Raw genomic sequence first — 107070 nt, 5'->3', positions numbered from 1 at the left:
CGCACTAACAGGGATGTAAACTAATTTGTGCACAAAATTTGAGAGAAATACGCTTTTTGTGCGTATGGAACATTTCTGGGATCTTTTACTTCAGCTGATGAAACATGGGACCAACACTTTACATGTTGCGTTTACATTTTTGTTCAGTTTAATAATATTTATTGCATCTCGGCTTCCTTGTTTTTTCCCCTTTTGTCCTTTTTATGGTTTGAGTGTGATTACATCTAACTAATCTAAATATGATCTTAACTAATGTAAAAGAAACACAGGAGGTAATTCCAATTTTTTAAAATAAAAATACGATGTCCATCTATTTGCTTTTGCTAAATATCTTGAACAGCTTCCAGCAAGGCAGGCAACAGTTTTCCCGAACCTCCACCCTTGAGGTCCGCTCTGAGGAAAATCTCACCTTCTTCCTCAGATAATTGTTAAACCTCTTCCAGGCTGACACTTAGGCTTTGCCCTCTGGCTTTAAGGCAGTCTCTTCGACGCTGCCAAGGTTGTCGCTCAGGGGGAGGCTGCGAATGTCCTCTCCTCGTGTAGGGAGGCCATGGTGCTGGAGGTAGGCCGCGACATCCTCACACATGGGGAAAATAGCAAAAGGCCAGTCTCCCCTCACAACCTCCTCCCCCCAAGCAGTCTTGGGTAGAGGTGGAAGAGGCTGAGCACCTTCCTCTTTAAGGGATTGTCTGTTTTCAGATGATATGCTGGCCAAAAATCAACTGCCAGCTTTTGTATTGAAAGCTGCTGGGGCTTTGACAAACTCATGATTAGCCAATTAGTATTACTGTTATTATCAACAGGGAGCTAATGTGTTTGAATGACCTTAAACTCGTTTTATTCCCAATTTATACAGTTTAAAAAGTGTGACGTCATGATAACAATACTGTCATCATAATTCCAAATTAATGACACAATAAGTTATTATTTTTTACATTGTTTGACTGTGTCATGCTGGACAGAGCTTTCAAAGAAAACTTTGACACATCATCAAATAGGTGCTGAGAGTGTCAAAGACTGGCAAGAGGTACAAGGGGTGTCCCCACCCCATTCATTGCAGATTATTTCAAGTTCAAGTAGCAGCTGACAGGGTCATGAAATAAATGTTGTCCAATGAGCCTTCATACATTTTTCTTGAAACACATTTTTCTACAGTGGGAGGCAGACAGTTGCCATGGTGATGCAACAGATTTATCTTTGCCGTCAGTAGAGTCTAGTTTTCCATCCTGGTGCGTGCTGGCAGCTTTCAAGTGACAAATCAAAAGTATCTAAAACAGAGCCGTTTTTGGCTTGGTATTGTAAATGTTTTAACTAAATCAGGAGCTTGCTGATAAACATTTCAATTGAATTAATAAACTACAAAGCATCCAATGTGCACATAAGAATCCCTGACAGTATTCTGATTCCTACAACTGTTTATTTTCAGAGTTAAAGATTTCACTTCATAAGAACTGAACAGTTGTGGAGGTGCTTGGTATTTCATGTCAGTGTGTTTTATTGATTGGACTAGAGTAGATAAGTGACATGTGGAAAGAATTTAGTAATTCTAAGATAATTAATGAGTGACATCAGTTGTTGTATCTTGAGGAAAGAATCCCAGTCCGGAGGGAAGCGGTTTCTCTGTAGGAAAGAAAGGAGAAGAGGATTGGGGTCACATTCAGTGTTAAAGACACCTCGACAACACTACATCAGTATCAAAATATTGATGGGGTGTGATTGGACATACAGTGGTAATAATGCTATTAACATTTGTGTTAGCTTTATATGCATCATACAGTAAATCGAAAATAATTTTACATATTAGTAAAGACAAGATTACATTGAGAATAGTCTGATGGGTGAAAATAAGATCACTTGATGAGAGAACAGTGTGTGCTGCCTGAGGCAAGGAACAGAGCGCAAGTTTTTTTTGCAACTTTCTCAAATCATCAATAAGCTATCGTCGCATTATGCAGCCCATATATGTTTTAATTTTTAAGACATTTTAAGGTTTCTATCATTCACAACTAAAGTTGCCAAATAACTATAAATCTAGCGTAGAGAAACCTGTTTCAAATTATCACGTTTACACTCAGTGGCTTGCGAAAGTATTCACCCCCTTGGCATTTTTCCAATTTTGTTGCCTTACAACCTGAAATTAAAATTGATTTTTTGGGGGTTTGTATCATTTGATTTACACAACATGCCTACCACTTTGAAGATGCAACATCATTTGTATTGTGAAACAAACAACAAATAAGACAGAAAAACAGAAAACTTGAGCGTGCATTCACCCTCTATAAGCTTGGCACATCTAGCCACTGGGATTTTTAACCATTCTTCAAGGCAAAACTGCTCCAGCTCCTTCAAGTTGGAGGGATTTCGCTGGTGTACAGCAATCTTTAAGTCATACCTCAGATTCTCAATTGGATTGAGGTCTGGGCTTTGACTAGGCCATTCCAAGACATTTAAATATTTCCCCTTAAACCACTCGAGTGTTGCTTTAGCAGTATGCTTAGGGTCATTGTCCTGCTGGAAGGTGAACCTCCGTCCCAGTCTCAAATCTCTGGAAGACTGAAACAGGTTTCCCTCAAGACTTTCCTGTATTTAGCGCCATCCATCATTCCTTCAATTCTGACCAGTTTCCCAGTCCCTGCCAATGAAAAACATCCCCACAGCATGATGCTGCCACCACCATGCTTCATTACATTTACGTCATTTAGCAGACGCTCTTATCCAGAGTGACTTACAAATTGGTGCATTCACCTTATAGCCAGTGGGATAACCACTTTACAATATGTTTTTTTTTTTTTTTGTTTGGGGGGTAGGGTAAGGTAGGGGTAGAAGGATTATTTTATCCTATCCCAGGTATTCCTTAAAGAGGTGGGGTTTCAAGTGTCTCCGGAAGGTGGTGAGTGACTCCGCCGTCCTGGCGTAGTGAGGGAGCTTGTTCCACCATTGGGGTGCCAGAGCAGCGAACAGTTTTGACTGGGCTGAGCGGGAAATGTGCTTCCGCAGAGGTAGGGGGGCCAGCAGGCCAAAGGTGGATAAACGCAATGCCCTCGTTTGGGTGTAGGGACTGATCAGAGCCTGAAGGTACGGAGGTGCCGTTCCCCTCACAGCTCCGTAGGCAAGCACCATGGTCTTGTAGTAGATGCGAGCTTCAACTGGAAGCCAGTGGAGTGTGCGGAGGAGCGGGGTGACGTGAGAGAACTTGGGAAGGTTGAACACCAGACGGGCTGCAGCATTCTGGATGAGTTGTAGGGGTGTAATCTGGCTGTGGCATTCTGGATGAGTTGTAGGGGTGTAATGGCACAGGCAGGGAGCCCAGCCAACAGCGAGTTGCAATAATCCAGACGGGAGATGACAAGTGCCTGGATTAGGACCTGTGCCGCTTCCTGTGTAAGGCAGGGTCGTACTCTGCGAATGTTGTAGAGCATGAACCCACAGGATCGGGTCACCGCCTTGATGTTAGCGGAGAACGACAGGGTGTTGTCCAGGGTCACACCAAGGCTCTTTGCCCTCTGGGAGGAGGACAGCTTGAGGTAGTGATCCGTCATCCACACTGATATGTCTGCCAGACAGGCAGAGATGTGATTCGCCACCTGGTTATCAGAAGGGGGAAAGGAGAAGATTAGTTGTGTGTCGTCTGCGTAGCAATGATAGGAGAGGCCATGTGAGGATATGACAGAGCCAAGTGACTTGGTGTATAGCGAGAATAGGAGAGGGCCTAGAACTGAGCCCTGGGGGACACCAGGGGTGAGAGCACGTTGTGCGGAGACAGATTCTCGCACGCCACTTGGTAGGAGTGACCTGTCAGGTAGGACGCAATCCAAGAGTGAGCCGCGCCGGAGATGCCCAGCTCGGAGAGGGTGGAGAGGAGGATCTGATGGTTCACAGTATCAAAGGCAGCAGACAGGTCTAGAAGGACAAGAGCAGAGGAGAGAGAGTTAGCTTTAGCAGTGCGGAGAGCCTCCGTGACACAGAGAAGAGCAGTCTCAGTTGAATGACCAGTCTTGAAACCTGACTGGTTTGGATCAAGAAGGTCATTCTGAGAGAGATAGCAAGAGAGTTGGCTAAAGATGGCACGCTCAAGAGTTTTGGAGAGAAAGGAAAGAAGGGATACTGGTCTGTAGTTGTTGACATCGGAGGGATCGAGTGTAGGTTTTTTGAGAAGGGGTGCAACTCTCGCTCCTTGAAGACGGAAGGGACATAGCCAGCGGTCAAGGATGAGTTGATGAGCGAGGTGAGGTAAGGGAGAAGGTCTCCAGAAATGGTCTGGAGAAGAGCGGAGGGGATAGGGTCAAGCGGGCAGGTTGTTGGGCAGCCGGCCGTCACAAGTCGCAAGATTTCATCTGGAGATTGTGGGGATTGTGTTCTCGGGGTGATGAGAGGTGTTGGGTTTGCGCCACACATAGCATTTTGCTTGATGGCCAAAAAGCTCAATTTTAGTCTCATCTGACCAGAGGACCTTCTTCCATATGTTTGGGGAGTCTCCCACATGGCTTTTGGCGAACACCAAACGTGTTTGCTTATTTTTTTCTTCAAGCAATGGCTTTTTTCTGGCCACTCTTCCGTAAAGCCCAGCTCTGTGGAGTGTACGACTTAAAGTGGTCCTATGGACAGATACTTCAATCTCCGCTTTGGAGCTTTGCAGGTCCTTCAGGGTTATCTTTGGTCTCTTTGTTGCCTCTCTGATTAATGCCCTCCTTGCCTGGTCCGTGAGTTTTGGGGGGCGGCCCTCTCTTGGCAGGTTTGTTTTGGTGCCATATTCTTTAAATTTTTTAATAATGGATTTAATGGTGCTCTGTGGGTGAAAGTTTCTGATATTTTTTTATAACCCAACCCTGATCTGTACTTCTCCACAATTTTGTCCCTGACCTGTTTGGAGAGCTCCTTGGTCTTCATGGTGCCGCTTGCTTGGTGGTGCACCTTGCTTAGTGGTGTTGCAGACTCTGGGGCCTTTCAGAACAGGTGTATATATACTGAGATCATGTGACACTTAGATTGCACACAGGTGGACTTTATTTAACTAATTATGTGACTTCTGAAGGTAATTGGTTGCACCAGATCTTATTTAGGGGCTTCATAGCAAAGGGGGTGAATACATATGTACGCACCACTTTTCCGTTATTTATTTTGTATAATTTTTTGAAACAAGTTTTTTTTTTCATTTCACTTCACCAATTTGGACTATTTTGTGTATGTCCATTACATGAAATCCAAATAAAAATCAATTTAAATTACAGGTTGTAATGCAACAAAATAGGAAAAACGCCAAGGGGTATGAATACTTTTGCAAGGCACTGTAGCCACTTCATATGCGCACTCACTCCGGAAATGGAAAGATATCCTTTCTATTTTATTCAGCTAAGTTCAATTATATTCTTCTTACTATAAAATCATAGAATATAAAATAATGGGGACTTATAACCATATCGTGTCTACTAAATGAACAAGCCTACAGCCTATGGCATGGTGAATAGCCAGATAACATACAGTAGGCCAACTCATATTCTGTTCTTCTGAAGTATATTTTTTTCATATCATGTTTCTTTATACCTGTTAATGTTGTAAATGGCTATTGTAGCTGGAAACGGCTGATTTTTAATGGAATATCTACATAGGCGTACAGAGGCCCATTATCAGCAACCATCAGTCCTGTGTTCCAATGGCATGTTGTGTTTGCTAATCCAAGTTTATCATTTTAAAAGGCTAATTGATCATTAGAAAACCTTTTTGCAATTATGTTAGCACAGCTGAAAACTGTTGTGCTGATTAAAGAAGCAATAAAACTGGCCTTCTTGAGACTAGTTGAGTATCTGGAGCATCAGCAAGTGGAGACACAGGAGCCTCTCGAATGACAGAGGTAACATCTTACAAATGATTCCCCTTTCAAAATAAACTAAGAGTTTTCAACGGGTGTCTCTCAAATTCCCTATTCCCTAAGTAGTGCATTCCTTATGTGCCTGGTTTGAAGTAGTGCACTACATAAGGAATAGAGTGCCATTTGGGATGCATATCCTTTTGTGTATCTTTACTGTCCCAGTGACCTCTCTCTGTGTCTGTTCCTTAGGTGCTGGGTTCCTTTGCTCTGACCCATGACAAGGTTGTTAAGAGGGGGGAGGCTGTTGCTCAGAAGGGACCAGTCAGTGAGAAGGGAAAATACATCTACACACTTATTTTTGAATTTTTAGGAGTGGGTGTGCTAGAATAGCAGTGGACCTGAATGAAACCTACAGTACGCTTGCAATAGTATACGTATAAAAACAATTTTTTATTTGGATTTCATGTAATGGATATACACAAAATAGTCTAAATTGGTGAAGTGGAATGAAAACAATAACTTGTTTCAAAAAATAAATAACGGAAAAGTGGTGTGTGCATATGTGTTCACCCCCTTTGCTATGAAGCCCCTAAATAAGATCTGGTGCAACCAATTACCTTCAGAAGTCACATAATTAGTTAAATAAAGTCCACCTGTGTGAAATCTAAGTGTCACATGATCTGTCACATGATCTCAGAATATATACACCTGTTCTGAAAGGCCCCAGAGTCTGAAACACCACTAAGCAAGGGGCACCACCAAGCAAGCGGCACCAGTTGCGCAAGCATGCGACAACAAAACTCAGGCACAGGGGAAATATCTACCCTGGCAACAACAAGGTAAGGGTAGCTCAACCGAGCTACACACAGCTCACAACAAACAATCACACACACAGACAAGGATCGGCGATGACGACGAACGCCGAAATCTGCCTGAACAAGGAGGGGAGGCAGCCTCAGCGGAAGTCGTGACAGGCTTGTTTTAGAAATAGTGATATTTGGGAGATTATTTCCTTTTCAAATAACTGAAAGTGAGAGTTTGCAATCTGAATAAAGGGGAAAAGGCCATTCTTGAACATAGGGTGAGACATTCTTACTAATTTATTAGAGAACCAGTTCGGATTTAAGTATAACATTTGTATGACTGAAGCCTTTAGTGAGTGGTCTAATGCTTTAATATTTAATCATTTCTGCCCTCCGAATTTATATTCATTATATAAATAGGCCCGTTTAATTTTGTATGTCTTGCCGTTCCAAATAAAATTGAATATGTTTTTCTCATGTAATTTAAAAAACTGTTTGCTAGGTGTAGGCAAGACCATAAGCAAATAGGTAAACTGGGATATTACTAAAGAGTTCATCAGGGTGATTTTTCCACAAATAGACAGGTATTTACCTTTCCATGGTAGCAAGATCTTATCTATATTTGCTAACTTTCTATTAAAATGTATTACAGTGAGATCATTTATTTAGGGATATGTATACCGAGTATATCCACATCACCATCAGGCCATTTTATTGGTCAACTATATCGGCAATGTAAACATTTTATTTTTTTGTGATCCAATACGTAATATAGTACACTTATAATAATTTGGTTGTAATCCAGAGAGGTTAGAAAATGTATCTAGAACCTCTATGAGGCTGTGGAGGGATCCAAGTTGTGGATTTAAGAGAAAACATGAATCATCAGCGTACAATGACACCTTTGTTTTTAATAACAAATAATAATATGCCATTTAGCAGACGCTTTTATCCAAAGCGACTTACAGTTATGTGTACATACATTTTTATGTATGGGTGGTTCCGGGGATCGAACCCACTACCCTGGCGTTACAAGCGCCATGCTCTACCAATTGAGCTACAGAGGACTTTTTAAGCCCTGGATTTCTAATCCCTTGATATTATTGTTGGATCTGATTTTAATAGCTAACATTGCCTATAGTGGACAACCTTGTTTTACTCCTCTTGACAGTGTAAAACTTTCTGAGAAATAGCCATTATTTGCTATTTTACACTTAGGGTTACTATACATGATTTTAACCCATTTTATAAGAGATTCTCCAACATTTATTTGATTTCTTGAATAGCCGCAGTGCACTCTTCAGTCCACCAAGGAACCACCTTCCTTTTCTCACCCACTTCACTCTCTGGTACATATAAATTACATTCGCAGCACTCAAAATCAGAGAGGTCATCAACCGGCCACTTCAAAGACAACTGTCCAACAGACTTTAAGCAATGACCACCAAACTTTTCCCAGTCTGCTGTATGAAAGCACCATCTTCTGAATGGTACCCTATCTGGAATAGTAACATCAAAGTTCATGGTACACGAAATGATCAGTTCCAACAGTAGAATCATTCATTCCATTCCATTCACACATAGATGCAATAGAGTTAGAAGCCAGTGTGAGGTCCAGGCAGGATGTAACCCCTCTAACAACATCAACTCTTGTACCACATCCATCGTTAAGACATACTAATGCTCTTGTTTCCATCATATCTTCCACAATAGTACCATTAGTATCTGTATGTTTGCTTCCCCATGAACTATTATGTGCATTAAAGTTGCCCAATTCTCCTGATATTTCATCAAACATCACTACAGATAGTTGACGACAAGGGTTGTAAAAATTGTGTAACTTAATATTACTACCTGCGCTGTAGATTTCCACCACCACACATTCATATGGGACAGTTATATTACGATACACCTTCTCTTATGAACGTAGCACAACCACCACCCTGTCCATTGATCTATCAGATCTGATTGAACAATAAACAGGAATAATAAAATCAAGATGTGGTCTAAGCTATGTTTCTTAAAAACATATCACATCAGGTTTGATCTCTAAATCTATTACATATTTATTAAACTCCTGACTGTTAGCAATAAGGCTTCTGTCATTCCACTGAAGGATGACAAAAACCATAACTCTAATTATCATCATACTGAGACATTCCATCATTAGTATTATTAGGTGTCAACATATCAACAATCATGGCGACAGTAACATCTGTTACTCCAAAAAGCTCTGTTGCTGCTTCCACAATGATCTTCAACTTGGCAGTTCTTCTTTCCACAAACGCAGTCAGGTTGATAACCTTTCAATGAAGGCTATGAAGTCAATCTGTTTAACTATGAAGGTGTCCTTTGAAATTACACATTTGTGAGAGCAAGATTTCTGAGCAGGTCTCGTATCCATGTCTGGACCAACATAAGGAACATTTCCTACAGTAGGTCCACTTATTCCAGGAGTAACCATATTATCTCCATAATTCTGCCTAATGGTTCCACCAATCTGCCTTGCAGCCTCTGCATAAGAGACATTATGAGTGATTTTATATCTTTGGGCCTCTCTAGCCTCTTTCTGCACCTGGCATCCACCAAATGCTGCACTGTCCCCCCCCCACAATTACAACATTTAACCTTGACGTTGTTCCCACATTCACCATGATCATGTTCCCCTCCACACTTGGCACATCTTTTCTTTCCTTTGCACAGAGCCGCTACATCTCCCATTCTTTGGCATTTAAAAACCTTAATGGAGGTGGGACAAACTCTCTAACAGTGAAAGCCAGGATAGCCCATCTGTTCTTTCTTATGTACAACTTTCTCAAACATTAATAATACTGGCAGGCTTTCAGTTCTCTGCCCCTCTTTCTTACTGAACAGCCTTTTGGCTTCAACCACTATATCCCCCTCTACATTTTATTTTATGTAATGTATGGACATAGATAGTGGAACCCCAGAAATGACCCCCCTCAGCTTAGCTGAAGCTCCAGGGACATGACAGGGACGTGATTTTCTTCCCCATGAGAGTTTTCATTTTCAGAATCTTCCCTTGCTGAACATGGTCAGCACAGAATATGAACAGTCTACCATTACCAATTAACAGGGCTAATGTGACTTCCCCTATCGCTTTCTTAACGGCATTGATTAATCAAATAGGGTGTAGATGAGACCCTGTGGTCGCATCAAACACCATTACAGCTTTCCACTCCGACACATCATTACTTTTGTTTTTCACCCTCTTCACGGTCTCAACACTAGAACTGCCACTGCTGTCAGCAGCGCTTATAGCAGAGCCATTCTTTTTTCTTTTACTTTTCACCACAGACCATCCAGGGCCTTGACTTCCATCATCCCTACCCATACCATCAGAACTATCATCCATGTCAACCTCAATCCAGCACAGCTGTTGCTAAACTGCCTACCACAATATAGAACGATGGAATCTATTTCGCTTCCTTGTTTGATGTCGAGCCTCGCGTGTCCAAGCTTACGCCTCCGCTTCAGGCTGTTCCGCATGGAAGAGTCTTCTTTGTCTTCTTCTTCTTTGGGGTTTAATGGCGATTCGCATTCAATATGTTGCATTGTCACCCCCAACTGTACTAAAATATAAATCCATTCTTTGTGATACAAAATGGGAAAAGGGTAAAATAAATAAATGATAATAAAATAATAATAATAAACGTCCAACTCATTAAAAAACCCACTACCTAATTCCACTAATTTGACCCTATCTGCTCTTGCACCATGCCAACGGCCTAGGAGGACGGAACACCATCACTCAACACACCCAGTAACTCTTCTGATGTCAAATCTTGTATACCTAAATACTTTTCTGCTGCTGACACCACATCTATTTTCTGTGATTTACATTCCATTTTTGTGGTACAGTTGATGACCATTGCTATGATCGCTAAGAATCAAACCTTACTGAAGCATATCACTTGTTGGCCTATCCCTCTGTGCTGGCACAGATATACTACTCACAAGGATCCTCTCAGGATTCCTCACCCTTGATCCATCCTCCTCTAATTTCTTCACTGCCTCAGCATACGACACCTTCTACACTACTCTGACTATGGCTACCTCAACCTGCCTCTCTTGCACCGGACACTTCCGATCCCCAGCAACATGGGCATCCCTACAGTTGACACACACAACTTTATCCACCGAAACTTCACAATCCTCTGTCCCATGCCCTCCTCCACACTTCCCACATCTTCCGATCTCCCTCCTACACAGTGCTGCACCATTACCATAAACGTTGCACCTGAAACAGCGCAGTGGATTCGGCACAAAAGCTCTAACAGGATAACTGATAAACCCTAACGTGACTTTGTCGGGTAAAGACTCTGACTCAAAATTCAAAAGAACTGGCAGTGACTCCTCTGTTTCACCACACTCACCACTGGGTCTGCGTCACACCAAACAGCGGTGCGTCACAAACAACAGGAATCTTCAACTTCAATTGCTCCACCTCCACACTTAACGCTACCCCAGAAATCACTCCTTTCAATGGTGCCCTGTTCCTAAGAGCAAAGCAAGAAACAGATCTTGACCAAAGTTGCGTGACACGGAGCGCCAGGTTACCTTCACTGATTCAACTGCACTCAACTCCTTTCCCACCCACCCTGAAACCACAACTGGATCCGCCAAAAGGCAAGGATCCACTTTCTCCAAAAATTTCACTCCTACTGGACCAGATTCTTCTTTATCATGTCCATCGATGCCAGGCTAGGGCTTCGAGCTCTTCACCACACCTTCCACTTCACTTAACTCACCCTCATTCACTTCCATTTCACCTCCAGAACACAGTCTGGCGCACAGTTCACTCTGTTTGCACTTGACACCAATCTTCTTCGACACCCCATTTCCAATTTTATTGCCATCTTCCGCAAATTCAAATCCAACCTCTGCTTTCCTCATTCTATTCGACCTCTTCTTCCCCCTCTATTCCTCCTCAGAAATCCACCTTTCTATGTACAGTGGGGGGAAAAAATATTTAGTCAGCCACCAATTGTGCAAGTTCTCCCACTTAAAAAGATGAGAGAGGCCTGTAATTTTCATCATAGGTACACGTCAACGATGACAGACAAAATGAGAAAAAAAAATCCAGAAAATCACATTATAGGATTTTTAATGAATTTATTTGCAAATTATGGTGGAAAATAAGTATTTGGTCAATAACAAAAGTTTCTCAATACTTTGTTATATACCCTTTGATGGCAATGACACAGGTCAAACGTTTTCTGTAAGTCTTCACAAGGTTTTCACACACTGTTGCTGGTATTTTGGCCCATTCCTCCATGCAGATCTCCTCTAGAGCAGTGATGTTTTGGGGCTGTCGCTGGGCAACACGGACTTTCAACTCCCTCCTATGGAGTTGAGATCTGAAGACTGGCTAGGCCACTCCAGGACCTTGAAATGCTTCTTACGAAGCCACTCCTTCGTTGCCCGGGCGGTGTGTTTGGGATCATTGTCATGCTGAAAGACCCAGCCACATTTCATCTTCAATGCCCTTGCTGATGGAAGGAGGTTTTCACTCAAAATCTCACGATACATGGCCCCATTCATTCTTTCCTTTACACGGATCAGTCGTCCTGGTCCCTTTGCAGAAAAACAGCCCCAAAGCATGATGTTTCCACCCCCCATGCTTCACAGTAGGTATGGTGTTCTTTGGATGCAGCTCAGCATTCTTTGTCCTCCAAACACGACGAGTTGAGTTTTTACCAAAAAAGTTCTATTTTGGTTTCATCTGACCATATGACATTCTCCCCAATCCTCTTCTGGATCATCCAAATGCACTCTAGCAAACTTCAGACGGGCCTGGACATGTACTGGCTTAAGCAGGGGGGACACGTCTGGCACTGCAGGATTTGAGTCCCTGGCGGCATGGTGTGTTACTGATGGTAGGCTTTGTTACTTTGGTCCCAGCTCTCTGCAGGTCATTCACTAGGTCCCCCCGTGTGGTTCTGGGATTTTTGCTCACCGTTCTTGTGATCATTTTGACCCCACGGGGTGAGATCTTGCGTGGAGCCCCAGATCGAGGGAGATTATCAGTGGTCTTGTATGTCTTCCATTTCCTAATAATTGCTCCCACAGTTGATTTCTTCAAACCAAGCTGCTTACCTATTGCAGATTCAGTCTTCCCAGCCTGGTGCAGGTCTACAATTTTTTTTTCTGGTGTCCTTTGACAGCTCTTTGGTCTTGGCCATAGTGGAGTTTGGAGTGTGACTGTTTGAGGTTGTGGACAGATGTCTTTTATACTGATAACAAGTTCAAACAGGTGCCATTAATACAGGTAACGAGTGGAGGACAGAGGAGCCTCTTAAAGAAGAAGTTACAGGTCTGTGAGAGCCAGAAATCTTGCTTGTTTGTAGGTGACCAAATACTTATTTTCCACCATAATTTGCAAATAAATTCATTAAAAATCCTACAATGTGATTTTCTGGAGAAAAAAAATTCTCATTTTGTCTGTCATAGTTGACGTGTACCTATGATGAAAATGACAGGCCTCTCTCATCTTTTTAAGTGGGAGAACTTGCACAATTGGTGGCTGACTAAATACTTTTTTCCCCCACTGTACTTGTCCCAATATTTTTCTTCTCCTGACTTTGCTTGTGGCCCGGAGGCGTCCCGACATAATCGTCTTGCTCACCTAGGAAACATGTCTTCACAACATTTTGAGAGCATGAGCAGTGGCACAACTGTTCTCCAAAAACCGTGTCCAAGTACAGCCTGGTCTGATAGACTAGACGTAACATAGCAAATGTAAATCTGGGACACTCAAATTATACTGAACAACAAAATTAACGCAACATGTAAAGTGTTGGTCCCATGTTTCATGAGAGATTCTCAAAAAGCTTATTTCTCTAAAATGTTGTGCACAAATTTGTTTACATCCCTTTAAGTGAGCATTTCTCCTTTGCCAAGATAATCCATACACCTGACAGGTGTGGCATATTAATAAGCTGATTAAACAGCATGATCATTACACAGTTGCACCTTGTGCTTGGGAAAATAAAAGACTACTCTAAAATGTGCAGTTTTATCACACAACACAATGCCACAGATGTCTCAAGTTTTGAGGGAGCGTGCAATTGGCATGCTGACTGCAGGAATGTCCACCAGAGCTGTTGCCAGAAAACGTAATGTTAATTTCTCAACCTCAAGCCACCTCCAACATCGTTTTAGAGAATTTGGTAGTACGTCCAAACGGCCTCACAACCGCAGACCATGTGTAACCACGCCAGCCCAGGACCTCCACATCTGGCTTCTTTACCTGCGGGATGGTCTGAGACCAGCCACCTGGACAGCTGATGAAACTGTGGGTTTGTACAACCAAAGAATATCTGCACAAACTGTCAGAAACCGCCTCAGGGAAGCTCATCTGCGTGCTTGTCGTCTTGACCTTACTGCAGTTTGGCATCGTAACAGACTTCAGTGGGCAAATGCTCACCTTCAATTACCACTGGCACGCTGGAGAAGTATGCTCTTCACGGATGAATCCCGGTTTGCTGATGTCAGCGTTGTGAACAGAGTGTGTCATGGTGGCAGTGGGGTTATGGTATGGGCAGGCATAAGCTACTGACAACGAACACAATTGCATTTTATCAATGGCAATTTGAATGCACAGAGATACTGAGGCCCATTGTTGTGCCATTCATCCATCGCCATCACATTAATGTTTCAGCATGATAATGCATGGCCCCATGTCGGAAGGATCTGTACAAAATTCCTGGAAGCTGAAAATGTCCCAGTTCTTCCATGGCCTGCATACTCACCCAGACATGTCATCCATTGAGCATGTCTGGGATGCTCTGGATCGACGTGTACGACAGCGTGTTCCAGTTCCCGCCAATATTCAGCAACTTCGCACAGCCATTGAAGAGGAGTAGGACAACATTCCACAGGCCACAATTAATAGCCTGATCAACTCTATGCGAAGGAGATGTGTTGCGCTGCATGAGGCAAATGGTGGTCACACCAGATACTGACTGGTTTTCTGATCCACGCCCCTATCTTTTTTTTAAGGTATCTGTGAGCAACAGATGCATATCTGTATTTCCAGTCATGTGAAATCACTAGATTAGGGCCTAATTTATATAAATTGATTGATTTCCTTATATGAACTGTAACTCAGTAAAATCTTTTAAATTGTTGCATGTTCAGTGTAGTATGACATGTTATGTTTTGTATGGTTACGTAACACAGAAAGTTATTTAAGGTAAAAACTAAAGGAGGGCGCTGGTCGGGGTGGATGGGTGGACAATTAACCCAAAGGTTGAGTGTTCAAATCTCTTCACGGACAACTTTAGTATTTTAGCTATTTAGCAATTCTGCAACTACTTACTACCTTTTAGTGACTTTGCAACTACTTAGCATGTTAGCTAACCTTTCCCCTAACTCCAACCCTTCCCCTAACCCTAAACCTTTAACATAACTCCTAACCTTAACTCTAAAGGTGCCTGCATGCTTCCCAGCCGAAACAGTTCAGAAGAGTTTGTGTATATATGATGACATTTTGTGATGTTTTTGTCAATTTTGGACTTCGGTACATTTTTTTTGGACTGTTCGGGCACACAAAAATGTTTATTGAAGCGAGCCGAAGTCAGTAGCCAAAGTCTACGTCCCTTCGTCTGTGATTCTTCAATCAAGTATTTGTTGTTATTCAACAAGAGACAATTCGTTTTCATGCACATTTTATTCATTTTATTTATTTAACTAGGCAAGTCAGTTAAGAACTAATTATTATTTACAATGACGGCCTACACCGGCCAAACCCAGACGACGCTGGGCCAATTGTGCGCCGCCCTATGGGACTCCCAATCATGGCCGGTTGTGATACAGCCTGGAATCGAACTAGGGGGTCTGTAGTGACGCCTCAAGCACTGAGATGCAGTGCCTTAGACCGCTGCGCCACTCGGGAGACATCTTAGTTTGATGTAAAATGAAGCATGCTGATGCCTTTACCCCTAACCCCTAGCCTAGCTAATGTTAGCCAGCTAGCTAACATTAGCCAAAATAAATTGGAATTCGTAACATATCATACAATCTTCAAATTCGTAACATATTGTATGTTTTCAAATTTGTAACATTGTACGAATTGCAATTCGGAACATATTGCAATTCGTAACATATCATATGGAGTGTCTCGGATTTATGTACAGAATAATACAAAATGCTCTGAGATCAGGTTGAAACATTTCATGACAGGTAAGACATTTAACTTGTTTAGTATAGTCCATTTGTAACTCCATTCACTACTGTAAAGTCTGTTTGTTTGTGTTTTTGGTCTTGGTTAGCTAAATGTTCTGGTCCGTAGCTAGATAGCACTCACTCACGTTGCTGCTATCTAGCACCGTCACAAAAGGGGCATGAGGGAAGCCCTACAATATTACATTTTTCTTAGTAGTGAGACACTCGGGAGCAGGCAATGTTGAAAAGTAATCTTTAGACGTTATACCTTTCTTAAATGTAGTTTTGTAATTGACTAAAACAAGAAGACAACAAGAAAATTGCGTTTGAAAAGGGTTACGTTTTTGCTGTGAGCCGAAGGGGTAACCTAGGTAACTACAGGTTGTTTTCCCCACAGGCGGGCGGGGCCTCGACGTTCTAGCTATACAGCCTGGGAGTATTCATGGGTTGCACCTTCTTCAAATCGGAGGGCCTGTTGTCTGGACCTATGGCAGTCTCTATGGGGGTGCCACAGGGTTCAATTCTTGGGCCGACTCTTTTCTCCGTGTATATCAATGATGTCGCTCTTGCTGCTGGTGACTCTCAGATCCACCTCTACGCAGACAACACCATTTTGTATACATCTGGCCCTTCATTGGACACTGTGTTAACAAACCTCCAAACGAGCTTCAATGCCATACAACACTCCTTCAGTAGCCTCCAACTGCTCTTAAACACTAGTAAAACTAAATGCATGCTCTTCAATCGAACGCTGCTGGCACCCGCCCACCCGACTAGAATCACTACTCTCGACGGGTCTGACCTAGAGTATGTGGACAACTACAAATACCTAGGTGTCTGGTTAGACTGTAAACTCTCCTTCCAGACTCACATTAAGAATCTCCATTCCAAAGTTAAATCTAGAATCTGCTTCCTATTTCGCAACAAAGCCTCCTTCACTCATGCTGCCAAACATGCCCTCGTAAAACTGACTATCGTACCGATCCTTGACTTCGGCGATGTCATTTACAAAATAGCCTCCAACACTCTATTCAGCAAATTGGATGTAGTCTATCACAGTGCCATCCGTTTTGTCTCCAAAGCCCCATACACTACCCACCACTGTGACCTGTACGCTCTTGTTGGCTGGTCCTCACTACATGCTCATCGTCAAACCAACTGGCTCCAGGCCATCTATAAATCACTGCTAGGCAAATCCCTGCCTTATCTTTGTCAAGGGGTGCTGAAGGTGGGTGTGGTGCATGAATCAAGCGCAGGACGCAGAAGCTCAGTCCAAAAGACTTTAGTGCAATATTCACGTAGAAAATAAGCACAATAAGCCCGAAGGCGAAATCACGGCACACACAGGCGTCAAACAAAGGGCGCACTAACATGTGCGAAAAACCTCTCCAAAACACTGGAGGGAAGTACGTAGCTCCAACACGAAAACAGAAGAGCAATCACACACAAAGACAAACACAACCAACGAGAACTAAATAGGACACTAACGAGGACTAACAAGACACAGGTGTACAACATAAAGACAAAACCAAACGAACATGAAACATAGATCGGTGGCAGCTAGTACTCCGGGGACGACGACCGCCGAAGCCTGCCCGAACCAGGAGGAGGAGCAGCCTCGGCCGAAACCGTGACAGTACCCCCCCCTTGACGCGCGGCTCCAGCCGTGCGCCGACCCCGGCCTCGGGGTTCGACCAGGAGGACGCGGAGCAGGGCGTGCGGGATGGTCCCGGTGGAATTCCGACAGGAGAGATGGGTCTAGGATGTCCCTCCGCGGCACCCAGCACCGCTCCTCCGGGCCGTACCCCTCCCACTCCACGAGATACTGGAGACCCCCCATCCGGCGTCTAGAGTCCAAGATGGACCGAACGGTGTACGCCGGAGCCCCCTCGATGTCCAGGGGGGGCGGAGGGGTTAATATTCTTATACTCAACAGGTAGATGTAACCTATAACACACCTCGTTCAATCTTCTCAGGACTTTAAAGGGCCCCACAAACCGCCGACCCAGCTTCCGGCAGGGCAGGCGGAGGGGTAGGTTTCTGGTAGAGAGCCAGACTCGATCTCCGGGTGCGTACACCGGCCCCTCACTGCGGTGGAGATCGGCGCTCGCCTTGTGACGAAGGACGACCCGCTGCAGGTGGACGTGGGCAGCGTTCCACGTCTCTTCCGAGCGCCTCATCCAATCATCCACCGCAGGGGCCTCGATCTGGCTCTGCTGCCAAGGTGCCAGAACCGGCTGGTAACCTAACACACATTGGAAGGGGGTTAGGTTGGTAGAGGAGTGGCGGAGAGAGTTCTGGGCCATCTCTGCCCAGGGAATGTACCGTGCCCACTCCTCAGGCCGGCCCTGGCAATACGACCTCAGAAACCTACCCACATCCTGGTTGACACGTTCTACCTGCCCGTTCCTCTCCGGGTGGTACCCTGAGGTAAGGCTAACCGAGACCCACAAACGCTCCATGAACGCTCTCCAAACACGGGAGGTAAACTGGGGGCCTCGATCAGACACTATATCCTCGGGTACCCCGTAATGCCGGAAGACGTGGGTAAATAGGGCCTCAGCGGTCTGTAGGGCAGTAGGAAGACCCGACATAGGGAGAAGACGACAGGCCTTAGAGAACCGGTCCACAACGACCAGGATGGTGGTATTCCCCTGAGAGAGGGGAAGGTCTGTCACAAAATCCACCGAGAGGTGGGACCATGGTCGTTGTGGAACGGGCAGGGGTTGTAACTTACCCCTGGGCAGATGTCGGGCGCCTTACACTGGGCGCACACCGAGCAGGAGGAGACATAAACCCTCACATCCCTAGCCAAAGTAGGCCACCAGTATTTAGTGCTAAGGCAATGCACTGTCCGGCCAATACCCGGATGTCCAGAGGAGGGTGACGTGTGAGCCCAGTAAATGAGTCGATCCCGAATCTCGAGCGGAACGTACTTCCGACCCTCAGGACACTGTGGAGGGCACTGGGGTCGGCACGCAACGCCGCTCGATTTCGGCATCGACCTCCCACACCACCGGTGCCACAAGGCAAGACTCCGGTAGTATGGGAGTAGGCTCAACGGACCTCTCCTCCGTGTCATACCGCTGGACAGCGCATCTGCCTTACCATTCTGGGACCCAGGGATGTACGTGATTTTAAATACGAACCTGGTGAGAAACATACTCCATCGAGCCTGGCGAGGGTTCAGTCTCCTCGCTGCCCGGATGTACTCCAGGTTCCGATGGTCAGTCAAAATGAGGAAAGGGTGTTGAGCCCCCTCAAGCCAATGCCTCCACACCTTAAGGGCTTGAACTACAGCTAACAGCTCCCTGTCCCCAACGTCATAGTTACGCTCCGCCGGGCTGAGCTTTTAAGTAAAAAGCACAGGGGCGGAGTTTGGGTGGCGTGCCGGACCGTTGAGAGAGAACGGCCCCTATACCTGCCTCAGACGCGTCCACCTCAACCTGAAAGGGTATGCGGGATCCGGATGCGCCAGCACCGGAGCCGACGTAAACAGGTCCTTCAGTCTCCCAAAGGCCCTGTCCGTATCAGCTGACCACTGCAGGCGCACCGACCCCCTTTCAGAAGGGACGTGATGGGAGCTGCCACCTGTCCAAAACCCCGGATAAACCTCCGGTAGTAATTCGCAAAGCCCAAGAACTGCTACACCTCTTTTTACAGTGGTTGGGGTTTGCCAATTACGCACAGCGGACACACGATCCACCTCCATTCTCACCCCTGACGCGGACAACCGATAACCCAAAAAGGAGACCGACTCCTGGAAAAACAGACATTTCTCTGCCTTGACATATAGGTCGTGCTCCAACAGCCTCCTCAATACACGACGCACCAGGGTTACATGCTCGGCTCGGGTAGACGAGTACACCAGAATATCATCAATGTACACGACCACCCCTTGTCCCTGCATATCCCGGAAAATGTCATCTACGAAGGATTGGAAGACTGATGGAGCATTCATCAACCCATATGGCATGACGAGATACTCGAAATGACCTGACGTGGTACTAAACGCTGTCTTCCATTCGTCGCCCTCCCTAATGCGCACCAAGTTATACGCGCTCCTGAGGTCCAATTTTGTGAAAAACCGCGCTCCATGCAATGACTCCGTCATGGTCGCAATCAGAGGGAGTGGATAACTGTATTTCACAGTAATCTGATTGAGACCACGGTAATCAATGCACGGGCGCAACCCTCCATCTTTCTTCTTCACAAAAAAGAAGCTCGAGGAGGCGGGAGAAGTGGAGGGCCGAATGTATCCCTGTCTCAAAGATTCGGCTATGTAAGTCTCCATAGCTTTTCTCTCCTCTTGAGACAAAGGATACACATGGCTCCGTGGGAGCGCTGCTCCTGCCTGGAGATCAATCGCACAATCCCCCTGTCTATGAGGAGGCAACTGCGTCGCCCTAGTTTTACTAAACACGAGAGCTAAATCCCCATATTCAGGCGGAATGTGCAGTGCGGGCACTTGGTTTGGACTTTCCACCGAAGTCGCCCCCACGGAAACACCCAGACATCGCCCCTCGCACTGAGCAGACCACCCATCGAGAGCCCTCTGTTGCCACGAAATAGCAGGGTTATGGGTGCTTAACCAGGGAATTCCCAGCACCACTGGGTACGCAGGAGAGTCGATCAGATACAGCTGTATAGTCTCTTCATGACCCCCCTGCGCACACATCCTAAGTGGCGCTGTGATTTCCCTAATCAACCCCGACCCCAACGGGCGGCTATCTAAGGCATGAACGGGAAAAGGTTTGTCAACAGGTAGGAGAGGGATCCCTAAATCTAAACAAAACTTCCGATCAACAAAATTCCCAGCTGCGCCTGAATCTACTAGCGCCTTATGCTGGGAATGAGGTGCAACCTGTGGAAAACAAACAGGTATACAAAAGTGCGCAACAGAAAGCTCTGGGTAAGTGGGACGTCTACTCACCTGGGAGGCCCCCCCAGTGCGTGGCCTGTTGCCTTCTCCCCCGGAGAACCCTCCCCAGCACCTGGCCGCAGTGTGCCCTCCACGACCGCACTTGGTGCAGGAGACAGGCCCCCTCGGGCTCCTCCTCCTCCTTTCTCTAGCGCCGGCACCCCCGAGCTCCATAGGGCTCGGCTCGGAGGTGCCGGAGGGCGGAATGGACGGACCCCCCTCGGGACGTCCACGGGTGGCCAGCAGGGTGTCCAAACGGATGGACATATCGACCAACTGGTCGAAGGTGAGATGGGTATCCCTGCAGGCCAACTCACGTTGAACGTCCTCCCGTAAGCTACATCGAAAATGGTCGATGAGGGCCCGTTCATTCCACCCTGCGTCCGCCGCTAGAGTCCGGAACTCTAGAGCAAACGCCTGTGCGCTCCTCCTCCCCTGTCTCAGGTGGCCTAGACGCTCCCCCGCCGCTTTTCCCTCAGGTGGATGGTCGAACACGGCCTTGAAGCGACGGGAGAACTCGGCGTAGGAGATGGTGTTGGCATCCATCTTCCTCCACTCGGCGTTAGCCCACTCCAACGCCTTGCCCGTGAGACAGGAGATGAGGGCAGAAACGCTCTCGTGTCCCGAGGGCACCGGGTGTACAGTGGCCAGGTAGAGCTCTACCTGCAGGAGGAACCCCTGACACCCGGCAGCTGTTCCGTCATACGCCCTCGGGAGCGAGAGCCGAATCCCCCTGGGTTCCGGACCTGGGACTGGTGGACCGGCCGATGGGGTTGGCAGGGTAGGTGGAGGTGTGGGTACCCCGCTGGCCTCCCATCGGTGCAGGGGGTGTTGATGACGTCCTGTAGAGCGGTCCCCAGTTGTCGTATCTGGTCATCTTGGCCGCGAACATGCTCCTCGAGCGACTCAGGCGTAACTGCAGATCCTGCTGATTCCATTCTGGTGTGTGATTCTGTCAAGGGGTGCTGAAGGTGGGTGTGGTGCATGAATCAAGCGCAGGACGCAGAAGCTCAGTCCAAAAGACTTTAGTGCAATATTCACGTAGAAAATAAGCACAATAAGCCCGAAAGCGAAATCACGGCGCACACAGGCGTCAAACAAACGGCGCACTAACATGTGCGAAAAACCTCTACAAAACACTGGAGGGAAGTACGTAGCTCCAACACGAAAACAGAAGAGCAATCACACACAAAGACAAACACAACCAACGAGAACTAAATAGGACACTAACGAGGACTAACAAGACACAGGTGTACAACATAAAGACAAAACCAAACGAACATGAAACATAGATCGGTGGCAGCTAGTACTCCGGGGACGACGACCGCCGAAGCCTTCCCGAACCAGGAGGAGGAGCAGCCTCGGCCGAAACCGTGACAATCTTAGCTCATTGGTCACCATAGCAGCACCCACCCGTAGTCTGCGCTCCAGCAGGTATATCTCACTGGTCATCCCCAAAGCCAACACCTCCTTTGGCTGCCATTCCTTCCAGTTCTCTGCTGCCAATGACTGGAACGAATTGCAAAAATCTCTGAAGCTGGAGACACTTATCTCCCTCACTAACTTTAAGCATCAGTTGTCAGAGCACCTTACCGATCACTGCACCTGTACACAGCCCATCTGAAATTAGCCCACCCAACTACCTCATCCCTATATTGTTATTCATTTTGCTCTTTTGCACCCCAGTATCTCTATTTGCACATCATCTCTTGCACATCTAGCATTCCAGTGTTAATACTAATTGTAATTATTTTGCACTATAGCCTATTTATTGCCTTACCTCCATAACTTGCTACATTTGCACACACTGTATATATATTTTCTGTTGTATTTTTTTACTTTGTTTTTTTTTACCCCATATGTAACTCTATGTTGTTGTTTTTATCGCACTGCTTTGCTTTATCTTGGCCAGGTCGCAGTTGTAAATGAGAACTTCTTCTCAACTGGCTTACCTGTTTAAATAAAGGTGAAATAAAAAATAAAATAAAATAAAATTCACTCGGTGGCATCATTGCCATTGTTCTCAGCGTTCTACAGACGCCGCATGACTTTGAACCGGGGATAATGACTGTGTTGTCTAAATTGCACTATAGGGGCTTGGGAATACGATGACACTGCTAAAGTTGACACATATTTAGTGGGAAACAACTTTGCCATCATCATCATCATGTTGTCAAATTTACTTTAGACAGATGGCAATGTTGTCATTAGCTATTCAAAAATAGCTAGCCATGCTAGCGTTAGCTAGCTAAAATCGGGAGGTCTCCCCTCAATTGTAGCTAGCTAGATAACATTATACTGGATGGGTGGGTGTATACTGCGAACGTCTAGCAACCCAAAGGTTGTGAGTTCCAATTTCATCACAGACCACTTTAGCATTTTAGCTAATTAGTAACTTTTCAACTACTTACCACTTTTCAGCTACTTTGCAACTACTTAGCATGTTAGCTAAGCCTTCCTCTAACCTTAACCCTTCCCCTAACCTTAACCCTTTAACCTAACTCCTAAACTTAACCCTAACCTTAACCCCTAACCTAACCCCTAGCATACCTGACGTTAGCCAGCTAGCTAACATTAGCCACCTAGCTAGAATTCGTTACATGTCATACGTTTAGCAAATTCATAGTAAATTGTACATTTTGCAAATTCATAACAGAGAATACGAATAGTAATTCGTAACATATCATATGTAAGTCGCTCTGGATAAGAGCGTCTGCTAAATGACGTAAATGTAAATGTAAATATGAAATGGCTGATGGACACCCACAAAATAATACATACTATACGAAATGTAACATATCATACTTAATGGAGTGTGACGTATTTACATACAGAATAATACAAAATGCTCTGAGACCAGGTTGGGTGGAGGCAAGATCAGATGGGACCACTCTAGCCAATGAGAGGGCAGATACGCATGTTAACAAAACGGTTTCTACTGGTTACCACAGCCAAAGTCATAATTGGCTATATCGTAAGAATTTATACTTTTTTGTTCTTGTTGCTTTTTGGTCTTAAATTAAGGTTAGGGTTAGGCATAAGGTTAGCAGTGTGGTTAAGGTTAGGGTTAAAATCCCATTTTACGTAGAAAATTGTAGAAATAGGGTGGGGTTTATGACTTTGTGGCTGTGGTAACTAGTGACGACCAGGCACAACACACCAGGCTGATATAAAGTGTTTTTTCTCAATAGGGAAAGACCTAGTTGGACCTCTCCCCGACATATCCTGGTGGTGGTAGACTATGCCACCAGGTACCCGGAGGCGATTCCCCTGTGAACTATCACCACCAAGGCCATAGCCAAGGAGTTGGTACATATGTTCGCCAGGGTGGCCCTTCCTAGCAAGATCCTGACAGACCAGCCCACCCCGCTCATGTCAGGAATTATACGGGACATGTGTCAGCTCCTGGGGATGATACAGCCGCGCACCTCGGTCTACCATCCACAAACCGATGGACTGGTAGAGTGGTTCAAGCAGACCCTTGAGGATGTTGAAAAGGGTGTTGGACCAAGAAAGAAAGGCCTGGGATCAGCTACTGCCTTATGTCCTCTTTGCCATTCGTGAAGTGCCCCAGTCCTCCACAGGGTTTTCTCCTTTCGAGCTCCTCTACGCTCACTGCCAAAGAGGACTCCTCGATGTCTCCAGGGAAGCCTGGGAAGCCTGGGAAGACCAGCCGTCTGCCCATCGTACCCTGGTCAAACATGTGGTGGGGATGGAGACCAGTATCGCCCAGGTGATGCCCATTGTGCGAGAGCATATGCAAGAGGCACAAAGAGCACAACAAAGGATGTACGAACGCCCTGCACAAGTTCAAACCTGGTGACCGTGTGCTCCTCCTTCTCCCCACCACAGAAAGCAAGTTCCTCGCCCGGTGGCAGGGGCCCTACGAAGTCCTGGAGAAACTACACCCAGTGACGTACAGGATAAACCAGCTTGATCGCCATAAATGGGAGTGTATCACATCAACCTTTTGAAGAAGGATTGATGTTACTGTGGCCTTTGTCTCCACAGAGCTTCCCCAGGAAATATCCTGAGATGTCGTAAACATGGGGCAAGACCTTACTCCCCATCAAAGGTAAGACACTTCATTGATCAATACACTGATGTCTTTTCCTCTTTGCCTGGGCGGACAGATGTGCTAGAGCACGATATCCGTATGCCACCTGGGAAGACTGTACATATGAAGCCGTACAGGGTCCCTGAAGCTCATCGCAAAGCCATCCGCACTGAGGTCAAAAGGATGTGTGAGTTGGACGCCATAGAGGAGACAAAAAGTCCAGGGGCCAGCCCCATTGTCCTGGTATCCAAGACATATTGTACACTGCACTTCTGCAATGACTTCCAACTGCTAAATGAGGTGTCGGGGACGGGGGGGACGGGGGTGGTGGTGTGTGTAAGATCAAAAATGGGATTGGGGTCCGAGCATGACTCCAGGTAGTTGAGGCCATTACCAAAAATAAACTGACCTTGTGTTGAGTTCAATCTGGGATTGTCAAGAGTACACAAGTAGGAGGTAAACTTTGCAGTTTTTTAGATATTTATCTAGAGAAAACCCAATGCTCCAGTATTCTAGATAAATAAACAAACGGGGGTGAAACTTTGAGGAGGGAGAGGTGATAGTGAGACGGTCTGGGACCGTCAATAAATATCAAGGAGGGAAATAACTATTATCGTGTGAGATAGATACATTAAACAAGTCAAAAGTCATAAACAACTGTAAGGTTGTATACGTGTGAGACCTAATGATCCATCGAAAGTCGCGATAATTAATTGTTTCAAGGAAAGGACTGAAATAGGTCGCATGAGAAATAAGGTTAATATAATTGAGTAAATTTGGACGGTTAAGATCACTAGAAAAGAGGGAGAACCCATTTCTGTTGTATGAGACGGTCAGGAATTGTCAAGATTAAATTTGAGGGGATAAATTCCTCTGTAACGGTATGAGATAATTCTGGGGGACTAGTCAAGACTACATAAACAGAAAGGGGTGATCCCAGGTGTTGTGTGAAACTGTTTTGAATTACTTGTTATATAGAAAAGGAGTCAAGGGATAGGAGAAACCTCCATTATGTGACCAGGTGGAGGGAGAGGTATGGTTTTGGGACGTCTGGACACAGACAAACTCGAATCCATGGTAAAACAGATGCACAAGGTGTGTAAAGGCAGAGTAGAGAGAGAGCGAGTGGAAGGGCTAGATACAGCCAAGGTGTGGCTCTCGGAGCCTCGAAAGAGAGAGGAGGGTGAGAGACAGAAAATGAAAGTCAGAAAGGAAAGTCTAAGACAGAACCCACAGCTCCCCCTGTAGAACGTACTGGATCCAGATTATACCCCTCCTTGGAAGATCAGGCCTGGAGGGAAAATCCAGACAATGAAGTAGTGGTGGTGAGGGGAAGGGTGCCACAGCAGACTGCTGCTGTGGAGCCTCCACCCCCATACCAGAACCAAGGGGAAGCTGAGGCAGAAAAGGAAGAAAGTACAGTTGAGGTTCTTAAGAAACTTTTGGAACAACAGCAGCAACCCAATTGGAATTGCAGAAATTAGAAAGAGAGAGAGACGGAAAGAGAAGGCTAAGAAAGTAACTAGAGTACTAGGGTACAATAGGGGGGTCAAGGGACCGAAGGGTGGAAGACCCAGGTCCCTGAGGAGACTTGAACCCCACAACAAAAGTCCAGTTAGGAGCTGAGCTCAGGAGGGAGTCAGTATGAGTCAGGAGATGAGAGAGTAGGAGGGGGCCAGTACCCAATGATAGCCTTACCTAATCTATTGGCAGGGAATGAAGGGGCCCCAGCAACCTTAGATGTATACAGGCCATGAACACAGAGGGACGTGGCCCGAGCGGTAGAAGGAATGACCCACCCCAAAACAGTTATTTTTTGTCAGTTCTGCTGGGAGTAGATTCTAGTGAGGAAGAGACTGAGGAGCCCATTGATCCAAGTTGTGAGGTGTTTGAATTAGCTACTATTGACCTAGCACTTCAACAGGAACAAAAACCTTATTTGACATTGACAGTAATGGGTAAGAAAATTAAATTCCTATGTGATACAGGGGTCTGCAGGACAGCAATCTGTTCAGCAGACAAACCAGAGGGAGTGAGGATTGATGGGGAGAAAATCATAGTGCGATCTGCCTCTGGTCATCAATTTATTGAAAGGTTATCAGCCCCAATAAACCTAAAACATGACCAATCAAGGAGGAGAGGCAACCATACCCGTCCTGATATCTAAGCTGTGTCCGGTAAATTTACTAGGACGTGATGTAATGACTAAATTGAATGTGGCCGTCATTTCCACTGAGAGGGGAATGAAAGCACACAATATGGTGGTCTGTGGGGAAGGGGAACCATGTTATTGGTATAGTCAAGACTTGTTATGGGGGGGGATAACTGATATTCCCCTAACCTTAATGGAACTTGCTGATGATGTGGTACCAGGCCCCACTAAAATGTCCCCCGATGACCTACACTGTACTCTCTGGTATAACCAACACCCAGGTCCAGATTCAATCTTTGAGAAAGCACTATTTAAAATCACAGAAAGAACTGTAGCACTAAAATGGTTTCACTATGACAACACCCACGCAGCAGTGGAAGTGGAACTAGGGCTCCAAAGTAAACAATAGGTTTATATTTTAATAAATTAATGCAACAGGTTTAAATCAGTAGATTACCGGAAGGTGGTTATGGGCTTGTTATTTATAGGTTTAGTGATTTTAATGAAGGGACAGTAGGAGACAACGTATCATTTTTTTTTAAAATAGATGCCTGGGAACAAAATATCACTGCTCACTTATACGAAGTAAGGGATTATATTGGCAAATGAGTGAAATATGACATTAAGAAGGGTGACAGGAACAATATACGGGGAAACAGATATTTCCTATGTTCTTGATTACATTTTGCATTTTTGCATTTTGGCCATTTGGCAGACGCTCTTATCCGGAGCGACTTACAGTTGGTGAGTGCATACATTTTCATACTGTAAAGAAAGGGGCAATCCTACGAGATAATGTCTGGCATAAGGATAAATTATTAAATTTATTAAAGTCACTGTTTTGATATGTGGAAATATTGACACATGGGTAAAGCAATGTGTCAATAGGGGGGATGGTAGAGCAGGTTAGATGGTAGAGCAGGTTAGGAAACACTTTGTGGCCTATGGTATAACGAATTCTGTGCACAGAATAATCACCAAGATAGACAGAGAGCACCCCAGGGGGATATCCCCCTGGCAAAATATCCAGTCCAGCAATTGGAAATTGATTTTATAGAGTTAACACGGAGTGAAAGGAAGAAATTGGGTACAATGTCTTCCGATAGTATTAATGACGATTAGGGTAACACCAGATAAATTGGGTTGTCCCCCTTTGAGAAAGTGTTTGGAATACCTTACAGAATGCCACAGTTGGCAGGACCAGAACAGGCAGACATAGAACTAGAGAATACACTAGCAGAACACATGAGAAAATTGTTCGTTAACCATACCAGTATGTCTAAGAATTTGTGTCCTACAGGAGAATTAAAGGAGAAGGTGACTCATAGTATACCAGCTGGAGACTGGGTGTGGATCCAATCGTTGAGGAAAAAGGATTGAAAGCAGTCACGCTGGGAGGGACCATACCAAGTCCTATTGGTAACTTCCTTCGCTATAAGATTAGCTGAGAGAGCCACTTGGGTCCACGTTACCCACTGTAAAAAGGTAGGCCCACATACCAACACCGTTGAACACACACAGAGTTAAAGAGAAGAACTGACCCACTAGGGTTCGGGGGTAAACTCTGTTAACGAAGAAACCCTACCCTGACCTTTCATCACTGTGTGGTGTTCCTAGAGGTGTGGGTATGGGGAAGTACCAGGCAGGTGGGTCAGGGACAGGATTGGGATGGAGGCTTTTGGGATTTTGGGGGACTCTGAGCTGCATCATCGTGTTAACCATATTATGGATTAATCCAGGTCAACCTAAACAGGGAAATGATGAACAAAATAATATCTCGTAGAAATACTGAAACCAAGAAAGACTATTGGGGGAATTATTATTTTATAGTTAAAGTCAGTTTATGACAAGATGGGGGATTCAAGATACCATTCGACTTCTCCCATGAAGAGATAGGGGGTTTTGGTAAGAAGGGGGCATGTACAAGAAAGTTAGGTCCTAGAAGGTATGGTAAATACATTTGCACTGGGGAACGCTCATGTCCTTGGGCAAAGGTGTTTAAACATACCTGGGGAACATACTATGAGAATGGGATGGACGCAGTACACTGATGGGGAATTAAACAAACCCATGATAAATGTAAAACGGAACTGGTGATAACGGTAAAGTCAATTATGCAAGATGACATAGCAAGGAACTATTGGGCCTGTGTTGATGAGCACGGGGCAGATACATGTGTGAGGTTCATTTTTCAGGAGATAAATTAATCTTCCACCTCCGAGACAGAACAGCAGGTAGATCCAATGTTATCACCATAGTCTAACACCCCTTGGAAGGCCCTCAGAAGGAATCCTAAATAGCACTAAACCACCAAGGGTAGAAGATTTCCTCTTGCAGGAAATGAACCAAGGAGAAGTAGAAGGAATTTCAAATGAGAACCTCTGGGTAAGGTGGATGAACTACACAGCTAGGGCGTTGGGTCAAACTAATTGTTATGCCTGTTCAACAGGTAGGCCAATCCTTCTAACTGCACCTATGCCTCAGACCATGTTCTCTTGTGTGATAGATTTGGGATCAAACCAAACCTCACCTAATTGTTCTGATATTAAAACAACCACTCTTAAAAAGGATAATACTAAGGCACCCCAATTCACCATGACCCCCGGAGATTATCAATGTTATAGACACCAAAGTAATGCGAATCGCAGATCAAATTGGAGAAGGGCTTACAACAAAGTTTTTCTGGTGGGTTACAATTAATACAAATGTTGACTGGATTAATGACATCTACCAAGGTTTGTTAATTAGACAAGGGATGCAGTGAAGAGAATCAGTTCAACACTGTGGAAGGTTGCACTACCTTCAGCACCAGGCCAGCTCTGCTCATCCAACACACCTGTGCAGGATTACTAATCAGCACACCTGCAAGGCTTTCCCTAATTAACTGACTGGCACAAGAGTGCAGGCTGGACCTCACTCAAGAGGAGCAGTTAGGAAGACACAGCCAGAGTGTGCCCTACTCACCCACTTACACTGTGTTTCTCTCTCCTTCCACATACTCCTCAGAAGGAGAGTTACAGACTCTGCCAATGAGGCCACACCGCCACCGATGCAAGAAACTACAGGTGGCCGCCATCTTTAACCACCCTCTTGCCTGAACGGCTTCTGGACTAGAGCACCAGAGACACTAAAAGCTAAAGTAAAAGCATCTGAAACTTGAACTCTTTTTGTTGTGTGTTTACTCATTGCCACATGTGTAGTCGGGCACATCCCACTCTTCCCGACAGACCTCCATACAAAAACACCTCGCTAGGTGAGCGAAAGAGTTTCCCCTTCCTGCAGTGATATAGCCTACTGAAACCTCCTTTAGGCCCCTATTCATACCGTTTCAACAGTGGTGTCACAATAACAAAATGACGCAATAAGTCCAAATGAATGACACAATAATGCATGAGTAACAAACAGTATTAAGTCCATGTGTTACTTGTACATTATTGGGTCATTCATTTGATTTGGGTTTATTGCATCATTTTGTTATCGTGACTGTTTTTTAAAGGCCCAGTGCAGTCAAAATTCTTTGTGATTATTTATTTTTTACCAGTCGTTTACTGATAATTGCTGGTTGAAAATACAATCTACACAGGACCTTCTAATCAGCAGGTTTGTGTTCAATCCTATAATTACAACTTGTGCTAAGTTAGGATATTATACTAAATTGAATCAAACAGACTCACAGATAAACTTCAACATGTCTTTACTCCATGACTGTCGGTGTAACAAGACCCCGCATTCTTTACTGATGTGGTGACGTCATATATCAGTATGTCATATCAATACACAACAGTTTGCATGGGCGGGAGTTTCGGTTTTCCATGGTGACATCCCCATGTGGTAAATTGGTAAATAGACCAATAACAAAAGAGTTCCAAACCTCTCTGCCAATAATAGTTTGTTTTCAGTTTCCCCCTCCCCATTCAGACCACTCCCAGACAGTATTGAGCAAAATTCTTGCTTGATAATTTTTTGGTTGCTAAAAAGATACTTAAGCAAATTTTTACAATCTTTTACAATAAGGTACTTCATTGTTACCCAGAAATGATTTGATATTGATACAAAAACGGTTGCATTGGGTCTTTAATGCCTTGGCTTGGTTTCTGGTATCTAGCTGGACGGACCACTGAACTAGGTCTATCACTATCTGAGCTGTTAGGGATCCAGGGAACATAAACAGGACAAGGAGAGGAGAGTGCCCAAAGCCCATCCACTGCAGATAATTTGAAGTTCAAGTAAACAGTTGTCCAATGTTGTCCTAGTTTTCCCGGGAGAAGGCTGGGCGGTTGGCATTGTGACTAACACCGCCAGTCTAGCTCTGGCAGTCGCATCTTTCAAGCAAGTGACAACAAAGTCATGTAAATTAGACTGAACGAATACACACACAGCTAGCTAAAAACATCTCTCACTAGTAAGTGAGATATGTTATTCTGGTTAGTTTGGGAGGCTATAAGGAAATGGCTCTCCATATGAAATATCTACAGTCAAGTTATAGCTATGCCTACTAACTGTTAGCTAGCTAGATATGTAGCTACCTGGCTAATTAGCTAGCTATGGATAGCTACAGTTGAAGTCGGAAGTTTACATATATTTAGGTTGGAGTCATTAAAACTAGTTTTTCAACCACTCCACAAATTTCTTGTTAACAAACTATAGTTTTGGCAAGTCTGTTAGTACATCTACTTTGTGCATGACACAAGTCATATTTCCAACAATAGGCCCTTTTCACGTGACGTCAGACAACTTCCGTTCTGCCGCGATGCAGGTTATGTTTACATCCGGTGTCGCTTAGGAACGCTTAGCTAGTAGCACATCATTATGGAGTTCACCCAGTCCCTTTCACATCTGCCACCAATACGACTTAACGACATAGAACGACTTGCTGACAAGTGGTCCCTTACTTCAAGATCGAAGCTTGATAAAGGCTACAAGTTCTTCGTTGAAGGTTACCTGTTTGATTATGAAGGTACGTGTTTATCTTTATTTAGCTTAAATTAGCCCTATGCTAGCGAAGGTTATGAGCTGACGAGTTTCTGTTTTGCAGCCTCTTTTTAATATTACTGCTGTTTGTATCGACCGTAAGATAAGAGTCAGTAATGTATTAATGGCTAATGCTGCGCCCTTTCTCCCAATCACTGTATTGAAACAGTCTCAAGTGTAGTTAACGGTGAGGTGACAGTGAGAGGGCGATGTTACAGGTCCATGAAGAAAAATGAGGAGGCTCATCGGCTTCAGGTTTCTCAGATAAACAGTTCTCTAACATTATGATAAGATAGGTTAAGATAGATAAGTTTTCTTTTGTTGTGTTTTGCTGCGGTTGCAGATTTAATAAGAATGATTCCACAATGTTCCACTGTGGATCAGTTTGTTTCTCAGTCTGAGCTCTGATTTTGTATCATTAAACTTAATACACAACGAAATTCTAACAAACCGATGTGGGTTGTTGACGGCAATAAAGACTGGGAAAGATTCTGTGATAACTCAAAATGTTCAAATTTTCGATAAGTGTTGGCACTACTTGTCAAAGGTTTCAGAACAGCCAATTTTTCTTAATTAAAAAAAGAAATTGGGTTTTGAAAATTGTGTACAGTAGTTTATAATGAAACGCATGAAAAAAATGTTTTGTAAGTACAGCACTAATTGTTATGTCTCTATGAACAGGTTACACTAGACTCTGCAGAGGTTCCTGTGGTACTCAATCACATGTCATGTTCCTGCTCTGCTGGGAAAGCACTATGTAATCACATAGTAGCACTTCTTTTTCAAAGTGCTCACTATGTTACCATGGGCTTTAAGACAGTGCCATTGCCTCTGTCATGCACCAGCGCACTGCAGACCTGGCACCGGCCTAGGACACAGGTCAGACATTATTTGTTACACTGATGCAGAACTTTGCAGTTTGTATTGACTTTTGACAATGTATTGTTCATCATTATTATATCACAGGGAATTGTACCAGAGGCCACCAATGATATGGCGGTGTGTAAACCAGCGGCTAAGAAAAAAAACAAGTGTCAGAGCTGGTGTGAAGTGCACACTGTACCGAGCCTATGATGGTGAGTCTGAATGAGCCCCCGCCTGTACTAGAGCACAAAGACTTTAGTGCATTTCTAAAATAATACAAACATAAAAGTGATTATTATTTGTTACTTTTTATATAGACTTTCAGTGGATATTTTTTTATTTGTATTAGAAGCATGTACGAGACTGGATGAGTGTGGTTGTCTTTTTTAGTGAAAAAGATAAGGTGGCATTTAATGAAATCTAAACTTGACATATCTCACTTTCATGCCAGGGCCTATTCCGGATCCTCACGTCATGGCCAGTGCTGAGAAACTGAAAGACATCCGTCCACAACCAGGGATTTGCAAATTGCTGCACGGGCTTGAGGGCCTTAATTTGGTGGACTCTAAATTTGGCCCTGTGCCATTTGGGTCTGTGCTTTCTTACCAGTGCCCTCTAGAATTAAGTAGAGATATTATTAAACACCCTGGTGCCAGTGAGTTTCCTCAGTTGCCTATTGAAGGTTACAACTTTAAATTTCCCATTGATTTTGAGCCCAACTACATACAACAATGTCATTTGGACAGCCTGATTGTGTCAGAGGAGATGTCTGCTGCTATTGAAGCAGAAACAAGAATGCAGTCAGAATGCCAGCTGTGGAGCCAGGTACGCAAACCCCGACTGACAGCCAGCAGATTCCGTGAAATATGCCATGTTCGTGGGGAGTTGTCTGCCAAGGCTTTGGCAACCCGCATTCTGAGAGGAACTCCTCAGACAGCTGCTATGAGAAGAGGGTTGGATCTGGAACCTGAGATACTGAGGCAATATTCTGATTTTTGTGATGTCTCTCTGAAACAATGCGGGGGTCATCATCCACCCTGATTCACCTCACCTTGCAGCCAGCCCGGATGCTAAAGTCTTCTGCCCAACAGAAGCACCACCATTTGGTCTTGCTGAGGTTAAGAGTTGCGATGTTGAAAATGTTACCCAAGTTAAACACCTGATCACAGTTAAAGGCCAGGCCTGCCTTAAGAAGAGCCACAAATACTACTATCAGGTTCAAGGCCAACTCGCCTTAAGCGGACTTCAGTGGTGTGACTTCATTACAGATACCCGCACTGACTTCACAGTTGAGAGAATCTTTAGGGATGAGGAGATTATCCACTCAATGCGACAGAAGCTTGATCATTTCTATTATAACATCTACATGGATGTCTTCTTAAGTTATAAAACATAAGGCAGAATTTTATGTGTAAATAGTGTTAAGGTAAATGTGGAAGGTGAACCTTTGACATTTTTTTCTTTAACTGCAAATTAACTTGTCATATACTGTATATCTCCTATGTACTGAAACACACATTTTGAAAAGGATTGTGATGTAAATGTCGACATGTTTTTTCTTTAACTGCAAATGAACTTAATTGTGTTATATACTGTATATCTATGTATTGAAATACAAATTTTGAAAAGGATTGCGATGTTGTAAATGCTCTTACCAAAATCAAAAAGGATTGGAAGCAGTTGCTTGCAAACATATATTTAATAGTTCCATCAGTGCCATGACACATAAGCACATAACATGGTTAATAGTTGGATATTTTTACAATATATCACATTAGGTTCATTAATAGCTATGAAAAAGTTATTACCCTTAACAAAAACATACAGTATAACATTAGATCAATTAAATTACCAACAAAGTTAATTCATATTTACATTTTTTTGTACATACAATACAGTAATATAAAAGTACTTCTATTTACAGCCCATCTAGCTTACTCAGGAAATATACAACTTCCAGTTGACAAAAACATCAGACTGGTTTGTCTCCTTTAATGTCAAGAGGTCCCTGATAGTTCGACATGAGGCAGCAGATGGCCCACAGCTGATTCACTGAACCCACTGTGGAAAGAGGAACAAGCCCATCCCAGATATGGTACTCCTTCACCCTCCGTATGGCCCTCTCGACTAAAATCCTCAGCCGGGCGATGGCCTGGGTCTTAAGAGTGTCCTCCCTGCTGAGCTGAGGAGATTTTTACGGGAAGATACGGGAATTTCTGTTTGTTGTTTGAACAAAATGGTACACTGCAATAGCATCTTCTCGAAGATTGTGCCATGCTTCGGTGTTGGATGGGATACTGTTGCGATACAGACACCGGGAGAAAAGAAACAGCTAAATTAACATTCAGCTTTGACCAGGAATCAATATTTATCTAGCTATCATGCACAACAGTATTTGAATAGGTGAGTTACTATACATTCATGAATAAACTAACTGCCTAACAAAGGGTTAGATAGCTAGCTAAGTAAACTTGTTACATTACAGCCAGGCAGCAATGTAACGCTACCTTTAACGTTATCGGTATCTGGTACTAAGTTGTTGTTAGCTAACGTTAGCCCACTTTTAAGTAACTAAGGCAGTGAACAATTATGAATTAACAATAACGTTAGCAAGTTACAAACCATTGCATATATGTAAACATTATTACTCTTAACTTTACTAATTTAACTTAAACGTACCTCAGAAGAGAAGTCTCAGGTTACGGGCGAACGGAAGTGAAGTTAACCTGCTACGCGGAAAGGCGGAAGTTAGATGACGTCATCGTGAAAAGGGCCTATTGTTTACAGACAGATTATTTCACTTATAACTCACTGAATCACCAGTGGGTCAGAAATTTACATACACCAAGTTTACTGTGCCTTTAAACAGCTTGGAAAATTCCAGAAAATGGTCATGGCTTTAGAAGCTTAATTTACATAATTTGAGTCATTTGGAGGTGTACCTGTGGATGTATTTCAAGGCCTACCTTCAAACTGTTGCTTCAATATATCCACATAATTTTCCTTCCTCATGATGCCATCTATTTTGTGAAGTGCACCAGTCCCTTCTGCAGCAAAGAACCCCCACAGCATGATGGTGCCACCCCCGTGCTTCACGGTTGTGATGGTGTTCTTCGGATTGCAAGCAACCCCCTTTTCCTCCAAACATAACGATGGTCATTATGGCCAAACAGTTCTATTTTTGTTTCATCAGACCAGAGGACATTTCTCCATAAAGTACGATCTTTGTCCCCATGTGCAGTTGCAAACCATAGTCTGGCTTTTTTATGGCGGTTTTGGAGTAGTGGCTTCTTCCTTGCTGAGCGGCCTTTCAGGTTATGTCGATTATAGGACTCATTTTACTGTGGATATAGATACTTTTGTACCTGTTTCCTCCAGCATCTTCACAAGGTCCTTTGCTGTTGTTCTGGGATTGATTTGCACTTTTCGCACCAAAGTACGTTCAACTCTAGGAGACAGAATGCGTCTCCTTCCTGAGCAGTATGATGGCTGCGTGGTCCAATGGTGTTTTATACTTGCGTACTATTGGTTGTACAGATGAATGTGGTACCTTCAGGCGTTTGGAAATTGCTCCCAAGGACGAACCAGACTTGTGGAGGTCTACAAAAAAAATTCTGAAGTCTTGGCTGATTTCTTTTGATTTTCCCATGATGTCAAGCAAAGGGGCACTGAGTTTGAAGGTAGGCCTTGAAATACATCCACAGGTACACCTCCAATTGACTCAAATTATGTCAATTAGCCTATCAGACGCTTCTAAAGCCATGACATCATTTTCTGTAATTTTCCAAGCTGTTTAAAGGCACGGTCAACTTAGTATATGTAAACTTCTGACCCACTGGAATTGTGATACAGTGAATTATAAGTGAAATAATCTGTCTGTAAACAATTGTTGGAAAAATTATTTGTGTCATGCACAAAGTAGATGTCCTAACTGACTTGCCAAAACTATAGTTTGTTAACAAGAAATTTGTGGAGTGGTTGAAAAATGAGTTTTAATGACTCCAACCTAAGTGTATGTAAACTTCCGACTTCAACTGTATATATGTGTATATGTATGTATTTACATGTATATGTGTGTATGTATGTACAGTACTAGTCAAAGGTTTGGACACACCTACTCATTCAAGGGTTTTTCTTTATTTTTACTATTTTCTACACTGTAGTATAATAGTGAAGACATCAAAACTATGAAATAACACATATGGAATCATGTAGTAACCAAAAAAGTGTTAAACAAATCTAAATATATTTTATATTTGAGATTCTTCAAATAGCCACCCTCTGCCTTGATGACAGCTTTGCACACTCTTGGTATTCTCTCAAACAGCTTCATGAGGTAGTCACCTGGAATCCATTTCAATTAACAGGTGTGCCTTTTTAAAAGTTAATTTGTGGAATTTCTTTCCTTTTAATGCGTTTGAGCCAATCAGTTGTGTTGTGACAAGGTAGTGGGGTATACAGAAGATAGCCCTATTTGGTAAAAGACCAAGTCCATATTATGGCAAGAACAGCTCAAATAAGCAAAGGGAAATGACATTCCATCATTACTTTAAGACATGAAGGTCAGTCAATCCGAAAAATTACTTTGAAAGCGCTATGATGAAATTGGCTCTCATGAGGACAGCCACAGGAAAGGTACCTGTGCTGCAGAGGATAAATTCATTAGAGTTACCAGCCTCAGAAATTGCAGCCCAAATAATTCAAGTAACAGACAAATCTCAACATCAACTGTTCAGAGGAGACTGCGTGAATCAGGCCTTCGTGGTCGAATTTCTGCAAAGAAACCACTACTAAAGGACACCAATAATAAGAAGAGACTTGCTTGGGCCAAGAAACACGAGCAATGGACATTAGACCGGTGGAAATCTGTCCTTTGGTCTGATGAGTCCAAATGTGAGATTTTTGGTTCCAACCGCTGTGTCTTTGTGAGACGCAGAGTAGGTGAACGGATGATCTCTGCATATGTGGTTCCCACCATGAAGCATGGAGGAGGTGGTGTGATGGTGTGGGGGTGCTTTGCTGGTGACACTGTGTGATTTATTTTGAATTCAAGGCGCACTTAACCAGCATGGCTTCCACAGCATTCTGCAGCGATACGCCATCCCATCTGGTTTGGGCTTAGTGGGACTATCATTTGTTTTTCAACAGGATAATGACCCAACACACCTCTAATCTGTGTAAGGGTTATTTGACCAAGTAGGAGAGTGATGTAGTGCTGCATCAGATGACCTGGCCTCCGCAATCACCCGACCTCAACCCAAATGAGTTGGTTTGGAATGAGTTGGACCGCAGATTGAAGGAAAAGCAGCCAACAAGTGCTCAGCATATGTGGGAACTCTTTCAAGACTGTTGGAAAAGCATTACAGGTGAAGCTGCTTGAGAGAATGCCAAGAGTGTGCCAAGCTGTCATCAAGGGAAATGGTGGCTACTTTGAAGAATCTCAAATATAAAATATATTTTGATTTGTTTAACACTTTTTTCGTTACTACATTATTCCATATATGTTATTTCATAGTTTTGATGTCTTCACTATTATTCTACAATGTAGAAAATAGTAAAAATAAAGAAAAACCCTTGAATGAGTAGGTGTGTCCAAACTTTTGACTGGTACTGTATATGGAACAATGTAGCACCTGCACTGCATGGGGTGTGAAGCAGCAGAAAGAGACGCTGAGGCCACACGAAGCACCAAAGCGTCCCTGGGGAAAAAATAGCGACTGACCTGTTCCAATTCAACAACAGAGACTACATTGCAGTTGATTATCTCTCAAACTTCTGGGACGTGGACCATTTGGATAACACACAATCGAAAACGGTAAGTTTGCCGACGACACAACAGTGGTAGGCCTGATCACCGACAACGATGAGACAGCCTATAGGGAGGAGGTCAGAGACCTGGCCGTGTGGTGCCAGGACAACAACCTCTCCCTCAACGTGACTAAGACAAAGGAGATGATTGTGGACTACAGGAAAAAAAAGAGGACTGAGCACGCCCCCATTCTCATCGACGGGGCTGTAGTGGAACAGGTTGAGAGCTTCAAGTTCCTTGGTGTCCACATCACCAACGAACTATCATGGTCCAAACACACCAAGACAGTCGTGAAGAGGGCACGACAAAGCCTATTCCCCCTCAGGAGACTGAAAAGATTTGGCATGGGTCCTCAGATCCTCAAAACATTCTACAGCTGCACCATCGAGAGCATCCTGACTGGTTGCATCACCGCCTGGTATGGCAACTGCTTGGCCTCCGACCGCAAGGCACTACAGAGGGTAGTGCGTACGGCCCAGTACATCACTGGGGCCAAGCTTCCTGCCATCCAGGACCTCTATACCAGGCGGTGTCAGAGGAAGGCCCTCAAAATTGTCAAAGACTCCAGCCACCCTAGTCATAGACTGTTCTCTCTGCTACTGCACGGCAAGCGGTACCGGAGTGCCAAGTCTAGGTCCAAAAGACTTCTCAACAGCTTCTACCCCCAAGCCATAAGACAGCTAATCATGGCTACCCGGACTATTTGCACTGCCCCCCCACCCCATCCTTTTTACGCTGCTGCTACTCTGTTAATTATTTATGCATAGTCACTTTAACTCTACCCACATGTACATATTACCTCAACTACCTCAACTAGCCGGTGCCCCCGCACATTGACTCTGCAACGGTACCCCCCTGTATATATAGCCTCCCTACTGTCACTTTATTTTACTTCTGCTCTTTTTTTTCTCAACACTTTTTTTGTTGTTGTTTTATTTTTACTTTTTTTGTTAAAAATAAATGCACTGTTGGTTAAGGGCTGTAAGTAAGCATTTCACTGTAATGTCTGCACCTGTTGTATTCGGCGCATGTGACCAATAAAATTTGATTTGATTTGAAACGGTCATTTGAAAACTGAAGACACACTTTGCACGCTATGGGATACCTGACATCCTTTACTCAGACAATGGCCCCCAGACTCTTCAGACGAGTTCCAAAGTTTCAGCAAGGCTTGGGACATTAAACACAAAACATCATCTCCAGGATACCCGCAAAGTAATGGGAAAGTGGAATCGGCAGTGATAACAGCCAAAAGACTAATGGCAAAGCAAAGAGAGCAGGTGCTGACCCATACCTGGCCATGCTGGATCACAGAAATACCCAGTCACAAGGAACAGACAGCAGCCCTGCAATGGTGCTCATGGGAAGATGTACAAAGACACTACTGCTAATGAGTGAAAATCTGCTGGGACAGGTGATGACAAACTGTCAATAGGAGAAGTTCAAAGAAAGACAGCAGAGACAGGCAAAGTACTACGACACCTCTGCTAAGGATCTCACAGAGCTGCAACGAGATGACAGGGTGAGAGTTCAGCCACTCACAGGACAGAAACAGTGGTGGCAGAGAGCCACAGTAGTCAGACCTGTGGAGCAAAGGTCCTACGAGGTGAAGACAGAACAGGGACAAGTCTTCAGGAGGAACAGGAGACAGCTGAGGAAGAGCAGAGAAATAGAGGAAGATTTCCCCACTGTTGAAGAGCCTGGCACAGAGCCAGTAAACAGTGCACCAGCTGACGCCCAGCAGGGTGCGGAACACAACCTAGAGGTGGACGCTGCACCTCAACAAGAAGATCCAAACATCTCAGGTCAAGCACCTCCAGATGTAATCAACACTCCCCACACAAGGTCTGGTAGGGCCATCCGAAGACCTATACACCTGAAAGACCGTGGGAATGTAAATTATTAAAAATAATAAATGTAATGGACAGTCAGAGACATTAAACAAACATTCAGTTCACATTCAAGTTTATTGCAGACATGGACTACAAGCCAAAGTTACGTGGAGTCTGCCTTTGTTGAAAACATTTATAAAAATGAGAACATGTAGCAATATTGATGTTACTCATATTGATGTTACACAGGAAACAGAAACCAATTGTTACTTACCATCTTCATGTACCGGATGTGCTGGTGAACAACATGCATAGTAAAGTTTGCTTAACTATATATCTTTGTCTGTCGTGACTACAACACAAAGCATATTGAAACAGCTGGGATGGTGTAAAACAAGCTAGGCTACACTGCATTACAAACTGCAATGAATACTCCAATCATGAGCCCTGGCCTGCCCTGCCTTTTTAGTGCTGCCTAAAACCAGGATTTCTGTGTACGGTGGCACTTTAGGAGGCGGAGTCAAAGTGGTTTTCCAAAGTCATTTTTGATTAGTCCCCAAAAATTATACTTTGGTGCGCATGGGCGACTGTTCATTCTCTGAGGGAGAAAGCGCAAAGATGAGAAGGAGAACCGGAGGTAAACTTTGCTATTACTATAGAACATTTTGTTAGCCCATGATGATGTTATTCAGAGTTATTGACCTCACAGTAAGCCAGATTTGAGTAACTTACATTTCAACATGTTGACTCAAAAGCTGCGCTGACAGATAACGTCAAGTAACTAACTAACGTGAGGGACTACCCAGTCTAGCTAGCAGTGCTGCTTCATTAGAAACATAGCAAATTGTATGAGCAGGGTTTTGACAGTAAGTTACAGTTATTGTCGATTAGCTATCTGGACACTGAATCCAACTGCTGGAGCTCTGGTCACCACCCGACAAAGTATCACTAACTAACCAATTAGTGTCTAATCAAGTACTGTCCAAATATGCAACAAATTACTAATAAAGATAGCTAGCTAATTTAAGGCTAACATGATGTTAGCTACTTTTGGTAATGTCAGCTCAATTAGCTAGCTAACGTTACGTTATCTGTTGCAAAAAAAAAATTGGATAGCTGTTAACATTTTGTCCAATTTATAGAAGATGGACATATGGAATTGAAGATGCAGCTCAGCAAACACAGAGATGGTAGCTATATTTTCAGGAGTAAGTGAATAGATTGTGTGTGTTTACAATATAAAATTATTTAGCATCTAGCTACATAGATGGGTTGGCTGACAACGTCACGAAAACGATGTGCACGCTTCCATGGGGCATAAGTCAGCCTGTTGTGATTCTGGATAGCCAGATTGCTAGCAAGAATGACACTACCATGTGTTGGAATCATAAGTGGCTTATTTCAGCATGTTTTATCATGTTATTGATACCATGTCTTGTTTAGAGGTGTTTTGACTGATTTCATGTCAATCCAAATATGGCCAAAATTCGCTAGCTAGCTAACCAACAACTATAACGATGTACTAGAAACAACAAGTGATCATTGTGCAAATGTATTTGTTTTTGATAAACATTGGAGATTAAATATAGCTTACATGTTAACAATCTACGCCAACCTCATCAGTTTTGCCCCATGGTTACATTCATTTCAATTTTGTTAAAGCGACAGAGACAGAACACAGGTATTGTGGTTAGTGAAGGGTAAGACAGTTGGTCAATATTCGCCTAAAATGACATACCCAAATCTAACTGCCTGTAGCTCAGGACCTGAAGCAAGGATATGCATATTAATTTGAAAGGAAACACTTTTCAAGTTTGTGGAAATGTTAAATTAATGTAGGAGAATATAACACATTAGATCTGGTAAAAGATCTTACAAACAAAAAAACATGCGTTTTCTATTTGTTTTCTGTTGCATCATCTTTTAAATGCAAGAGAAAGGCCAGACAGTGATGTAGGATTCTAGATATAATTTAGATGTTGTCCACCAGATGGCAGCAGTGTGTGTGCAAAGTTTCAGACAGATCCAGTGAAGAATTACATCATTACACAATATTTTGTATCAAGTCTGACAGCAGTTTTCCCAAATGTGCCGAATTGGTTTTCAAGTACATAACTATAGAGAACATACAAATATGCTATGGTAATACAACATTTAAGTTTGCACACTAACCTTTACACATCTAGATCGCCGTGCGTGGTGGATGTAATATAATAATAATAATATGCCATTTAGCAGACGCTTTTATCCAAAGCGACTTACAGTCGTGCGTGCATACATTATTTTTTTTTGTGTATGGGTGGTCCCGGGGATCGAACCCACTACCTTGGCATTACAAGCGCCGTGCTCTACCAGCTGAGCTACAGAGGACCACTGTAGAACCCAGTTCCTACATTTGAATATAAAAATGGATTTTTCAAACAAAACTACACTACATTTTATCCCTGGGACCCTCAGGATGACAAATCAGAGCAAGATTACTGAATGTATGTACATTATTTACCTTTAGAGGTGAATGTACCAAACCAGTTGCCGTGATAAAAGTGTTTTGTTGTTGTCCACTATCCTCAAACAATAGCATGGTATTTTTTAGCTGTAATAGCTACTGTAAATTGGACACTTCAGTTAGATTAAAAATAATTTAAGCTTTCTGCCCATATAAGACATGTCTATGTCCAGGAAAGTTGGCTGTTGTTTACAACACCATTCTAGTCACATATCGCATATCGAGCAAAGATGCCACTTCTGACATGTCCTGTGTGTATAAATTGTTAGACCCTGATATGTTCCCATCGCTGAAGGCAATCATACAGGCCGCACTGACTATCCCAGTTAGCAGCTGTGAGAGATCTTTCAGTGCATTAAGACGTCTACATACCTGGCTTAGGAGCCCAATGACCCAAGACAGAATGCATCATGACAATTGACAAAGATATACATACTAACACACTTGGGAAAGAGTGAAGTCATTACAGGTTTGCACCTACAGTTTAATTTAGTTTAATTTCTAATATTTATGGATGGACTAACATCCTAGTACTGTGTAATATAACTCGCAATCATTGTGAATATTTAGTTGGAGAAAGGATTGTATGCTGGTATGTACATGTGTGTAAAATTGTGAAGTGTTACTACAGGGGTTTTGGGGGTGTATTTGTTTTTGTGTAATTAGGTAGAAATATTGTCCTGTAGCTAATTTACCTTGGAATCTGTGATTTATTACCACAAGTATGATAAAAACCTGATTTTCAAGCATGTCTGGTGCCTGCGTTTGTAAATATTATCTGCAAAGGTTGTGCCCCCCCAGTTCCAACATAATCCAAAGGATGGCAGCCTAAAATCCCAATCCTGCTATATTGCAAGTAACTAAAACATTTTTTTCATGCAAAACACTATTTGTGGTTTAGGCTGCCACCATTTGGAATATTTTGGAACTGCAAGGTACGCGCAGCATGACTAGCTCACATTAGTTAGCAGTAATGTGACCAACATCAACATGAGTCGTTTTTTTTATTGCCAATCAAATATTGGACATGGTTTATGAAAACTGATAAATAAAAAAACTGAAATACTTTTTCCAACAATTTTCCTTCATGGAAAATTACGATATAGTTATGCACTTGTAATTTGTACTTGCTAATAGATTTAAAATATATATACACTACCGGTCAAAAGTTTTAGAACACCTGCTCATTAAGGGTTTTTCTTTATTTGTACTATTTCCTACATTGTAGAATAATAGTGAAGACATTAAAACTATGAAATAACACATATGGAATCATGTAGTAACCAAAACAGTGTTAAACAAATCAAAACATATTTTATATTTGAGATTCTTCAAATAGCCACCCTTTGCCTTGATGACAGCTTTGCACATTCTTGGCATTCTATCAATCAGCTTCACCTGGAATGCTTTTCCAACAGTCTTGAAGGAGTTCCCACATATGCTGAGCACTTGTTGGCTGCTTTTCCTTCACTCTGCGGAAACCATCTCAATTTGGTTGAGGTCGGGGGATTGTGGAGGCCAGGTCATCTGATGCAGCACTCCATCACTCTCCTTCTTGGTAAAATAGCCCTTACACAGCCTGGAAGTGTGTTGGGTCATTGTCCTGTTGAAAAATAAATGATAGTCCCACTAAGCCCAAACCAGATGGGATGGCGTATCGCTGCAGAATGCTGTGGTAGCCATGCTGGTTAAGTGTGCCTTGAATTCTAAATAAATCACAGACAGTGTCACCAGCAAAGCACCCCCATACCCTAACACCTCCTCCTCTATGCTTTACGGTGAGAAATACACATGCGGAGATCATCCATTCACCCACACCGCGTCTCACAAAGACACGGTGGTTGGAACCAAAAATCTCAAATTTAGACTTCAGACCAAAGGACACATTTCCATCGATCTAATGTCCATTGCTTGTGTTTCTTGGCCCAAGCAAGTCTCTTCTTCTTATTGGTGTCCTTTAGTAGTGGTTTCTTTGCAGCAATTCGACCATGAAGGCCTGATTCACACAGTCTCCTCTGAAAAGCTGATGTTGAGATGTGTCTGTTACTTGAACTCTGTGAAGCATTTATTTGGCCTGCAATTTCTGAGGCTGGTAACTCTAATGAACTTATACTCTGCAGCAGAGGTAACTCTGGGTCTTCCTTTCCTGTGGCGGTCCTCATGAGAGCCAGTTTCATCATAGCACTTGTGTCATGAGCCCTCTCACTCCACCGGGTTACCACCTTATGTGTTTCCACTATCTTCCACTCTGCTCATCTCTCTCTCTCTACTCAGCCTAACGAGCTCCACCTGTCCCTGCTCTGCTCGGCTCTAATTACTCTGCCAGCTGCGCTGCATTACCCACTAACCTCTCCCAGTATTTAAAGTCCCGTCTTTCAGCTCTCCTTTGTCAGATCGTCTGCAAAGCTCACACCCGGAACCTGTGTGCTCGCGCTTCTGGCTCACCCCTGTTTTGTGACCCCGGACCTGCCTGATTCTTGGGTACTCTTCTGCCCCAGGAAAACCAGACCTGCTTTCTGCCTTTACGACTCCTGACTACTCTTCGACCCCGGTAACTCTGACCAGCCTTCTGCCTTGCTACTACGTATTTGGATTTCCCTTGAACTGTACTTCTGCCTGTTTTCATCCGCCCCGTTGTGTCTGTGTTTCCTCCCCCCCCAGGACTTCTGGACCACCAACCACCGGCGTCATCGGACGCATCGCTGCCACTGGGGGAGGCACAGACCCAGCACATCGGACGGGATAACCCCTGGAGCCTTCACTCACTCCCTACATCCCTTTCCCCTTAAGTTTAAATAAACTTTCTGGTGTGACGCAATTGTGGTCCTCTTGTCGTCTGTCTGAACCGTGACAGTACGATCTGACCATCATGGACTCAGCGCACACTTCCCCCGACATGGAAGCCGAAGAACCTGAGCAACCCACCGCCATGCTACGCCTGGAACACACTGAGAGAGAGCTAAGCCGCATGAGCGGCGACGTCACCTCTCTGCTTCAGGTCGGCCACCAACAGCATCAGCAGTTCCAGCAGCACCAGCAGCAGTCCCAGCAGCAGCAACAACAACTCGCCAGGATCATCCAACTCCTCACCAACCTTACGCCAGCCAGTCTGCCCACCAGCCCTGCCTCCGAGTTACCTGCCCCGGTCATAGCAGCCGCTACCCCGGAACCCAAGATTGGAAACCCCGAGCGGTTCAACGGCGATTCTACCCAGGTCCGGCCATTCCTGACTAGCTGCCGACTTCAGTTCTCCTTGCAGCCAAGGACCTTCGCCACGGAGGGGGCTAGGGTCGGGTATGCCATCACTCACCTGACGGGCCGAGCTCGACTCTGGGGAACAGCAGAGTTCGAACGTCAAACCCCCGCATGTGCAACCTTCGACCTGCTTGCTGAGGAGATGCTGAAGGTGTTTGACCTGGATTCACCAACCGCAGAGGCGTCTCGTGAACTGTTCAGTATTCGACAAGGCAGACGTACTGTCGCAGACCATTCCATCGACTTCCGAACCCTGGCAAGACGAAGTTCTTGGAACACACCCTCGTTGGTGGACGCGTTCTTCCATAGCTTGGCTGACTATATCAAGGACGAGTTGGTCTCCCATGAACTGCCTTCCACTCTTGATGAAGCCATCGCACTGACTGTCCGGATCGACAGAAGGATACAGACCCGTCGTCGTGAGAGGGGGCGCCAAGGTCCACCAACTACCGGCATTCGGAGAGATCCGACTGGGCTCCTGTCAGCTACTGCCACTCACCCAAGTCAGCTTGATCAGTCTGAGCCTATGGAGATTGGGCGAGCCTCTCTCACTCCTGCAGAGCGCCAGCGCCGCTTCACCTCAAACCTCTGCCTCTATTGTGGAGGTGATGGACATCGTGTGGTAACCTGCCCTTTAAAAGGCCGAAGCTCACCGGGCATAGGGGGAGTCCGGTTGAGCTCAATGACCACCCAGTCCTCCGACCGCAAACCCTTGCTGCAAGTTCACCTCCGCCTCTCTGACTCAACTCACACCCTGGCTGCTCTGGTGGATTCGGGCGCCGAAGCCAACATAATGGACATCAAGCTGGCACGCCAACTGGGACTGGAGAACCTCCGTTTGACACCTCCTATTCCTGCCCGGGCACTGGACGGACACTTACTCGGATCGGTCACTCATGTCACGGCCCCGGTCTTGATGGGTCTGTCCGGAAACCATCAAGAAACTATCCAGTTTCACCTGCTACCCTCTCCAGGCCAACCCCTCATCCTGGGTTACCCATGGCTCCGCCCGGCACAACCCTCAGCTCGACTGGGTGACCGGGGTGATCAGGGAGTGGGGAGAGGACTGCCACCGAACCTGCCTGCTTGCTGCCGCACTACCCCCTCGGCCAGTACCTACTAACTCCGCTCCTGACCTCTCCCATGTCCCAGAATGCTACCATGGTCTCAGAGAAGTGTTTAACAAAGCTAGAGCCACATCTCTGCCCCCTCACCGACCGCACGACTGTGCCATCGACCTCCTCCCTGGAACAGCCCCTCCAAGGGGTCGTCTTTATTCGTTGTCTGCTCCTGAAAGAAGGTCCATGGAGGACTACATCAATGGCTCTCTGTCCACAGGATTGATCCGTTCATCTTCATCTCCGGCTGGTGCTGGCTTCTTCTTTGTGGGGAAGAGGGACGGATCTCTTCGCCCCTGCATCGACTACAGGGGACTCAACGACATCACAGTGAAAAACCGTTACCCTCTCCCTCTGCTCACCTCTGCTTTTGAGTTGCTCCAGGGAGCCACTGTTTTTACCAAGTTGGATCTCAGAAACGCTTACCACCTAGTGCGGATCCGGGGAGGGAGATGAATGGAAGACCGCATTCAATACACCAACAGGCCACTACGAGTATCTGGTTATGCCTTTTGGCCTCACCAATGCTCCTGCTGTGTTCCAGGCTCTAGTGAATGATGTACTGCGGGACATGTTAAACAAGTTTGTCTTCGTTTACCTGGATGACATCTTAATCTACTCCAGAAACCTGTCTGAACACACCCGCCATGTCCAGCAAGTCCTTCATCGTCTTCTGGAGAATTCCCTCTACGCCAAGGCAGAGAAATGTGAGTTTCACGTCAAGACAGTGGCCTTCCTGGGGTACATAGTGGCAGAGGGAAGTATCCAAATGGATCCTGCCAAAGTATCAGCAGTCACTTCATGGCCAGTTCCGGAGAACAGAAAGAAGCTGCAACAGTTTCTGGGGTTTGCTAACTTCTATAGAAAGTTTATCCGGAACTACAGTACCGTTGCTGCCCCTCTCACTGCTCTAACCAGCACCAAGCAACCCTTCACCTGGACCCCAGCAGCCGACAAGGCCTTCAGTACCCTCAAGGTAAGGTTCACCTCCGCTCCCATCCTCCAGATGCCTGACGTGGACCGGCAATTCATTGTGGAGGTGGACGCCTCGGATGTGGGAGTTGGTGCTGTGATTTCTCAGTGGGCTGCGGAGGATAGGAAGCTCCATCCCTGTGCCTTTTTCTCACGTCGGTTGTCCCCCTCTGAGTGCAATTACGACATAGGGAACCGAGAGCTGCTGGCTGTGAAGCTTGCCTTGGAGGAGTGGCGTCACTGGCTGGAGGGGTCCACCATTCCATTTCTCGTTTGGACCGATCATAAGAACTTGGAGTACATCCGCACGGCCAAACGGTTGAACTCCAGGCAGTCCCGCTGGGCCCTGTTCTTCACCAGGTTTAATTTCACTCTGTCATACCGGCCTGGGTCACGCAACACCAAGCCAGACGCCCTCTCCCGTCAATTCCAGAAGGATGACAACCCCTCCAAGGATCCTGTGTCGATTCTGCCAAGTCCCTGCATCGTAGCAGCTCTGACCTGGGCTGTTGAGGAACAGGTGCTGGAAGCTCTCCGTAACCAGCCCGGTCCCAGCACTTGCCCAGCTGACCGCCTTTTTGTCCCCGAAAACCTAAGGTCCCAGGTCGTTCAGTGGGGACATGACTCCCGCCTAGCTTGTCACCCTGGCTCCACCCGCACTTACAACCTGCTCGCCCAGAGGTTCTGGTGGCCCGCTCTGAGAAAGGATGTACGGGAATTCGTCCAAGCCTGCCCCATCTGCAACCAACACAAGTCGTCCTGCCAGCCCCCAGCCGGATTGCTGCAGCCCCTGCCTGTGCCCAGACGTCCCTGGTCTCACATCGCCCTTGACTTTGTCACGGGGCTGCCCCCTTCAAGGGGGCAAGACCGTCATTCTCACCATAGTTGACCGATTCAGCAAGATGGCACACTTCATTCCCCTCCCCAAGCTCCCAACCGCCAAGGAGACCGCCCAGGTGGTCCTGGAACACGTCTTCCGGATCCACGGACTGCCAAAGGATGTAGTTTCTGACCGTGGTCCACAATTCTCCTCCGCTTTTTGGAAGGAGTTCTGTCACCTGCTGGGAGCCACAGTCAGTCTGACTTCCGGATTCCATCCCCAATCCAATGGGCAGTCAGAGCGGGCAAATCAGGAGCTCGAGAAGGCACTGCGATGCATGACTTCACGCAACCCCCCACTCCTGGTCGCAGCAATTGACATGGGTGGAGTACGCACACAATTCTCTGACCTGCTCTGCCATCGGGATGTCCCCTTTCCAATGTGTTTATGGATACCAGCCTCCTCTATTTGCCAGTCAGGAAGGGGAGGTTACTTGCCCATCTGCACTTGCGTTTGCCCGTCGATGTCGCCGCACCTGGTCACAGGCCCGAGCCACACTTCTCAGATCCGTTGCCAGCTACACTACCGGGGCCAACCGTCGGAGAATCCCTGCTCCCACCTACCATGTTGGTCAAAGGGTGTGGTTGTCGTCAAGGAACCTGCCACTCAGGGTGGAGTCGCAGAAGTTGGCACCTCGGTTCATTGGCCCATTCCCTATCATAAGAGTGATTAGCCCAACTGCTGTCCGGCTCCAACTGCCTAATTCCATGAGGGTGCACCCCACTTTCCATGTGTCTAAGATTAAGCCCGTTCATGAGAGTCCGCTGGTCCCTGCTGCGCCTTGTCCTCCTCCTCCACGGCTCGTCGATGGTGGTCTGGTTTACACCGTCCGCCGCCTGCTTCGGTCCAGACGGAGGGGTAGGGGTCTCCAGTACCTCATTGACTGGGAGGGCTATGGACCTGAGGAAAGGACCTGGGTGCCAGCTAGTCGGATTGTGGATAGGACTCTCATCACCGCCTTCCACCAACGGCATCCTGATCAACCTGCAATCCGTAGGGGGCCGCCCCAGAGGGATCCCTAACCGTCCTGCCCGCTCGGCTTCCTGTCCTGTGCCTGATCCTGTCTCGGGACCTGTCCCATCTCCCGACCACGGCCCTCCGGCTTCCTCCGAGGATGAGGGCGTTCGCTCGGACCGTTCGGAGGAGTTCTAGCCCTCCTCCGGCTCCCCTCCCCCCGCCCGGCGTGGTGTTGCTCTTGGGACTTCTGGGGCCGTCCCTTGGGGGGTTCTGTCATGAGCCCTCTCACTCCACCGGGTTACCACCTTATGTGTTTCCACTATCTTCCACTCTGCTCATCTCTCTCTCTCTACTCAGCCTAACGAGCTCCACCTGTCCCTGCTCTGCTCGGCTCTAATTACTCTGCCAGCTGCGCTGCATTACCCACTAACCTCTCCCAGTATTTAAAGTCCCGTCTTTCAGCTCTCCTTTGTCAGATCGTCTGCAAAGCTCACACCCGAACCTGTGTGCTCGCGCTTCTGGCTCACCCCTGTTTTGTGACCCCGGACCTGCCTGATTCTTGGATACTCTTCTGCCCCAGGAAAACCAGACCTGCTTTCTGCCTTTACGACTCCTGACTACTCTTCGACCCCGGTAACTCTGACCAGCCTTCTGCCTTGCTACTACGTATTTGGATTTCCCTTGAACTGTACTTCTGCCTGTTTTCATCCGCCCCGTTGTGTCTGTGTTTCCTCCCCCCCCCCAGGACTTCTGGACCACCAACCACCGGCGTCATCGGACGCATCGCTGCCACTGGGGGGAGGCACAGACCCAGCACATCGGACGGGATAACCCCTGGAGCCTTCACTCACTCCCTACATCCCTTTCCCCTTAAGTTTAAATAAACTTTCTGGTGTGACGCAATTGTGGTCCTCTTGTCGTCTGTCTGAACCGTGACAACTTGATGGTTTTTGCGACTGCACTTTTTTTTATTTTTTTTTATTTAACCTTTATTTAACCAGGTAAGCCAGTTGAGAACAAGTTCTTATTTACAACTGCGACCTGGCCAAGATAAAGCAAAGCAGTGTGATAAAAACAACAACACAGAGTTACATATGGGGTAAAACAAAACATAAAGTCAAAAATAGAACAGAAAATATATATACAGTGTGTGCAAATGTAGCAAGTAATGGAGGTAAGGCAATAAACAGGCTATATTGCAAAATAATTACAATTAGTATTAACACTGGAATGATAGATGTGCAAGAGATGATGTGCAAATAGAGATACTGGGGTGCAAATTAGCAAAATAAATAACAATATGGGGATGAGGTAGTTGGGTGGGCTAATTTCAGATGGGCTGTGTACAGGTGCAGTGATCGGTAAGGTGCTCTGACAACTGATGCTTAAAGTTAGTGAGGGAGATAAGAGTCTCCAGCTTCAGCGATTTTTGCAATTCGTTCCAGTCATTGGCAGCAGAGAACTGGAAGGAATGGCAGCCAAAGGAGGTGTTGGCTTTGGGGATGACCAGTGAGATATACCTGCTGGAGCGCATACTACGGGTGGGTGTTGCTATGGTGACCAATGAGCTAAGATAAGGCAGGGATTTGCCTAGCAGTGATTTATAGATGGCCTGGAGCCAGTGAGTTTGGCAACGAATATGTAGTGAGGACCAGCCAACAAGAGCGTACAGGTCACAGTGGTGGGTAGTATATGGGGCTTTGGTGACAAAACGGATGGCACTGTGATAGACTACATCCAATTTGCTGAGTAGAGTGTTGGAGGCCATTTTGTAAATGACATCGCCGAAGTCAAGGATCGGTAGGATAGTCAGTTTTACGAGGGCATGTTTGGCAGCATGAGTGAAGGAGGCTTTGTTGCGAAATAGGAAGCCGATTCTAGATTTAACTTTGGATTGGAGATTTTTAATGTGAGTCTGGAAGGAGAGTTTACAGTCTAACCAGACAACTACTCTAGGTCAGACCCGTCGAGAGTAGTGATTCTAGTCGGGTGGGCAGGTGCCAGCAGCGTTCGATTGAAGAGCATGCATTTAGTTTTACTAGTGTTTAAGAGCAGTTGGAGGCTACTGAAGGAGTGTTGTATGGCATTGAAGCTCGTTTGGAGGTTTGTTAACACAGTGTCCAATGAAGGGCCAGATGTATACAAAATGGTGTCGTCTGCGTAGAGGTGGATCTGAGAGTCACCAGCAGCAAGAGCGACATCATTGATATACACGGAGAAAAGAGTCGGCCCAAGATGTGAACCCTGTGGCATCCCCATAGAGACTGCCATAGCTCCAGACAACAGGCCCTCCGATTTGACACATTGAACTCTATCTGAGAAGTAGTTGGTGAACCAGGCGAGGCAGTCATTTGAGAAACCAAGGCTATTTAGTCTGCCAATAAGAATGCGGTGGTTGACAGAGTCGAAAGCCTTGGCCAGGTCGATGAAGACGGCTGCACAGGACTGTCTATTATCGATCGCGGTTATAATATAGTTTAGGACCTTGAGCGTGGCTGAGGTGCACCCATGACCAGCTCGGAAACCGGATTGCATAGCGGAGAGGGTACTGTGGGATTCGAAATGGTCGGTGATCTGTTTGTTAACTTGGCTTTCAAAAACTTTCGAAAGGCAGGGCAGGATGGATATAGGTCTGTAACATTTTGGATCTAGAATGTTACCCCCTTTGAAGAGGAGGATGACCGCGGCAGCTTTCCAATCTCTGGGGATCTCAGACGTTACGAAAGAGAGGTTGAACAGGCTAGTAATAGGGGTTGCGACAATTTCGGCGGCTAGTTTTAGAAAGAAAGGGTCCAGATTGTCTAGCCCAGATGATTTGTAGGGGTCCAGATTTTGCAGCTCTTTCAGAACATCAGCTGTCTGAATTTGTGTGAAGGAGAAGCGGGTGGGGCATGGGCAAGTTGCAGCGGAGGGTGCAGAGCTGGTGGCCGGGGTAGTGGTAGCCAGGTGGAAAGCATGGCCAGCCGTAGCAAAATGCTTGTTGAAATTCTCGATTATTGTAGATTTATCGGTGGTGATAGTGTTTCCTAGCATCAGTGGAGTGGGCAGCTGGAAGGAAGTGCTCTTATTCTCCATGGACTTTACAGTGTCCCAAAACTTTTTGGAGTTAGTGCTACAGGATGCACATTTCTGTTTGAAAAAGTTAACTGTTTGTGTATATTGGTTCCTAACTTCCCTGAAAAGTTGCATATCGCGGGGGCTATTTGATGCTAATGCAGTATGCCACAGGATGTTTTTGTGCTGGTCAAGGGCAGTCAAGTCTGAGGAGAACCAGGGGCTATATCTGTTCTTAGTTCTGTATTTTTTGAATGGGGCATGTTTATTTAAGATTGAGAGGAAATTACTTTTAAAGAACAACCAGGCATCCTCTACTGACGGAATGAGATCTATATCCATCCAGGATACCTGGGCCAGGTCAATTAGGGAAGGCCTGCTCGCTAAAGTGTTTTAGGGAGCGTTTGACAGTGATGAGGGGTGGTCGTTTGACCGCGGACCCGTTACGGACGCAGGCAATAAGGCAGTGATCGCTGAGATCCTGGTTGAAGACAGCGGAGGTGTATTTAGAGGGTAAGTTAGTCAGGATGATATCTATGAAGGTACCCATGTTTACGGATTTAGGGTTGTACCTGGTAGGTTCGTTGATCATTTGTGTGAAATTGAGGGCATCTAGTTTGGATTGTAGGATGGCCGGGGTGTTAAGCATATCCCAATTTAGGTCACCAAGCGATACGAACTCTGAGGATAAATGGGGGGCAATCAATTCACATATGGTGTCCAGGGCACAGCTGGGGGCTGAGGGGGGTCTGTAGCAAGCGGCAACAGTGAGAGACTTATTTCTGGAAAGGTGGATTTTTAGAAGTAGAAGCTCAAACTGTTTGGGCACAGACCTGGATAGTATGATAGAGCTCTGCAGGCTATCTCTACAGTAGATTGCAACTCCACCCCCTTTGGCAGTTCTATCTAGACGGAAAATTTTGTAGTTGGGGATGGACATTTCAGAATTTTTGGTGGCCTTCCTAAGCCAGGATTCAGACACTGCTAGAACATCAGGGTTGGCGGAGTGTGCTAACGCAATGAATAACTCAAACTTAGGAAGGAGGCTTCTGATATTAACGTGCAGAAAACCAAGGCTTTTATGGTTACAGAAGTCAACAAATGATAGCTCCTGGGGAGTAGGAGTGATACTGGGGGCTGCAGGGCCTGGGTTAACCTCTACATCACCAGAGGAACAGAGGAGGACTAGAATAAGGATACGGCTAAAGGCTTTAAGAACTGGTCTTCTAGTGCGTTGGGTACAGAGAATAAAGGGGGCAGATTTCCGGCCGTTATAGAAAAGATTCAGGGCATTATGTACAGACAAGGATATGGAAGGATATGAGTACAGTGGAGGTAAACCTAAGCGTTGGGTAACAATGAAAGAGATAGCATCACTGGAGGCACCGATTGAGCCGGTCTCGGCGTGTATGGGGGGGTGGAACAAAGGAACTATTTGAGGCAGTTTTAGAGAGACTTGGGGTTCTACAGTGAAATTGTATAATAAGAACTAACTGGAACAGCAATAGGCAAGGTATATTGACATGGGAGAGAGGCATAAAGCAATCACAGGTGTTATTAGAGAGAGCTAAGACAACAACTGGTAATGGCGATAAAGTTTGGGCTGAGGCTAAACAGAATAAACAGGACAGGGTACCGTTTAAAGGAACAGTACAGCAGGCATCAGCGGTGCAGCTGAGTGATCATAAGGTCCAGTGAACAGCAATATGTGAGTCCGAGAGCAGTTCAAATTGGTGCTTCAGCACAGCGAGCAGGAAGCACGGTTGTAGTTTGCGTGTGCTAGCAGGCCGGGGCTAGCAGATGGATCTTCGTGGTCGACGTTTTAACGGGAAGCCTGTTGAAACCACATCAGACGATTTCATCAGCAAACCAGTCGTTTTGGATCGGCGGGGCTCAGTGTCAACACTAGGAGGTCCCGTCCGGTTGACAGAGAGGTAGATAGCCGGGAGATGTGCCTGGCTCGAGGCTCGCTCAAGGCTAACTGGTGCTTGCTAAGGGGCAATGGTAATTAGCCAACAACAACAGCCATTTGGTTGCAGCTAGCTGGTTGCAATGATCCGGCGCTAGGGTCCAGTGATTCCGGCAGAAAATCCGATATGCTCTGGGTCGATAGCACGCTGTGCAGACTGGCCGACGAATTGTCCAGGCTAGAGCTAGAGCTGGCAGGTGGGTAGTGCAGGCCACGGACAACGGTGAAGACGCTAACGGTGGTTAATAGCAAGTAGCCATTCGGTTGCAGCTAGACTAGTTTCAGCTTAAGGTTCTTGATAAAAGTTATAAAGAAATAATAGAATCGTTTCCACGTTGGGTGATGCGGGTTGCAGGAAAGTATATTTAGTTAAAGAATGAAAAGTAAAATTGAGCAATATATGCAAAATAGACAAAAAACAAGAAAACTGGCTATTTACACAAGGACACAGAAAAAAACACGACCGCACTGCTATGCCATCTTGGATTAAAGTTCTTGAAATGTTCAGTATTGACTGACCTTCATGTCTTTAAAGTAATGATGGACTGTCGTTTCTCTTTGCTTTTTGAGCTGTTCTTGCCATAATATGGACTTGGTCTTTTACCAAATAGGGCTATCTTCTGTATACCCCCCTACCTTGTCACAACACAACTGATTGGCTCAAACACATTAAGAAGGAAATAAATTCCACAAATTAACTTTTAAGAAGGCACACCTGTTAATTGAAATGCATTCCAGGTGACTACCTCTTGAAGCTGGTTGAGAGAATGCCAAGAACGTGCAAAGGGTGGCTATTTGAAGAATCTCATATATTTTGATTTTGATTTGTTTAACACTTTTTTGGTTACTACATGATTCCATATGTGTTATTTCATAGTTTTTTGATGTCTTCACTATTATTCTACAATGTATAAAATAGTAAAAATAAAGAAAAACCCTTGAATTTTGTTCTAAAACTTTTGACCGGTAGTGTATATTGACACCATATTCCATGGGTTTACTGACCACAATCCATTTAATTAATATTAGAAGTGTTCATTATTAGGCGTCAGGAGAGCACAGCGCATGGAAGAAAGCAGTGAGATATGCAACATAGTGTTATGTTTCTGCAAAATGTTCACTGCTAGCGTGCGAGGCCAAGAGTGCGGGGTGCTTCATATCGGTCGGGCAGGGATCAAATCCCCCCCCCTCCCGGAGTCAGCCCCAGGTCTTCGGGGCTGAGCCCCAGATGTTCGGGATGTCTAGTGATGTCCCTGCTTCCAACTCTACCCAAAGCTCCTTGGGGGTAAGGAGGAGGAGTCTACTCCCCAGCACGGGCTCCTGTCAGAGCGGAGACTTCAAATCAAATCAAATTGTATTTGTCACATGTGCCGAATACAACAGGTGTAGACCTTACAGTGAAATGCTTACTTACAAGCCCTTAACCAACAATGCAGTTTTAAGATAAATACGTGTTAAGTAAAAAAAAATTGATAAGTAAAAAAAATAAAAATTACAAATAATTAAAGAGAAGCAGTAAAATAACAGTAGCGAGGCTATATACAGGAGGTACCGGTACAGAGTCAATGTGCCGGGGCACAGACCAGTCAAGGTAATTGAGGTAATATGTACATGTAGGTAGAGTTAAAGTGGCTATGCATAGACAATAAACAGAGAGTGGCAGCAACGTAAAAGAGGGGGTGGGTGGGGGGTCTTATGGCTTGGGGGAAGAAGCTGTTAAGAAGCCTTTTGGACCTAGACATGGTGCTCCGGTACCACTTGCCGTGCGGTAGCAGAGAGAACAGTCTATGACTAGGGTGGCTGGAGTCTTTGAAAATGTTTAGCGCCTTCCTCTGACACTGCCTTGTATAGAGGTCCTGGATGGCAGGAAGCTTGGCCCCAGTGATGTACTGGGCCGTACGCACTACCCTCTGTAGTGCCATGCGGTCGGAGGCCGAGCAGTTGCCATACCAGGCAGTGATGCAACCAGTCAGGATGCTCTCGATGGTGCAGCTGTATAACTTTTTGAGGATCTGAGGACCCATGCCAAATCCTTTCAGTCTCCTGAGGGAATAGGCTTTGTCGTGCTCTCTTCATGACTGTCTTGGTGTGTTTGGACCACGATAGTTTGTTGGTGATGTGGACACCAAGGAACTTGAAGCTCTGAACCTGCTCCACTAATGCCCCGTCGATGAGAATGGGGGCGTGCTCGGTCCTCCTTTTCCTGTAGTCCACAATCATCTCCTTTGTCTTGATCACGTTGAGGGAGAGGTTGTTATCCTGGCACCACACGGCCAGGTCTCTGACCTCCTCCCTATAGGCTGTCTCATCGTTGTCGGTGATCAGGCCTGCCACTGTTGTGTCGTCTGCAAACTTAATGATGGTGTTGGAGTCGTGCCTGGCCATGAAGTCACGGGTGAACAGGGAGTACAGGAGGGGACTGAGCATGCACCCCTGAGGGGCCCCCGTGTTTAGGATCAGCGTGGCAGATGTGTTGTTACATACCCTTACCACCTGGGGGCGGCCCGTCAGGAAGTCCAGGATCCAGTTGCAGAGGGAGGTGTTTAGTCCCAGGGTCCTTAGTTTAGTGATGAGCTTTGAGGGCACTATGGTGTTGAACGCTGAGCTGTAGTCAATGAACAGCATTCTCACGTAGGTGTTCCTTTTGTCCAGGTGGAAAAGGGCAGTGTGGAGTGCAATAGAGATTGCATCATCTGTGGATCTGTTGGGGCGGTATGCAAATTGGAGTGGGTCTAGGGTTTCTGGGATGATGGTGTTGATGTGAGCCATGACCAGCCTTTCAAAGCACTTAATGGCTACAGACGTGTGCTACGGGTCTGTAGTCATTTAGGCAGGTTACCTTAGTGTTCTTGGGCACAGGGACTATGGTGGTCTGCTTGAAACATGTTGGTATTAGAGACTCAGTAAGGGACAGGTTGAAAATCTCAGTGAAGACACTTGCAAGTTGGTCAGCGCATGCTCGGAGTACACGTCCTGGTAATCTGTCTGTCCCTGTTGACCTGTTTAAAGGTCTTACTCACATCGGCTATGGAGAGCGTGATCGCACAGTCGTCCGGAACAGCTGATGCTCTCATGCATGCTTCAGTGTTGCTTGACTCGAAGCGAGCATAGAGATAATTTAGCTTGTCTGGTAGGCTCGTGTCACTGGTCAGCTTGCGGCTGTGCATCCCTTTGTAGTCTGTAATAGTTTGCAAGCCCTGCCACATCCAACGAGCGTCGGAGCCGGTGTAGTACGATTCAATCTTAGTCCTGTATTGACACTTTGCCTGTTTGATGGTTCGTCGGAGGGCATAGCGGGATTTCTTATAAGCGTCCGGGTTACAGTCCCGCTCCTTGAAAGCGGCAGCTCTACCCTTTAGCTCAGTGCGGATGTTGCCTGTAATCCATGGCCCTTCGCTATTTATGGTGCTTTCAAGACAGCTGGGAACTTGGAAAAAACAATGTCAAATCATAACGTCATTGATCTTCAGGTCGGAAAGTCGGAGCTCTAGAAAGATGCCCGAGATTCCGACTTGGAATTCCGAGTTGGATGACCATTCAAAACCAGTTTTCTTTTTCGTGTTCCCAGTTGTCTTGAACACAATGATGCTTGAGATAGGCCATACAGCAACGGTTAGCAGAAGCCGTAACAAATCCCCCCAGTCCCTAGTTGAGGAGCAGACAGCCATAGCCTCCCCCATGATTCCCTCCCCCTTTATTCGCCTCAAGGTAGCTGAGGTGGAAGACCTTGGTGGCGTCAAGGAGGAGACTCATAGCTCTCAGGCTACGAGGCTTCTTCCTCTGAGACCTGGAAACTCCTACCTGAGAAAGAAGGCAGAGCAGATGTCCAGGGTGGAGGATAAAACAGGGTGTTGTCTGCCCTACTGGCAGCTGTTTCAACTATTTTGCAAGAGCAAATAAAGCTAATGTCACCCTACTGTGACTTGCATTCAGATGTCAATGAAAAAAATAATTTGAAAAACCTTGTGTTTTTTATTAGACAAGATATAGATAGATAAGTTAGAGTTTAGCAGCACTGTAAGACTTTTCTGTAATTTCAACAGTTAAACAATGTAGAATGCACAGTAATTCCGTAATGTGTTTTACAGCATTAATGCTGTAGATTGCACTGCTGATATTAACTGTAATTGGAAGCCTCTTGTAAAAATTACATGACGTTCAGACTATTTTAGTTAATATCTTCTTGAAGTGGAAGAATATTTTCGGTAGGTAACTTGACTTGTTTATAAGTCCTACTGGTAGCTGGCTAACGTTTGCTAGCTAGCTCAAGTTAACAAGCCATTTTGGTCTGCTCTACATTGCTCGTAAATATAGCAGGGTTTCCCAAGGATTATATTTCAAGTAGGATAGCAGCCTACACAAGAAATAACTAATATTGGTAGCCATCTAATGTCACCGTGATATAGTCTACTACTCAATGGGGAGAGCATGACCGGCAACAACACCGGGACACAGTGAGTGTCCTCCTAGCTGTCACACAACCCTGTGTGATTCAGTTCACTCTGCCCACAGCTGCTACATAAGTCATTGTTTTGCAGGCCAAGAGTGTCCTTATAGCCTCTCCCCGCTAACCATTTGTTTAATTTAAACTTTGTTCCATAATTAGCTAAACCTGTTCACTTTACCAGTAGTATGCAAACATTTGGTGGCACAGAAAGAAAGTAAAAAGTTGAGTCTTGTACAATAATCTGTGGTATTAGGCTATAACAATGTTTTATTAGTTAGCTAATAAGGTCCCCTTGTCACCTGTCTTTTTACCCACCGAGTAACAGTCCTGGTGCTCTCTCCCTCTCTCTCTCATTCTATTCTTTATTTTTCTATGATTGTCCTAGGGGTGAGAAGAGCTGACAAATCAGAACTGAGGATTGTTATGGAGCTCCATGAGGAACACTTGATGCTGCGCTGACTTGTCTCTCCTGGTGCTCAACCTGGCCAAACTGTCCCATTGTGTGTTTCCTAACCCTAGCCGGTCTAGCTTCAGTAGACGCAGACCTCAACCCTACACTGTAAAACTTTCCCCTGTAAATGTACAGCATTCTACTGGCACCAGAGTTGCCAGCTTAATATTGTAATTTTTTCATTACAGCAGAGATGCTGTAATATAATTTACAGTACTATTTTCCTTACTGTAAAACATTACATCATCCCTGTACATTTACAGCAGGGATGCTGTACTATGTTTTACAGTAAGGAACATAGATTTGCTATTTTACTACTAAATCAATGTTCATATATAGGGACGTAAACAGAACAGTCAGTGTCACAATCACTCATTGTGATGAGTGTAATCACTCACAATCATTATTGTGAATGTTATGTATGGTAGGCCTATGGATTGTGACGTATTCTGTCATCCATGGGGCTGGGGATATGACATCTCGAGAGAGGTCTGATAAATAAAATGCATCTGGTGGCTAAATATCTACCTTAATTGAAAACTTGTTAAATCTATCAATAAATTAGTTTTGACCTTACAAATATGTCCACCAACCTCATTCAATTCACTCACTTCCTGCCCGTGCACAAAAGTAGCGTCAATAGAAACCCCATGTTTCCGGTAATGCCTTCTTTCCGGCAGCGGCTATTTCCTCGCCAACATGCCAGTGAGTACCAGAGCCTGACATAATAACCATTTTACCGTTAACATGGGGCGTTGGATGCCGATCTTGGAGTCCGTCAATGCATAATCAATTCGCGTACTGACTGTTGTGTGTTTGAGCTGTCGTGGTGTTATCATAATGTTTCAAATACGCGCTGATTAGTAACGTAGTGTGATACAAGATGGCGGCGTACATATCGCAAACATGGAGAAAAGAGTAACCTGAGAATGTAACACTAGCTACAATATGTCTGAAAATACGTGCAATGGCCTCCACTATATTGACTGATGTTGTCGTAGAAAGTGTTGTTCAGGTACTGCTCAAATAACAGGTGAAAATGTATTATTTTACTTGAGTAAAAGTATTTGGTTTTAAATATACTTAAGTATTAAATGTAACTGATATAATATACTTAAGTATCAAAAGTAAAAGTTTAAATCATTTTAATGTCCTTATATTAAGCAAACCAGACGGCATAATTTTATTGGTTCTTATTTATTTACTGAAAGCAAGTGGCATGCTCCAACACTCAGACATAATTTACAAACGAAGCATGTGTTTAGTGAGTCCACCAGATAAGAGGCTGTCGATGTTCTTTTGATAAGTGTGAATTAGACCATTTTATTGTCATGCTAAGCATTACAAAAGTAATGAGTACTTTTGGGTGTCAGGGAAAATGTATGGCATAATAAGTACATTTTATTTAGGAATGTACTGAAGTAAAAGTTGTCAAAAATATAAATAGTAAAGTACAGATACCCCCAAAAACTACTTAGGTACCACTTTCAAGTATTTTTACTTAGCTACACAACCAGTGGTGTGAAGTACTTATCTGACTGCATGTCGGTATCATCCATAGTTTGCTCTGGATTAGGGTGTCGGTTAACTGACAAATGTTAAATGCACTGCCTCATTGTCACTTGTAAGCAGTTGTCCTAACTACTCAAACTAAATGCAATGTTCTAAGTAGTCTTGCTTGTCCACTCTATCCTGCAGCTCGCAAAAGACTTGTTGCACCCATCCCCTGAGGAGGAGAAGAGGAGCCACAAGAAGAAGCGTCTTGTCCAGAGCCCAAACTCTTACTTCATGGATGTTAAGTGTCCAGGTAGGTCCTCTCTGTTTCCTTCATTGGATTTATGAGTTTGAATGGGCCGCCTTGTCTGTTTTTCTGAATTCAGTAGCTTAATGAGTCGAATACTTACGACGGTGTATTTATTACGAAGCATATGTGCCGAAATGAGGAGGAACCTAGCAGTATTTGTCCATTAAGATGAGCTTGTTTTCGTAGTTATTTTGGTATTTTCCTTTTGTTACTGTGTGCTCGAGTGAATACACCTCAGGCACTAATGACGCTGGTCTCAGATGATGCAGTGTGGCATGTAATTGTACTACATGTGTGCAGGGCTCAACTGCGACCAAAACACTGGCATTTGCGACCCTTTGACTTGGCAGTGCGACACCAATTTTTTTGTGGTCGCTAGGGTGCCAGGGGAAAAAAATGTATCTGGTCACATTAGTTGTTGGTTCATAGTTAGCTAAAAAAAAAAGGGATTATCAAGATATATTCAATCAGCAATGGGTATGCAGACCAGGTATTCAAAAAAGTGTGATCCGTAGTCTTGGTTTAATCTATGCGATGCACAATTGTATGTTTGAATGAACATTTTTATAAAGGCTTTCCCAAAACCCCTCCCCCTCCAAACAATCAGTGTTAATGTATTGTCAAGTTAAAATGTAATTATTTGTGAATGGAGGGTAGGTCATTATAGGCTATTTGCTCAGCCCGCAAATTTAAAGATAACATTTAAATGATACGCACATCATCTGTCAGTATTGTTTTCGTTCGGGCCAGTAGCTTTCAGTTACCACTGGTCTGGTGTGCCGCTGGCAAACTGACTTGAATGTCAAGCCCTGCAAGGGCATGCTAATTCAAGTCATTATTAGCCTGGTTCTGTATGGAACACAGGTCAGGTCACTATGCATAAAACAATTTGGTGCGACCAAATCATGTGCTGGTGCCATCAACTGAAAGTTTTTAGCAACAGTGCCACCAGTGGAAAAAGTTAGTCTAGAGTAGGGCTGTTGCGGTGACCATATTACTGCCACACCAGCAGTCACGAGTCATGAAGGCAGTCAAATTCCACGTGAATGTTTAGTCACGATAATTAGGCTTCTCCAAGCTCTGATGATGCTGAAGGTCATTAGTAGCCTACCAAACTTGCTAACTGCCTGGTACTCAGCACTCTATTGTCCCTCTAATCACTCTGACATCAATGCAAATGGATTTCGAAAATCTAATCAAACACTTCATGAGAGCTCATGTTGTGCAACATTTCTATAGCCTATGCAATAGCGAGAGAAAACAGAGTGATGGCCTCTATTAAAAAGAGGAGGATCTCATCAGCTTTCTGTCGGCTAGGCCTACTATATTTCTCAACTTTCCTAATATTAAGCACATTGCTTATCTTTACAACAGGAGTATAGCCTACCTGGCTGGCATGAAAATGAACCACTGGATTTGCAATTTAAGTGCATATTTTTTCCCCCTGCCCCTGTTTCGAGGCAGGCGCATGATAATGGTCCATTCTAAATCAAAACAAATGTCACATAGTAATATTGCTTTTAACCTTATAGAAACAGAAAGGGAGCATTGCAGTATATTGTGACAGTTCCAAACGACAGAGGCGGCCCCCTTTTTTCTAACAATTCTTCGTCGTCCTACAAATCAACCTCAATAGCATTATTTTCCTTGTCTTCAGTCATCCTCAATGCTTGCTTACACTTTTGCTAACGAAAGGAGTTTACTTCACTAAATGTTCGCTTACTCTGCAGTTGCGCATGCTTGTTTGTTGACTTTGATTGGCAGGCAGATTGCGTGTTACGTCCATGCTTCTAGTTTTTTTCTTTGCTAAAAAAGGCTGTTTTTAGTAAAATAAGCAATTTGAACTACATTTACGTCATTTAGCAGACGCTCTTATCCAGAGTGACTTACAGTTAGTGAGAGCATACATTATTATTATTATTATTTATTTATTTATATTTCATACCCCCCGTGGGAATCGAACCCACAACCCTGGCGTTGCAAACGCCATGCTCTACCAACTGAGCTACATCCCTGCCGGCCATTCCCTCCCCTACCCTAGACGACGCTGGGCCAATTGTGCGCCGCCCCATGGGTCACTGTTGCTAACTCTGGAGCTCGGTCAGAGTGACCATCGGGTCCTTGGTCACCTCCCTGACCAAGGACTTTCTCCCCAGATTTCTCAGTTTGGTCGTGCGGCCAGCTCTAGGAAGAGTCTTGGTGGTTCCAAACGTCTTCCATTCAACTGTTGGACCTTATATAGACAGGTGTGTGCCTTTCCAAATCATGTCCAATCAATTGAATATACCACAGGTGGACTGCAATCAAGTTGTAGAAACATTTCAAGGATGATAAATGGAAACAGGATTCACCTGAGCTCAATTTTGAGTCTCATAGCAAAGGGTCTGAATACTTATGTAAATAAGGTATTTCTGTTTTCATTTGTAATAAATTAGCAAACATTTCTAAACCTGTTTTCGCTTTGTCATTATGGGGTATTGTGTGTAGATTAAGGAGGAAAAACATTTATTTAATCCATTTTAGAACAAGGCTGTTCTATTTTATTCAGCTTTGTTCCATTGTATTCTTCATACTATAAAATACTATAAAATAATGCCACGGAATTCTAACCAAATCTTGTCTGCTAGCCCACAGCCATATGGCATAGCCAGATCGGACCGAACATAAGGACAACTCCGAGTATGCTATTATGTTCTTTTGAAATAGGCTACATTTTCTTGATATCATGTTTCTTTAGACCTGTCTAAAATAAATAATGGATTTATTGTGAAGGTGTATGCAATATTACATGGACTTTTTAAAATGTAGATGTTCCAAAGGTCTGCATCAGTGGGTTGTCGGCTATGTGTGGAAGGCAGGAGATGCTAAATGTGTTTATGTTTATTAATGGTCAATTACCATGAGACCGAAAGTTATTTGCTTGACAATCATCGGCTGACGAAATTTCGTGACCGCTACAGCCCTAGTCTAGAGCCCTGGTGTGTGTTATTGATTGTATTTTTGTTTCCCTCAGGATGCTACAAGATCACAACGGTGTTCAGCCACGCCCAGACGGTCGTGCTGTGTGTGGGTTGCTCCACAGTTCTGTGTCAGCCCACTGGAGGCAAAGCACGTCTCACAGAGGGTCAGTAGTCTCAGCATTTTGTGTGAATTGCTGGTGGGTTCACCTGCACCCACTATCAATTGCTAATAACCCGTCCGTAACCGCCCGACTATGAAAATCTGAAGCCCGCACCCAACCCGCAAATATAGAAAATGCGCTGTACAGTTGGTTCCCTTTTGTCCTTTTTTTTGTCTTGGTGGATCGATGTTAACTTTTTCTTCCCAAGTTTCCAAAAGCATTTGGCATGTTGGCGTGTGTAAAGTTAGGCCCTAAAGCTTAGGCTTATGTACTAATGCCAGATAAAAATATTGAAAGAACCTCAATGTAGCCTATAGATATGAATTGCACAATAATTATACATTTATGGATTTAATGATCGTTTTCACTTTATTCAACCCGCCCGCCCTTCATATTTCAGGGACTGCAGGTTGAGTAAACCCGCACATCACTAGTGTGTGTGCCCTTGTGTTTTCAACTCAAGTCTCTTCAATAGCAGTTTTAGGTACAGCAGCAATGTCAATATGTATTGATGTAGTTAAGTTATCGGAAGTTCCCGAGTTCCGACTGGAAAGTTTCACTTGAGCGGTCCTCCAAGTCGTAATTACAAGTGGGAAACTCTGATAAAATGTTACCTAAGTTGTGAAGTTTCACCACTGACCCCTCTCACCTTTTCAACCAAAAGATGACGACAAAGCAGTTTTTGACCAACTAATCAATGTGGATAATGTAGCTAGTTTGAACATATTGTCAATGTTAAGCAAGCTTGTTAACTGTATTATTAGCAATTTTAGCTAGCTGATCTTATCAAGCTAGCTAGCTAAAATCGTATTGGTTGAAGAATTGTTCCGACTTCAAGAGCATTTGAACACAATCATTTTGTATAAAAAAAATAAATTGTAATTCTTATAATGTTTTTGGATACTTTTATCCCCTTCTCCCCAGTTTCGTGATATCCAATTGGTAGTTAGTCTTGTCCCATCGCTGCAACTCCCTATGGACTCGGGATAGGCAAAGGTCGAGAGCCATGCGTCCTCCAAAACACGACCCTGCCAAGCCGCACTGCTTCTTGACACATTGCTCTCTTAACCCGGAAGCCAGCCGCACCAATGTGTCGGAGGAAACACCGTCCAGTTGGCGACCGAAGTCAGCTTGCAGGCGCCTGGCCCGCCACAAGGAGTTGCTAGAGTGCAATGGGACAAGGAAATCCCGGCCGGCCAAACCCTCCCCTAACCCGGACGACGCTGGGCCAATTGTATGCCGCCTCATGGGTCTCCGGTCACGGTCGGCTGTGACACCTGGGATCTAACCCGGGTCTTTAGTGACGCCTCAAGCACTGCGACCTTAGACTTCGCAGTTTCCCATGAGTATGTGAATGCCCCATTAGTCCTATTGTCAGTTACTATGTTAACCGACTAGGGTTTTTACTGGCTGATATTGGCACTGATTTAATTTAGACAGACCTGTCACATTCACTGTAGACAAATGGCTCATGCACCTTTTATCAAATGACTGACAGTGAATCCCAAATCGCCCCTACCAAATCGCTCGTAGGGCCTTCTGTGTCACGTGTTGCGGACAACTTTTGAGGGTGACTGCCAGAGAGTGGCGAGGGGATCAATAAACCCAATAACTTCGGGACACACTTGTGACTTGAATGATGCAATTCATGTTCTACTTTTAAATGAACAAACCCCCCTGTCGTTTTTCAAAAAATACCTCACTAAGTTACACATTTACTTTCCAAGATATTTAATCTTTTACATGTATCAAGTCTCGAAATCCGACAAATGCACATAGCATATAATTAGGCCACGCCTCTCCATTCTTTTGTGAAGTTGTGCAAACTCAAAACTAACGTGGTGCCTGATTCCACTTCAATCTGAAGCCGGCAACGTTGCTGGCTCTGTCGGAGAGGTTATCAGAGGTTCTAATTAGCCCCTGCACCCTCCATAATTTTCACTCCTCAGCTTTGGGACACTTGTGCATAAAGCGTGGGTGCGTGTGAACACACAAATGGAGGGGCAAGGGGGTGATTTGGGATTCAGCCTGACTGCATTGTCAAGTGACTGGACTGCCACCCCCATGGTTGTCCAGACTCATTCCAGTGCCAAATAAACCTCTGTTTGTAGAAGGGTTGGGCTAGACCACTGGCTCCCCCTTTTTGAAAGCTGAGAACAAATGCACGTTATGATGCTATGCTGCCAGTTGCGGTAGACTGGATTCCATTCCAACATTGCGTAACCTTACTATAGCTTTAGAAGATTTGAAATTATTGTTTTGGCAGTGAAAGCTTTTGTGCCATTCAATCTGTCAGTTTAGTACTAGGTGCTATAAATGTGAAACCAAATTAACACTGTTGCCCGCAACTCTCTCCTCATCAGATTGTAGTGAGATCAGTGGTTGTGTGTAGCAGTAATGCCCCTTTGTCTCAGTGGCCTGACTCTGTCATTTTGTCTTTCCATCAGGGTGCTCATTCAGGAGGAAGCAGCATTAGTCGTACTCTTGATGCCCCGGTAGAAATGTAAGAGAGGAGGGGTTGGACATGTTGATTTCAGCGACTCAAGCCTCGACACCCACTGCATCCAAGAAAGATTGATCAACAAGTGCTCATGACGCCTGGACACCAGATGGGTTTACTCATTCAATGTGATTGTCCACTTTGTCGCTGTAACTGAACTCTTCAACCCAATCTCTGTTTTTTAATACAATTGTTTTGGCTAAAGAATTGGTGGTTTGTACTTTTTGTTTCCTTTTCCATATATGCCTAAATTGGGATCGAAATGTTTTAATCTACATCAGTTGGGTGATTCTCATGAAACCAGTTTTTTTTAAAAACATGTCTAGCAAATTGAGTTACAAAACCATGATGCGTTTGCAAAAATCGACCATCATTCTGAGGACTAAGAGGTCTAGTTTTTAGCAACGTGTCATTTTAAATTGTACGTTTTCACCTGAATTTTGTACAGTTTTCACCCAGAAATTCTCGGGTCATTTAATATATTTTTACTTTAGAAAAACGTAACCTATTTGAATAAAACGCTTGCTGTAGTTTGTCCATAAATAACAAAACGGTATACTAGTTTAAGTTTACGTTAAACAATAATATGTACAGTGTCTGTCGACAGGCATCTCATTACACTTTTTCAAATTCTTGTAGAAATTCCACAGTCAGTTTTTAAATGGTTATTCTAGAGTAGTCCTTAGATGAGCACAAGTAAATGTATTTGCTTATTCTCAAACAACCCCTTTACCCCACTTGGCCTTCTCATTACCGAAACAGCAAAAAAGCTCAAATTGGGAAAGTGTGACGTGAATTTTATTGTATAATATAATTTTAAATATTTGTATTTTCAGTTATGTTTAACTCTGGTCTTTTCATAAGGGGAACAATTTTATTTGTTTACTTTTTTTGGACAAACTGTTGCGGTAATGAGAATTTTGTGGAAATTGTAAAATGCATAATCTGATGTAAAAAATATCCATTTCATAATTATTTGTATATAAATACAGATCCTAATCTCAGTGATCAATTAACATTTTGTGAAATGACACTTGATACATTTTTGGGTCAAATGTAGGTTTTGTGATAATTACACAGTTGGCCAAGTTGCATATGTTTTCATAGCCAGTATGAAAAATGTATGCGCTCACTAAGTCGCTCTGGATAATAGCGTCTGCTAAATGACTAAAAATGTTTAAAAAAATAGCCAGTTACATTTTGAGTGCTCAATTTCAAGTAAATATCAAGTAACAATTTGTCATGGGCTACTTAAAGGGCAACTCCACCACTTTTCATTTTCATTATCCAGCACAATAAGTGTCAATGTGAAAATGGCACGTTTCTAAGTTTTGTAGAAAAACTAACAAAAATTAAGACATTTTAAAAACGGTGATTTTCAAACAATGAGATTTGCGGTGACGTGGAGAGTGTTAGTTTTTACTCTATTTAGAACTTAACGGACATCTAGTCAAAAGCTCAAACCAAGTTTATTCACACACTGGGTCAAACAGCTGCAGAAGACAAAGACATGTTTCCACAAGTACATATATTTATACCCTCCAATGGGTGGAGTTAACTCCTTGCACATCTAGACAGCCAATACATCTCTGTTGCTAGGCAGGAACTTAAGTGGTTCCTCTCATTGGTGTAGTCATGGCCCTGCCTCCTATGTGTGTATGTCATAGGACTGTTCCTCGACACTTCACCTAACCTCTGCCCATATTCCTCATAATCCACAGCTATCCAACCTTATCAGTCACCGCAACCAAGTGTAACTTTCCAGACACAACCTCCATTGACCCCACCATATACATTCCTCATACATGTAACGTTTACATTTTAGTCATTTTAGCAGACGCTCTTATCCAGAGCGACTTACAGTTAGTGAGTGCATACATTTTTCATACTGGCCCCCCGTGGGAAACGAACCCACAACCCTGGCGTTGCAAGCGCCATACTCTACCAACTGAGCTACAGGGGACCTGTAACCATTAACTTCTGGTGTAGCAAGTATTTCAAACTACAACCCAACAGTCCCTCCTTTTTGAATAGTAATTCCATACTGCAACATCAAACTTTGAAATTACTTAGTGGGGGAAAAAAGTATTTAGTCAGCCACCAATTGTGCAAGTTCTCCCACTTAAAAAGATGAGAGAGGCCTGTAATTTTCATCATAGGTACACGTCAACTATGACAGACAAAATGAGGAAAAAAAATCCAGAAAATCACATTGTAGGATTTTTAATGAATTTATTTGCAAATTATGGTGGAAAATAAGTATTTGGTCAATAACAGAAGTTTCTCAATACTTTGTTATATACCCTTTGTTGGCAATGACACAGGTCAAACGTTTTCTGTAAGTCTTCACAAGGTTTTCACACACTGTTGCTGGTATTTTGGCCCATTCATCCATGCAAATCTCCTCTAGAGCAGTGATGTTTTGGGGCTGTCGCTGGGCAACACGGACTTTCAACTCCCTCCAAAGATTTTCTATGGGGTTGAGATCTGGAGACTGGCTAGGCCACTCCAGGACCTTGAAATGCTTCTTACGAAGCCACTCCTTCGTTGCCCGGGCGGTGTGTTTGGGATCATTGTCATGCTGAAAGACCCAGCCACGTTTCATCTTCAATGCCCTTGCTGATGGAATGAGGTTTTCACTCAAAATCTCACGATACATGGCCCCATTCATTCTTTCCTTTACACGGATCAGTCGTCCTGGTCACTTTGCAGAAAAACAGCCCCAAAGCATGATGTTTCCACCCCCATGCTTCACAGTAGGTATGGTGTTCTTTTGGTTTCATCTGACCATATGACATTCTCCCAATCCTCTTCTGGATCATCCAAATGCACTCTAGCAAACTTCAGACGGGCCTGGACATGTACTGGCTTAAGCAGGGGGACACGTCTGGCACTGCAGGATTTGAGTCCCTGGCGGCGTAGTGTGTTACTGATGGTAGGCTTTGTTACTTTGGTCCCAGCTCTCTGCAGGTCATTCACTAGGTCCCCCCGTGTGGTTCTGGGATTTTTGCTCACCGTTCTTGTGATCATTTTGACCCCACGGGGTGAGATCTTGCGTGGAGCCCCAGATCGAGGGAGATTATCAGTGGTCTTGTATGTCTTCCATTTCCTAATAATTGCTCCCACAGTTGATTTCTTCAAACCAAGCTGCTTACCTATTGCAGATTCAGTCTTCCCAGCCTGGTGCAGGTCTACAATTGTGTTTCTGGTGTCCTTTGACAGTTCTTTGGTCTTGGCCATAGTGGAGTTTGGAGTGTGACTGTTTGAGGTTGTGGACAGGTGTCTTTTATACTGATAAGTTCAAACAGGTGCCATTAATACAGGTAACGAGTGGAGGACAGAGGAGCCTCTTAAAGAAGTTGTTACAGGTCTGTGAGAGCCAGAAATCTTGCTTGTTTGTAGGTGACCAAATACTTATTTTCCACCATAATTTGCAAATAAATTCATTAAAAATCCTACAATGTGATTTTCTGGAGAAAAAAATTCTCAGTTTGTCTGTCATAGTTGATGTGTACCTATGATGAAAATTACAGGCCTCTCATCTTTTTAAGTGGGAGAACTTGCACAATTGGTGGCTGACTAAATACTTTTTTTCCCCCACTGTATGTTTGACCCACAGTGACAAATGAGGGATATGGCTTGAAAACGTACCTCAATCCACGGATGGAAGATGTAGCTGTACTTCTAAGTATCCCATATCGAGAAGATTGAAATACTACTAGTTTTTATTAAACTGCCTTTTTTGTCAGCATGCTCGGCTAGCCAATGCTAAAGCAGCCCATTGGATTCTATGAAAATGCAACACCTAGCGTTGGGGTGAGTAGCTACTGGAAGTGTTGTGGAATCCAATGGGCTGCTTTACATTCGTTTCGATTTGAAGGAGAAGGTACTTACTACTGAACTTCAAGTCAAAACCATTCCGGCTATTGTACAACCTGAGTATGTACAGGTCCATTAAAGCAAGTAACTAAGATTTGAGGGAGAGGCTGCATCACTTGCATGGTGACCAATGTTGACCTTGTTGAGGGCGCCAATGCTGCGCGAGGCGGTGTCTGTGTAGAGTCGGCTGTGCAGCATCAAGGCACGACCCAGGAGGTAGAGTCGCAGGAACATGGGCAGAGCCAGCACGATCTCCAGCTCTGTCTCTGACAGCATGGGGGACATGGCTTGCCATGACAATGGCAGACCCACTGGGAACGGGTGCACCGCCGCTACAAACAGCTCCAGGGTGATCAGGCTCACCCGCTCTGTTGTCATGGCAATTTGCCAGTCCTCTGATCCATTATCATGGATGTAGAGCTAACAGTGATGGGAGTATGGGTACAAAGCCATGTCAGAGTTAGAGCATAGAGGAAGTACAGTGTCACTGAGAGTGTAGTCAAAGTGTAATAAATGATATAATGAGAGGTACCAGACAAGGTTGCCCTCTGTCACCATCTACTTTCCTCATTAGCAATAGAACCTCTACTATACTATAGTCTGGTATATAACAAAAACTATTGTAGAGTAGAATGACTTCAAATAATCTAAGCTGAGGGATCACATAGCTAGTTTAAGATAGTGAGAGTATGGGCAGTGTAGTAGGTAGTCAGAGAGGCGAAATTACCTGCACCTCACAGATGTGGTAGGCAATGATCAGACCCAGCAGGAAGAGAGAGGACAGGCTGATAACACACTTCATAGCCATGGAGTATATGGAGCTCTGTAGGGAACACACATGTAGTGTCATAGTGTCATTTGTCTGTCATAGTTGACGTGTACCTATGATGAAAATGACAGGCCTCTCTCATCTTCTTAAGTGGGAGAACTTGCACAATTGGTGGCTGACAATACTTTTTTTCCCCACTGTATAAATGAACAAAAAATAAAACATGATTAACATTCACAGTTGATTTGTCTATTTACACCTCAGAGACTTATGAGCTCTGATCTAGAATCGCTCTATGCACACTCTTATTTCCATCTCCCGTCGGTCAACTGATAATGACGTTTCAGCTGGAGCTTTTGACTTTCTCCATTTCCTCCTTCGGGTTCCTAAGAGAGTGATAGCACATGACTTGAAAAGCAAAAATATTATTAATAACGCGTTAAGCTGTGCATAATTATATGCAAAGGAAAAACGAAGTTTGATAACATGACGATTCCCGCTCTCTCTTCGCCTGACTATGCCTTCGTGCTGGGTTCCACAAAAACATCCTCATGCTTTCACCCAGTCTTCCCCGTCAGGCCACAGGTTACAAGAGGTGTTCCCAGGCCTGGTCATTTTCACTTCGCTCCCCATCTTCTTCCTCCATGATCACCCGATATACATGTGCAGTGACCTTAATCAACTTTACCTCGTCCTGAGGTAAATCAGCACTGTATATATGTTTCAACATCAATGCACTCAGAAGGTGATATCACCCGCAATGCTGACAAGGTAACCCCCTGCTACCACTAACACTGCCCATGATGCATACTTCAAGATACTCCTTATTTGCGCTGTAGTCCATTTCCATGCTGTTACTATAGCATCATTCTCCACTACTACTGCTCCTTCAGTTACTGTCCCTACAGCGACTGCTGTGAGAATAGCTATTGCATTGACTGTCTCCTGCTCCTGATCTATTGCTTTTCTGGTTCAGTGATAGATCTAGGACTGAATCTTTCAGATACTCCCTACCTGTCTCCCAACTCATACCCGGTTTTCTAGCCAACATCTCCAATGACATCCTATGTTCTGCTAACGTCGGTATCTGTGGATAATACTTCCCTGTGCTTAGGTTCAGTACACATCTCATCCCAAGGCTGATCTACACCCCACCCCTTTGTGAACACCCTCGTTACAGTGTAAACTTTGGGTCCCAATGGTTGATACACTGCCACCTTCTGACACTTTCGGTTTACCGTCACTCGGTCCCAATCTTCTGGTGGTTAGGAATGAGGGAGAGATTAGTGCCGTTGGAAGAGTATCCAACCTTACAAAAGTCTTGAGTCACATGTTTCTTAATTACACACTGCAGGAGATGTGATGCTATTATTAAATTGAACTTCCCTTCCGGTGAGGTGGCCTCCTGTATACAGGGATCTGTGGCTATTCTTTCAAGCGTTGTACCTTCTTTGATGAACCCCTCACTGAAAGTTGACAATAGTGTCTGAAATGACAACACTATCTCTGCTACTCCTACCATGATCTGGGTATGTGTAACATTCAATTGAACTTCATAGTTGTCTCTATATTGTGCACAGTTAGCTGTCCTTCCTCTCCTACGAGCTATCCCCTGATATCACTATACACAGAGGAGTGGTATCATGCCCCAGAGACTCTGATACCCCCTTCCTTCATTTATGAGCCACACAGATCTCCGCTCCAGTCATTCCATTCCGCTTTCCCAATTCCCCATAACGTTAATGCCTTAGTTTTTGGAACTCCACATAATACACTGATGTCGGTCCTGCCAGACTCTGCAACTAACCCTTCTATGCAAATATTCTGTCTCAAATACATGCCCCATATGTACTTAGCCTCCGGCTACAAATACATTTGCACATAAATCATTCCATCTAACCCATAACACGCTAGTCACTACTGCTAGTCCACTTATATAGTTATAAACATACTAAAACATGCTCAAGTCAATTTCCAACAATCCCTGCTCTGGAACAATGATCACTCATGTTCCACGATGTTGATGCGAATGAGATTGGGAAAAGAACCGTCCATCCTTTCTGTTCAATGCCAATGGGATGCTAGTCTCCATGCCAGTCTCCTTCATCCTCGGGTGTCAAAGCAAGACACAGACTATGAGCCTTGTACGTAATTAACTGTACTGTATCATCCAGCAAGCCATATGTATTGATGCGCTTTAACATTAGGATTCTGATGACATGGTAAAACGAAACCCCTACTATCAATGTCCCCATCATGGTTAGCCCAAGCTATCATCTAGTGCAGGGGTACTCAACTCTTACCCTACGACGTCCGGAGCCTGCTGGTTTTCTGTTCTACCTAATCATTAATTGCACACACCTGGTGACCCAGGTCTAAAGCAATCCCTGATTAGAAGGGAACAGTGAAAAAATGCAGTGGAACTGGCTTCAAGGTCCAGAGTTGAGAGGGATCCAGTGGGTTCTCTAATAACCTCCCTCTCGGAAGGACACAAAAAGATAAGGTTTCCTGGGAGGAAACCCTCCCTAGACTCAATAGATTTGAGCAGTGCACGCTCCCCTCACTTTGTGCTCTCCTCACAGCTTAGGGGCAGCGCACTCTCGCTCTTCCTCTCCTTTCCGAATCATAATTAAAACAATTGATAAATTATTCAACCCAAATTTAGAATGACAGTCCTTAGTGCTTCACGTTGAGCCTATCACTCAAATTCAAGACCCTCAACTTAGCACACACCGACACGGTTAGAATGTACATTTACAAACGGGGAAAATATATAGACAGTATACACTACATTTAAGTCATTTAGCAGACGCTCTTATCCAGAGCAACTTACAGTTAGTGAGTGCATACATTTTCATACTGGCCCCCCGTGGGAATCGAACCCACAACCCTGGCGTTGCAAACGCCATGCTCTACCAACTGAGCTACACGGGACTACTTACACTACCAGTCAAAAGTTTGGACACACCTACTCATTCAAGGGTTTTTCTTTATTTTTACTATTTACTACATTGTAGAATAATAGTCAAATAAGACATCAAAACTATCAAATAACACATATGGAATCATGTAGTAACCAAAAAGTGTTAAACAAATCAAAATATATTTTATATTTGAGATTCTTCAAAGTAGCCACCCTTTGCCTTGATGACAGCTTTGCACTATCGCCATAACTTCGAGAGAGGACAGACCAAAACAACAGTTTAAGGCATTTCTGATTCAGAAAATCCAAACAACTATATACCGTATGACAAATTATTACCTTCCCATTTTCTTACAAAATTCCTAAGACAAATGTCAAAGAGCATACCAACACACTGTTGAAACCATTTTCCGAATTGGCTTATACCCCCTTATCATTCTGGCAACCTCACCACAGAGTTACCGGGTCAGGGAGTTAGAGGGCTAACCCTTAGGGAGAAACCCCGACCATATAGCAGACCCAATCTGGTGAGATTTGTATCGAAACAAAAATGAGCAACCAAAACAACAACAGCAATACACTTCTTCATATTATACTTAAATCTACCCCAATGTCTCTATTCTTTCTAGTGAGGTTGATCAGGCCTCACCAGAAAGTCAGGACAATGGTCATTCAACACCATTAAGTATTTTATTTCCCTGTACTTCAGAAACTATTTAAAAACATTTCAAACATTTCCATCATTCTGCGTACCCAGTTTACAACCAAATTAAAAAAGACCCACACAATAAATCAAACACGGAATTAACACCACTAACAAATATTTGTATGCTGTGTGTGGTAAAATGTAGGGCAAAAAAACAAACAAATGGCCAGGCCTTACTTATTTGGGAGCTCCCTCTACGGCCGGATCCGGATACCTTTATACTATACAAAACTGCAGAATCTCACTAACTGCTCTCCTAAGACAACAGCCTCGGGAAACATTTCAAAGAGAGAGTTAAGGACACCCCATCCTCTCCTGGAAGTGAAAGTGTACATTTCGTTAGTATTCACTATGCTACATCTTAAATCAGCAACACAAAAGTTTAAATTACAAACAAAACATGATAATGATAAGTCCACTGTCCTCCCTCCAATCATTAATCGTTTGTTTTATTCCATCCCAATCGTTTATGTACCCTTTATGTAGCCTGTACTACCCTTAGACACAGCGGCATTTCTAACAATTTACTCCCCTATATGACTGGCCTCTCTTTTCCCCCATGATTTTATGTAACCCTTCATGTTCATGAACATTTTAAAAGGTAATTTTAGGTTTGGCAACCCCAATGCTGGCGCCTGACACAATTGCTTTTTCAAAACTCTACAAACAATTACTCACAATATTAACTCCACTCTAATTTCTCGTGACCCCTACTCCCTTTCGTCAATTCTAGAAATCTATTTCAGAATAAGACGGAATAAAGTGTCTCACGAGATTAAAAACACCCCAAGGTTTTCTGAGCTTGCAAGGAGTGTTTGGCCTGGTAATTTTAACTTGTTACCTTTTAGAATCCATTCCCCTGGCATTTCGTATTGATTCTTCCAACCCCAAAATTGGTTCCAAACCCGTCGCTATGTAACATTATCCGGGTATTGTTATTGGTCCTATGGAGAGAGGGTAGTAGTCGTATCGCTTTCGATTCTGCCCCTGTTACCCTGCTGAATGCTGGATCACATGCCTCGAGTGGACTACCAGGCGGGAGTACGATAGTTTCCACCAGCGTGGAATTCTAAATTCGGCCCTGTTCCCTCAGGAAACAGATAAATTAACCGGGTCAGGAGCTTCTTTCATTATGCTACACATTTCAGCAATACTCAGCGGCTGGTGTTGAATTTGGAGTCGCGTTATAGTTTGGCCATCTGGCAGTATGGGTTTCCCTCCCTCTGGGAGTCTGCCCGGGATACTAAGTCATCGCAACTGCATGAGTACGAACCGGGCGCACCTCGCTATTGTTTCCGGGATCTATGATCCAGTCCGGGACTACTATGTCTGGACTGGTGATACGTCCCTCTGCTGCCTCTCTCAACCCGTAATGCTCTTTTTCCTCTATAAGAGAGGGATATAGCGGATACATTACCTGTTTAGCCTGGGATACTTGATATCCCGGGGCGAACGGTGGGGAAGTGGCGAGAGCATATACCCTCCCACAGGTGTTCTGATACTGCTGGAGGGTAGCTGTAAATTGGACTTTATTTCGATTATTTTACAGAGCCCTCGCAAGGTCCTGGTTCTTTTCATCTAATTAATGAGCCCGCCCTTCTGCTATTTCAAATGTTTTATTAGTTGCCTCATACTTGTCAGTCATCTGGACAACATGACCCTGCATGTCTTTCATTTGAGCTTTATCGGTTCTACTCTTCTGTTGATAAAACGGCGACATCAAAACGCCTGTATATTGAGCTTGAGATTTCTCACTGATGTCATGGTGCCAGACCACAACAGCATCTCTGAGTTCTTTATTTGATTGGAATTTTCCGTCAGCAGGGAAATGCTGCCGAATTTGATCCATGTTTTTTTCTTTTTTAGCAGAATTGGTCAAATGCTCTTGCACTTCTTTTAGCGCCTCTATGACTTTATTAAACGTTTCTTCTTCTAGCCCCGCTTTAAAAGGAGAATGGTGGCCGTCGGTGTCCATTTCAATAGTTATTATTCTCAAGCCTCTCCCGACGGTGTCCAAGGTGTTTAGATCTCCTCACCCACGGCTCTAATACACGCCAATTTTAACAATTTTTCAGGTAGTGATACTCACTTCCCGGAGAGTAGTTACGGTATAGGTGCCTAATAATTTGGTCACGGGACCTGATACCTTGTATTAGAACCAAAACTAAAGCGTCTGACAATTTATTACTGGAGAATACAGGAGACCTAATGTCTTCTACCAGTGACACACTTCAAATATCACTGCTGTTGACAACACACACAACCAAAATTATTCACAGTTGTCTTACTACTTCCACATAATCTGTCACGGTTCCCCACCCCAATAGGGCCTAAACCAACCTCTCTCCTTATTGCTACTGCCAATACACTCAACTCATGTTCAAACAACGTTCCAATATCTTTTTGCTTATCTAACCATGCATGAGGCTCTCCTCCAGAACTTGTAGGCAACCTTCTATCGCCATCCACATTCCCACTCACTGACCATGTTTCATCTTTAAGCACAGATATTCTCAGATATCTCCTATTCTCCATCGAACGCACTTCCTGCCTTTGTCCCTACATGGACTACTTCTCTATAACCTATCGTACTAGTACATGGATGTGCCAATATTTCTATATACCATATAGACAACAGACACTTAAACAGACTCCAACCCCTGTTGTGGAAAATAACCACTATACTTTATTACAAATAAGGTCTTACAGAGTTTTTGTTGCATCAAGAAATGACTTTATTAAAGTTTTCAACAAAGCCGATACCCGTCTGCAGAGGGGCACACATCCTTAAGGTCTCCCTCCATCTTATATAGTCCTCTTCAGTTTCCCCGCTCTTTTATTGCTCCGCCCACTTCCTTTGTCCCTTAGGACGGCTGAACTATTACTCCAACCAATCATCCGCTCCCCTGTCTTGCACACACACTCATGTATAGTTTAAACATGACAAGGCCCTAAATTACACAAACCTCACCCCCTCATGCTGTAATCAATCAAGAAGATACCAAGGAGACAAAGGTCTAGCCCAAACTCTATTCAACCCTGGTGCCGCTCCCTTCACTGTGTTTGAAGAGAGAGACAAAAACAAACGGCCCAATTCAGTTAGCCACAAAGAATGTTAATTATATGTTCATGATTAACTCAATTTTATCTGATAATCCATTAAAAATACACATCACCCCTAATCTAACCTATTAATGGAGGCTAATTCCCTCCTGAACACGCTGTGCCCTCAGTGCTCCAGTCTAACCTATTAGGGGGCTAAACCCTCCTGAACACGCTGTGCCCGCAGTGCTCCAGTCTAACCTTCTGGTGGCTAAACCCTCCTAGGCATGCAGTGCCCGCAGTGCCTAGTCTAACCTTCTGGTGGCTAAACCCTCCTAGGGACCCCAACCCCTAGGCCTACCGGTAGAATTTACAGTGGGCCTACTAAATAAACTCAGGCTTTTCTAGGTCCGTATCCTATAATTGCTCAGCCTATGATTCTCATCTCCCCAAGCTGTCAGAATCAGAATGAGTGGTAACAGGTGTAGGAACTGTGCCTACCTTGTTTTTTTTTGTGCCGGCTCCTGCTCCACTGATTCGGACTCTCCAGTTCGACTGTAAATCGTGGTGAACCCTGCTCACAGAGCCAACTGTTCGGTTCTAAATAAACAGAGTAAAAACTAACGGACAACTAGTCAAAGCTCAAACCAAGTTTATTCACCCACTGGGTCAAACAGCTGCAGAAGACAAAGACATGTTTCCACAAGTACATATATTTATACCCTCCAATGGGCGGAGTCAACTCCTTGCACATCTAGAGCCTTTACATCTCTGTTGCTAGGCAGGAACTTAAGTGGTTCCTCTCATTGGTGTAGTCATGGCCCTGCCTCCTATGTGTGTATGTCATAGGACTGTTCCTTTTCACTTCATCTGACCTGACCTCGGCCCACATTCCTCACTAATCCACAGCTATCCAACCTTATCATTGACCGCAACCAAGTGATTGCCTTTTCCCTCACTTAGTAACTTTCCAGACATATAAACTCAGCAAAAAAATAAACGTCCTCTCACTGTCAACTGCGTTTATTTTCAGCAAACTTAACATGTGTAAATATTTGTATGAACATAACAAGATTCAACAACTGAGACATAAACTGAACAAGTTCCACAGACATGTGACTAACATAAATTGAATAATGTGTCCCTGAACAAAGGGGGGTCAAAATCAAAAGTCAGTATCTGGTGTGGCCACCAGCTGCATTAAGTACTGCAGTGCATCTCCTCCTCATGGACTGCACCAGATTTGCCAGTTCTTGCTGTGAGATGTTACCCCACTCTTCCACCAAGGCACCTGCAAGTTCCCGGACATTTCTGGGGGGAATGGCCCTAACCCTCACCCTCCGATCCAACAGGTCCCAGACGTGCTCAATGGGATTGAGATCCGGGCTCTGCGCTGGCCATGGCAGAACACTGACATTCCTGTCTTGCAGGAAATCACGCACAGAACGAGCAGTATGGCTGGTGGCAATGTCATGCTGGAGGGTCATGTCAGGATGAGCCTGCAGGAAGGGTACCACATGAGGGAGGAGGATGTCTTCCCTGTAACGCACAGCGTAGAGATTACCTGAAATGACAACAAGCTCAGTCTGATGATGCTGTGACACCGCCCCAGACCATGACGGACCCTCCACCTCCAAATCGATCTCGCTCCAGAGTACAGGCCTCAGTGTAACGCTCATTCCTTCGACGATAAACGCAAATCCGACCATCACCCCTGGTGAGACAAAACCGCGACTTGTCTGTGAAGAGCACTTTTTGCCAGTCCTGTCTGGTCCAGTGATGGTGGGTTTGTGCCCATAGGCGACGTTGTTGCCGGTTTTGTCTGGTGAGGTCCTGCCTTACAACAGGCCTACAAGCCCTCAGTCCAGCCTCTCTCAGCCTATTGCGGACAGTCTGAGCACTGACAGTCTTGTGCATTCCTGGTGTAACTCGGGCAGTTGTTGTTGCCATCCTGTACCTGTCCCGCAGGAGTGATTTTCGGATGTACCAATCCTGTGCAGGTGTTGTTACACGTGGTCTGCCACTGCGAGGATGATCAGCTGTCCGTCCTGTCTCCTTGTAGCGCTGTCTTAGGCGTCTCACAGTACAGACATTGTAATTTATTGCCCTGGCCACATCTGCAGTCCTCATGCCTCCTTGCAGCATGCCTAAGGCACGTTCACGCAGATGAGCAGGGACCCTGGGCATCTTTCTTTTGGTGTTTTTCAGAGTCAGTAGAAAGGCCTCTTTAGTGTCCTAAGTTTTCATAACGGTGACCTTAATTGCCTACCGTCTGTAAGCTGTTAGTGTCTTAACGACCGTTCCACAGGTGCATGTTCATGAATTGTTTATGGTTCATTGAGCAAGCATGGGAAAGTGAAGTTATTTGGATTTTTACTAATTATCTTTGAAAGACAGGGTCCTGAAAAAGTTGACTTCTTATCCAACCTCCATTGACCCCACCATATACATTCCTCATACATGTAACCATTCACATCTGGTGTAGCAAGTATTTCAAACTACAACCCAACAGGAGCAAGAAAATACAATCCCTTTGGCTAGAAACTCGTTGCAGGTTTTGAAATTCACTTTTTTTTGTAACTTTTAAGGTGTTTTCAGTACAAATCATGACATCTGTGATCTCCAGGTCGGAAAGTCTGAGCTCTAGAAAGATGCCAGAATTTTATACTTGGAATTTTAAGTTGGATGACCGTTCAAAACTATTTTTCCCGTCCGAGCTCGTTTTTTCCCCCCCAAGTTCCCAGTTGTCTTGAACGCACTGAAGTCGGAGATTTCCGAGTACAGAGTTCCCAGTTGTTTTGAATGCAGCATCTATCCTACCCTGTGTCACAGAAGCATTTTTTTTAGGACCTTGTCTTTTTAACAACATATCATAGAAACGCGCTGTTTTTACAAATGTGGACACTGGTTTGGTGCTGGAGATGATTGAGTTTGAATACTGATTGCACTTTAAGTTTAACAATTTGACACCAAAATAAGACTTTAGTCTGACAAAATGTATATCACTTTATTTATTCCTAACATTACTGTAAATTATTATACAATTTTCAGGAAAAAGTAGATATTTGGAGATAATACTTATGCCAAACTATCTTTCACTTACTGTGAAATTACAACTGAATACATTTTTTATAATTACAATTATGAAACTCGGGTACATTTTCAATTTACAACTATTAATAGACAAATGCTGGCTAACACAACAATATACACTTTAATTGTTATTCAGACAACGTTGCAATCAAGACTAGTATTATCATGTTTTTTTTAGGAAAGATTACCAAAATAGGTGAAATATATATTCTACAGTTAAAAAATTCCATCCACTTATTGCTTTATTTAGGTAAGCTTTAAATAGTTAGTCTTATGAAATGTCATTTTAATTTTCCACCTCTTCATTTGACATTACACCCATAACATGATATGTAGCCTTATTTCCTGCCTGAAATAAATCTAATTTAATTCTAGCCTGACCTAAATCCCATAATTATCCTGATCCCAACTGCTCCCCATCACTCTCTACCTCTTCCCATGACTATAAACAACCCATACCTGCCATCTGTCTTCCTATCTTACATATCCTGCCCTCCCATTCTCCGTGTCTGGCTGCTCTTCCCTCTCCCTTAGCAGGTGGCGGATGGAAGAGTTCTGTGTGGAGAGGGTGCTGGAGAGGAGGGGCATCAGGGTCCTGAAGCCTTCTCTCAGCTCCTCCACATTCTGCTGCAGACTGTTTATGTGTGTTTCCAGGTCCCCTCGGAATCCACTCACCTCTGACAGCACGTCATACATCAGATTCTGCATCTACATGGGAAAGAGGTGCAGAGTGGTACGAGAATGAGAGGGGGCAATGAGAACATTTAGAAGATAGTTGATTGCTACCTTCTCTAGAATATTGGTCATATTTGGTTGTTGCAACAGTAGTGGGTGAACCTATGGGGTGACTGCCCGTCTCACCTTGCAGAGATCCACAAGCGTGTTGGCCTGATCAGCCAACTTCCTCCTCTCCATCTTCACATCACGCAGCCTGGGGAGAACACACAGAGGAAGAAGATATCTAACATTCAGAAATAAGCACAGGACAGGTACAACAAATTGAAAATATAATTCATGATGACCAGAGAATTACCATTTCTATATTACAGTTGGCGTTTCACAAGTTCTAGAGTTGTAACACACCTGGGCATGTGATGTAATGTGTGATATCTCAGAGGGGAATATCTAAGCTGATTGGTGGGTTACTTGGGGAAGTGTGTTCTGATTGGTGCCTTACTGGTGGATGGCGAGTAGCAGCTTCCTCTGGTGCATGCGTACTCTACAGTGGTCTCTCTCCCTGGCAAGCTTGGTGTGTTTGTAGATCATCCAAGTCTCTCTTAGTACATTTGCTGCAGCAATTTTTATCTGGAAGAGAACAATTGTTTCCTCGTCCAACACTCAATTTTCTATGGCTGTGTCCTAAATGGCACCATATTCCCTACGTAGTGTATTACTTTGGATCGGTGTACTATTATATAGGGAATAGGGTGCCATGATTCATACAACTCTACAGGCCACCATTGAATGTATCTCACATCACATGTTAAGTCAAGGTTCCAAAGACCACTATTGAATACATTCACATGTTAAATCAGGTGAGTTTTACCCCTTTTGTAAAATGGGAGTCCATCATGAAGTTGTGGACGTGTTTCTCTGCCCTAGTCAGCTCCAGTTTCCTGGCAACCACGGCAACCACCAGCACTGTGCAACCAGCCCCCTGTGTATGTGTTTGTGTGCATGTGTGAAAGAGAGAAATAAACAGGTTGGAATAATACTGTGAAATTATGAAAATTATGATACTGCTCTCACTGGAGTAACGCAGTTTCTCTGGACCACTGCAAGGTCTATGCGGCTGCATGCCTATCGAATCGATGATAGGCTTTCTGTGGTGCCAGGGCATGTATAGCATTGCTTTAGCTAATTGATAAATGTTTATTGGTAGGCCTATTTGGTTGTAATTTTCTCATGTTAAGCCTAACATTTCACGAAGCTATATACGGTGTCACAATGCTGCCATTTTTAGACTGCTGGCTGATGACAATAATGTAATTACTTGTTCAGTAATTCAAGTTGGAAATACAATACATTTTCGATGCCACAGTATACTAATCAGCTACCAATTAATTTTTTAAAATATATACCTACTGTCCTGTATAGGGTACCTGAACCTGCATGACATAAGCCGTCCTTGCGCTTTCTCCGAGCTTGGATAGAAAGTTGTTGTGCGGAAAACCAGTCTTCATGCCAAATAATAGTCAGTCCACCTTCAAAACATTAGTTTACAAGGGATTGTTTAATTCTGCATTGTAATATTTATAGCTATATACTGTATTTTGCTGCTATTTAGCTTCTATTTATACACTTTTTATAAAAAATGATACATCAAATAGCCTAACAATGAGGAAAGAATTGCGCTGCACACAATTTAAACTTAGTCTTGAATGATGCACACCAAGATATACCAGAGATAAGGGACTGTTGATATTGCAACCACAAAACTCAAACGCCGGTTCACCAGTATAAACGAAATCGCAAAACGCTTATTTTGTTCAAGCCCTCAAAAACTGTTGTCTGCTAAAGATGATAATCTGTTTGCATCTGCCAATTTATTGGCTGTCCAGTATCCAGACGATCTGTCCCCAGAGCTTCCTATACAGTTAATCTCTTTCCATAACGTGTTGAGGCCGACAATTAAGGAGAATCAGAGGCTCAATTAAAGATTTTGCAGAACTGCTGTATTTGAAGCACCACTTGCTTTCTGCCCAGTTTCCCTGATGTTGTTACGGCAATCATGCTGTTTTTACCATCCCTGTAAATGTCACTTCTAAACTAAAATGCTTAAAGATTTGCCTAAGAAGCATTAGGCTCTCGGTCTGATATGCGCCTTTGAATCCGAGTTTGACAGTAATGGAGGGTTACTGTCAAAATGAATTATTAAATTTTAAAAATAGACCGATGACAGGAAACATTAAATATCCCTTTGAGCATGGTGAAGTTATTAATTACACTTTGGATGGTGTATCAATACACTCAGTCACTACACAAATACAGGTGTCCTTCCTAACTCAATTGCCGGAGAGGAAGGAAACCGCTTAGAGGCCAATGGTGACTTTAAAACAGTTACAGAGTTTAATGGCTGTGATAGGAGAACACTGAGGATGGATCAACAACATTGTAGTTACTCCACAATACTAACCTAAATGACAGAGTTAAAAGAAGAACAACTATTCCAAAACATGCATCCTGTTCGCAATAAGGCACTAAAGTAAAACTGCAAAAAATGTGGCAAAGAAATTAACTTCATGTCCTGAATACAAAGCGTTATGTTTGGGGCAAATCCAACACAACACATCACTGAGTACCACTCTTCATATTTTCAAGCATGGTGGTGGCTGCATCATGTTATGGGTGTGCCTGTCATCGGCAAGGACTAGGGAGTTTTTTTAGGATAAAAACCCCCCGGAAAAAACAGCAAAATCCTATTGGAAAACCTGGTTCAGTCTGCTTTCCAACAGACACACCAAATATACACTGGAATTGCTTACCAATACGACATTGAATGTTCCTGAGTGGCCTAGTTACAGGTTTCACTTAAATCGGCTTGAAAATCTATGGCAAGACTTGAAAATGGCATCTAGCAATGATCAACAACCAACATGACCAGTGGCGACCCGTCATTCAGGGCAGGTGGGGCAGAGCCTAGCTCAGTGCTTTCTGTGGTGGAGGGGCAGTCAGTGGACAATACAGAGCGTAGGCGTTGGTAATCTTCTTTAGTTGCGCCGTGATTGGCTCAGTGTTCTGTCACACATGGGGACACTACGTCACTGCAGAATCTACAGGGAGAGGTAGGCAGTTCAAGCCCCCTTTGGTGCTACCATAGATTTACATTAGAAATGCCCATCCAAGAAGGCTCAAGGTCATTGGCCACAGATAAAATGATGTAAAATCACGTTATGTCTACCGTACCTTTGGACATGTCAACATCATGCTTTCAAAATCTTAGCTAGCAAGCTAGACAAGCAGTCATCATCATGAATCATGTCGACAATCTACTGGCAAATCCTTTTCAATCTTTGTCATATGAAGAGAAATGATAGATAAAACGTATCGGTGCTCATCGGCCATTGGACATAAACATGAGTGGTTTGGAAGGAATCAGCGTTGCAAAGCAATCAATATTTTGCTTCCCCTGCCTGCTATTCGGTGGAGAAGGTGTGTGGTTCAAGTCTGGGTTTAAGGATTTAAAACATCTGTCTGAAAGGGTCTCTTTTTCAAGCTTAAAAGGATAAACATTCACACGCAACACCATGGGCCAGAAAAAGTTGAATACATTAGCCATGCTGTCAATCCAGCATGACTTCTGCCGCATTTAAAACAACTGGAAACTCGTAACTAGGAAATCTCAGACTTCAGTGAGATAACTGGGAACTCGAAAAAGAACGAGTCTGACTGGGAAAATACGTTTTGAACGGTCATCCAACTCAGAATTCCAAGTCTAGAACTCGGGCCTCTTTCTAGTGCTCCGACCTGAAGATCACTGAAGTCATGATTCGACCTTGTTTTTTTCAGAGTTCCCAGTTGTATTGAAAGCACCATAAATCCAGAGAATGACAGACTTTGATGACAAAGTTTGATGACAGAATTTGCCCACAAGAAGGACCGCGGTGCCACCTTCCTGTTCAAGTGAGCACAGACCAACAATGGTGAGTCCAAAAATGTCTCGCTAAATGATGTAATATGCCAGGGAGATATGTATACTGTAGCTAAGAAAGTAATACTAAGTGTATGTTGTGTAGTATGCTGTTAGTAGCCCATGTGCCTCACCCTAATAATTTGGTCCCTTTCCCCCTCAGAACTTAGCCTACTGTTCTGACTTGGTGGTGCACATGTAGCCTATAGCATGTTTTAGAGAAATGTCATCATCGAATATTGTAAGAGCTTTCTTTGTCTGCTTATATGCCCCCTTTATTTATCCTATGGTTCTGACTTGGTGTACAGGGAGAATACTGTAAGAACGGCCCATGTTCTGAATTATGTCGCTGTACATTTCAAAAGTGCTAAACAAATAGTTATATTAACTACGTCCGTCCTAGCTCGCTCTCATTAATGTCTTAATCGAAATTACGGATTGCCTCTTATCCGTTCATCGTTTCCTTATGCCATAGTTTGTACATCTCAATTGTTATAGGCCTATTGCCTATATACTGTAGGTCTATCTCATTAGTATCTTATTCGTGATTTTAGGCAATGTTGGAATGATTTCATTGTTTTGCTTACTTTGTGTATTATAATTACCTTATGTGCTTTTCTTGATGAGGAGGAGATACTATATAATATTGTTGGGTCTGTAACCATGTTTCCCATTCAAATATTTGTTTTCAACAAACATTTCAGTAATAGACCCATGTAATTCCAGTTGATATTGCAAGGGTTGTTTTGTTTGCGCAATGCGCTGTCTGTGTGTCGGTATATTGTATATAATAATAATAATAAATAATATGCCATTTAGCAGACGCTTTTATCCAAAGCGACTTACAGTCATGCGTGCATACATTTTTTTTTGTGTATGGGTGGTCCCGGGGATCGAACCCACTACCTTGGCGTTATAAGCGCCTTGCTCTACCAGCTGAGCTACAGAGGACCACGTATATAAATGTGGATCCTCATGATTGTATTTTCCTTCCTTATCGACATACACAAATCCACAAGGAGTCAGTAGTAACCACATATCAGCTATGATATCAGCTATGATTTTTAAAAAGGCAGTAAATGAACTGTTTCGCTGCCGGACAAGGCTCCGCTGATAGCCAGGTGTAGCGGTGGTATGGATTCACTCCATGGTGCTGAAAGGAAAGCTCTGCTATTGGGACAACTTTATGTAGGCCCTAACAGTTTGTGGGCACTGTTTGTCCCCGGTATAGTGCAATTAATGTATTGTTTAGTGTTGTGTTGTGTAGTGGCTTTGCTGACATGCATCTCCCATTTTTCTGGGGGAGCTTGCCCCACCAAGATTTACATGCTAAAATCGCCACTGAACTTGACAGATAATAATGTGCAAATGTACAATCCAGGTGTGCAAAGCTCTTAGAGACTTACCCAGAAAGACTCAGAGCTGTAATCACTGCCAAAGGTGATTCTATCATGTATTGACTCAGGGGTGTGAATATTTATGTAAATGAGATTTCTGAATTTCATTTTCAATACATTTGGTAGCATTTCTAAATTATGAGGTATTGTGTGTAGATGGGTGAGATTTAAACAAATATTGAATCAATTTTGAATTCAGGCTGTAACACTGTCACGCCCTGGCTCTGGGGACACTGTTATGTTGAGCCAGGGTGTGTATTCTATGTTTGTATTTCTATGTTGGCCTGAGTGACTCCCAATCAGAGGCAACGAGTGTCAGCTGGTTGTCTCTGATTGGGAGCCATATTTAACTGTCTGTCTTTCACTTTGTGTTTGTGGTTTCTTGTTCCGTGTTGGTTGGTGTATGTAACCAGGGACGTCACGGTTTCGTTTTGTTGTTTTGATCGTGTGATCATTTATTAAATAAAGAAGATGTTTGCCTTCAACGCTGCGCCTTGGTCCTCCTCCTTAGACGAGCGTGACAAACACAACAAAATGTGGAATAAGTCAATGGGTATGAATACTTTCTGAAGGCACTGTACAATGATGCCCACCCCCTTTTCTTAAATTTTCTATAGAGGCGTCATCTAATTATTCCCACGCACCTGCAACAAGTCGACTCAGCTGTGCGAGAGCCTTTCCTACTTTGCAGAAACTGCTTACCATGATGCCAGTGAGTAGACAGATGCTGCGGCCACAGTAGGTGTTGGGAACAACATCCCCGTAACCAATGGACAAGAAGGTGACCGAGACCATCCACAGGGCCTCCATGTAGTTACTGCTCAGGTCCTTATAGTTGTGGTGTCTATAGGACAGGGGAAGGATGATGGTTCAGCTTTACTCTGTCTTGTCCACTCATCATATTAACATTTAACAAATAAACTCGTTTCAGTCTAGGAGTATGATATTTGACTGTATTTGTTATATGACTGACAACTTATGATGGGCCCATCTGATGTCAGTCACAGCACAGGTTGGTCCAAGTCATATAGTCACCAAGGCCGGGATTCATTGAAAGTCGCATTGCAACACGGCGCACTGCACTACCGACAATGCATCTTTTAAAGGCCATTTCCCCCACGTTTGCAGAGATTGCATTCACGGTAAACGCTGCGGATGTCGGCTGAAGTATAAATTACCTTTAAAAGGTGCATTGTCTGTAGTGTAGTGTGCACCTTTGAATCAGTGTTAATTTTTGCACTCTTTTTTAGATTTAGTCTAGTCTAATTTTGACTAAAATATCATTAAGTCACATTTTTGTCATTTGAATAATGATTTAGTCTAGTTATTATAAAAAAACAGTGGGCCATTTTAGTCAACTAAATGCCCTTTCCTTTTAGTCACATTTTAGTCATTAACCTATAGTAAACATAAATCACTGAATTCCATGTGCACAAACATACATAGCTTTGTCCTACTACATTTTCTTCTGTATAACAACCTATTCTTCCCAACAGCAGAAATATGACAAACATATACAGTTGAAGTCGGAAGTTTACATACATTTAGGTTGGAGTCATTAAAACTCGTTTTTCAACCACTCCACACATTTCTTGTTAACAAACTATAGTTTTGGCAAGTATACTTTGCATGACACAAGTAATTTTTCCAACAATTGTTTACAGACAGATTATTTCACTTATAATTCACTGTATCACAATTCCAGTGGGTCAGAAGTTTACATACACTACGTTGACTGTGCCTTTAAACAGCTTGTAAAATTCCAAAAAATTATGTGATGGCTTTAGAAGCTTCTGATAGGCTAATTGACATAATTTGAGTCAATTAGAGGTGTACCTGTGGATGTATTTCAAGGCCTACCTTCAAACTCAGTGCCTCTTTGCTTGACATCATGGGAAAATGAAAAGAAAACAGTCAAGACCTCAGAAAAAAGAATGTAGACCTCCACAAGTCTGGTTCATCCTTGGGAGCAATTTCCAAATGCCTGAAGGTACCATGTTCATCTGTACAAACAATAGTACGCAAGTATAAACACCATGGGACCACGCAGACGTCATACCGCTCAGGAAGGAGACGCGTTTTGTCTCCTAGAGTTGAACGTACTTTGGTGCGAAAAGTGCAAATCAATCCCAGAACAACAGCAAAGGACCTTGTGAAGATGCTGGAGGAAACAGGTACAAAAGTATCTATATCTACAGTAAAACGAGTCCTATATCGACATAACCTGAAAGGCCACTCATCAAGGAAGAAGCCACTGCTCCAAAACCGCCATAAAAAAGACAGACTACGGTTTGCAACTGCACATGGGGACAAAGATCGTACTTTTTGGAGAAATGTCCTCTGGTCTGATGAAACAAAAATATAACTGTTTGGCCATAATGACCATCGTTATGTTTGGAGGAAAAAGGGGGTTGCTTGCAAGCCGAAGAACACCATCCCAACCGTGAAGCACGGGGGTGGCAGCATCATGCTGTGGGGGTGCTTTTCTGCAGGAGGGACTGGTGCACTTCACAAAATAGATTGCATCATGAGGAAGGAAAATGATGTGGATATATTGAAGTAACATCTCAAGACATCAGTCAGGAAGTTAAAGCTTGGTCGCAAATAGGTCTTCCAAATGGACAATGACCCCAAGCATATTTCCAAAGTTGTGGCAAAATGGCTAAAGGACATCAAAGACAAGGTATTGGAGTGGCCATCACAAAGCCCTGACCTCAATCCTATAGAACATTTGTGGGCAGAACTGAAAAAGCGTGTGCGAGCAAGGAGACCTACAATCCTGACTCAATTACACCAGCTCTGTCAGGAGGAATGGGCCAAAATTCACCCAACTTATTGTGGGAAGCTTGTGGAAGGCTACCTGAAACGTTTGACCCAAGTTTAACAATTTAAAGGCAATGCTACCAAATACTAATTGAGTGTATGTAAACTTCTGACCCACTGGGAATGTGATGAAAGAATTAAAAGCTGAAATAAATAATTCTCTCTACTATTATTCTGACATTTCACATTCTTAAAATAAAGTGGTGATCCTAACTGATCTAAGACAGGGAAGTTTTACTAGGATTAAATGTCAGGAATTGTGAAAAACTGAGTTTAAATGTATTTGGCTAAGGTGTATGTAAACTTCCGACTTCAACTGTATAAGAATAATATTATATTTGCCTATATAAGAATTATCTGGCCATGTAAATTCCTAATTCAGCCTACATAGATATTGCACATTACATACAAAACAAACAGACACACACAAGCAGAGAGAGAGAGAGAAACAGAGAGAAACATTGAGAAAGAGAGAGAAACAGAGAGAAAGAGAGAGAGAATCACCAGAAGGTGTCGCAAAGTATTGGCAAAGTAGTATGGGTTGCACCTCCATCACTCGGTCGCGTCATTGCCATTGTTATCAACGTTCCACATGGATGTCCAAAAGTAGAACGGGAGCTAATGACTGTTTCGCCCAGAAGAACGGGAAGCATAGAAATAGCGCACATAGAACAGATATACCGCTTCTTAGACATGATTTCAATGAGAATGTCAGATCTATAACTAACATTTCTATGTGCATTTGGTCAGGTTGCCCAAAAAGTTACATATTGCAGCTTTAACTCAAAATAAAGTTATTTACCAATTCAGATACAGCATAGTGGCAAGATAAATGTTGTCAATAAATTGTTTGCTATCCCTTTTCCTTTCTTTCTTTGTATATAGGCTACTGATAATGTTACCAGAGCCACGTTCAGTTGAAAAACGTTCTAGAACGTTGCAGATAGAAATTACATAAATAGAGCCGACATAGAGTATGTCTTTCTATTGTGCCAATGCACGATAGAAAGAAAAAAACGTAGCGCCGGTATTATGAGTCATCTTTTCAACGGTAGAATCAAACTTTTGTGTATGCGTGCATACACAAAAATGTATGCACGCATGACTGTAAGTCGCTTTGGATAAAAGCGTCTGCTAAATGGCATATTATTATTATATTATAAACTGTTTTCTCTGAGGAAAAGAGGTAGACTTGGCTACAGAATCTGTATATGAAATGCAGTGGGAAAAGTGGTAGGGTTGAGAGAGACTACAAATTCAAAGACAGACTACTTTCTATAGCCTACTAAAGGGAGAGAAAAACATAGCTAGACTGTTATTTTACTATTAAACTCAATGCAGCTATTGTTTTTGATTTCGTAAAGCTAATTAGAAGGCTGGTGGTGAAGCAAGAGACTCGCAAGTGCAATGTGTAGGCAGGCTATAATCGGAGGCCGAGCCGGAGCGGAGCCTGTGCCTGTCTGTCCACACTGATTGCTTGCTTCCCTGCAGCTCACCAACTGATGTAGCCTGTGTTTGATGGACGAGTCCTTCCCACTGCTGAACAGAACTGCACTGCGCATCTGTCCTGCTAATATTAATTGAGCTTATCACTGAAAAGTTCTCAATCTCTCCAAAAACTCTTGCCCAGTCCACTTAGTAGTCCGATTTTAGTCACAGAGATGATTTTGTCTTGTCTTGTTTTAGTCAACTGAAATTAAAAATCATTTTCGTTTAGTTATATTTTTTTCTGGGTCTATTTATTGTCATCAATTGCCACTGAAAAATAGGTGTTTGACGAATATTGTAGTCACTATTTTAGTTGACGAAATTAACACTGCTTTGAATGAATCCTGGCAAAAGTATAATGCCTATTTCCCTCCTTCCTCTCTCTACTCCCTTTCCCTTCTTAGCCCTTTCCCTCCTGTAGCTCAGTTGGTAGAGCATGGCGCTTGCAACGCCAGGGTTGTGGGTTCGATTCCCACGGGGGGCCAGTATGGAAAAAGTATGCACTCACTAACTGTAAGTCGCTCTGGATAAGAGCGTCTGCTAAATGACTAAAATGTAATGTAAATTGTAGTCACTCACCTCTCACAGACATGTAGGCCCCATGCAGCGACTAGCCACAGAGAGACGCTGAAGATCATCAACATAGTGCCAGGGTAGATTGTCATCAGGGTTTTGACCACAAAACGGCTGTTGAAGTGGATCTGGATACAAGTAATAATAATATTAATATCCACAGTGGTAGGGTTAGGGGAAAAGAATAAAGGAAAATATATACAGTACCAGTCAAAAGTTTGGACACACCTACTCATTCCAGGGTTTTTCTTTATTTGTACTATTTTGTACATTGTAGAATAACAGTGAAGACATCAAAACTATGAAATAACACATATGGAATCAAGTAGTAAGCCAAAAAGTCTTAAACAAATCAAAATATATTTTATATTTGAGATTCTTCAAAGTAGCCACCCTTTGCCTTGATGACAGCTTTGCACACTCTTGGCATTCTCTCAACCAGCTTCATGAGGTAGTCACCTGGAATGCATTTCAATTAACAGGTGTGCCTTGTTGAAAATTAATTTGTGGAATTTCTTTCCTTCTTAATGTGTTTGAGCCAATCAGTTGTGTTGTGACAAGGTATACAGAAGATAGCCCTATTTGGTAAAAGACCAAGTCCATATTAATGCAAGAACAGCTCAAATAAGCAAAGAGAAACGACAGTCCATCATTAAGACATGAAGGTCAGTCAATCTGGAACATTTCAAGAACTTTGAAAGTTTCTTCAAGTGCAGTCGCAAAAACCATCAAGCGCTATGATGAAAATGGCTCTCACGAGGACCGCCACAGGAAAGGAAGACCCAGAGTTACCTTTGCTGCAGAGGTAGAGTTCATTAGAGTTACTAGCCTCAGAAATTGCAGGCCAAATAAATGCTTCACAGAGTTTAAGTAACAGACACATCTCAACATCAACTGTTCAGAGGAGACTGTGTGAATCAGGCCTTCATGGTCGAATTGCTGCAAAGAAACCATTACTAAAGGACACCAATAATAAGAAGAGACCTGCTTGGGCCAAGAAACATGAGCAATGGACATTAGACCGGTGGAAATTTGTCCTTTGGTCTGGAGTCCAAATTTGAGATTTTTGGTTCAAACCACCGTGTCTTTGTGAGACGCGGTGTGGGAGAACGGATGATCTCTGCATGTGTGGTTCCCACAGTAAAGCATGGAGGAGGAGGTGTTATGGTGTGGGGGTGCTTTGCTGGTGACACTGTCTGTGATTTATTTAGAATGTAAGGCACACTTAACCAGCATGGCTACCACAGCATTCTGCAGCGATACGCCATCCCATCTGCTTTGGGCTTAGTGGGACTATCATTTGTTTTTCAACAGGATAATGACCCAACACACCTCCAGGCTGTGTAAGGGCTATTTGACCAAGAAGGAGAGTGATGGAGTGCTGCATCAGATGACCTGGCCTCCACAATCCCCCGACCTCAACCCAATTGAGATGGTTTGGGATGAATCGGACGGCAGAGTGAAGGAAAAGCAGCCAACAAGTGCTCAGCATATGTGGGAACTCCTTCAAGACTGTTGGAAAAGTATTCCAGGTGAAGCTAGTTGAGAGAATGCCAAGAGTGTGCAAAGCTGTCATCAAGGCAAAGGGTGGCTATTTTGAAGAATCTCAAATATAAAATATATTTTGATTTGTTTAACAATTTTTTATTTACTACATGATTCCATATATGTTAATTCATAGTTTTGATGTCTTCACTATTATTCTACAATGTAAAAATAAGAAAATCCCTTGAATGAGTAGGTGTGTCCAAACTTTTGACTGGTAGTGTGTATATACAGTGGGGAGAACAAGTATTTGATACACTGCCGATTTTGCAGGTTTTCCTACTTACAAAGCATGTAGAGGTCTGTAATTTTTATCATAGGTACACTTCAACTGTGAGAGACGGAATCTAAAACAAAAATCCAGAAAATCACATTGTATGATTTTTAAGTAATTAATTTGCATTTTATTGCATGACATAAGTATTTGATACATCAGAAAAGCAGAAATTAATATTTGGTACAGAAACCTTTATTTGCAATTACAGAGATCATACGTTTCCTGTAGGTCTTGACCAGGTTTGCACACACTGCAGCAGGGATTTTGGTCCACTCCTCCATACAGACCTTCTCCAGATCCTTCAGGTTTCGGGGCTGTCGCTGGGCAATATGGACTTTCAGCTCCCTCCAAAGATTTTCTATTGGGTTCAGGTCTGGAGACTGGCTAGGCCACTCCAGGACCTTGAGATGCTTCTTACGGAGCCACTCCTTAGTTGCCCTGGCTGTGTGTTTCGGGTCATTGTCATACTGGAAGACCCAGCCACGACCCATCTTCAATGCTCTTACTGAGGGAAGGAGGTTGTTGGCCAAGATCTCGCGATACATGGCCCCATCCATCCTCCCCTCAATACGGTGCAGTCGTCCTGTCCCCTTTGCAGAAAAGCATCCCCAAAAATAATGTTTCCACCTCCATGCTTCACGGTTGGGATGGTGTTCTTGGGGTTGTACTCATCCTTCTTCTTCCTCCAAACACGGCGAGTGGAGTTTAGACCAAAAAGCTATATTTTTGTCTCATCAGACCACATGACCTTCTCCCATTCCTCCTCTGGATCTTCCAGATGGTCATTGGCAAACTTCAGACGGGCCTGGACATGCGCTGGCTTGAGCAGGGGGACCTTGCGTGCGCTGCAGGATTTTAATCCATGACGGCGTAGTGTGTTACTAATGGTTTTCTTTGAGACTGTGGTCCCAGCTCTCTTCAGGTAATTGACCAGGTCCTGCCGTGTAGTTCTGAGATGATCCCTCACCTTCCTCATGATCATTGATGCCCCACGAGGTGAGATATTGCATGGAGTCCCAGACCGAGGGTGATTGACCGTCATCTTGATCTTCTTCCATTTTCTAATAATTGCGCCAACAGTTGGCGCCTTCTCACCAAGCTGCTTGCCTATTGTCCTGTAGCCCATCCCAGCCTTGTGCAGGTCTACAATTTTATCCCTGATGTCCTTACACAGCTCTCTGGTCTTGGCCATTGTGGAGAGGTTGGAGTCTGTTTGATTGAGTGTGTGGACAGGTGTCTTGTATACAGGTAACGAGTTCAAACAGGTGCAGTTAACAGGTAATGAGTGGAGAACAAGAGGGCTTCTTAAAGAAAAACTAACAGGTCTGTGAGAGCCGGAATTCTTACTGGTTGGTAGGTGATCAAATACTTATGTCATATAATAAAATGCAAATTAATTACTTAAAAATCATACAATGTGATTTTCTGGATTTTTGTTTTAGATTCCGTCTCTCACAGGTGAAGTGTACCTATGATAAAAATTACAGACCTCTACATGCTTTGTAAGTAGGAAAACCTGCAAAATCGGCAGTGTATCAAATACTTGTTCTCCCCACTGTATATATATATATATATATATATATATATACAGTGAGGAAAAAAAGTATTTAGTCAGCCACCAATTGTGCAAGTTCTCCCACTTAAAAAGATGAGAGAGGCCTGTAACTTTCATCATAGGTACACGTCAACTATGACAGACAAATTGAGATTTTTTTTTCCTGAAGATCACATTGTAGGATTTTTTATGAATTTATTTGCCAATTATGGTGGAAAATAAGTATTTGGTCACCTACAAACAAGCAATATTTCTGGCTCTCAAAGACCTGTAACTTCTTCTTTAAGAGGCTCCTCTGTCCTCCACTCGTTACCTGTATTAATGGCACCTGTTTGAACTTGTTATCAGTATAAAAGACACCTGTCCACAATCTCAAACAGTCACACTCCAAACTCCACTATGGCCAAGACCAAAGAGCTGTCAAAGGACACCAGAAACACAATTGTAGACCTGCACCAGGTTGGGAAGACTGAATCTGCAATAGGTAAGCAGCTTGGTTTGAAGAAATCAACTGTGGGAGCAATTATTAGGAAATGGAAGACATACAAGACCACTGATAATCTCCCTCGATCTGGGGCTCCACGCAAGATCTCACCCCGTGGGGTCAAAATGATCACAAGAACGGTGAGCAAAAATCCCAGAACCACACGGGGGGACCTAGTGAATGACCTGCAGAGAGCTGGGACCAAAGTAACAAAGCCTACCATCAGTAACACACTACGCCGCCAGGGACTCAAATCCTGCAGTGCCAGACGTGTCCCCCCTGCTTAAGCCAGTACATGTCCAGGCCCGTCTGAAGTTTGCTAGAGTGCATTTGGATGATCCAGAAGAGGATTGGGAGAATGTAATATGGTCAGATGAAACCAAAATAGAACTTTTTGGTAAAAACTCAACTCGTCGTGTTTGGAGGACAAAGAATGCTGAGTTGCATCCAAAGAACACCATACCTACTGTGAAGCTTGGGGGTGGAAACATCATGCTTTGGGGCTGTTTTTCTGCAAAGGGACCAGGACGACTGATCCGTGTAAAGGAAAGAATGAATGGGGCCATGTATCGTGAGATTTTGAGTGAAAACCTCCTTCCATCAGCAAGGGCATTGAAGATGAAATGTGGCTGGGTCTTTCAGCATGACAATGATCCCAAACTCACCGCCCGGGCAACGAAGGAGTGGCTTCGTAAGAAGCATTTCAAGGTCCTGGAGTGGCCTAGCCAGTCTCCAGATCTCAACCCCATAGAAAATCTTTGGAGGGAGTTGAAAGTCCGTGTTGCCCAGCGACAGCCCCAAAACATCACTGCATGGAGCAAGGAGATCTGCATGGAGGAATGGGCCAAAATACCAGCAACAGTGTGTGAAAACCTTGTGAAGACTTACAGAAAACGTTTGACCTGTGTCATTGCCAACAAAGGGTATATAACAAAGTATTGAGAAACTTTTGTTATTGACCAAATACTTATTTTCCACCATAATTTGCAAATAAATTCATAAAAAATCCTACAATGTGATTTTCTGGATTTTTTTCCCTCATTTTGTCTGTCATAGCTGACGTGTACCTATGATGAAAATTACAGGCCTCTCTCATCTTTTTAAGTGGGAGAACTTGCACAATTGGTGGCTGACTAAATACTTTTTTCCCCCACTGTATATAGTTGAAGTCGGAAGTTTACATACACTTAGGTTGGAGTCATTCAAACTCATTTTTCAACCACTCCACAAATTTCTTGTTAAGAAACTATAGTTTTGGCAAGTCAATCAGGACATCTACTTTGTGCACGACACAAGTAATTTTTCCAACAATTGTTTACAGACAGATTATTTCACTTATAATTAACTGTATCACAATCCAGTGGGTCAGAAGTTTACACACTAAGTTGACTGTGCCTTTAAACAGGTTGGAAAATTCCAGAAAATGATGTCATGGCTTTAGAAGCTTATGATAGGCTAATTGACATCATTTGAGTCAATTGGAGGTGTACCTGTGGATGTATTTCAAGGACTACCTTCAAACTCAGTACCTCTTTGATTGACATCATGGGAAAATCAAAAGAAATCAGCAAAGACCTCAGAAAAAACATTGTAGACCTCCACAAGTCTGGTTCCTCCTTGGGAGCAATTTCCAAATGCCTGAAGGTACCATGTTCATCTGTACAAACAATAGTACGCAAGTATAAACACCATGGGACCACGCAGCCGTCATACCGCTCAGGAAGGAGACGCGTTCTGTCTCCTAGAGATTAACATACTTTGGTGCGAAAAGTGCAAATCAATCCCAGAACGACAGCAGAGGACCTTGTGAAGATGGTGGAGGAAACAGGTACAAAAGTATCTATATCCACAGTAAAACGAGTCCTATATCGACATAACCTGAAAGGCCGCTCAGCAAGGAAGAAGCCATTGCTCCAAAACCGCCATAAAAAAGCCAGACTACTGTTTACAACTGCACATGGGGACAAAGATCGTACTTTTTGGAGAAATGTCCTCTGGTCTGATGAAACAAAAATATAACTGTTTGGCCATAATGACCATCGTTATGTTTGGAGGAAAAAGGAGGTTGCTTGCAAGCCGAAGAACACCATCCCAACCGTGAAGCACGGGGGTGGCAACATCATGCTGTGGGGGTGCTTTGCTGCAGGAGGGACTGGTGCACTTCACAAAATAGATGGCGTCATGAGGAAGGAAAATTATGTGGATATATTGAAGCAACATCTCAAGACATCAGTCAGGAAGTTAAAGCTTGGTCGCAAATGGGTCTTCCAAATGGACAATGATGCCAAGTATACTTCCAAAGTTGTGGCAAAATGGCTTAAGGACAACAAAGTCAAGGTATTGGAGTGGCCATCACAAAGCCCTGACCTCAATCTTATAGAACATTTGTGGGCAGAACTGAAAAAGCGTGTGCGAGCAAGGAGGCCTACAAACCTGACTCAGTTACACCAGCTCTGTCAGGAGGAATGGGCCAAAATTCACCCAACTTATTGTGGGAAGCTTGTGGAAGGCTACCCGAAACGTTTGACCCAAGTTAAACAATTTAAAGGCAACGCTACCAAATACTAATTGAGTGTATGTAAACTTCTGACCCACTGGGAATGTGATGAAAGAAATAAAAGCTGAAAGAAATAATTCTCTCTACTATTATTCTGACATTTCACATTCTTAAGATAAAGTGGTGATCCTAAATGACCTAAGACAGGGAATTTTTACAAGGATTAAATGTCAGGAATTGTTAAAAACTTAGTTTAAATGTATTTGGCTAAGGTGTATGTAAACTTCCAACTTCAACTGTATATATATATATATATATATATATATATATATATATATATATATATATATATATATTTGTGAAGGAAAATTGTATTTGTGGTTTTCTAATAAACAATTAGACTGGGTTCATGATCGTGCCTGGGAGGAATCCTCACTATCAGTATCTGCAATTTGGCAGTACACCCAGAACATTGTTTTGAGAACCGAAAGGAGTGCCTCAGTTTCAAGGTCTCAGCTTGTATAGAAGATGCCTTGTGAGGTATTGGTCGGTCACATGCATGAACCAAACGTTAATGATGAATTAATTATGCATAATGAATAAGCTAAATCATGCAAATATAACTTGTCTGTGTAAGTAGTATATAAGAGAGCTAACGTGACTGCCCTGGCGGAGCTCCTGACCGACATGTGTACTATGGTGCATTGAGTTGGTTGGAACCTCTCTAGCTAGCTGATAATAAAGAATGATTAATTTAATATTGACTTCAGATGTCCCTGGTGGTAATTTCCATGACAATATATACATATCCACAGTGAGAATGCAGAGAATGGTCCAATAACCACAATTCAACACAACATGAATCTGAGGTTTGCATGAATCTGAGGTTTGCAAAGCCAAATGGGAAGTTCAAGGTCATCAGTTTGATCAGTGTTAAAAAGCAATAACAAGGGAAGGAATTACAGAGGGAGGATTTGGTAGAAACTCAGGACAACACGGCAGAGAGTGGGAGACGGAGGAGGGGTGCGGGACAAAGCAGAATGTACTGTAGTGTCACTGTCATAATAGTGTCCCCGTATACACTCAAGTTGTAAAAAATATAAAAATACAATAATTACACAAGCGTTGTGGAGACACCGCACAATGATTGTGTAAATATTATTGATTTCAGTAGTAAGTACCTTCTCATTCAAGTCGAAACAATGCTATGCCAATACAGTGGGGGAAAAAAGTATTTAGTCAGCCACCAATTGTGCAAGTTCTCCCACTTAAAAAGATGAGAGAGGCCTGTAATTTTCATCATATGTACACGTCAACTATGACAGACAAAATGAGGAAAAAAAATCCAGAAAATCACATTGTAGGATTTTTAATGAATTTATTTGCAAATTATGGTGAAAAATAAGTATTTGGTCAATAACAAAAGTTTCTCAATACTTTGTTATATACCCTTTGTTGGCAATGACACATGTCAAACGTTTTCTGTAAGTCTTCACAAGGTTTTCACACACTGTTGCTGGTATTTTGGCCCATTCCTCCATGCAGATCTCCTTGCTCCATGCAGTGATGTTTTGGGGCTGTCGCTGGGCAACACGGACTTTCAAATCCCTCCAAAGATTTTCTATGGGGTTGAGATCTGGAGACTGGCTAAGCCACTCCAGGACCTTGAAATGCTTCTTACGAAGCCACTCCTTCGTTGCCCAGGCGGTGTGTTTGGGATCATTGTCATGCTGAAAGACCCAGCCACGTTTCATCTTCAATCCCCTTGCTGATGGAAGGAGGTTTTCACTCAAAATCTCACGATACATGGCCCCATTCATTCTTTCCTTTACACGGATCAGTCGTCCTGGTCCCTTTGCAGAAAAACAGCCCCAAAGCATGATGTTTCCACCCCCAAGCTTCACAGTAGGTATGGTGTTCTTTGGATGCAACTCAGCATTCTTTGTCCTCCAAACACGACGATTTGAGTTTTTACCAAAAAGTTATATTTTGGTTTCATCTGACCATATGACATTCTCCCAATCCTCTTCTGGATCATCCAAATGCACTCTAGCAAACTTCAGACGGGCCTGGACATGTACTGGCTTAAGCAGGGGGACACGTCTGGCACTGCAGGATTTGAGTCTCTGGCGGCGTAGTGTGTTACTGATGGTAGGCTTTGTTACTTTGGTCCCAGCTCTCTGCAGGTCATTCACTAGGTCCCCCCGTGTGGTTCTGGGATTTTTGCTCACCGTTCTTGTGATCATTTTGACCCCACGGGGTGAGATCTTGCGTGGAGCCCCAGATCGAGGGAGATTATCAGTGGTCTTGTATGTCTTCCATTTCCTAATAATTGCTCCCACAGTTGATTACTTCAAACCAAGCTGCTTACCTATTGCAGATTCAGTCTTCCCAGCCTGGTGCAGGTCTACCATTTTGTTTCTGGTGTCCTTTGACAGCTCTTTGGTCTTGGCCATAGTGGAGTTTGGAGTGTGACTGTTTGAGGTTGTGGACAGGTGTCTTTTATACTGATAACAAGTTAAAACAGGTGCCATTAATACAGGTAACGAGTGGAGGACAGAGGAGCCTCTTAAAGAAGAAGTTACAGGTCTGTGAGAGCCAGAAATCTTGCTTGTTTGTAGGTGACCAAATACTTATTTTCCACCATAATTTGCAAATAAATTCATTAAAAATCCTACAATGTGATTTTCTGGAATTTCTGTCTGTCATAGTTAATGTGTACCTATGATGAAAATTACAGGCCTCTCTCATCTTTTTAAGTGGGAGAACTTGTACAATTGGTGGCTGACTAAATACTTTTTTCCCCCACTGTTTGTTTGACCCACAGTGACAAATGAGGGATATGGCTTGAAAACGTACCTCAATCCAAGGATGGAAGATGTAGCTGTACTTCTAAGTATCCCATATCGAGAAGATTGAAATACTACTAGTTTTTATTAAACTGCCTTTTTTGTCAGCATGCTCGGCTAGCCAATGCTAAAGCAGCCCATTGGATTCTATGAAAATGCAACACCTAGCGTTGGGGTGAGTAGCTGCTGGAAGTGTTGTGGAATCCAATGGGCTGCTTTACATTCGTTTCGATTTGAAGGAGAAGGTACTTACTACTGAACTTCAAGTCAAAACCATTCCGGCTATTGTACAACCTGAGTATGTACAGGTCCATTAAAGCAAGTAACTAAGATTTGAGGGAGAGGCTGCATCACTTGCATGGTGACCAATGTTGACCTTGTTGAGGGCGCCAATGCTGCGCGAGGCGGTGTCTGTGTAGAGTCGGCTGTGCAGCATCAAGGCACGACCCAGGAGGTAGAGTCGCAGGAACATGGGCAGAGCCAGCACGATCTCCAGCTCTGTCTCTGACAGCGTGGGGGACATGGCTTGCCATGACAATGGCAGACCCACTGGGAACGGGTGTACCGCCGCTACAAACAGCTCCAGGGCGATCAGGCTCACCCGCTCCATTGTCATGGCAATTTGCCAGTCCTCTGATCCATTATCATGGATGTAGAGCTAACAGTGATGGGAGTATGGGTACAAAGCCATGTCAGAGTTAGAGCATAGAGGAAGTACAGTGTCACTGAGAGTGTAGTCAAAGTGTAATAAATTATATAATGAGAGGTACCAGACAAGGTTGCCCTCTGTCACCATCTACTTTCCTCATTAGCAATAGAACCTCTACTATACTATAGTCTGGTATATAACAAAAACTATTGTAGAGTAGAATGACTTCAAATAATCTAAGCTGAGGGATCACATAGCTAGTTTAAGATAGTGAGAGTATGGGCAGTGTAGTAGGTAGTCAGAGAGGCGAAATTACCTGCACCTCACAGATGTGGTAGGCAATGATCAGACCCAGCAGGATAAGAGAGGACAGGCTGATAACACACTTCATAGCCATGGAATATATGGAGCTCTGTAGGGAACACACATGTAGTGGACACACGTATCTTAACATACAGTAACCTTCATTTAGGCAAATATGTCTTCTTATAACATACAGCCAGGATTAAATTCTAGGCACATTGTAGCGTGTTTGACATTTAAAGGTAATTTCCGATTGAGCCGATTTATACGATCTCCGCCAACGCAGGACCATTTCCTTTAAAAGGCGCATTGTCCACAGCGCTTTACAACGCGCCTCTGATTGAATCCTGGCCACAGTAACCTTAATTCAGCAACAAATACTGAAGGCCTTCAAATAATTGTCTGTACGTTTGAACTCCTTATTTCTCACTAATTACCCAAGCATTTCAAATACTTGATCTGTAAAAGAAAAGTAAAGCTGCACACTCTAAGAGCTCAGATGCAATAATTTAATAACCTAATAACCAACATTTCGACAGACAAGCGGTCTTCATCAGGGTTCCCGAGTGGCGCAGCGGTCTAAGGCACTGCATCTCAGTGCTTGAGGCGTCACTACAGACCCCCTGGTTCGATTCCAGGCTGTATCACAACCGGCCGTGATTGGGAGTCCCATAGGGCGGCGCACAATTGGCCCAGCGTCGTCCGGGTTTGGCCGGTGTAGGCCGTCATTGTAAATAAGAATTTGTTCTTAACTGACTTGCCTAGTTAAATAAAGATAAAATAATGACAAACACTGCGGGTCACTAGTTTATATACACACGCAGGTGTCTGTAATCATGGCCGGGTGTGGCCTAATAGCATTGGTTAATTCACAGATAAACAGAACATACAAAAAACATGGATAGCATACGATCATAGATACAACTTGGCTACATAGGCCCACAAACATTTACAATGAATAGCAAAATCACAATAATCACAAGAATGGCTTCAAATCAAAGTCTAAGTTGAGACCGAAGGGAGCAAGGGTCTTTAAATTAAAGATCCAGGCAGCCTCTCGTTTTAACAATAAGTTGTCGAGGTCACCCCCTCTCCTAGGGAGGGTGACATGTTCGATGCCGATATAACGTAGGGACGAAATCGAGTGGTTCGCTTCCAAAAAGTGGGCAGCGACTGGGTATGTCGAGTTTTTGCACCTAATGGTGCTACGATGTTCCAAGATTCGTACTTTTAATTCGCGCTTTGTTTTACCCACATAATGCTTACCACAAGGACAAGTTATAAGATAAATAACTGCCTTAGTGGAGCACGTAATAACACCTTTGATTGGGATCTGTTTCCCTGTTCGGGGGTGTTTAAAGGATCTACATTTGTAAGTGCCATTGCATTGAGCACAGCCGTTACACTTGTAGTTTCTATCCGGTAGAGGCGCAAATAGACGTTGTGCAGGGTTATTTTGGGGTGGTAAATCCGAGTTTACCAATTGATCTCTGAGATTTCTGCCCCACGAGAATACAACCAGGGGAGGGTCCGAAAACACATTACCAATACTGTCATCGGATCTTAGAATGTGCCAATGTTTGTGAACGATTCCCTTAATTTGTTCAGAGCACTTTGAATAGCGTGTAGTTAGAACGCAAGAATGCTTATTTTTGCGAGACTGTCCCTGAAAGAGGTCAAGTCTTGATTTGTTTTGAATTTTCTCAATGGCAGTATTAATCTGACCATTTTTGTACCCCCTCTCCTTGAATTCTCTTTGCGTCTCAGCCATATTTCTGTCGAAATCTGATAGTTTTTTACAAATTCTTTTGATTTGACAGAATTGGCTGTAGGGCAAACAGTTTTTCAAGGGAAGCGGGTGACAACTATCAGCCCTCAACAAACTGTTACGATCAGTAGGTTTCCTGTAAAGATCAGTGTATAGAACATTATCCTCACACAAAATCAGAAGATCAATGAAACTGATTTGACGTGTGTCACATTGCATAGTAAATCTCAGGTGCTCAGAACAAGAGTTAAGAAAAGCATAGAATGGCTGGAGCTGTTTTAAGTCACCCCTCCATATAACAAATATATATCATCAATGTACCGTTTCCAAATAATAATGTTATGCAAGAAAATATTTTTGAGAGGATTGAAAATTGACTGTTTCTCAATGTAACCCACATACAAATTAGCATAGTTACGAGCCATAGGGGATCCCATAGCAGTACCCTTCGTCTGAATAAAGAAATCATTTAGAAACATGAAGTAGTTGTGTGTAAGTACTATTTCAGCCAGTGTTATAATGCATGCACTGGAAGGTAGTTCATTTGGGTCACGTTGCAAAATAAAATGTGTGGAATATTCGTATATATAACGACTCAACATCAAAAGTAACTAACAAGGTATTATCAGGGAGAGGATCAAGAGATTCAATAATAGAGATCATACTGCTGGTGTCCTTTACAAAGGAGGGGAGCTGTTCTGCGAGAGGTCTAATAAAAACAGGGGCTGTTACTGCATCAATGCCGCTACAATAGGGCGCCCTGGAGGTTTTGTAAAATGATTGTGTAATTTCGGCAAAGTATAGAAAGTGGCAATTTTAGGGTGTTGAATAGCCAAAAAAATTGGGTTCTTTTTTGGTGATTTGACCAGAACTTAAATACCCATCTAGGACAGTAAAGATGGTGTTCTGAAATTGGGAAGTGGGGTCACTTCTGAGTTTCTTGTAAAAGGTGTTGTCAAGCAGTTTTCTGTGACACTCATGTATGTTCTGTTTATCTGTGAATTAACCAATGCTATTAGGCCACACCCGGCCATGATTACAGACACCTGCGTGTGTCCTTTGACACTATATAAACTAGTGACCCGCAGTGTTTGTCATTATACCCTGATGAAGACAGCTTGTTTGTCGAAACGTTGGTTATTAGGTTATTCAATTATTGCATCTGAGCTCCTAGAGTGTGCGGCTCTCCTTTTCTTTTTCAAGTGTTTTACTCCGTTAGCCAGCACCTCGCCTAAATAGGTGTGCGTTTCTTTCGCCTCTATAAATACTTGATCTGTGCCTGGTTGAACTTGCCTGGCTTAATAAATCTATAGAAAAGTCCCAAAACTGCAAACCCTGCCCATCTGGCACTCCAAGCAAACTCAAGCAAACGCTCAAAGTATATATAAAAATCACGCATTTGAACCCAGGTCTAGTTCCCAGTGCTGACCTTACTGTAGATGCTCCAGGAGAGCTCTGTCTCGGTGATCATGACCACCACTCCAAACATCCCCGCAGCGAGTGCACAGTCATTCAGCCTCTGCCTCCTCTCAAACAGTGCCCTTCGGCGGACCAGCCTACGACCGATGCTCTGGGTCTTCTTGTGAGGGCAGTTATGGACACCATCCTTGTGCTGCGCAACACTGGTCTCCTCACCTCCACCATAGGCAGCCTTGGCCTCAGACTTGGGGTGATTCTTGTCAGAGCTGGGTGTTTGGTTGGGAGCATGTGGCTGGTAGTCATCTTTGGTTGTAATGATGATCTCGGGTAGACTCTGGCGGTCCTGCATCTCCATTGATGTGGCCTCCAGCCTTTGACCTCCTTCACTGGGTGGCCCACTTTCTGTCTCCTTTAAGTCCATTTGAGACATGCGGAGTCCTTTGTAGGGAGACTGAGTGGATGTCATGTCCTGCTGGCGCCTCTGTGGGCTTGCCTTTTTGGTTTTACTCCCCCAAATCCGATCCTTGTGCCCTTCATTCTGTTTATTCCCTGCTGGCTTCTCGCCTCTCTTTTCCTTGTGCACCTCCTTCCCCGTAACTTTTTTCTCATTGTCTCCCCTTCGGGGTGAGGAGCGTGGTGAGGGTGAGACATATTGGCAGCCGTTGTAATATGAGAGGGTGGGTGATGACTGGGTTCCATCGAGCCACACTGAGTGATCTCCCCCTTTTTGACATGAGTAGTTCCTTCCGCACTGGTTGCCAAAAGCAGGAGGGGGAGGGACCACTTTTGATGGAAGGAGGGGATGTTGCTCCTCCTCATCCTGCATTGTTAAGTTCATAGAGGGTGAGGGCTCCATCTAGGGATTGTTACAGGTGTTGAGTTATTGTTTGAACGATTTTATGGGGTTTGGAAAGAGATAACAGTGAGAAAGTGCAGCCAGTTTATGGAGTGAAAACAGTGAAA

The 107070-nt window shown here is 43.8% G+C and overlaps 3 protein-coding genes and 1 non-coding gene across 5 annotated transcripts; 2 read left to right on the top strand and 2 right to left on the bottom strand.

Annotated features, from left to right (window-relative positions):
* The first annotated feature begins 60611 nt into the window (after positions 1–60611).
* On the top strand, positions 60612–67645 carry LOC121586316 (40S ribosomal protein S27). The gene is made up of 4 exons (XM_041902916.1): positions 60612–60718; positions 61712–61820; positions 64831–64941; positions 67386–67645. The coding sequence occupies exons 1-4, from the start codon at positions 60713–60715 to the stop codon at positions 67412–67414; spliced, it is 255 nt and encodes an 84-aa protein (XP_041758850.1). The 5' UTR covers positions 60612–60712; the 3' UTR covers positions 67415–67645.
* On the top strand, positions 66971–67100 carry LOC121586988. Its single transcript, XR_006004000.1, has one exon. It is a non-coding gene; the product is annotated as a small nucleolar RNA SNORA35 (small nucleolar RNA).
* Positions 67646–70985: 3340 nt separating the features above from the next.
* Positions 70986–72125, bottom strand: LOC121585752 (small conductance calcium-activated potassium channel protein 1-like). Its single transcript, XM_041902060.1, has 2 exons — positions 72045–72125; positions 70986–71737 (listed from the first exon to the last, which is right to left on the bottom strand). The coding sequence occupies exons 1-2, from the start codon at positions 72123–72125 to the stop codon at positions 71393–71395; spliced, it is 426 nt and encodes a 141-aa protein (XP_041757994.1). The 3' UTR covers positions 70986–71392.
* Positions 72126–81546: 9421 nt separating this feature from the next.
* LOC121586315 (small conductance calcium-activated potassium channel protein 3) lies at positions 81547–106822 on the bottom strand. 2 transcript variants are annotated; one of them, XM_041902914.1, is made up of 9 exons: positions 106118–106822; positions 102934–103029; positions 102345–102626; positions 92768–92889; positions 88580–88721; positions 83397–83507; positions 83028–83155; positions 82712–82781; positions 81547–82558 (listed from the first exon to the last, which is right to left on the bottom strand). In XM_041902914.1, the coding sequence occupies exons 1-9, from the start codon at positions 106571–106573 to the stop codon at positions 82325–82327; spliced, it is 1641 nt and encodes a 546-aa protein (XP_041758848.1). In that variant the 5' UTR covers positions 106574–106822; the 3' UTR covers positions 81547–82324. The 2 variants fall into 2 exon arrangements, with proteins under 2 accessions (XP_041758848.1, XP_041758849.1); XM_041902915.1 differs by lacking the exon at positions 83397–83507.
* Between the last annotated feature and the right edge of the window lie 248 nt (positions 106823–107070).

Source organism: Coregonus clupeaformis, chromosome 17 (assembly GCF_020615455.1).
Source record: "Coregonus clupeaformis isolate EN_2021a chromosome 17, ASM2061545v1, whole genome shotgun sequence".
Lineage (NCBI taxonomy): Eukaryota > Metazoa > Chordata > Actinopteri > Salmoniformes > Salmonidae > Coregonus > Coregonus clupeaformis.
Note: the sequence above shows the minus strand (reverse complement) of the source record. Positions and strands in the feature narration are given on the sequence as shown.

Bases quoted from the DNA above. Each gene is read 5' to 3' on its own strand.
- LOC121585752 (XM_041902060.1), bottom strand. From the start codon at position 72,125: ATGGCTATGAAGTGTGTTATCAGCCTGTCCTCTCTCTTCCTGCTGGGT. The intron at 71,738-72,044 runs GTAATTTCGCCT...CATCACTGTTAG, and splicing joins ACCACATCTGTGAGGTGCAG to CTCTACATCCATGATAATGG.
- LOC121586315 (XM_041902914.1), bottom strand. From the start codon at position 106,573: ATGACATCCACTCAGTCTCCCTACAAAGGACTCCGCATGTCTCAAATG. The intron at 83,156-83,396 runs GTAAAACTCACC...GTTCTCTTCCAG, and splicing joins ACTCCCATTTTACAAAAGGG to ATAAAAATTGCTGCAGCAAA. The intron at 82,559-82,711 runs GTGAGACGGGCA...TTTCCCATGTAG, and splicing joins CGCTTGTGGATCTCTGCAAG to ATGCAGAATCTGATGTATGA.
- LOC121586316 (XM_041902916.1), top strand. The intron at 61,821-64,830 runs GTAGGTCCTCTC...TGTTTCCCTCAG, and splicing joins CATGGATGTTAAGTGTCCAG to GATGCTACAAGATCACAACG. The intron at 64,942-67,385 runs GTCAGTAGTCTC...TCTTTCCATCAG, and splicing joins CAAAGCACGTCTCACAGAGG to GGTGCTCATTCAGGAGGAAG.